Genomic DNA, 144179 nt, shown 5'->3' on the forward strand with positions numbered 1-144179 from the left:
GTTTTTCAAGAAGTCCATTAAAATGTTATTTCATCAGGGGTTTGAAAGCTGAAATGGTATGGTATGTTCCCTCTAGAAACAGAAAATATGTTTTGCTTCAAAAATATATTTGCTGGTTGGGTCCACTACTCTGCATGGATTAACTTTTCACATACTGTTACAGAATTTTTAAAAAGCAGAATATATTCACCCAAAAATCTTTACCCTTTTACCCGGGAACTGAAAGCATCATCATTTTTTTTAAAAAAATCTACAAATAAAACCAAAATGGGATTAAAAAATATGCATTAATCTTGCATAACTCATTTGTATTTTAAAAAGTAGTAAAAGTCTATCAAATCGGATAGAGATCCATTTGATTTCATGGACTTTTACTACTTTATTTTGAATGGAATATTTGATATTTTAACTTTGCTTTTTAGTCTACAGCCATATACCATATTTTTGGTGTATTAGACACACCTTTTTCCTCCCTAAAAGAGGTTGATAATTTGGGTGCATCTTATACTCTGAGTCAGTAATGGCAGCCAAAAATTTTACTACCACACTGTGGGTGTGGCTTATTTTGTGGGTGTGTCTTAATGTCCATGTGACTGGGTAGGAGTGACTTGCCGAACATGTGACCAGGTGGCAGTGGCTTGAATGATCATCATCGTTCAAGTGAACTGTTAAGTCCTCGACTTACAACCTTACCAGTGTTGCTTGTTGGGCTGACAATTTGCTTTGTGTTTCCCATGCTCTCCTTCCTAGGTCATCCCCCTGCCTCAGACTGGGTAGCTAAGTGAATGGGTGCTGCCAGAAGCATAAAAGCTGCCAGCGCCACTTCCACCCACCCCTTCTGTTTGCACTTCAGGTGGGAGGTGACTGCGTGACACTGAAGGGGAGCTGGGCAGGAGAGAGGGAAGCTCGGCCGAGGCCAGGAAGGAGGAAAGAGGAAAAAAGCAAGGAGCACAGACACAGCAGCCGCAGCAGGGAAAAAAGAGAGAGCTGAGCCCAGACCAGTAATCCAGGAAATGACAGCCACCAATCATCTGGAGTTGTGTACGCCTCTTCATTTCTGCGGGTGGAACTGTATTCCACCCTGTCCTACCTGTTGCCCACCCCTGCTCTGAGTGTAGCTTTCCCCCCCCCCAGCCCTAACTAGCTGCTAACGATCTTCCAGCTTTTAACTTGCAGGCTCTTTCATTGTTTCTCTCTGTGAAGAATGTTTTCCAAGTCCTTTTTTATTATTATTCTAACTTGCTCTGAGTAACTTTCTTTCCAGCCCTTACCAGGTGCTAACGATGTTCCCAGCTCTTACCAGCTTGCAAGCTCTTTCATTGTTACTTTCTGCGAATAATATTTTCCAAACCCTGTCTTTGGGGTTTTTTTCATTCTCTATTTGCTCCAAATATTTCTTTCCAGCCCCAACCAGGTGCTTACAATGTTCCCAGCTTTTACCAGCTTGCAAGCTCTTTCATTGTTACTCTCTGTCAAGAATGTACTCCAAATCCTGTAGGGTTTTTTTTCATTGCTTTACTTGCTCCAGATATTTCTTCCCAGCCTTAACCAGGTGCTATGAATGTACCCAAACTCTTTCATTGTTACTCTCTGCAAATAATGTTTTCCAAGCCCTAAGTCTTTGCAGATTTCCCCCCCACTGGTCTAACTTGCTCCAAATGTTTCTTTCCAGCCCTAACCAGGTGCTAATGATGTCCCTAGCTCTTACCGGCTTGCAAGCTCTTTTATTGTTACTCTCTCCAAAGAAAAATGTTTTCCAAGCCCTAAGTCTTTGCAGGGTTTTTCCCATTGCTCTACTTGCTCAGACTGTTTATTTCCAGGTGCTAATGATGTTCCCAGCTCTTAGTGGCTTGCAAGTTCTTTCATTGATACCCTCTCAGAATAATTTTTTTAAGCCCTTAACCAGAGGATAAAATAATGTGTCTAATCTGACCAGACTAAGGACACTAGCCAGATTAATAACTGGTAATCATATTCTTTTCCCTATTTTCCTCCCCAAGAACTATGGTGCGTCTTATATTCAGGTGCATCTTATACTCCAAAAAATACGATAGCTACTAATTTGAAAAAGAATCAGATTATTTTGACAGCTATATTTAATGGTGTTTTCCAGAAAATATTGCTTTTCACCCTCATATTATTTTATTGTGCCAGTCTGGATCAATATAGCTCTGTCTCTAGTTCAAGACAGTAACTATGTAGTCTAATTGTGGCTGTATACTATTGGCTGCTAGCCCAAAAAGTACACTAGCATTGTCCTTGGAGTAATAAGTAAGATGGCACCTACAATTTTCATTTTTATGAGGTTCGTTTGATCTTTGGGTCAGAATACAAACTATATAAACTATACAAACTATAGACATATAATATTCAACACTGAAGAAATAAAATAGGTATGAAATAGGTCATAAAAACATAGCATTTTTAAAATTATGTAAAATAAATAGGATTAAATCTAAATGTTCTTTTGTTGAACACATTGTTTTCTAACCGTAAATTTAGTTTTCATCAGAACAAAACCTACAATATGTGTTGCTTTAATATACAATATTGGGGGAGACTGTGGATAAACAGTAAATGTTTAATTTATTTACATATTTAATTTATATCTCACTGTCAAGTGATTCCAAATGTTCATTCGTTGCTGCACAACTGAAAAACCTATCAATCTGATCTTAATTTTTAATGGATCAAAGATATTATGAAAAATTAATAGCATTATCTTGGTTTTAGTATTTTCTTTTCCTTTCTTTTGCTGAGTACTAAAAGCTTTGGTTTTGAGGGCCCTGAATTAGCATCTTGCAGTGAGTTGAATACAATAAACAGAATATAGTTGAAGATCCAAAAATATAGTGCTGTTGCCAAGGTTACATTTTCTAAATGCAACTCAAAATGTGTTTTACCAAAGTAAATGAAATCAGTTGGTAACATGTTAATACATATTCTTATGATTTAAGTAAATACAACAGTTCTTTTAAATATCATCTGGCAATATTATTATCAATAATCTTTAATTTATTAGCCAGTTTAAAGGAATTTTCTTTTATCTGTAACAAAATATAATTTACGCTATTCATAGTCTGGCCAGATCAGCTGTTGCTATGGCACAACCATCATACTGTATATTTTGCACGCATTTCTCTTATCCAATGAAAGGTTTATGCATCTTTGGTGATTAATTATTGCTTAATTTCCTCAATTTTTACTCCTGTGGGAGGGCAACTATATAAATCTTTGTCTGCATACACAGGCATTTTGCTTTGTATTGTTCCATTCCAACTGTGGAGCTTGATATGAAATTTTTGCAAATAGATTTGCAGTGATTTAATATCTTCTGCGTATGCATGGGGCAGACTAATGGTTTGGTGTGTAGGAGATGAGTTGTTTTTGAAAAAGACACTGTTGCTGACAGCACAGTGCTATTTTTGACTAGCCTGCAACTGAGCAGCTTTCTTTAAATTGGCAACCTCTAGTTTAGAATTGCAACTCTCACAACACTCAGCCATTGCAACTTTCGGACCGACGATAGCTTCCTGGTTCATATACAAAGTAGGCTTTTTATCAGTGAGAACTTATATGAGGATTCTGCAGTTTCAAGGGGAACTAAGACTAGCAAAGCATAGAAGGGGAAGCATTGTGTGTTTGTAAGATGGCAGATTGAGAAACCTGGGGAAACCCAAGCATGGGAAGAAGGAAGAATTAGGCAGACATGTGACCGACTGAGAACATCCTTTTGCTGTGGTTAGGGCTCTTACCAAGAGCAGGAAATTACTTTCCACTGCTTTGCCTTCTCTTAGGCTCCTAGGTGCTTGTGTGCTGAATAGCTGAGATGTATAATCAGCTCCTAGTGGCACGGAGGCTCTGTGGGTAAGATATTGAGCTTGTTGACCAGAAGGTTGATAGTTTAGCAGTTGCGCTGGGTAATGGAGTGAGCTCCTGTTACTTGTTCGAGCTTCTGCCAACCTAAGCTCGTAAAAAGTGCAAGTAGAAAAATAGAGACCACTTTTGGTGGGAAGGTAACAGTGCTTAGTGTGCCTTCAGCATTTAGTCATGCCAGTCACATGACCACAGATATATATTTGAACAGTGCTGGCCAGTAAAGGGCAGCCAAAATTTTTACTGCCATACTGTGTGTTTGGCTTATTTTGTGGGCTGGCTTGATGGTCATGTGACTGGGTAGGAGTGGCTTGCCGGCCATGTGACCAGATGGGAGTGGCTTGAATGATCATCATCATTCCAGTGAACTGTTAAATCCTTGATTTACAACCTAACCAGTGTCACTTTCTGGGTGACAATTTGCTTTGCGTTTCCCACATTCTCCTTCCTGGGTCACTCCCTGCCTCAGACTGGGTAGCTAGGTGAATGGGTGCCGGTCAGCTCTTGAGAAAAGACTGGGGAGGAAATGGGCCCCCTGTAACTCCTGCCGGTGCTGGTCTCCCTACTGCTTTCCAAGGAGGAGGATGGGAGGGTGGGAGGGTCAGCTGGAGCTGGGCACACAGCTTCATTTCTGCTAGTGGGACTGCGTTCCACCCCATTCTGCCTGCTGCCCACCCCTGGTGCTGACTCTTTGGCTTAGAAATGGAGATGAGCACTGCCCCTAGAGCCGGAAACCACTAGCATGCATGTGCAGGGGAACCTTTACCTTTTGTAACCATCACAGTTGTCTCCCTTGCACCAAACCTAATGATTTTTATTGAGATTGATAATCATCTGTCATTCTTGTTTCAGTAGTTGTAGAGTGAGAACTGTAACAAAACCTAAGTCTGCCAACATTGACAACAAGTATATTTTCATAAGATTCCTATGTTCAGAGATTTTCATTGAGATTTTGATTTCTGGGGATTCTTATTCAGGAGTACATAACCAGGAGCATCAGTTGAGTTCAAAGCACAGAAGAGTTTATTGTTGTTATCTATATAAAAGAATCTAGTCAACTAAAAGTCAAAGTTAAACTAACACTAGATAAAAGGCAGTGGAATTCACAGGGAAAGGGGGTGGACTTGGGTCTCTTGTGGCAATGCAATGATTCCAAACTGATGACATGTTTAACTCTGCTTTCCAGATCAGTCTGCCTTTCTCCTAGACCTTTTTATTTATAACAAGACTAGGAATGATGTGACACTCCAGTTTCTCTTTTTCAGACTCCAGAAACATATGACCCCAGAACAAGTGCAATCAAACTTTGGAAATATTGATTCCATCCAGTAGTGGGTTCTAAAATCTTTATTACTGGCTTGGCCGAGATTGTGCATGCGACCCTACTGCACATGTGCTGAAGCATCCCAGGTAGGTGGGTAGAGCCTCCCACCACCAGCACTACCAGTTCTTAGAAGTAGGCAGAACCAGGAGGAAGCCACCACTGATTCCATCTCTCAAAAGCAGGGCTTTTGGGAGCCTAATCCTTCATATGGAACAGAAAAAAATCATTTTCTCAGACCAACAAGAAATGCTCACTGCTGATTTACAATGTTCTTGCAGACAGAAGAGATTATGTTTAATAGGATTTTAATGCCAATTTCTATTAGGCTGATTCTAGAACAAATCTATGCCATAAATATAAAGAATAAAACGTCCGTAACAGGCCTGTGCGTCTGAGAAATCTTATAATTAACAACCAGTATTATCTAAATGCTTGATATAGTGAATTGTAAATTGTGATTTATGAAATTGTAACATAGCTTAAATGATTTGAACAACAACTGATATTTAATGATATTAATTTGATATTTCAACAGTAGAATTTCTATTTTTGTGACAGAACATGAGACCCAATGGCTCAGGCAACAGGAATTTACTTCTTGTTTGGAAAAAAATACTTTCAATTTTTTTTGCCTGTTTATTTATTACTTTAATGATCTATTTTTAAATTTTCAGATTAGATGGCCTAGAACCGTGATGGCGAACCTACGGCACATGGGGCCATATTGGAGGGAATGCGAGGCATTCCCTTATGTCAGCTCTAGCACATATAAGGGTGCTAGTCAAGTGATTTTCAGTCTTAGGGAAGACCATTTCACTTCAGCTTCCCTGAAGCCCCAGATTGAAAAAATTACCCAACAGGCAAACCAGAAATTTTAAAAAATGGATTTCCGGTTTGCCCGTTGTGCTGCTTTTTGCACTCTGGAGGCTTCAGGGAAGCTTCCTGAAGCCACAGAGTGCAAAAACCAGCCCAATGGGCAAACCGGAAGTTTGAAAAATGGACTTCCGGTTTGCCCATTTGGCCAATTTTTCACCCTCCCAGGATCCAATGAGGCCTGTGCGCATGGGTGGGGATGGGGGGGATTGTGTGCATGTGCAGGGGCAGCATGGGGGGTTGCACATGAGTGGAGGGATAAGGAATGGGTGTGGGCATGTACACCCCCCCTTTTGACACGCGAACCAAAAAATCACTGGCCTAGAACTTATGTGGAAAGATAGATTAGAAATATATTAAAATGTATTTTTCTTCCCCTTAGCTTTATAAGAACAGGAGGCCTATAGCATTTAGCCACACTACATGGTGATTATGAGGAATATGCAAAGAGTCATTCTTTATATTAAAACCAGAGACTTAATTCCTGATGGGGATAGATAAATGCATTTTTCTTCACTAATACTTTTGTTTGCAATATAAACTGTCTGTGAATACAGAAATAATATTTAAATAATTATAACAATTCAAAATCAAAATCTCTAACAGAGAGAAAAGAAACAGAAGTTAAACTGAAGTTTAACATTCCGAAATTTTATGACGATAGTTTTTGATTAAATGTCATTTGTCTGAATTACATTGGCAAAGTATGTTAATTTTATAAGCATATAAATATAAAATTCCAATATTTCAGAGGTGGGCTTCAGCAGGTTCTGATCAGTTCTGGAGAACCGGTAGTGGAAAATGCAATAAAATATAGATTGGAAATCCAACTCTTCCCCCCCCTCCTATATAATGATGTTATATAACTTAATACCAAGGTTCCTTTTAGGCAACAGTGATTTAAAATAACTTTGTCATGGCTGCGTTGGTCTGAGAAAATTTAATGTGAACCATATATCAGCTCTGGATAACATTGGAACTGGAGTTGAACAAACTGTTTTCAACCATTTTAGCACTCTTTCATTTCCTTTGTTCATTGTAGGCCTTTTTAAATCCCATCTTCCCATTAGGTTAATGTGATTATTGAAAGGATATGCCTAAGTTGAGCTGCTTTGCATGATACATGCTAAATTGGAAGAATGACTGAATTCAGTTGGACCTATTTCTGAAAAAAGACAGCTAGATTCTTACTTTGTTATGGTAATGGTTAATTATATGTGTAGAGTACATAATCTTTGCTTATTTTTTCAAAATGCAGAAAACAAATTGTGTTCAGAAATCATATTTAATAAATATGTATGTATTATGGCTTAACTGCAAAGGGAATATATTCTCTCGCATAGTGTGATTGTTCTTTTTCTTTTCTTTTTGGAGGTAAGGAAATCTTATCTCTTAAAAGTATTTGATAGTATCTGTGATAATTCATGACTCAGCATTATTTATTTTTTAAAAAAAACATTTAAAGAAACCCCTTTTACAAAATGATTATGCTGACATCCTGCAAAGGAAACCACCAGTCTCCAACATGTATGCATTTCTAAATTGCTCTCTATAATTGGATAGCACAGTATCTCTACTAGGCTCTTTTGTAGGCCAGGAGAGATCCAGGAATGGGGGTTCAACACTATAACTTTGAGTTGTGGGAAGGGGGAGGGGGCAAGTAATTAACCAAGCAAGGGATGTTATTCAGAGAAGCAGAAGAAAAAATGAAGAACAGTTCTGGTTGAAAAAAGTCAATCAACAAGGAATGAAATTTTGGAATACTGTGGTGGGATAAAGGTGGGAAGGCAAAAAGGACAAAAAGAAAGAGAAAACCCCCTTTAAAAAATTAGATACATGGGGGTAAAGATACACAGAGAAAGTTTCCCACACATCTTAGTCAGGATTGTTTATAATGTTTCTGAAGGTGTAAGGCAGATAGTTGAGACAGTGGCCTCCAAGAATGTTAGTGTGAGGAAGAAATGCATCCATCCTTAACAGGAATGGAGACCAGAAATGTAACAGTCTCAGAAAGATTGGGCTGTTTGGTATGTCAGGGAAAGAATAATATACAACATAAAGTATTAGAAAGTAACACCTACCAGATCTAATGTGTGAAATTATGGCGATAGTTCCTCTTAAATCATAGAAACCACACAAGCATCCTTAATTATTATTATTATTATTTTTTTAAAAGGACGGCTGCTATATCAGTGTGTTTCAAACATGATAAAGAGTTGTGGTAGGAAGTAGTGCTATGCAAACCATTCACAAAGCTTGTTGTTGCAATGAAAACCCTTCTCAATCTGTTGAGGCAATCTCTGTGATGTTGCTTTGAGGATTTTCTAGGTTGTTACCACTGTGGGTATGAACAGCTGCTTTGTTTTGCTGGTAATCCAAGTGAAAATGCTGTCTGTGCATCAGAGGCACAGAGAACCTAGGAAAGACCATGAAACGGCTATGCTGAATATAGCCAGAGGAAATGGCTGCCTCAACCCTTTGATAGAAGATAGAATTCTTCATGAGCCAAGTGTGATTGGACACACAAGGAATTTGGCTTTGGTGCATATGCTCTCAGTATACATAAAAGAAAAGATACATTCGTAAGGAATCATGAGATACAACACTTAATGATTGTCATAGGGTATAAATTAAGCAATCAAATCACATTAGGAAACAGTCAATATAAATCGTAAGGATACAAACAACAGTTAGAGTCATGCAGTCATAAGTGGGAGGAGATGGGTGATAGGAATAATGAAAAGATTAATAGTAGTGCAGACCTACCATAGTAAATAGTTTGACAGTGTTGAGGGAATTATTTTTTTAGCCGAGTGATGGCATTCAGGAAAAAACTGTTCCTGTGTCTAGTTGTTTTGGTGTGCAGTGCTCTATAGTGCTATTTTGAGGGTAGGAGTTGAAACAATTTATGTCCAGGGTGCGAATGGCTTTACAGATTCTCAACGGAAGGCAGGTTGGCAGCAATTGTTTTTTCTGCAGTTCTGATTATCCTCTGAAATCTATGCCTGTTTTGTTGGGTTGCAGAACTAAACCAGACAATTATAGAGGTGCAGCCCTCCTTTTGACTCGTGCAGTTTACAGATCCTCAACGGAAGGCAGGTTGGCAGCAATTGTTTTTTCTGCAGTTCTGATTATCCTCTGAAATCTATGCCTGTTTTGTTGGGTTGCAGAACTAAACCAGACAATTATAGAGGTGCAGATGAGACTCAATGATTCCTCTGTAGAACTGCATCAGCAGTTCCTTGGGCAGTTTCAGCTTCCCGAGTTGTCATAGAAAGAACATTCCTTCTACTTTTTTTGATGTTTTTTGATGTTAGGTGTCCATTTTAGATCTTGATTTATGATAGAACCAGCAGCATGTGCATCCTGCTCATTTGAGCGGCCGTGTGGATATGCCTGCACACACCTGCATGCATAAGCCCTCAGGTGATTTTGCTTCTGCACATGTGTAGGAAGCAAAAACGCACCAAAATCTCACGAGGGAATGCTCGCGCATGTGCAATTTTGGTGATTTTTTTTGCTTCCATGCATGTGTGGCAGCAAAAAAAAATCACCAAAATCTCATGTTCATTGCAAGATTTTGCTTCTGTGCATGCACAGGAAGCAAAAGAAGCCCAATTTTTTTTTTTTTTTTTAAATGGTGCTGCCCACTTGTTCCGGTGAAGACGGCACTGGAGCGGTTGCGCACAAATTGAGCAATCTCGCGGCTATTACCAGATCGGAGCTCCAGCACGTACCAGTAACAACCCACCACTGGGTAGAACCTAGCATTTTAAAGGTCTCTATTGTTGATACTGTGTTGTCTGGTATTGTAAGAGATGATAGTATGGGAGGGAGGGAAGGTATTTTACATAGCCTTGCTTTGAATACTTTGCAGGCACAACAGGGAACAATCTGAGGCATGGGTGAAAGAATTCTATGACTTGCATTCTCCTCCCAGGTTGCCTCCATGAATGTCTCCTGTTTCAGGGTTACATGGCCCATGTAAGTTATATTTAAGTTTGCATTTAATAGGAACCTGTGGTATTGTAACCGTATTTTTTTAAAAATCCATCTGGACTATCCTGAGCCAAAAGCTGAAAAATATTTTAGAGGAATGGCCTTAAATTTCCTTGTTTATTTAGAAGCAACATAGGCGATACTCCCTTGGTAGATAATGTCTATCAAGAGAAGAAGGAACCAAAAGATTTGAACTCTGGGAAGGTTTCACAACCCCCATGCTATTCCACCATTAACGCATTAAGTATGTATGCATCCCACGCCGATATGCTTTTCTCTCTCTCTCATGCACACCCCCACAAGCTGGCAGGGAACCTGTTACACCAATATCCATCTAGCTTGGCAACAGCCTGCAGCCTATGTGTGTGTATGGTTCCCCCCCCACATCCATTTTTTTCATCACGTTGAGAACGAGCCTCCTCACAACTTCTCTTGAAGCAGAGGGGCCACAGAATCCGTTCCGCTTTCTTGCGTGACACGTTTCACGTGGCAGCCGGGGGCTGAGTTGCGAGGACCCGGGGGTAGGCCTACACTCCCCAGAAAAGGGGGGGTTACTGCCCCGGTGCCCCCCCCCCTTTGGCAAGCGAGGGAGGCGGCGTCTGTCTGTGGCGGTGGCCGCTCGGGGAGGAAAAGAGGGCCGAGCGCGCCCTGACTGACAGCGCCATTGAGCGCCTCCCTCCCCCCACCCCTCCCCAGACGCCCAACGCCGAGTGAAGGCAAAGAAGAAGCTCCCGGGGAGTGTCTCCCTCGCCCGCCTGCGCCTCCTCCCCTCAGCATCACCTCCCTTTCCCCCCCTTCCCCTCTCCCCGCTCCGCCCGCGCTCGCTGAGCTAAGTCGGGTCATTCTGGCGAGCGCCGCCTGGGCATGGCTCAGCGTTGCCTGGTCTGCTGCGGGGCCGAGGCAAGGCGAGCAGGTAAGGGAGCCCAGCCGGGCGAGCAAGGAGACAGCCGCGGCGTGTGGAAGGCGGCGGGAGCGAGGAGAGAAAGGAGGGAGGGGAGGAAGGGGCCCGGCTCTGCGATGCTCAGCCTCGTAGGATCGGAAGACCGCGCCGCAGAGCTGACGGCCGGAGAAGAGCGCGCGTCCCGGGGCGCCTAGCAAAGGGACGCGATTGTGCGGGATCCGGCCGCTTGTAAATACTGCGCCGCTTATTTAATCCGGGGGAGGGGCGGATGGGATTGCGGATCGCCCTCCCGATCACCATCTTTGATGAGACCCCCCCACCTTTCTCCGGGCAGCTTCGGGTGCAGTTTGGCCAGCCGCTCTCGGCCAGGGCAGTCCCGTCCAGTCGACACGTTTTACTCGGCGGTGGAGAAGGGGGGAATGTAACCTCCTTCTCCTCCCTCCCCCCTCCCATTTGCAAATAAAGGGGCGCGGGCTAAGAGTTGGATGTTCGTGTGTGTGTTTATGTGTGTGTGGAAAGGACACCTGTTGCTTGATTTGCCTGCTTTCCCTCCCTCCCTTTTGGCTGTGTGACCTCTGCTTCAACTGTGATTCGGAGGGAAAGGATTAGACAGAGGTTGCGGTTGCTTTTGTGCTTCCCTCCGCCCCTTTCGCAACGAAGTTATGCCTGTGTGTGTGTGTGTGGGTATGGGTTCTTTGGTTGCTTAAGTGATAGGCCTTGGAGGAAGTGCTGGGCTGCCTCCTCTCTTCTCTCCATCCACCCTGTTGCAGGTGGCATGAGTGACGTAGCTTGCATTTGAAACCCGTTTGGGTTGGATCCTGCTTCCTCCTCCTGTCATGTGCAGCACCGGAAACCTCTTCATGGCAAGCGGCGTTGTTAACAGTTGATGTTTGTGTGAGCTTTCTTTCTTTCTTTCTTTCTTTCCTTCTTTCTTTCTTTCTTTCTTTCTCTCTCTCTCCCTTCCTTCCCTCCTTCCTTCCCTTGCTATCTCTCTCCCCCTTCCTCTTTCTTTCTTTCTCTTTCTTTCTGCACCAAAGACAAATTTCTTGTGTGTCCAATCACACTTGGCCAATAAATAATTCTATCTATCTTCTCTCTTTCTCTCTTTTTCTTTCTTCTCTCTCTCTCTCTCTTCCTTCCTTCTTTCCTTCCTAATCTCCTTCCTTCCTCCTTTCCCTTTCTTCCTTCCCCTTTTTTTCTGCACCAAAGACAAATTCCTTCTGTGTCAAATCACACTTGGCCAATAAAGAATTCTTTTTATCTCCCATCTATCTTCTCTCTTTTTCTTTCTTTCTTATTTCTCTCTCCCTCCCTCCCTCCCTTCCTTCTTTCCTCCCCTCTCTCTCTGTCTCATGAAATCTGGTAGATATCAGGCTGCGTATAGGGATTGGTTTCGACAGTGTGGGTTAAATGGACTGCATCCAGTTTGTCTTGTGGGCTGACCAAGTTTGAGGGAGAGGGAAGCAGGCAAGCAGGGAGGGAGAAAGAGAGAGAGGGAGAGAATGAGAATTCTTTATTGGCTGTGTGATTGGACACACAAGGAATCTGCCATTGTATGAGGTTCTTATGTCTTCATGCTATAGGTACAGCTGACTTGAGATGATTGGAAGGGAGGACTGCGGCTGTCAAAAGCTCTTGTTGCTGTGTGATAGGGGAAAAAAAAGTGCTCCTCACCACATTTTTAACATTTGGATGTGGCAGCTGGATGGGCTTTGTTTTGAATGCCCAACTATAATGAGGCTATTGATGCTTTTTTTTTGGGGGGGGGATCAGCCCATCATAATGGAAAATAGAATTTTGTGTGTGATGGCAAAATTCATGGGGCTTGCAGATGGTTTTAGTTAGCAAAGAGTCATTTCAGATGTCCAGAATGGAATCAGAATGCAAATCCATATGGATTTTGATTTTTTTTGTACATATCTGCAGTGGAGTTCGACCCCAAAGAAGTATATTTTAAATGTATTAAGGATTAAATTGACATAGAAGTCTTTGTTTAGCATGCAATGTAAATCAATTGCATGAATTTATAAATAGGTTTATGGTTGGGTTTCCTGATCTTTCTGCTTTTACTGCAGACTTCAAACTTGATTGAAGTAGCAGTGTAAGAAAGACGACATCAATGTTGCTGTTTTGTTCAGTTTCCTGAGTCCAGATGTTCTGAGTCAAGAGCTGATGTTTGCTGCCTCCTCCTCTTCCACCCCAGAAAGCTTTTGGTTAAGATTAAGGAAAATAACTCTTAAATATTGTTTCACCAACCTCAATTAAATTCCATATATTTTAAACTGCAAAAAATGTCAAGTTACTAGTTACACTTACAATTTAGCCTGTTTCTGTGCCTTGGTTGTTGTTGTTTACACCATGTATATTTTCCCATGTGTGCTGAGCAATAGCAGACCATTGCTGTAGATTTATTCCTCCATTGTATCTTAAGTAATCTTGCTAATTAGGATTATTTTGGACCTGAAATTTCAATTCAGGTAGTTCTTGTCCTATGATCATTTGTGTAGGGACGTTTGAAGTTATAACAGCACTGAAAAAAAAAGATTTATAACCAGGGGTGGACTACTGCCCAGATGGGGGGTAGTGAAAATGGAGCTCCACCCCAGAACACCCAATTTGCACTGAAAGATGTTGAAAGAAAATGCAGGGCGTCCTGCATAAGCCATGCCCACAGTGTGGTAGTAAAATATTTGATAGCCCTTCACTGCTTATAACCATTTTCACACTTATGTCCATTACCACATCCCCATGGTCATGTAATCACTTTTTACAACTTCTGACAAGCAATCTCAATGGGGAAACCAGATACATTATACATTACAACTGTGCTACCGTAGTAACTTTAACAACTGAACAACTGTGGTGAGAAGTGTCATAAAATGTGGCAAAATTCACTAAGTCTTGCTTAATAAAGGAAATGTTAGGTTCAGTTGTGGTTATAAGTTGAGGATTACCTTTATGGTGTTGTGCAGTTTTCACACCAATTAACGTTTGTGTGAGCAAACTACCTGGTATCTTTCTTTCATCTTATGGAATTAAAATCATTGTTGTAGCATCTCAATAATTACACAAATGCCAAATGCATTACTCCCTTTGCTCTTTGCATGAAGCAAATAGCTATTAATTAAGATTTATTTTAAGTTATTGTTCTATTTTGGCTCCTTTGATCTGAAATGTTTTTTGACAAAGGAGTTGGCACAGTTTGTTCTGCCTCCATATAACCTGCATTCCACTCGCAGTCATGAATGTTAAAGCCTTCTTAGTTCTTAAAACTAAAGTTTGGATTCATGAGTTAAGACTTTTAAGATACTTACAAATACAATAAAAGTTTTCTTTTAGGAGACATCATGAGTTGATAATGTTCCTGAGATTCTGTCTAGTGGTTTTGATTTATTTGGGTCATAGTAATGCCTCATAATGGCAACAAGGGTTTCTGTGTTCTCACTTTGTCATTAATACATTAGCCAAGAGATGGAAAAATCCATTTTCCAGACAGTTTGCTATCTTGTGCCAGGCCATTCTGGAGGGACAAGGCCAATAGAAAATGGTAAAGGGAAGATAATTGATGGGGAAAGCAAGTAAATGCTGTTCAATTAATATTATGTTTTATGCTTTAGCATTTGGATTTGCTCTTTTCTATATCTGCAGTGAGCAAGGGGAAAGCAGTTCTGAGTGAATGCACTATTTATGTTTCTTTTTAATTTCATAATAAAATTATTTTACCATTTCATATGCTTATTAGATTTTTTTACTTCACCTTTATATAAAGATAACTATAATAACAAAAACAATAGGTCAAATATATTAATTTTCCAACTCGAAATGCAAAATCTGCCTTTGATTTTTTTATTGATTGATTTTAGTCCTAAAATGAGCCATATTTTGATCAATTTGTTCAGCCAATTTATCTTTTGCTTGTTATTAAAAGGGGCACAACTAGGTTTTTCCTTGTCTAAAATAATGCAATTTTTGCATCATATACATAGGAGGGAAATATAAATCAGAAAAGCTTCTTTATAATAGCAAAGCATGTTTCTGAGTGAAATCCCTTCTGTTTATATTTTTTGGGAATTGTCTTTGTTTTTATTTATTTTATTTTTTTCCTTTGCAAAATTTAATTTCTGTATGTTTAGGATACTGCTTTCCCATCATCACTGTTTTACAATATATGATAATATTTACAGGAATACTTACATATTTAGTGATATGGATAACTTTGTAACAAGTGCTTTTTACTTTTATGTTCTCTTAGTATTATATCTCCACTTCACATCCCCCTTCTCCACCCAGCAATTCTCATTCTCCTATCTTTATAAATAAATAAATGATGGTGATGATGAGAAAATGTAAGAGAGGAACAGAAAACAGAGAGAGTGCGATTATATCTTGAAGCAAGCAACATCATACTAACACAAGGACAACCTTATTTTTCCTCCTCGCTTGTGTTAGTGCATCATCTTTAAGTGGTATGATTCAAGTTTCTGTATTAGTACATGAATTTGGATCATGCTTCCTTTGCAAATGGCAAGAAAGTAAAAATAAAATTTCTGTAACTGTGTATTCACATACAAGCCACATACAAGCCAACACTGCTAAGCCAACCCTCAAACCATGGAAAATGTGTCATCTCTGAATAACTTGACCCTTCAAAATTTTTCATGTTTTATTTTTCAGTTTATCCACATGTGACACATTTTTCATACTATTTTTGTTAAAAATGGGAGGGTCGTCTTATACACAATTATGGGTGTTTTAACACAAATTATATACTGTATGTGTATTTTAAAACTACTGTATATCCCAGGGGTGGGCAATTAATTTTGCCATGGAGCCGCATGAGAAATTGGGATGGTTTTAGAGGTCCGGACTAATATAATTAACTCAGTTCTACCCAATACTGTAAAGACCCAGACCCTGGCCTGAGCTAAACACCCAGACACACTCTACAAGCCCCTAATTGTTTGCTTTACAGCATATGGTACACCACAGTCACTGCGCTGTAGTGTTTGCGTGGTTTGTGTGCTTGGCCGCTCTTGGTAGGAGGTCGGGGTGCACTCCAGTGCGAGGATGAAAGAGTTCACCGCGTCTGCCGGGACTCCTCCAGTTCCTGATTTCCTCATGATTCATCAGGAAAGCAGGAACCGGAGGAGTCCTGGCAGATGCGGTGAGCTCTTTCATCCTCGCACTGGAGCGGACCCTGACCTCCGCGGACCAGTCACAGATAGTGGGCGGGCCGGTCACAGATCACGGGCGGGTCGGATGCGGCCCGTGGGCTGCTCCTTGCCCAGGTCTGGTATATACTCACAGAGAAGTCCCTCTGGACAAGCTGAACCCAATTTTGGGGGTGTATTTTGAAAGTTAAAATCCTTGGTTTATTCATGAGGATATATTGTATTTGTGTGGCAGCACGGCGGTTAGAATGCAGTATTACAGGCTGACTCTGCCTTCCATTGCCAGGAGTTCAATTCTGACTAGCTCAAAGTTGACTCAGCCTTCCATCATTCCAAGGTCAGTAAAATGAGGAGCCAGATTGTTAAGGACAATATTCTGACTCTATAAACTGCTTAGAGTTATAAAGCACTATGAAGCAGAATGAGCCTTTGTGGCGCAATGGTTAGAGTGCAGTACTACAAGCTGCTTCTGCTGACTGCTGGCTGTAGTTTAACAGTTCAAATCTCACTAGGCTCAAGATTGACTCAGCCTTACATACTCGTACTTTCAAGCTGGGTAAAATGGGGACTCAGATATGCTTACTCTGTAAACTGCTTAGAGAGGGCTGTAAAGCACTGCAAAGCAGTGTATAAGTCTAAATGCTAATACTATTCTATAATTTGGTACTTTTTTGCATTTAGGCAATTTAAAATTATTATCATGATTTAAATAGGAGGAGAAAGGAATATTATGTATGTTGTCTTGAATTATGTATAAAACCAGTAAAGCAGAATATTGAATGAATGAATGAATGTTCAATATCTATGTTGCAGGGTATAATCTGTATTACAAATTGCTTGGAATTAATCCAGATATTTAGCATTCAGATTAATACTCTGCATGGAATTATGCTGCCATAAGTGGGCAGATCCTCAGGATGAAGCTTCTCTTGGATTTTCAGCTTGTGCTCAAAAATAAATAAAGGATGTAGGTAGCCGGAAGGAACTTTGTACAATTCAGTTGTGGTTGTTTCTGAAATGGGAGCTTATAAGGACCTTCACTCATGTTCTTAACTCACATCAACATTATTACATTTCACTGTAGTTGTTTATATCCTTGAGGATCATTTGAAAACTGATACAGAAAATAGCAGCCCAGGTAGTAATGGGTTCAGCTAGTTTTGCCCATGTAATGAAAGTAGTCTTCAACTTACAACATTTTGTTTATCAACCGTTCAAAGTTACAACCTCACCTAAAAAGTGACTTACGATTGTTTTTCACATTTACATCCGTTACAGCATCCCCATGGTTATGGGATCAAAACTCAAATGACTGGCAACTGACTCATATTTATGATGGTTGCAGTGTCCTAGGGTCATATGATTCCCTTTTGCAACCTTCTGACAAGCGAAGTCAATGAGGAAGCCAGATTCACTTAACAACTGTGTTACTAATTTAATAGGTGCAGTGATTCACTTAACAGCTGTGGCAAGAAAGTTTGCACAATGGGGCAAAACTCAGTTAACAACTGTCTCATTTAGCAACATAGGTTTTGGGCTAAGTGGTGGTCATGAGTGGAGGACTTCTGTATCTCTACTGGGCTGGGCTGGTTACCAATAGGCTTATGGATGCAATTCATGGTGCTTGTTATTGTTTATAAAGCACTCTATGGCTTAAGATGTGGCTGTATTGGAGTCACATTGTAATGAATGGGCATCTATATACCTATTGAAGAGCCTTGAAGAAGCAATGCTAGTTATTTCTTCCAAGGATATGTGGTGTCTAGTGATGGAATGAGAAAGTAGTTCCAATATGACTGATATTCTGATTTGCTATATTTGTATATTTCAAAGCTGAATTACAGAATTGACAAATTCCCTGAGTTCATGATTTTATCAATCAAATCTCAAGATTATGTTTCAATTCCTGTAGTACTGCTCCACATGGTAACAGTACCAATGTGACACAGCACAGGGATTATATGGTTTATTATTGTTAATTCAGAGAATAACAGGTTGCATCAGAGCATATTTGTTGCATGTAAGAAAATGAAGTGTCCTGAAGTACATAAATGCATATCTTCGGAGAGGGGCGGCATACAAATCCCATTAATTAATTAAATAAATAAATAAATATCTAAGCAACTACCATATTTTTCAGAGTATAAGATGCATCTGAGTATAAGACACACCTTAATTTTGGAGAAGGAAAACAAAGAAAAAAGCCTTTGCCTCCCAGCAATTTGCCAAACAGCAAACAGTACGAATGATGTACACTATTTAACATTCTATATGCATTTAAAATTATTGACTTACCTCCTTGCAGCAAAAAACAGCCAGCTTCAACCTTTGCCTCTGTAGCAATTTGCCTCCATGCAGCTTTAGTTTCACTTTCATTTTATCACATGGGCTTGCTGGCAACTTCAATCAATCATCTGAGTGTTGGGAGGTGGATAATCAATGGCTTGACTATTAGGGAACACTGCTGGTGCTTTACTGGGGTCTAGTATTTATATTTTAGTGTGGCACCTTTTGTATTTAGGATTGCATTTTGGTTTGTATAGTAGTAATTTATACTTGCTAAATAGGTACTTCTCATCCAATCTGCATTAACATGAAATATATTCTGTTCTAAGCTCTACTACATACAGTATACTTTTATTATTTAAGTATATTTGTTATTATACCTAACTGTTTTCCTTTCTTCTGGCTTTATAAAATTAAATTCTCCACAGGTATCTCAGTTAACTTTTGGAATACAGTGATCCCCCGCTCGTTGCGAGGGTTCCGTTCCAGGAGCCCCCGCAACGAGCGGGTTTTCGCGAAGTAGCGATGCGGAAGTAAAAACACCGTCTGCGCATGTGCAGACGGTGTTTTTACTCCCACAGCGCTAGCGAGGAGCCGAAGATTGGGGGCGGGGCGGCTGTTTGCCGCCGGCATGGAGGGCTTCCTAGCAGCCCCCCAAACCCGGGTTGGGGGTCCGGGGGGCGCTTGGTATCGCCGGTTTTGAGCTGAGTCCGGAAGCGAATTCGCTTCCGGACTCAGCTCAAAAGCGGCGAGAATGAACGGCGTGGGCGGGCGAAGGGCGGGCGGCAGCGAGGAGTTTGCGTGGGCGGTGGGGAAACTCCTCGCTGACGCCAGCAAGAGGGGGAAGACCCAGGGAAGCCGCTGCCATCTACGCATGCGTGCCCGGCACGCATGCGTAGATGGTATTTTTGACTTCCGGGTTGAAAAATAGCGAAGTACCCTGTTCGCAATGGTTGGGGACGCAATAAACGGGGGATCACTGTATATCATAACATGCTCTAATTAAAATTGGAAACATATTGGTTTTCCATAGGCAGATGAACAAATGTCAGGCCCCCATATATTATCGACTGAAGTATCTATAAACTTTTATCACTGAGTAGTCGGACTAGTGCCAATTCCAATGGGAATTGATGTTGAACATTACTGGTGGACCATAATTTGGTCATCTCTGGCATAATGGCAATAGTTGTTTCAAAGTCAAGCAGAGTTTGAATATATATTTTTTCCTCCCAAATGTAGAGAATAAATTCTTTGCAAATAGGCAAGCTTCCAGAATCACAATGTTATTAAACAAAGATAGTTACAAAGCATATCAAGTGACTTCACTAATGCCTTTTAATATGAATGAGATAACCTTAAAAATAGTGATGCTATCATTTTCAACTTCAATTCATTGCAAAATATTCAGTTACCAAAATTACTGTACTGCATACAGGAAATTCTGGTTTGTTATAGAGAAAGTAACACAGAATTCTGGTTATATGTTTGCGGTTATATCTTTTCTATTTCAGTGTTTTTCATATTTCTTTCGTTTCTGTCTTCCAGACACTTGTTTTCTTAACTTCCTGCTGACCCAGTTTAAAAAGAGCAGTTTCTTTTGATTTGGCCTAATAGTATCTATGCACTTTCTACCCTATAGTACGTGATATTGCATTACTCATACTGGGTATACTATTAAATAATGTAACACCTTAATTTTAAATTCATGGAAAAAAATCTATGAGTCCTCAGAGAGGGGCAGCATACAAATCCAATTAATAAATTAATAAATAAATGTGATCTCTTGGAACTGAAAATGATGACACATATTAAAATAGGAGTAATCAGTGTATTTGAAATTGTTCTTTATTGCAATTGAAGTTCTGATTTTCAAATCTTAGAGATTTAGATTGTTTTGAGCAATTAAATATTCTCCATTGGATCGATGGGAGAATCCAGAATGGGTCAGTCTAGTCTCATTGCTTGCTTGATTGATTGAGTGGAAATTCTGAAGACACACTCCCTAGTTGCCCTATATCACCAATGGCAATGCTCCTAGTTATTTTCCACAGCGGTGGATGGGCAGGGTGTTCCTGGCTGCTTTGGCAGTCATATTCCGTTATTGAGGGGCTGCAGTAGCCATCCTTTGGTGTCTTGCCATCAGATTGCCATATACTACCAGGCCTCTGGACTTGTAGGCAGCCCCGAATCTTCGGAGAGGGGCAACATACAAGTCTAATATATTATTATTATTATTATTATTATTATTATTATTATTATTATTATTAATTTGTGCAGAGGCGGATCAGGGCTGAACATTTCTAGCTGCTTGGTGGGCATTTTCTCTTAGCAACTGACAGCAGCAGCCTCATGGCACATTCCGCAACTCAGCTTGCCAACAGGGGCTGGTCTGTTTGACCCCTGGACTCCCTATGGCTGCGGAAATGTGCAGACTGAAATTGGGCATTTGTGCAAACAAAATGGAGGACACCAGTGAGAGTTTGGGCCTACCTCAAGAGACAGCCGTTTTGCCTCAGGCAGTCAAGCCTAGAAGGACTGGATTGGCAGCAGCAGCCAAGATCTCAGCTAAAGCTTGGGTCCACAAGCAATCATCCAGGGTGGAGGATAAGGCAGCCAGACAGTGGCATAAGGCCTTAGATCAGGGGTCTCAAACTCACAGCCCACAGGCCAACTGCGTCCCTCGGGACAATAGTTTGCGGCCCCCACCTTAATATCAAAGTTTAATGTTAGTGCGACCTGAGTTTGATACGAATGGCACTTTTCAATGTTGTGTGCAGAGCTGAATGAACCTACCAATCACGGTGGGGTATATTGCTCTCGGAGGTGGGACATCAGCCGGGCATATTGTGAACTTGCGCCATTACCCCGGGCTGAGAAGCGGAGGCGGAAATTGCTACTCAGAAGGACAGAAAAAAAGCAGAAAAGACGCATCGGCTAAAGTTTAGCCGCTAAACATTGAAACAGTGACACCAAGTGGAATTATATATTACACAGGCCCAAACATGTCTTTTTCAAAGCCTGCAGTGAAGAGAAAGGTTGGTGATAAGCACAGACAATTTCAGGAAAAGTGGGAAGTGCAATATTTCTTTGTTGAGCACAGGGGCATCCTGATGTGTCTTATTTGCACAGAGAAAGTTGCGGTGCACAAAGAATACAATTTGAAACGTCATTACACAACTAGACATGCTGAGGAGTATGCAAAATACCAGGGAGATGAGAGAGCAAACTGGGTTGCTAATCTTAAAACATATCTACTGAGGCAACAAGGTTTCTTTAAGAAAGCAACCAAAGAGAATGATGCAGCAGTCGAAGCTAGCTAGGTGGTTAGTGAGATGATTGCTAAAGTAGGAAATCCATTCAAAGAAGGTGAATTTGTAAAAAAAGTGCATATTACAGGCTGCAAGTATTGTCTGTCCAGAAAAGAAAGGTCAGCAACATCAGCCTTTCTGCCAACACCGTAGCAGAGCACATTTCTGACCTGTCAAGTGACATTTATGATTAACTGTGAGAAAGAAAAATGTTTCAGTGTATACTCAGTTGCTCTTGATGAGACCACAGACATCACCGACACTGCCCAGCTCGTAATCTTTGTCCGTTAAATGTTAAAGAACTGTTAACACAGACATTATTATTATTACAGAATCTGAATAATAATAATTATATTTCTCTAGTCAGCAACTATGTGATTTCTTCAGTCTTCTATATCGGCATTATTATTATTATTATTATTATTATTATTATCATCATCATCATCATCATTTTCATTTTCATTTTCATTTTATTTATTATTGATTTATTTATTTTTCTTATGACTTTTTCTTATGAATTATTTTTTAACACAAAATAAGATGAAAAAATAAAGACATTTGATAACATTAGAATGTTTTTGTAAGAGCTTTTATTGTGAAAAACCTGATGCGGCGCAGCCTCACCCAGACTTTACCTCCAGCGGCCCCCTGCCTTAGATAAAGTATTTTATAGAGCTCAAAGGGGATCAAAGTGAGAGACTCAGTCTGATCTGAAGATGGCTGACAGGGTGCTTTCCCATCAGTTTTGAGGATAGGGCCATACAGCTAGAACAGTGATCAGAACAGTAGAGGCCACAGGCAGGAACCTGTTCCCCTGTGTCACAGCCAAAGTAACATCAGCACAAGGAGACAATCCTTCACAGGGACCAGGCTCATTCCTTGTGCTGATGTTACTGTAGGCTGTGACACAGAATGGGCTAAGCTATACTGTAATTTCCACTGGGTCTGCTAGTTCCAGCTGTGTGGGGCCCTCCTTGCTGGTCAGCCAACTTTCTACTGTGGTACTGAACTATTGTTTCTTCCCCAAATGAGCTATACTACCAGCCTTGGAGAGTAGAGGCTTGAATAAACCAGGATTGAACAACCCCCTAATGGTAGGTAAAGGGGTGGATTCTCCTTCATAATCTGAAAATTCCCCTTCCTGTCAAATCTCCCCTTCTGAAAGGGAAGATTGGCTACAGGCAGAAGGTTCTGAAGAATAAGGCCTGTCTAAAGCATGTCTTGTTCTTGCAGGTCTCCTTGTCTAAGACCAGCTGGCTGACCAGCAAGACTTTCTTTTTATGGAGCAAAAAATGTTCCTGGGTGTGATAAAGAGACAATGGATTCACCCAGGATATATTTCCAGTGGATCAGAGCACGCCCTTTATTGTATAGACCAGTGATGGCGAACATTTTTTTTCTCGAATGCCGAAAGAGCATATGTGGGCACTATTGCGTAAGCACGAGTGCCCACGCCCATAATTCAATGCCTGAGAAGATCAAAAACAGCTTCCCCCGCCCCCCTGGAGGCCATCTGGAGGCCGGAAATGGCATGTTTCCCAACTCCTGGTAGGCCCAGTGGCAGCCCCAGGGCAGGCAGCCCTTTAGAGGCAACAATAGGCGGTTTAGATGCCCTAAGTGATGTCAGGCCTCAGCCACCTCCATGGGGGGGGGGTGTCATCTGTCACCTAGATCAGGGAGACAATAAAGATTCTTCTTGTAACTTTTGAACTGCAGATGTTTTTATTATTGCATAATCTTACATTTATAGGAATTATCACGATGAAGTGAGTGTTGGGGAGAAAGAATAAAAGTGGCAGCTAACATCAGACAAACTATATAAATCACAAGAAGCTGAAAAATTCACCTAGAAATGCTTCCGCTGTTGTGAATATTATATTTTATGTAGGAATGGCCTATATTTGCATTACTGTATGATACTCACCTATGTGTTGCTCATTTTCCTGATAGATATACACAGGGGTTGGCTACTGCCTGGACGTGGGGGGTGTAGCGAAAATGGAGCTCTACCCCAGAGCACCCAATTTGCACTGAAATATGTTGAAAGAAAATGCAGGGCATCCTGCATAAGCCACGCCCACAGTGTGGTAGTAAAAAGTTTGATAGCCCTTCACTGGATATACATAATGAATGAAGTTATTCCTAGTAGTTATCTCTTTCATTTTCATGCACTTCTATAATAGTTATGTAGATCTATAGACCATTAAGCTATGACAATCTAATTTAGCAAATACAGCACTTAAGGGAAATGCATACTAGTCTTTCCATTGAAAAGTTATTGATTATGATGTAAATAGAACAGCAACAGTGGCATTGTCATTGTTTATTACAATATTAACATTTCTAGTTTGCTCTGGAAATACAGAATTTAAGTATACTTCAAATATTAATGTTTGGTAGGTGGCGATATGGGAGGTAGGTGGCGATATTGCGGATAATGTTTCTAGTACCATGTTTTCCCAAAAACACAACCTACCCCAAACGTAAATCCTTGCTTGATTTTTACATGTGGGCCCAATATAAGCCCTACCACCAAAATAAGCCCTAATTAAGACCCCACCCACTCCAGGGTGCACAAGTAAAAATTAAGCTAGGGTGGGGATTACCCCAACACCTGCCTTGCCAGCCTGGTGGTAATCCTTGCGAGTGAGGCGAGTCAGTACGTGACAGGCCCCCGCTCCCCCCCCCAAAATAAGACCTGGTGCCTTTTTGGTGGCAAAAAAATATAAGGCAGGGTCTTATTTTGGGGAAAACATGGGTACCCTCTTTTTCTTTGAGTACTGCATTTTTATACAGGTATATAAGGTTGTTGGTAAGACTCACGTTTAGCATCTATACATTGCCTGGAATGGCAACATATTAATAAAGGGGTATGTGGCATTGTTGTAAGCAATTTCAAGAAGAGATATGAGATGCATTCAGTTGAATTACTGGTAGGAAATATAGCATCTTAAATACAGCTCCAGTAACCTTCTCAGCTTCTCAGTTGGAAAAGAGATGATGGGCAGATGACATATGAATGTTAATATTTAATAATTGGTAGAGGGCCTTCAAAAATTGGAAATAAAATGACCTCCTTTACTTATTAGGAAATGATTGATTATATCTAAAGACTTTGAGTTGTTTTTTTGGCTTTTGGAGGACCCTTGCAGGGAATGAAATGGGCCAATTGGGCAAATAAATCCAGTACTACCAGTGTGGTAGTATATCCCTGCCCTGGAGGAAGATCAGTAATGTGTCCCAGAATTTTTTTGGGGGGAGGGAAGGGGTTAGATACAATCTAGTTGGCTTCTTGGACGTGGCAAGAGAATGCATAATCCCTAATTCCTCCTTGGATGCAGGGTCACCAAAATTCTCTGAGGGCTCTTTGTTGGGTTCTGAATATCTCCCTGTGTCTGGCTGTCTTGTTGTCATGGCACAGCTCTAGTACTTCCTCCCACAGGGGAAGAGGCACATATAAACATCCATTGTGCAATAGCTGCCCTTCCGCCATTGTGAAAGGAAAAACAGTATTTTGTTGGTCTTCCTTGAGTTCATCCTTTCAGGCCCAGGTGTGGATCCTGCTGCTGCTTTGCTTTATCCTAATCAGATGAGAACAACTTGCCTTCTTCCAGCCTTTTGTGTTGATTTGCCTTGTGGTGGAACTCATATGTGTTGGTTGCAGCTGGGGATGATTGAGGAACCTGATACTTCAGCTTGTATGTGAGGGTGCTAGAAGGTTCTTCTCAAAGCCTGGGACATGTGAGACTTAAAAGTCAAAGGGAAAGAAAAATTGTATTCAGCTGATCTGTTGGAGCATGCAAGTTTGGGTGTTTTTCAGCACCTCTAAATTTGTAGGTCTAAATAACAGGTGTTAAACTCAGATGCCACGTCATCATATGACATATCTCAACTTCCCCCCCTTCCCTAAACTGGGGTTGGCCAGGGGCGGCATACAAATCTAATAAAATATTATTATTATTATTATTATTATTATTATTATTATTATTATTATTATTATTATTATTAATTATTATTATTATTAATGCATCTAGACTGCGGGCTACAAATTTTAAACCCCTCAACTAAATGGATAGGTGGGCTGCTATATGCCAGTATGTGTCTCCATTGCTAAAAGAATCTTATTTTATTGCCAGCATCTCTTTATTGAAAATGTAATATAGTGGTACCTCTACTTATGGACTTAATTCATTCAGTGACCAGGTTCTTAAGTAGAAAAGTTTGTAAGAAGAAGCAATTTTTTCCATAGGAATCAGTGTAAACCAAATAATGCACAGGGAGGGTGGAGGCCCTGTTTCCTCCCAGGAGATTCCTAGAGAGTCCCCATGGAGGCTTCTCCCTGCCTTTTCTGGCCCTGTTTCCTCCCAGGATATTCCTAGAGAGGCCATACAGAGACTACCTGCCTACCTTTTCCCGTTACAGTTTCAGAGGCTTGGGTTTCTAAGTGGAAAATGGTTCTTGAGAAGAGGCAAAAAAATCTTCAAAACCCGGTTCTTATCTAGAAAAGTTCTTAAGTAGGGGCATTTGTAGGTAGAGGCACCACTGTAATGCCTTTCTGTTCAGTTTACTACTCTCAAGTAAACACACATGGAAATAAATCCCCCCTCCCTCCTTCTCTGCTTGGAATAGAATTGCACTCATCTCCAAGATATAGTTGGTCAGAGATGAGCAGGAACAGGTAAAGGTTTCTATTTGTTGCTTTCTTCAGTTTTTTGTAGCCATGAACTCTAGGTCCCTTCTTTTCCTCAGATTGGCTGCTTCAAAGTGGCTCTTTGTTTTTGGATCCTTCAGATTTAGAATCCAAAACAAAATTCCTTCTTGTTTTGGAGAGGGGCGATGAATGTGAGCTGAGAGGCCGATGAAGGGGGATTGAATCCCATTTTGAGATTGATATCCAAATATTCCTTGAGGATGGATAACTCTAGAGTAGACACAGGGTACTGTTTCATCACTGGGATTTGGACTTCAGGCTTCAAATTGATAGTAGATTCACCTATGGGGGTGGGGACAGATGGGGATGCGATAAGAAAGTTCCAACTCCTGCAAACACATCTGCAAGGTCTGCATACTTTTCTGGGAGAACGGATCCCCCCCTTGTCCTGCAAGTGTGTGTATGTATGTATGGTGTGTGTGTAGGGTCAGCTTTCACTATTAGTAAACAATTATGTTGGCATTTAAGTCAGGGAAATGAGATTGTCCCTTGCTCGCAGCTTATAACTGGGCCATATGGCTGAATCCACTCTATTCCCAAGATTATAAGGAGGGAGTTACATAAAGTGATGGGCATTCTGTGTTATCTTTGAATGTCAAGGCACTGTGTGATGTAGGACTGGTCCTGTCTTATCGGCTGCCCACCAATACTTACAGGACATTCTAGGGCCGTGATAGTGAAACCTTTTTTTGCTCTGGTGCCAACAGGATGCATGTGCAATAGCATGCACACACATGCCCATACCCTTAATGCCTTCCCCCCATGCATGCATGCACAGTCCGCTCCCATGTTCAACCACCGCATATGCATGCAGAGATCAATGAAGCCTCTGGACTTCCTATAGGCCCATTGGGCTGTTTTTTACCCTTCCCAGGCTCCAGGAAAGCCTCTGGAGCCTGTAGATGGAAAATAAAAACAGACCCAATGGGCCAGTGGACTGTTTTCAGCCCTCCACAGGCTCCTGAGGCTTTCCTGAAGTCTAGGGAAGGCAAAAATGACCTCCCCTGCCCTCTGGAAGGCTGAAAATCAGATGGCCAGCATACACATGTGCACTGGAGCTGACATAGGGCAATGCTGACATAGGGCAATGTTGTGAGCCGCCCCGAGTCTTCGGAGAGGGGCGGCATACAAATCTAAGTAATAAAATAAATAAATAAATAAATGCCTTGTGTACCTTAGATTTGGCTCTGTGTGCCACCTGTGGCACACATGCCATAGATTCGCCATCACGGTTCTAGGGTTTTGACTGGCAAGTTTAGTTTCTGTACTCTATATCTTTGAAATTTGTAGTTTGCCCCAGAGTCTGTGAGAGAAGAAAGCTCCACCTTATGCCTGGAAATCGAAAGTAACAATTGGGTCATTCTTTGTCAAGTGGACCAGGTGAAATTGAAGCCTTATTGGAAAAGAAACTGACATAAAAACAACATAAAAACCATGCTCTTTCTGATGAAATAAAAATGAAGATGATTGAAGGTGAGAAAACAGTGAGCAATAGAAAAAAACTTCTTTCTAATGAAGATGATTGAAGGTGATGAAACAGAGCTCTCTGTTTTCTCACCTTCAATCATCTTCATTTTTGTTTCATTAGAAAGAGCATATTTTTTTTCTATCATATATGTTGTTTTTGTGATGGTTTCTTTTCAAATAAAGCTGCAAAAATCAGTCAAGTGGACATCTGGTCCACTTGACAAAGAATGACCCAATTAAAGATGTTGGTCTGTTCTTAGCTGCCTGAAAGGTCCTCAAATGGTGGATGGCCCTGCTTTGGAGCTTGGGGCTGGGGAATTGGAGAAGGGGCAACAAAGTTTCCTCGGGGCACTGTCTGGACTCTTTCATTCTGCTTTTAGCTGGGGAAAAAATATCTTCTTCCACCAAATTTCCCTAGCTTTTTCTCCAAAAGAAAGAAAGAAATTTTAAGGATGGAGCAGTGCTGTACCAGTACCTTATCAAAGAGCTGGGGTGGCGCTGTGGCTAGAGTGCAACACTGCAAGCTATTTCAGCTAACTGCTAGATATAGTTCAGCAGTTCAAATCTCACCACCTGCTCAAGGTTGACTCAGCCCTTCCAGTCATCCGAGGTGAGTAAAATGAGGACCCAGATTGTTCGGAGCAATATGCTGATTCTGTAAACTGCTTAGAGGGGGCTATAAAGCACTGTGAAGCATATACTGTGCAGCAAGATTGATATATGCACAAAACTGGAAAAATGAAAACACTCTAACAGAAGAAAAATAGACATGTGCAGAAATGGACAGACACGTTGGAAATGAAGGATAAGGAATAGAGAGAATATTATGTAATATGGGATAAATTCTATCAATGGATTTTTAAAGTTTTAAATAGAATTTTAAATTTTTTCCCTTTATTTTTCAATTCTTTTACTGTTTTTCTTTTATATCCATTGATAGAATTTATCCCATATTACATAATATTCTCTCTACTGTATTCCTTATCTTTCATTTCCAACGTTAGTCTGTCCATTTCTGCACGTCTATTTTTTAAATTAATTCTTCTTCTGTTAGAGCAGTGTTTCCCAACCTTGGCAACTTGAAGATATCTGGACTTCAACTCCCAGAATTCCCCAGCCAGCAAATGCTGGTTGGGGAATTCTGGGAGTTGAAGTCCAAATATCTTCAAGTTGCCAAGGTTGGGAAACACTGTGTTAGAGTGTTTTCATTTTTCCAGTTTTGTGCATATATCAATCTTGCTGCAGTGATTAAATGTAAAATAGCTAGCTACTATTCCAAAATCTTGACTAGCTAAGATTCTCTGTATGGGATCTCCAAAGCATTCTTTTGAGTTGATGCATTAAATTGTCCAGCACTTGATCATTCCCCTTAGTGAACCCTATTGCCTACTTAACTGTTGCTTCCTTTAGCAGACTAGGCACAAAAGTTGCTCCATCCATTCTGCTGATCATAAATATTTCATTCTGAGAGATGAATATCCGGAATTGATCCTGGTCCCCCTGCCCAAATGTCTCTGGCAAGCTGTCATGGAAAAACAGAAGCATTGGTTGAGCTGCTGTCTGTTGAACTGCTGCTAATTGAAACATATTTTTTCACCAGTCGCCGCATTAGTTGTGTTATGGCATTCTGTAAGTTGTCATCTGGGCATCTATTTGCTGTTGGTATTGTAAGAACATAGCTGCCCACTGTCCAGTGGTTAACAGAATTCCTTGAAGATCAGAAGCCATTCTTGAAATTCTTCTGTTTGGAAGAGAGTAATAAACTGACAAGAGTGAGATCACCCCTCCCGGGTAAATTAGACCAAAAATATGACTAGATAAACTAAATCTACTTTATTGTAAAGCTATTCTAACATAATTTTGTAAGTCTGAAAGTGCAACATTTTCCCTTACCACCTTTAATGGCTCGATCCATTGGGAGGATGTGTCCTTCTTAAGTTTCTTTTTCCGATTTTTAAAACCACTGGGGGCTCCTGCCTTTTTTGTATAACTGTTTCCCCAATATTGTTTCCACATTCCATTACAAAAAAAATCCATCTTTTCTAAAACATCTCATAGGGTTTTTCTTGTAGCAAAAATAGGAGAAGGAGAAGGAGAAAAGACTTCTAGGTACGTTCTCTGCCTTGAGTTATTTATAAACAACAATAAAGATGGGATGAAAAACAAATAAATAATACTTAATCTGATGTAGTGCAATAACTAAGAGACTAATTGCACAATGATGTCTACTCAAAAGTGTATCCTTTTGAGTACAATCTTGTTTATTTCTAGGTATGTATCTTTAAAATACAGTACCTGCCTGAGATTTGGAGAAGTAACTCTTTCATTTCACTTGTGTTTGGATTGCACAATGGAGAACCACTTTTTTTACATGGTTTGCTAAAAGAGCCATAGTGATCTGGTTTGTATATACCAGTGCTGGCGAACCTTTTTTTACTTCAGACGCTGAAAATGTGCATGTCCGCACTGTCGCATGTACATGAGTACCCACACACATAATGCAATGCCCCTCCTGCATCCTGCCCCCTGCACATGTTGCATGACCACGCAGCACCACCCCTCTGTTTTGGCCTCACATCCAAAAACAGCGATAGGAGAGGGGGGAAACCTCCCATCCCAAATGGAGCTGGGAGGGGGGAAGCCCTTGTGTGCTCAAACAGCGCTGGGGTGGAATCTCCAGAGCTCTGGGAAGGCATGAGCTGTAGAAAGTGAAGAGAAAGCATGAGCTTGTATGACCCGAAAATCATTTGACTGGCGGGAGGCACTTGCACATGCGCAGTGGAGCTGAATTGATCAACGGCACGCATGCCTGCAGAGACGGCTCCGCGTGCCATTTGTACTATCAAAACTATACTATTAAAACTATAGTAGCGAGTTCACATTGTGTAAGCCCAGAACAAATCACATGGCTTAGTATATTATATGTACACAAAGCCACCAACTCAGTCAAGATTCACATAGGAGCCTCTATCAACCTCTAGAGCAGGGGTCCACAAACTTAACATTTTTAAGACTTGTGGACTTCAATTCCCAGAATTCTTCAGCAGCTGGCTGGAGAATTCTGGGAGTTGAAGTCCACAAGTCTTAAAGTTGCCAAGTTTGAAGACCTCTGCTCTAGAGTCTATGACAGTGATGGTGAATCTCTTTTTCCTTCGGTGCCGAAAGAATGTGTGAGTGTCCACACCCATAATTCAGTGCCTGGGGAGGGCGCAGAAAGCTTCCCCACCCCTCAGAAGCCCTCTGGAGGTCGGAAACAGCCTGTTTCCCAATTTCTGAAGGGCCCAGTAGGCCTCCTCAATCTCCAAAGGCTTCCCTGGAGCCAGGGAAGAATAAAAACACACTCCCCACCCCTCTGGAAGCCAAAAATGCACTGCCAGGGCCTCTGCGAGGCAAAAATCAGCTGTCCAGCACACACATGCATGTTGGAGCTGAGCTAGGGCAACAGCTCGCATGCCAGCAGATATGGCTCCATGTGCCACCTGTGGCACCTATGCCATAGGTTCACCATCACTGGTTTGTGAGATCTATTAAGTAGCATTCACTGTTTGGGGGTGTAGAGTGAGCTTAGTAAGGAAAAATATTAAATATCTTATAATATTAAAAATTGTAAATTATTCCCAATAGATGTATAGGAATGAATAGGCAACGAACAGAATCTCCGATTCTTACATGATATATTTATACAGTCACATTTGTGACGGAGGGCGGAAATTATATTGACAAGGTCGAAATCAAGCAGCAGATAACTGTAAACGTCATCAAGTACTCGGAATACCCGTAAGAAAAGACAAGTTTGGCTTTGTTTGTTTTTGTTAGGTCTTTTTTTTAAAGCCATTTTATAAATTAATATTGCTGATCTTTTGAAATGGAAGCCTTGCAACATGCAGGAACATGTTTGAAGCTGCCCTCTTTGAACAAATGAAACAGTCATGTCTTTTTCCACGCCAGTGCAGCTATTTTTGTAAGCTGCTCCCAGCTGACTCTCCATGCACCTGCATGCGAAGCAAAGTGGCTGTGCGTGCACATTCATGCAAATACAGCTAGAAAGAGTGTTTGACATCATCAGGGAGCCTGGAAAAACATATAGGTCCTTTATTGATTCAAAGAGAGGTGCTTTGTACACAGTTTCTTTGGAAGGATCTGTACTGCCCTGTTGTAAATTAACATTAACCAAGGATATGCAACTTGGTGCATTCTAGATATTTTAGGCCGCTGTTTACGAAACTCTTTGTGTGGGACTGGCTGGTTGGATTTGATTCGATTTAACATCCAAAATATTTGGAAAACATCAGCTTGTCTACGTCTGAGGCAAGCAGAAAGAATATTTCCACTGTAAAAGAGATTTTGAGGTATTTTTTTATTCATGAATTTATGAGTTTAATTTAGAAAAATTATGCACTGTTGTTTAAAATAGTAAACAATTAAAGCAATAATGTGGATTTAATGTTTTCTGCCTTTAGGTGTGTGACCTTAATTTCCCAGTCAGCATGGTCGTCCTTGAAAATTCTGGGAGCTAAAGTTCACTCCTCTAGCGTGTCTTCAGATAAGGGTACAATTTTATTATACTATTTAATATGTTTAAACATAAAGTTTTGTATTACAGCAATAATTAATGGACTTTGACATAATTGTATTGTATGCTGCACAATGAAGCTGTTGTTCCAGTACTGTGGCTTCAAATAATTTTCAAATACAGATAGTTATTGGATTTGTGATCCTCATTAGGACTTAGATTTCTGCAGTTAAGTGAAGCGGTCTTTAGGCAAAGCATCACATGACCACACTACTTAATGAAGTCAGTTCTGGTCGTTCTGGTTGCAGTTGTTAGGTAAGGTTGTTCCATTGTTAGGCAAAGACCACATGATTCTGTCCTGCGACTCTCATCACTGCTTCAGTTTCACTTATCTTCTCTGCTACAATATTTTATTTATTTATTTATTAGATTTGTATGCCGCCCCTCTCCGTAGACTCAGGGCGGCTATCTCACCTCAATTTGACAACCTATCTTTGCTGCCCCCTACCATCCTGGCTGACTTTCGCATCTTCCATGGCTGAAGAGGCATGTCTCGCTGAGGCAGCTACCGTCTCTTTGTGAGGCCTTTGTCTTGTCCATCTAACCTTCCCTCATTCCACACCCTACCTTTGCTATCCCCAGGCCAGTTGAACCTAACCCTTCCCCCTCCCAAATTGCTGACAAAGTGTATGTGACCAAGAAGCCGCTGGCTCTTTGGGCGAAGTTCATCCAGGGAGGCAGGGGTGGGTGGCAGAGTGCAGGTCATCCAAATGGGTAGAGATGGGAAGCTGACAGTTGGGAAGTTGAAGCCCATGCTGTGGTCATAAAATCAAAGATGTCTGCCAAACAATGATATTTTGATCAATTGACCTAGAGGTTGCTGCTGCTGAAACAGCTGTAAGTACTGTTTGTAACCACTAAAGGCTGTTTGTAAGTACTGTGAGAAGTTTTATGTCCAAATATATTTTATTCTTTATATGGTTCCCACTTTTCCCTTAAAATATTAATATTAAGAATTCACAATGAGAATTAGTGTGTCTCCACTAGATAATTAACAGTCAAGCTCAAGCTGGATTAATCAACTAAAATGATCAAACTTTGTCAAATAATTAACCCAAACCTAATCCACATATCAATGGATAAGGTCTGTAAACAGAAACAGAGTTAATTAAATTAGGTTGTCCTAGAGCAGCGGCCCTCAATGTTTTGGACATCAGGGATTGTTTTTGTAGAGAGAGTTTTTTTGCGGCCCAGAGAGATCATGGTTTTGGGTGCTGCCTGCATCTTATGGATGGGCCTTCGCTTGTTTGCACAGCCCAATTTATAGCATTCCGTGGCCCAGCAGGTGTTATGGATTCCTGGCCTAGAGGAACTACATGTTCACAAGAATAAACATATGTACACACACACACACACACACACACACACACATACCAAGTGTCATTCTAGAATCAGCATATATCATCAGCATATACAAATCTTCTGTAGCCCATTTCTTAACTTTTTGAAATCTTGGTGCATCTTATATACCGGTGCGTCTTATAGTCTGAAAAATATGGTAATAGGAATCTTTATTGGCATAGATCAGCTGAATGACTCCCTGATTGTCTTTACTAACTTATTTTGTTCAAACTCCTAACCATTTTTGGCACCCTCTAAAACGTTCTTCATTGTACATTGTAAATCTTAATAGTGCTTCATTTTCTAGTGTAAATCTTTCATAGATAATTACATTCCTGTTAAAGAGCCAGAGAGCTGCTTCCTCTCTGGACATAATAATGTTTTGTTTCTTATTTTGGAAGTTCTTTTCTGAGCACTTAGATTTAGTTTCATTCTTGAGCCCAGTTAGAATCTCTCTCGGATTCTTTTCTACCCATAATCCCCAATAGCAATACAGGCAGTCCTCAACTTATGAACCCAACATTTCTGTTGCTAAGCAAGACATTTGTTAAGTGAATTTTGCTTCATTTTACGACTTTTCTTACTGCAGTTAAGTGAATTGCTGTAGTTGTTAAGTTAGTATTATGGTTGTTAAGTGAATCTGGCTTCCTCATTGACTTCGATTATCAGAAAATCACAAAAAGTGTTTATATGACCCTATACTGCAAACATCATAAATACGGATCAGTTGCCAAGCATGTGAATTCTAGTCACGTGACCATGAAAATGCTACAATGATTGTAAGTATGAAAAATAGAATAGAATAGAATAGAATAGAATTTTTATTGGCCAAGTGTGATTGGACACACAAGGAATTTGTCTTGGTGCATATGCTCTCAACGTACATAAAATAAAATATATATTTGTCAAGAATCATGTGATACAACACTTAATGATTGTCATAGGGGTCAAATAAGCAATGAAGAAGCAATATTAATAAAAATCTTAGGATATACGCAACAAGTTACAGTCATACAGTCAACATGGGAGGAAATGGGTGATAGGAATGATGAGAAAAACTAGTAGAATAGAAGTGCAGATTTAGTAGAAAGTCTGACAGTTTTGAGGGAATTATTTGAGGGAACATAAGTCACTTTTTTCATTGCCATTGCAACTTCAAATGGTCACTAAATGAACTGTTGTAAATCGAGGACTACCTGTATTGCAATAGTGTTGCCTTAATTTCTGAGGGTATTCATTTTCCTGAAATTCTTTAGAATGTGTTCCTTTTGGCATGAGAGTTGTGGTTTTTGTTGCAAAGGAGAATACTTTCCAGCATTCATGCATGTATGAAAGGAATTGAAGAAGCGTGGGGAAGTCTGACGTGAGAGCTAAACTTTTGCTGTTTTGGCAGCAACTTGGCTAGCCACAAGCAGAGATGGAGGTAACTTAGGGTTAGTAAGGCAATTCATTTTTTCTCCCATTCAATTGTGTATGATTTTTAGAGATTGCCTGAACAAGTCCCTGCACAGTGTTTCAGAAGTGGTTTGCCATTGCCTCCTTCCTTGGGTTGAGTCAGTGGCCCAAGATTATCCAACTGGCTTTGTGTCCAAATTGGGACCAGAACTCACAATTTGCAAGTTTCTACTCTGATGCCTTAACAAGAACACAAAACTGGCTCTCTAATAATAGATCTCTTGTACCGACAGACTTAGAGTACAGGTTTTTGCTCGGGTAAGTGGTCTTACATGAATCAATTGGTAAACCTATGCAAAAGTTAATATATTTTACTTTTCATCTTCAATGACCATAATTCAGGAGGGAAGTAGGCATACTGGACTTCCCTGTATGAAAGGGTAGAGTTAAATGATTTAGATTTCAGACGAGATAAAAAAGAACTCATCAAATTTCTTCCTTCCTTCCTTCCTTCCTTCCTTCCTTCCTTCCTTCCTTCCTTCCTTCCTTCCTTTCTTCCTTTCTTTCCAACCCTTCTCGAGGCCACTCAGGACGACCATACCATACCATACCATACCATACCATACCATTTGCAGACCATACCAACAAGAATAGCCAACATTCCAGAAGATAGGCTCAAGATGCAGAAGGATCTCAAGAGACTTGTACACTGGCCCCTATCTAACAAAATGAAATTCAGTGATGAGAAAAGTAAGGTTCTGCATTTAGGCAAGAAAAACCAAATGGACAGATAGAGAATAGGTGATACCTGGCTCAATAGCAGTAACTGTGAGAGAGATTGTAGTCCTAATGGACAATCACTGCCCAAAAAAGTCATCTTTGTTGCTCTCTTTTTTTTTTTGCATTCTTTCCAGAGTCTACATCATTTTTATATCATGGAGACAAAAACTGGATTTAATATTTTAGTTTTAGACTTAGATCTGCATTAATTTTAATGCAGCCCTAAACTGCATTAACTGAGGGGTAGAATCAAGGTCACCATAAATGTTAATACCACTTTATAATGCCTTGATAAGACTAAAATTAAAATATTGAATCCAATTTTGGTTTTCATGATATAAAAAAGATGTAGATTCTGGAAAGAATGGAAAAAAAAGAGAGACAGAGAGAGCAACAAAGATGATTAGGGAACTTGGAGACTAAAAACATATGAAGAACAGTTACAGAAAATGTTATTCTTTAATGAAAAGAAGGAATAGAGGTGACAATATACCAGTGTTCCAATATCCAAGGCGGTGCCACAAAGAATAGGAGAGTAAACTTACTCTCCAAAGCATCTGAAGGCAGGACAAGAAGCAATGGATGGAAGCTAATCAAGGAGAGAAACAACCTAGAACTAAGGACAAATTTCCTGACAAATTGAACAATTCTGAAGACAAGAACAGGTTGTCTCCAGAAGTTGTGGGTGCTCCAACAATGGAGGTTTTTAAAAAGAGATGGGATGACCATTTGTTTGAAATGTTATAGGGTTTCTTGCTTGAACAGGGGCCTGGACTAGAAGACCTCCAAAGTCCCTTCCAACTTTGTTACTAGCTCGGCGGTTAAAGACATTGAGTTTGTCATCTAAAAAGCTAGAAGCCTGGGTTCAAAACCCAAGCACTATGCAATCGTGGGTGGGTTCATGTTACTTATCCCAGCTCTTGCTCACCCAGCAGTTTGAAAGCATGCAAATGCAAGTAAATAAATAGATACCAGTGAGAAAACAACTGTGTTCCATGCTCCTTGGTGTATAGTCATGCTGGAAATATCTTTGCTCAATTCTGGCTCCCTCTGCTGAGAAGCAAGAGATGAACACCATCCCCTAGAATCAGACCAAAGTAGAAAGGGAAAATCTTTACTTTTACCTTAATTGAGTTTTGGGTATGTTGACTAGGAATCTCTGATAACTAGCTGTTAGTCCTGTCCCTGGAAATACCTTCTAACAGTTTATGGCTTCCACGTTATCTCTTTCCTATTTATTTATCTAGTGCATAGGTTGGATTAACTTTCCCTTTATTGTCCAGTTTCCAGCAAAACTTGTACACTAACAGATGAACCTTCTTTGTGTGATTCTGTTGAAACATTCTGTCTTGAGGGATGTATAATCCTTTGTCTCACTGCTTTATGCTTTTATTTTGGAATGCTTTTAATTAATGCATTAGTTCCGTGACTTTGTTCTATGCTGCAGTGACTCTGATTTTTTTACATTTTATAAGAATGGCTAAAATAATAAAACTGCATTAACCTTTGTATTATTTTTATTACTTTTTTATTTAAAAATGTTTTTATCCTAGCCTATATGATTTTTGCATCCAATCTCTATTTTATTTATCTTATTAAAAAGCATGTGGTGAAAGTTGCAGTTGATTAAAACCATGTTGTGTGGTGGGTAAAAGTCAATCCCTATGGCCTATCTCGTGATGACTACAGCTGTAGATGTTTGCAATTCAGAATGTAAGAATAATTTAATGATCATGAATTATCATATGATATAAAGTGAAAGAAAGAAAAATTGATTTCTTGGTGCCTTGAAACTTAGAAAAAGGAGAAATATGTAATGGAATTGAAGAAAGATGGTCTGATTTTGTGGGTTATAATTGATGAATACATGCCTAGAAGTGGAAATGCAATTTTAATTATAAATGATAGCTTTGAAATATATACCAGCAAATGAACTAGGTTTGAGTCAAAAGAGTACAGAAAAAGTGATTATGTTGAAAATGGTAATAAGTAAAGGCATTGAAAAAGAACATGGTTTAAATGTAAGCCCATTAACACATGGCAAAGAATAGAAACTTGATTGATTTGATTGTTATGATTGATTGAGAGAATTTGAGAAGGGAGACCAGAGGTTCGGAATGTGGGAATGGCCATTTTGTGGATGATTCTCAGATTTGAGAAAAAAACTGGAGGTGGAAGAAAAGAAATCAGAATGAAAAATAATTACTATAGATCTATGCCTGGCAGTTGTAAGAATTTTGTTTTGTTCCTCTTGATTTTTTACATTTTATAAGAATGGCTGAAATAATAAAACTGCATTAACCTTTGTATTATTTTTGTATTATGTATTATTACATAAGGGGAAATGTGGGACAGGTGAATGCAAAAACTACTGGACATGTTTGTTAAGGATATCTTAAGTTTGCTGTATTCTGTCTGAAACTGCAGGTAATAACAAGTCGAAAATCTGAAAAATGTTGTTATGGCATTATGCCAGCCATGAGAAGTACAATTTCATTAAAGTTAGTAGACAATTCCAGATGGGGTGAAAACTTATATTAGACTTAAAAAATTACATAAAATAAGATTTCTAAATTACAGTATGTATAACATAATTTTTTTAAAAAAATACAAAATAGCAGTTAAATGACTAGGGGGGTTTTTTCATAGCAAGTTTAGGTTGTTTAAGATTTGTTTTGGGTAACTATAAGAACCTCATCTGCATCTTTGTTCAGTACTGAAGCCACTTCTACAGACATATTCTGTACCACTTCAAAAGCAACTGCAAACTTATTGTTCCATGGTGTCAGTAGCTTTGGAAAGCTGAGCTGGTTTATTTCTAGAACAGCTTGTTTTTGCTGAGGGATGTTTTGGTTTATTTGTTTGTATTATTTTTGAGATGTTTCTTCACACAAGGAGTCTTGCCTTACTTTTCCTGCTGGTTTCTGAGCTTCTACCGCCGTTGCTCTTTATTCTTGAAATTTCAAGGCAGTAAAAGTGAAGACGATCGTAGATCACCATTAAATTGCTCTGAGTAGTTGGGAAATGACAATGATGGCTATTAGAAAAATATCTTAAACTGAATCAAACAGAACTTACTCTCTATGTTTATACGCCTACCTATTAGTTACGGTATTCATTTTATGCACAGAAATACATAATTATTAAAAGTCCATAAAGATAATTATTAAAAGTCCAAAAAGATAAAAAACAATAGTAGTAATACAATCAGAGAGAAAATTATACCTGATAATGGGTCCCTGCAGTTTTTCGGCAACATTTTGAATGTGGATTGCTATTGCTTTTTTTCCCCAAGGCTAAGAGAGAGTGATTGGTTCAGAGTCACCCAACTGGCCTTGTGCTTAACATAGGACTAAAATTCAGCATCTCTCTTTTGGTGCCTTAACAACTACACCTAACTGGTTCTTATAATATTAACTAGTAGCTGGATACCTGTCCTTCATTGTGAAATGATGTAATTAGGCTTGAGAAATTGACAATTAAAGCTTGAAAATTAATGACTAGTTATGATTGGGCTTGATACATTGACACTTAAAGCTTGAAAGTTTATGTAGAATATGTAACTCCTTAGCATCAGAGTATGTTAATATAAGGCAACTGGTAGTTGGAACAGAGTTCTTTTCAGATGGGGAGGGAGAGTAGAAAGTCTAAACTCTCAACCCGCAGGCGAGATGAGTCACACACTGGCCACGCCCACACCCGGTTTAGTGAAGGGGTAGCATCAGAGTGTGTTAATATAAGGCAACTGGCAATTGGAACAGAGTTCTTCTCAGGTGAGGAAGGGGAGTAGAACATCTAACTCTTTATCTTCAAAGTGTGTTAATATAATACTGTATAAGAAATACTATTGTGATAGTCATTTCGAAAAATCCTTTCTTAGGGAGCACCTAGAAGCCAAGAGAAACACATGTGGCAAGTTTCAAGTTTGTAGGTTTTACAGTTCTGGAGATTTCGTGATGAGTTAGTGGTATTAGGCTTTTATATAGAGAGATATAGAATTAGCTTGATTCTGTTATCATTTTATTAAATCTAGGCCACATAGAAACATCCTGTTTCATCTTCTCATTTTTATAATTTTAAGAAATGTTAAAGTTCAAGAGGGAACACATATTTTGAATCCGTTCTTTAATATGTGAATCGTTGATTCATTTTGAGTTATAATTCTCTTTGCCAACTCTCAGACTCAATACAGCTAGTTCTTCATAAAACTGAATATTTTGGAGTATAATTCAGCATCTCATTTACTAACTGCTGTGGAGTTTCTCAGGGTTATGTTAACAGATGTAATCACTTGAAAACAAAAAAGAGCCATAAAGAAACCTGAACAAATAATACAAGTCAGAGAAATCTTAAATTACAATGCCAATGCAAAAAAAAAAAAAAGATATCTATTTTTAAAAAATGATTGTTGAGGAGTCCATAATACATAAAGCAAGATTGTGTGATGAATTAACTGTAGTCTTCAGTCCTAACTATATTTTATATATTTTTCTTAAAAATTTGGTGTCTTGATATTGGCTATTTTAATTCCTTTTCCTATACATACATATGGATAGATAGATATATTTGTTTAGGTACGTATTCAATATTGAATATGTAATTTATCTTTGGCAATTGGAATGGCCGCAGCCCATTTGCCTTTCATAAAGCCTTCAGCAAACTGGGGTGATGAATAGGTCAAGGGCCCCATTTCCTGGCTAGATTGCTAACTGGCCAATATCTTGCTGGTATATACCGTATTTTTCAGAGTAAAAGCTGCACCTTTTCCCTCCCTAATAGAGGCTGATAATTTGGGTGCGTCCTATGCTCTGAATGTACCTCCCCCCCAGCCCTAACTAGCTGCTAACGATCTTCCCAGCTCTTACCTTACAGGTTCTTTCATTGTTTCTCTCTGTGAAGAATGTTTTCCAAGCTTTAAGTCTTTGCAAGGTTTTTTTTCATTGCTCTAACTTGTTCCGAGTAAGTTTCTTTCCAGCCCTAACCAGGTTCTAACAATGTTCCCAGCTCTTATCAGCTTGTAAGCTCTTTCATTGTTATTCTCTGGGAATAATATTTTTCAAACCCTGTCTTTGCAGAGTTTTTTCCCCATTGCTTTACTTGCTCTAACTGCTTCTTTCCAGCCCTAACCAGGTGCTAACAATGTTCCCAGCTCTTACTAGTTTGCAAGCTCTTTCATTGTTACTCTGCGAAGAATGTTTTCCAAGCCCTAAGTCTTTGCAGGTTTTTTTTCCATTGTTCGGCTTGCTCCGAATTTTTCTTTCCAGGTGCTAATGATGTTTGCAGCTCTTACTGGCTTGCAAGCTCTTTAATTGTTACTCTCTCTAAATACAGTTTTTTTAAAAAAGCCCTAACAGCTGACCAGACTAAGGATGCTAGCCAGATGAATATCTGGTAAGCAGATTCTTTGCCCTATTTTCCTCCCCAAAAACTAAGGTGCATCTTATACTCCAGAAAACACGGTATATTTGGATGTGTTTAGTGTTTTTAGCATTTTAAAATGTTTTTAGTATTTTTAGTATTGCTACAGATGGGCAATTTACCCTGTTTCCCCGATAGTAAGACACCCCCGATTGTAAGACATATCAGGGGTTTCAGGGGGGTCGGCTAATATAAGCCGTACCCCGAAAGTAAGACATATGTCTTACTTTTGGGGAAACACGGGGGTATTGCCGCCTTCCTCTCATCTAGCTGCGCGCCGCCTCCTGCCCATACGTCACCGCGCCGTCCCCTGCACTTTTCACTGCCGCCTCCTGCTTAAAATACGGTAATGCACACAGTATTAATCATACATCAGTAAAACATACACACTGGCATACTGGGGTATCATCTGCTGTTTTGTGGTGAATACAATACTGTTCAGGTTGTTAATAAATGTTAATTTTATGGTTAAAACAAAAAAATTGACAATTTTTTTTCCAATATAAGACATACCCCGAAAGTAAGACATAGTGGGGCTTTTGGGGATAAAAAGAAAGTAAGACACTGTCTTACTTTCGGGGAAACACGGTAGGGATGTAAATATATATATAAATAAACATTTTGAATTGTAAGCTACCCAGAGTCATGGACTGAAATGGGTGGCTATAGAAATTGAATGAATTTCCTGAAGCTAATAGTTTTGCATCTATTTATAATTTCAATCTAAATATACAATATACAAATATACAATAATGCTGTGTCATGTTGGTGACAGTAGCTATAGCATTTGGACTAATGTACACGTTAGTGACCCATTAAACTGACTTCTTCTCAGGAGCCACATTTTTGGGGGTTTTCTATCTCATCAGCATCCAAAGCAAACTGGAGAACTAAAGTGTTGAGTTTGATTTAGAAACCCCCATTTGAATCTGTACTAACTGTGAAACTGAAGATAGGCTGCTCATGAACCATATGTGATCTTCCCAACTACCCTATTTGTGGACCACAAACACTCTGAAATTGTGGAAAAGGTCAGTGGCAAGATGGTTGACTTTTAGTAGTGGGAAATTTGGGGTTTAAGATGAAGAAGGACCACTTCATCCCTGAGAAACCTCCATTGCCACATACACAATTAAAATGTGACCCAAAGGGGATAGTTTTTGGCTACAATATCATTGAATTGCTTTCTGCAGTCATTTAGAAGATTATGATTCCTTAGAAGTAGCCAGCCTTGGACCAAAATACCTTAATTGTGTCACTGTCTCTCTCATAAGCAGCTAGAACACAATTATGTCTTCTTTGATCTGCTAGAAGTAAAGAATGTAGTTCAATAGTATGTAAATTTCATTTTTGTATGAAAACTCTATGGTTTTTTTAACCTAAACTTCATATATAAGTTGTTTCTGATCTCTTTCCCTCCAGATGTGCTGGACTATGTTATTCATTACTGCCAAGCCAGTTGGAAGGTTATAGATGTTTTAATTCTCTTTTATATTGATATATTTAACAGTACTGGATTAAGGAAAACTTTGATACAATTTTGAATTTCTTCCCCATCATCTATCTGTTTTGTGGGGATCTAGTTTGTCCAGCCATAATAGTGCTGGTTTCATTCAGAGACTAAAAATTGACACAAATTGTTTCAACTCCTACCCTCAAAACGTTGCTACAGAGCAATGCACACCAAGACAACTAGACACAAGAACAGTTTTTTCCCCAAACGCCATCTCTCTATTAAACAAATAATTCCCTCAACACTGTCAAACTTTTTATTAAGTCTACACTTCTATTTCTACTAATTTTTTCTCATCATTCCTATCACCCTTTCCTCCCACTTAGGACTGTATGACTGTAACTTGTTGCTTGTATCCTAAGATTTTTATTAATACTGATTGTTTCTTCATTGCTTATTTGACCCCTGTGACAATCATTAAGTGTTGTCCCACATGATTCTTGACAAATCTATGTTTTCTTTTATGTACACTGAGAGCGTATACACCAAGACAAATTTCTTGTGTATCCAATCACGCTTGACCAATAAATAATTCTATTCTATCTATACAGTATAGAGCCTCGGTGGTGCAGTGGTTAGAGTGCAATACTGCAAGCTACTTCTCTGATCACCAACTGCCAGCAGATCAAATCTCAGTCAGGCTCAAGATTGACTCAACCTTCCATTCTTCCAAGGTCGGTAAAATGAGGATCCAGATTGTTGGGGACAATACATATGCTTACCTTCTGTAAACTACTTGCAGAGGGCTGTAAAGCACTGTGAAGCGGTATATAAATCTAAATGCTTTAATGCTATAAATGCTATATGGGTTAGCTGCAGTGCACAATTTTTCCTTCTTTATTTGCTATCAAGCTTTTGGGGTCTTGTTCTTCTTCAAGTACCTAGGTGATGGCCTGTTGTTCCATCATAACCTTTTAACTCTGATAGCAATAGCCTTTAAACTTTAGATACCACGTCACAGTGCTTTACAGCCCTCTCTAAGCAGTTTTACAGTCAGCATATTGCCCCCAACAATCTGCGTCCTCATTTTACCAATCTTGGAAGGGGGGAAGCTGAGTCAACCTTGAGGCATCCAGCAGTCAGCAGAATTAGATTAGTGTAGTTCTTTTTTTTTTAATCAAGTAAAATCATTAGAAAAAAAATTCTTCTCTAGAGGAAAAAGCCCTCTCTGGTGCCATATGAACACTGTCACATTCAATTGCATATGATCTAAATTAGGACATCTAACCAGGACATAACAAAATCCTTCAAGCCACTGAGGAAATTGCTTGTATAATATTCCTGTTACTTGCACAAGCTGATTAATAATGGGTTTTTAATTAGCATTTCAGCCTATTTGTGTTAAGATACTTTTTTTAAATAGAAAGCAGCATTTAGCATGTTGATAGAGGGAGACATTGTAGTGTAGGACATCTGTAAAAACTACTATAGGACATCTGTAAATAGCAACTAATGCATATGTGCATTTTTGCTACTCTTCTGTTCAGTTTAATCTATTTTAAAAAATGAGTCAAATGTTACTGATAAAACCATGAGCACACTTAAACCATCATGGAAACTAATGTATAGAATGCATTTATAGGAACAACATCTAACTCACCAAATATTTTAGAATACAAAAGTTTGTTTATTTGTTTATTCATTTGGGATGTGTACATTTTCATCAAGGGAGAGAGACTTTCATTACAATTTGCACATTTTTAAGTGAATTGCCTGAAATGAGCATTTTATTGAACTGAATTAAATTTCTTCTACTTTTTGTCCATAAAATGAAAAGAAGGAACTGTAGTGTCATTTGTGACACTATCGCCCCCAATATAAGATCAAAATACTGTGTATCTTGAAAAGATGAGGTGCTGAGGTTTTGACCAAAGATGCCACAGTTAAAGTCTGCACAATTTATTTTAGGAGTTCCTAAAATACAGTATCTGCTTCACTGAGGTTTGTCTTGAGTATTTTTTCAGTGGTAATCTATAGTTTTAAACATATTTTTTGCAGTTTTTAATAATAATGAAACCATTAACTTTGACTGTTTTCCGCATAATGCTGCTTATATGAGAACCATACATACTACACTAGATTCAGATTTTATTATGGTTGTAGGCCAGGATAAGTGTAATTATTTCAGCATTTCTTGGGTCTTAGGCTTCTTGATTTTTTAAAAGCTGCTATTTACCACAATAAACATTCAGTTTGCTTGTCCAGGTATTCCCCTGAAGTTCAAAGTAATTTTCTCTGCTGCTTATTTTGGTGATCAATCAACAGTGGATTAATAATTCTGAGTAGCCTTTAGTTCTTGGAAGAACACAGAGTTGTAACTGTGTACAGAGGTCCATCATTACAGATTTTTAAAGGAAAAGACTGGACAACCATTTATCTATGATGGAAAAGAATTCCTCTCTTGGGCAGGAGGTTGGACAATAAGACCCCCCAAGGCTCCTTCTAGCCCTAGGATTATATTTCTATTTATAATCATATGATGAAGTATCATAATTTAGTACTTCTTCAATTTCATTCTTACATGAAATTATGTTAAGACTTACAAAGATTACATTGCCTGCCAGCTTGTACATCTTAGTCATAGGGGCAACCTGTCCTGATTCTCTCAGATAGAGAGCTAATTTCCAGGAAATGTTATTAATTATCCTGACGAGATTAAATGCATGGTTGTCAGTTCCAGTCACACATCAGGTATATCTAAAATGTAATTTTCTACTAGCTGTGCTATTTGAGTTATTCTATAGTGAAAGTACAAGAAGAGAAGAAAAATATGAGACTATATAAAAACTTGAGTCCTTCCTTTAAAAAAACAAACCTGGAAAAGTTTTATCCTGAAATTTTAACTGAATTGAGAAATAAGGTGACTGCCAAGGTTTTTTAACCCAGCAGCACAATAATATTGACCACTAATAGTTTTTTATTGTGTTGTTGTTATGTTCGATTGCATACTGTTGGTGAGTACACAGCTGGAGACCTTGAATGGAATCAATTCCCCACTTCACATTAACACAGAGTCAAAGAAACACTTCATTGTTTTAAACACATTTTAATGCAGCTGCCAAGATGCCTACATCCTGTGATCCCATGTGAATTCCAAAGAATTCTCATTTAAATTTGAGAGGGAGACAAGTTGTTAATTTTTACATTAACATATTTGTAACCCATCCTATAGGAGTTGCTGTTTGGATGGAGAAAAAGCTTTTCATCACAGTAAACAAATTCAAGCCAAACTTAAATTTTCAGTCTCCTTTAGGTCAAACATGGTTATTTTGTGGTATGGTTTGTCATTGCTCTCTTCCAATATAGTGTCTTAAACGTCTCTATGTAGTCTACAAGCCAAATATATTTTTGGAAGACTGTCATTCAAATATTAAGCAAGGCCATCCTTGGCTTCTGAGCCATAAAAAAATCAGCAAGTTTTAAAACACCCCAATTTTACTTAATTTTTTTTAAGGTAGATATTTATTGTACATTCTTAGTTGATCCAGTTTGCATCTGGAGATATTCAGAAAAGGGTGAGGGAGAATGCTTAAATATATTATATCTTAGCCTAGCTTCCATTGTATATATAATAAGTGTTTATTCTTCTGCAGAGTAAAGAGAATGTTAAGACAAGTTTAACATTCTATGTCTCACTCATCATCAGATTTCTGAATGAATTAGAGATGGAAGATCAACATTCTGATTGCTAGAGTATCCAGGCTCCATCTTGAAAACATCCATTTGCTATGGGAGTTAATATTATAATATTCCTACAGCAATTAAGATAAGTAAGAACGAGTAGGGTAGAAAGGCTGTCTGATCCATATTTCCTGACGGACATCTTTTGTTTCTATTTAATGTGTCATTTTGAAAAGAAGAGAGGAAATAACAATTGAGGACAAACAAAATATTAATGGAAATTTGTTTGGGGCCTAGATGTTTTATTTTGGAATATTTTATCTTAGTCATATTGTAAGTTGCTTTCGACTGTGTTGTTACACTCCCCCCCCCCCCCCCTTTTGGTGGTGATGCTGGAGAGTAATGACTTCATTTTATTTCACAGCTGGAAACCTCCACAGCAGTAGTTGTGTATTGCCCTGAGTTAAAATGATTGTAAAGTATGATTGCTCAAACTTGGCATGTATACTGAGCTTTTTTTCTCAGAATTCATAGTTGACTGCTGTGTTACAGGTTCTGAATTGGCCATTTAGAAAGTATAGTTAAGTGGATTTGTTCACTACCTTATTGTCATTAAGTATTACACTTTGGCGATTTATCATTTTTGTAGGCCAAGAACTAAAAACTACCACATTTATCTTGAATTTTGAAGTACCTGAACAAATTTGAAATTTGCATCTTCCTTCTTTTATGATTGACTTTAATACTATACCCTGTCAAATGCCTCTGAAATAAGGACATTGAAATTTGTTATAACACAAGGAATTGCTTGTATAAAATAGAATTTTATTGTCCAAATGTGACACACAAGGAATTTGTCTTTGGTGCATATGCTCTCAGTGTACATAAAAGTAAAGATAGGTTTGTCAAGAATCATAGGGTACAACAAGGTATGATAATAATAATCCAGGTATGAATAAGCAATCAAATCATATTAGGAACCAGTTAATATAAATTACAAGGATACAAGCAACAAAGTTACAGTCATACAGTCATTTGTGGGAGGAGATGGGTGATGGGAATGATAATATTAATAATAGTGCATAGACTGTTAGTAAATAACAGTCATTTGACAGTGTTGAGGGAATTATTTGTTTAGCAGAGTGATGACATTTGGGGAAAAACTGTTTTTGTGTCTATGTTCTGGTGTGCAATGCTGTGCAAGTCTGTGACATTGTTTTGAAAGTAGGAGTTGAAACAGTTTTTGTCCAAGATGTGAAGTGTCTGTAAATATTTTCACAGTCCTCTTTTTGACTTGTGCAGTATAGAGGTCCTTAATGGAAGGCAGGCTGGTAGCAATTGCTTTTTCTGCAGTTCTGATTATCTTCTGAAATTTGTTACTGTCTTGTTGGGTTGCAGGACCAAACTAGACAGTAATAGAGGTCGTTGGTTTATGGAATTCACTTCCAGAAGAGGTTATGACAGCTGTCAGCCTTGATAGCTTCAAGGCAGGATTATACAGATTCATGGATGCCAAGTGTATCAGTGGTTATTGAAACGGATGTCCATGTGCCGCCTCTATGTTGGTTGAAGCAGGCAGGATTCCCTTGAGTACCATTTGTTGGGGGTTAAAGGAAAGGGAGGGTTTTGCCTTCTCTTTCTGCTCAAGATTCCCATATACAATTGATGGGCCACTGTGTGACACAGAATGCTGGACTCAATGGGCTTTGGCCTGATTCAGCATGGCTCTTCTTATGTTCTTATGAGGTACAGATGACAGACTCAATAATTCCTCTGTAGAACTGTATCAGCAGCTCCTTGGGCAGTTTGAGGTTTCTGAGTTGGTGCGGAAAGAACATTCTTTGTTGTTCTTTTTTAATGACATTTTTTGATGTTAGGTATTCATTTTAAATCTTGTGTTATGATAGAATCTAGAACCTACTGTTGATACTGTGTTTTCTAGTATAGTAAGCGGTGGAAGTATGGGCTGGTTTCTCCTAAAGTCTACCACCATACACGGTTCTGAGTGTATTCAGTTCCAGATTGTTCCAGTTGCACCACAAAGCTAGTTGTTCAACCTCCAATCTGTATGCGGATTCATCATTGTTTCAAATGAGTCCGATCACTGTTGTGTCATCTGCGAACTTCAGTAGTTTAACAAATGGATTGTTAGAGATTAAGTTATTGGTATATAGAGAGAAAAGAAGCGGAGAGAGCACACAGCCTGGGGTGGGTGGGTGTGCTAATTGTACAGGCATTTGATTCTTCTTAGCTTCACCTGCTGCTTCCTGTTTGTTAGGAAGCTTATGATAGGTAAATGTAATAATTCTGCCAAATTATATAATATAGAACATTAGGTACATGGAGTTTACAACATCTGAGTTATATCTCCTCATAGGTATCTAATGGAAGGCAGTTGTGAAGTAGATCCATGTTTGCTCTAAGCAGAAAGAAGGGTTGTGGAACTAACCTGTCTAGATCCAGAGAGTTCTAGGAATACTTCTCATCAGGGTGGAGACTCAGCATACCTTTTGCTAATTGATAGTCACTAGTATGAATAACTTTGCATGTTGTCAGAAATTAAATTACATAAAATGCAGATTAGGATCATCTAGAACAGGGGAAGGCAAAGTTGGCTCTTGTATGACTTGTGGACTTCAACTCCCAGAATTCCTGAGTCAATCATGCTAGCTTAGGAATTCTGGGACTTGAAATCCACAAGTCATACAAGAGCCAACTTTGCCTACCTCTGATTTAGAACAATGATGGTGAACCTTTTTTTGGTTTGCGTGCCAAAAGGTTGTATGTAGGTGTGCTAGCATGCATGCATTTGTCCACACCCATTCCCTCTCCCCACGCATGTGTATAATCCCCCCATCCACACGCATGCGCACAGGTCTCACTAAAGTGAGGATGTGAAAAAAAAAGGCCAAACGGGAAAAGCAGAAGTTCAGAAAAATGGACTTCTGGTTTGCCTGTTGTGCTGTTTTTTGTACTCTGGAGGGTTTAGAAAGCTTCCTGAAGCATCTGGAGGGTGAAATGGCCTTTCCCAAGGCCAAAAATCAGCTGGCCAGCACACACATGCACACTGGAGCTGACATATGGCAACCTCTCATGTGTCCTACAATATGGCTCCATGTGCCACCTGTGGCATGCATGCCACAGCTACGCCATCAAGGATCTAGAAGAACAAGTAATTGCTGTGGTATTTAAATGATTAAAATAATCTTGAGGAAGTCTACAAAAGTAATGGATTGACTTAATTGAAGGTTGACTCTGAAGTTGAGACATTCCTTTACCATCTTAGGAAAGTCAGTGTAATGGAATATAGAAAGGAGGTGGATTTCCAGGAGGGAGGGGGTGTATTCCACAAGTGTAAGAAGCAACTCAATCTGTATATTACCGGTGAAAGGAAGGGTGAAGACAGCCCCTCCCTAATATTTACAGAGTACAGTATATGCAGATAGTGGAGAAGAATCCTTAGTCTGACAAAAGTTTGTTCATAGGTATCAAAACAATAAAGAAACTGATCCTGGAAGAATAACATGTTATTCTTGGTTTTGGACCTGACAGTTAGAAAAATAAAACGTAACCTGCTTCAACTCTCTTTTACTCAGTGAAGGTAAAATAACTTTGTATTTTAAAACTACTTATTTGATAAGAGGTAAAAATATTTTTATTCCTGGATAAATAAGTCATGGCTTGACTGCCACAGTACAGGGACTGCCCTGGAAGACTACTCTGGTATATAATGCAGCAGGGCAGGCATTGATGAGCATGCCTCCTAACAATGTAAGACTCCTGCCTATGAGTTGTACTCATTGCCAGTTTGCTTCTGAATGTGATTCTGGATGCTTATCCCCCTCCATATCTGTCCAACTGATACAATCAGGCATGGGTTTGACGCACATTAGATGCCGTCGCTTAAACAACACCATTTGTTGGGGCCCTGGAAGCACTCCTTGTCTCTCACAATGCCAGACTTCTCTGAATGAGGTTTCCCAAGAGACCCTAATGGTCCCCATCCTGCTGGTTTTTTTTTTGAAGACCTTGTTCTTGCTTGGGGCCTTGGGCCTTTGGTAAAGGTAACTGGGAGCCCCTTTAAGTTGTGTGGGTTTGTTTTCTCTCCTCTGGTTTGTCATCTTGTATTTTTGTTTATTCTTGTACAGTTTTATTCCTTTTATTGCTGTCTGAGTCATTTGGAGTTAGGTGGAATGAGGAGGAGGAGGCAGGCAGTATAATGCTAATGTACCTTTGCTGAAATGTTTTAAACATTGGAGATCAGTTTTACCTGGAAAGTGCCCTGGTTTGAGATTACTATAGTTATAGTGGTCTGGAGGATCCTTGTTTTTCTTGATTATGGTTAAGCTTTACTCAACAAGACAGCAAATGAATCTGGCCATTCCACCTTGTCTATGTGATTCTGAGAACAGTCAGCAGTTCTGTAGCTGAATCATGGGTGATGAGCAAGAGATGACCAAGTTATCGGAACATGTTTGAGCTTAGTGGTTGGGGCCTTAACTGGAAATAACCCATCTGTAATCCTTGTTCTGTATTTCAAAAATACTCTCTTAGTGTATATTTCATATGGGAAAAGAGAAGGAAGTTCGCTAGAAAGTCTTAAGAATAACACAAGAAGAATGTTTTAAATGTAATGCAAAACTACAAAACACTAAATGAGATAATTTGTATGTAAGGGAATATTCCCGGTGTCTTAATCAGTTTATACATCAATGAAATACTTCCAAATACTTGCTGGTATTCATTACCATGTATATTGTGTAGTCTACCTTTTTTATAATGCATTTCCTTAAACCAATGAATTACAATAAATTAACATTCTGAATTTAAATTTGCAGGTGTCATTTTCTTCTTAGATCTCCAGAAGAAATTGGAGAATTTTTAAACAGGTGAGTTTACAAAGTTGAGTATATACTTTGGGGGGTACTTTTTTATTTAACTATTTTTCCTGAAAAAATACTAGTGGTGTAGCTATAACTGTTTTGATTTAAATAGAAGCTATTAAGAGTAATATGAGCACTCTCACAAGTAGCTGCTTTGGTAAATTTATCCAGACATTAAATACTCCTTTATCAAAAGGCAAATTGGTAAAAATACTTATCAGATTTACCCACTTCAAGTATTCACTTTACCTTTTTAATTTTTCAAGGCATGTGTTTTTTAAGTATTTCCAAACAAAATTCTGGGTTGTTTCGACCCACATAGGAGACAGTGTTGTAGTTTTGTTTTTTGTTTTTCTTTTTTGAGAGATGACATATTTGATAGATAGATTATATGTAGATAGACAGACAGACAGACAGACAGACAGACAGATGATAAATGATGGATGGATGGATGAGATTTTTTTCTTCTTCCATTTAATCATGTCCATTCTCAGAAATTGCCTGGACAAGTTCCTGCTAGATAATTATCAAGTGCAAGAAATCTAGTAGGTACTAACATACCAGTGAACAGATCTCCACTGGGATAGAGGGTTAAATATTTGGTGATCAGCAACCACCTAGATGTCTGTAGATTTCAGTTTAAACAATCTGTTACTAAACCTTCCTAATTTTATGTTCATTTGAATAATTAAGAAAAGGTTACTAAGGTAATTGATATTTAAATTCCCTTTTTATTGAATCATTCAATCATGTAGTCCTAAATAATTGCTGAAACTTGATCATTCATTCAGTTATTCATTCTGCAGTCAGAATGAGATATACTGCAGATATACTTCTTTTGCATTCCTTTTTTTGTTGTTAGAGTATGTTATAAGTGTTTATGACAGATGGTCTTTTTAAAAATGGATGTAGGAAACCAAATAAGAAAACATAACACTACCCAGCATTAACAGTCTGGATGAAGTTTATTTTTTAATTTACTTGTTTGATTTACACCACATCTTTAGTAAGTATAACTGTGCCATACTTTATTTAATATAACATATCTGTAGAAACTTTGATTCAGAATCAACAGATTTATGTGATGCTAAGACATTGCTGGTTCTTTGTATTTAAATTTAGATGTTAGTAGTTGAAATGATTTTCAAAATGCATATAATGATTTGAAAACATGGGGTTTTTAATCCTACATCAATTTCCTCATTAATGTACTTCTAGAATTCCCCTATTTTTTAACCAGCGTTACTGAATGTGTATACTTCCTCTATAGTAAATGCTGACCTACAGGATATAATTGGGGTAGTATTGAAAAAGAAATTTGTCCTTCCTAATTTGGAACTATTTATATTCTGGGAAGTGATAGTGATGCTGGTATAAAAACATCAGGATATTTATTGACTTAAAGATGAAGAATTCTGAGATTGCAGAAGGATCCATTATAAGTTTTGTTGGTTTAATATCGGAATATCTTGCAAAACGTTTGGATCGCATCTTATTAAAGGTTGAAACAAAGTACAGTATGTACCTTTAATGTTATGGCTTTCAATTAAATGTATTAAGTATTAAGAATAAATGGGGAAAAGTGTCACAACTAGCTAGTTTTATAATATATCTACTGTTCTAGTAGTCTGTTTTGTGCTGAGAATAAAGTTGTGAAATGAAAGTGGGAAGAAACATACGGTAGGTCATAATCTCAAGCTTGACTTTCTCTCTCTCTCTCTCTCTCTCACACACACACACACAAACACACATGTGTGTTTTACAGATTTTAACTGTAAAATCACAAATGAAATTACATTAGTATTTCAAACATTTAAATATTATTAAAAATTAAAAATTAAAACCATTTGTAAGTCAGATTTCAGGAATGCCAGGACTTTTAATTCATTCATTTTACAATCCATCGTATAAAATTCAGGCTTATTTCTTAAGGGTAATGTGCAGTTCTGTCTTTATTATTTCTTTTAATTTTTGTTGTGGCAATGGATTTTTAAAATGGCATATTGTGATCTGGCTCGTGCCTTGCCCTGAGCCCTAATTGGTTTGGTTGACTTGGGCTTTAGTGCACTGGATGAATTCTAGTGAATGGTTTATAAGCAAGTTGTCTGATTTACTTTGGTGTTTTTATCCAATGGATTGTGTGGGTTATTCAATAGCTCAGTTAAAAATGTAACTCATGCTTGTAACCTTTAACTGGGTGAAACAAGGGAATGATTTTTTTTTAATCAAGGTACCTCAAATGGGCTGGGTTCAAAATCCAGGACACACGAACTTTTGTGGGATTGAAATCTGGCAAATTTGTGGTCATTTCACTACTGCTATTCTGACACCTGGGAAACCAGTAGACCAGTCCTACTCTGGTCCTCTAGAACATTGTTTCCCAGCCTTGGCAACTTGAAGATATCTGGACTTCAACTCCCAGAATTCCCCAGCCAACATTTGCTGCCTGGGGAATTCTGGGAGTTGAAGTCCAAATATCTTCAAGTTGCCAAGGTTGGGAAACACTGCTCTAGAAGCTAGGTAAACCAGTCCTACCACTGGCTGCTGCAGGCTGATCAGTCATGGTCAGGCCTGCAAGAAATTGGAAGTTGGTACCATTCTTACTGTTTCTTTCTTCTTGGTCATTCTGTTTCTCTGTTTAAGTAAAGAAATATCTCTAAAATGGTAACCCTTTATTGTCTTAGTTAGTTTTAACCATTCAGTGCTATCCAACTCTTGATGGCTTTATAGGGAAGTGCACTCCATGCTACCCTGTCAAACACAGCTTCTTTCAATTGTTGGTTGTTCATTTTTGTATCAGCTTTGTACTATCAAACCTATAAGTTCCTTGCTTGCCTCTTCTTCTTGACCTTACCGAACCATTCCTAGTATCGTTGCCTTCTCCAATCCATTTGCATGCATGTCATGGTCAAAGTAAATCCTTTATTGTCTAGTTTCTTCTATACGTAGACATCCATGTAATATTTTGGGTCTGTCAGTTAATGTTTCTTTCTCTATTATGCATGTCTTCATGCAATGTACATTTTTTTAAAAAAAGAATGTTGAACTATACTGATAGTAAGCAAGACGTTTGATAGCCCAAGTAAAATCCCATTCAAAATGTGAAGGCAAAGAAGATATTTGAACAGGATTTGTCTATGACTGTGCACACATTACCATTCCATATGAGGTATAATTGATTATACAATTCTGATTTTACAGATTGGAGAACTTGATTCAAAAGAAATACATTATCAGGTAAGAAAATAGTTATTGTATCAAATGTATATTGTATACTGCATATTGTTTTTATGTATTTTTTGAATCTAGTCTGTTTTATCATGTACATATGTACATATTTGTATGTATTATTCAAAAAGTTTAGGTCCTGTCCCTATGTAGTTCTCTCTGAAATTAATGGTATTTTCATATATACATACAAGTGAATATGTCTCTAGCTATGATTGAATTAAGAAATCCCTGATTTCTTCAAATTTCCTTAATTTATTAGCACTTTAGGTATACACCTGCTGAAACATATGCCAAAACTGCTTATATTGGATCATTAACTAATTAAATAATGGAAAGAGTATATTTTAACAAAATATGTAACTTCAGTGTTTTTAAATTAGTAAACTGTTTATGTTATTAATACTGACACAGTATAAAATCTCCATAACTAATGTGAAACATGTTGGTTTCTAGTATTAGTTGTTTATACATGATGCTTTGTACAAGATACATTTTCAAAATAAATCCCTGAATTGTGCTATCTGAAATGTATACATTTCTTGGATGATTTGTTGTTTTTTTGTTTATTTATAGCGGTTCTTAATTCTGTTATTGTTATTTTACTATTTAGTATGGACTTATCTTCTTCTGAAACGACTGGCAAATTTTTGTCTTTCAAATATTCCTTAATTTATGTCTCTCCGATTTCCCCTTGCTTATAAAGTTCTGCATAAAATCTTTTTGTTATTTTATTTTTCTCTGTCATGCTTACTTCTGTTATTAAGCCTCTGTTCATGCAGTCCATATCTATCCTTGACCATGACCTATGTGGATATGAAAAAAAGTATCTTGTTTTTCCTTGGGATTCAGATAGTGCCATCCGTCAATCAGATCAAATTCATTTTCCATATCAACAAATGTTTTAGGAAGTATTCCCCTTGATTTTTTCCTATTATTACTGTTATAATCTTTTTTCCTATCAGATATAGCATTATAGTTGCCAATTATGCATACGTTTCCCCACTATATTTTATCTAATTGTTCATGGAGGTTTGCATAGAAGGTAGGCTGGTTAACACCAGTTTAAACCTTTCCCTTAGATTTTGAAGCCATGATGTTCTTTTTCTGAAATATGTCGTATTTTTCTGGGTGTCGCATCACATGTCTAAAATATTCCAACTTTCACTTTTTTTGTAGTTTTGAAGATTTCCTTTGGCTTTCCCAGGCAGCTTATGACCTCTTCATTTCTGATTTTGTCAATCAAAGTAATACTTAACAGCTGCCATTGGTTTATATATTTTATTTTATTTTATTTTATTTTATTTTATTTTATTTTATTTTATTTTATTTTATTTTATTTTATTTTATTTTATTTTATTTTATTTTATTTTATTTTATTTTATTTTATTTTATTTTATTTTATTTTTGTTTGTTTATTTCCAATGTTTAATACCACCCACCAAAATTGGCAGGACATAGTAAAGCACAATAAAATACCAAGGCAAAACATGTTGTTAAAATAATGGTCAGTATATATTAAACAACAATTGAAACCTAAAATCATATGAAATGTATATATTTTAAGGTACTGTTTTTTCCTTAATCATAGGATAATAGTACTCTTAATTGGTGAAAGATATATTTATGTATGCTGTCTTGTTTCTTTAACAGTCTACACTGCAATAAAAACATTTTAATGCAATATTTAAATTCATGCATGGTGCAGAAAATGTAGAGAAAGGGAATCTCTCTTACATAATAACTAAAGTCTGAGTCACTGATTAAAGATGAAGGAAACTCCATAACAAATAAAAAAGATGGGTCTTTATAAGTTACTCTAAAATATAATAGCTATCAAGTTGGGTATCTTTAAATAAGGGTTGACTTTCATAAATTAATTGTGGCTAATACAAATGATGCTGTGTATTTTCTCTAGTTTCAGAAGAAATATATATTTCTTTTATTATTTACATCCCATGTGTTGCTCATGAAGCACAGTTAATAACGTTACTAGGTAAATCACACAAAAAGGGCACTATTGTATTCATGTCTTGTTTGTGCAGATTTACCCAATTTTTCTGAATCTTGACCATTTCTGGAACAACATGCTGGAATAAAAAATGCAATTGGCTGAACCAACATGGTTCTTCTCAGATATTTATTTTTTAAAAAAATACTGATTATGAGTTAGCACAGGATAAGTGTTGGAAAAAATAAGAACCACATTCCCAAACAGCTGATCCAGTGCCTTCAGAGCACATATTGGCAAAGAGAACTCAAAGTTGGGGGGGGGGGGGCGCGTAGCAAATACATAAACACAATATCTCCACATGCATAGAAACCAGAAAGGAACCAACATTGACTGTTCCAGACAAACATATACAACAGTATGTACAGACACTGATTAGTCCCTAGGGGAAGATGTGAATGCACACGTACATACCTCCCCACACACCCTATTATGTTGTGACAAAAAATAAAATAACAGGCATCTATGGCAACTGCTGATAAAAGGGTTGGGAAGCATTCCTGAAAGCTAGTTTCACCGGGATTTCCTTGTCTTGTTTCTTTCATCCCTTATTCCTATGGACAAGATTTTAAAATCTTGCTGATCTTTCATTTTAGTTATACAGTAGCCTATCATAAATTCCAACCTTTATCACTGTCTATTTTATTGGCGGTCTGAGTTACCACTTACATTTGTGTTCTGAGATCAGGTATCTGCAATGCGCTGGAGTGGGTGGAGATTTGTGTTTATGTTTTTACTTTGGCAAGCTAAGGTTGCCACTTAGTGGTCAAATCTTATAATGACAAGCTTTTCCCAGCAACAATAAGGCTTTGAAATTAGAAACCTAGAAACATAGAAGATTGGCAGCAGAAAAAGGCCTCATGGGCCATCTAGTCTGCCCTTATACTATTTTCTGTATTTTATCTTAGGATGGATATATGTTTATCCCAGGCATGTTTAAATTCAGTTACTGTGGATTTACCAATCACATCTGCTGGAAGTTTGTTCTAAGCATCTACTACTCTTTCAGTAAAATATTTTTTTCTCATGTTACTTCTGATCTTTCCCCCAACTAATTGATTTGGAATTTACTTTTATGTTGAGGGAATTGGCCTTGGTGGTCTAATTCCTTAAATAACTTCCACTTTGTGTCCACTGTGAATGATTTAGAGAATTTCTTCCCAGTGCCTGTATGTGGAATGTTAAATGACACCAAACTCCACAAATACGATAAAGGCACCAGGACAGTGATCTTTGCAGCTACAGATTATGTGTCTACCATTATTTTTATTCAGTTAATGTAATAGAGTAACAGTAACATACTTTTGTTATATAATATTTTAATATATTTTAATAAATAATTAAAATTAAGAAATTTTAATTTAAACACGTTATATTTTTGTTGTGAGCTGAACAGATTCAGTAATGAAATGAATAATTCTTACGTTTATGTTGTTTCTTAATTAACGACATTTGTAGCATCCCTTTCTTTCCAAGTTGAGTATAGCACACTTGTGTTGTACCACATGATTCTTGACAAATGTATCTTTTTCTTTTATGTACGCTGAGAGCATATGCACCAAGACAGATTCCTTGTGTGTCCAATCACACTTGACCAATAAAATTCTATTCTATTCTATTGAGGACATTTTCTTATTTTATTCTTACCACACCAATCTTTTGAGAATTGTTACACAGAAAGATGATAAGTAGCCCGAAATCAACTATGTAGCCAAGTGGGTTCCTGAACCTTTGATCCTTCCTATGGGAAGTCCAAAATCTTAAAACCAAAGTACACGTGGAGATTTCTTGATCAGTCTTTTACCTTTTCCTCTTCCTGACCATATCAAAAAATTGGCTGGGATTAAGGAGAATTTGAAGAATTAATTACCGTGTTTCCCCCAAAATAAGACCCTGTCTCATATTTTTTTGAACCCTGAAATAAGTGCTTGGCCTTATTGACATGCACTGAAAAGCACAATTGGGGCTTATTATCAGGAGATGTGTTATTTTGGAGAAAACAGTGTACTTAGTCTTACAACCTTAACTAAGAAATACAAATGATAATAATATATGTAGCCTCTCACTCAGCTTTCCATCTTAAATTACAACAAGGACATTATATCATTGTGCCATAGTTCTAAACCATAGTTGTTTACATGTTGCACATAACAAAAATGCATTCATAGTTAACTAGTTAGCTCCATATGTGGACATAGAGCAAGATATGGACATGCCTTAGGTCATTTAAATCTGTTCCAGTCCTACATTGAAAATGGGAAGATGGTAATCTTTAACAATGTCTCTCCAAATTCCTTCACTATGTATAGAGCTTAATTTTTTATTATTTTGATGATCTGTCTTTCCATTTTTAATCTCATCCAGTTTGTTGCAAGATTTTGTCATATAGAAATCCTGTAAAATACTTTATATATTGAAACTTACAGAAAGTCAGGGCAGAGGAAACAAATAAGTGGTTAAGCTACCTAATTTTAGTTTATTCTGTTGTAGGGATGTCAAACCCACATCGTCACAGTGGTGTCATGTGACATATCGGGACTTTTTTCCTCTTGGGGGGGATTGCCAGCACGTGACGCATCTGGCCTGCAGGCCGGGAGTTTGACAGCCCTGGTCTGTTGGGTGAACAGGTGTTTTCATAAGGTACAGTTAAAAATCCATGACTTAATATGATGTTCAAGTGAGAAATTCATGAGGACCAAAGGAATTGTTTAGGCAGCCATGGTTCCTACAAATAATTAATAATAAATCCTGGGATTTACTTTAGCGTAAAATTCCCGAGTTCTCGGAGAGGGGCGGCATATAAATGCAATGGATAAATAAATAAATAAATAAAATAAAATTCATATGTTCATATGATAGATATCTATTACTAATCACTATCATGTGAACATAGTCTGGTGTTTAACCCTGTACTCTGATATTTGAAAGTAATGTTACTCACCTATTTTTAAATTTTAACTTGTAGCTGGTGAACATAACAGAGGAATTAAATATTTAAACAGACCAAAATCAGACTAACAGCCAGACTTAGCAGATAGAGAAGACATTTTTCTTATACTGTATTCCTAAAGTCCAACAGCAGAGGGCACTCTGTCACTAACAAAATCCATTCTGAGTTTCTGTTAGTCCCTTTTTAAAACTTCTTCCTTCCTGTGAAGCTATGTTGAATGAGCAAATGTCTATCGCCTGGTCTGTGAGCTTTAAATGTCTCCTTCACAGGAAATCCACTGTGTAGCACTGCAGGGTTGTCCAAACATCGGCACAATGTCCACTTCTGTGCATATGTTCAACTTTGCTCATATCATTGACCAATGTCTGTTTTCTTTGAATAATAGATCACTTTAATCACACGCTACTCTAACATTATGAAAGGAGCAAGTTATATTTACTATGAAGGTTGTCTTTGTGTGATTAATCACCATGCAGATTTGTTATGGCTTAAAACTAACCACTTTAGAACAAACTTTGTACAACATCTTTGTCTTAATATCATCTTAATATACAACTTTTTGGTACTGAACAAACTTTTAGTTTCTAGTTGTTTCCTATTAAATAAGCCATCTTTAAAGATACTGTTCTGCAGTCTGTATAAGTTGGAATATTTCCTTGATTGTATTTTTAATCAGCTGCTGGAATTTGATTTTGTTTTTCTAATTGCTGAGCTAGCAATTACTTGCTTTTTAGGGGATTGATTCCTGTTTCAAATTACAATAAGAAATTTTGTCCTAAATTGATTAACTAGTTGGTCTTAGGTCTTTCTTTAGATGACTTGCCCAGGAATTTCTATTGGTTTAGCCAGAATACATTTTTTGCTTATTAATTCCATCATCTGTTTGCTATTGATTACAAAAAGAATTATGCATTAGAGAAGGCCAGATTTTCCTGCTTAATGTAGATATCTACTGCTTCCCTCTAGCTCTCTGTGAGAAACAAGTCAGTGTTGTTGCTGTTTTTGAAGAAGCTGACACAGACAAATATACACACAAACACGCTAAATCAGCTAAATTTCTATGTACTTGATGTTGGTTTCCAAGTACCATTTTGGAATCAAGATGTATATTCAAAGCTGCAATTCTGTACACCTTTACCTGAGAAAGGGCCCCATTAAACTCTGAGTGATAAGCAAATGCGATAAGGTGTGAACTATAGAGAGTAAGGAAGATTACCTTGGTTGAAATATGCGAGAGCCATTATCTAGGCAAACGAAGCTGAAACGTATTTTAAATCCACAGAAATGAGATAACATTCAGCAATAACTCAGACAGATGGAGTTACCTCACAATCAGATTTGCAAGAGTGTGCTATTATAGCCAATGTAAAAAAAAAAATAGCTTTAGGGTTTCGGTTTATGTTTTTTTTTTTTTATAAATTGACTTTTTGGTCTGGTTCAGCTTGTGGGGCTGACACAAACTGCACGAAGTAGACGTTAAGGCTACTTGTTTTCATTTTTTTCACTTTTATTCTGTCAATTATTTCTTTAAATCTTTTTGCTGAATGTGGGGACTATGCTTCCATTTTCTCTTGTGCTAATTCATTAAAAACTTTATTTGAGGTGGAGAACATGCTGTGTCAGCCTTGTAAATAATTTCTTAATGAGTTTACTAGCATATACTGGTAATTTTCTGTTATGGTTCTCCTGATGGATTACTACCATAAAGGGGAAAAAAGAAGCAGAGACCCAGGAGGTATCACAGATACTTTCTGTTGGAACAAGATGCTGACTAATGCACAACTATAGATAATATAACAGTTCATCTTGATGAAGAGAATAAACTCTTCTCCCTCCCAAGCTCAAAAAAAAAGAAAAAAAGAAGAAGGTTCTTGAAAGTATCACGACCATATGACCATATGTTGTCCTTGAAGGTTCATTTACTACCAACACTGCATCAACCTGCTTCAAGGTCTTGTATATGTAGGGATTGAGAGCCAGTTTTGCATAGTGGTTAAAAATTAAACACAAAAATAGTTTGTTGTGAAAGTGACTGTCTGTGAAGGCGCCTGGATTGGGGCTGAAAGGTGAAAGTGGAAGCAGTATGCTCCACCCCATAATTGAGTAGACCAGGTTGCCCTGATCAAAAACACTTAATCTTTCCCCTGGTACAGGGGTAGGCAAAGTTGCTCTTCTATGACATGTGGACTTCAACTCCCAGAATTCCTGAACTAGCATGATTGGCTCAGGAACTCTGGGAATTGAAGTCCACAAGTCATAGAAGCGCCAACTTTGCCTACCTCTGCCCTGGTATAGCCAAAAAAGGAAGCAGAGCCCATGGCGTAGAGTAGAGATCCGGATCTGGCCCACAGGGCCACCCTGGCAACAGCAACGGACTAGTGTACAGAGCTTTACCTGAGCTCCATTTTCACTGACAGAGGGTTGCAGGAGGCTGTCATGGCCAAAAATGGAGCTCAGGAGCCCCTTTTTGTTGGCATTAGCACTTGGCCCCCCACCAGCTGTCAACACAAGTGATGTTGAGCTGGCCACAGCCTTCCTGCCATATCACACACACACACACCAAAGTCAAACACAACTCTGATGCAGCCCTCAATGAAACTGAGTTTGACACCCCTGGCTTAGAGGTTAATATATCCAGCTAATATACAAATAGCCCAGGTTTGAATCCAGAAAGTATGGTTAGCTGATGACAGCTAAATAGCTTGAAATACATCTATACTAGTCTCCTAAAACATAACCATTCAACACAAATATAGTAGTACTTAAAAGTATAAGGCTAGAAACTGAGAGACCATAGCTTCTAGTCAAGCCTAGAGAAGCCAGCTGAGTTGTGCCAGTCACTGTAGCTCAGCCCTGGAAAGAAATCAGACAGACAATGCATTCATAATACTATACACAACAAACACCTTGGTTCTGTTGTTCAGTCCCCCTGCCTTATTATGAGCCTGGGTTTCTGGATTCTCTGAACTTTCCCACCTCTATTGTAAAGATTTGTTCATGTAATCTGTTTTAGATAGTAAACTATATTTATTTTGCTTTCCTGGGTTCTCTGACTTTGAAAACCGCCTTCTTCCTATTCTTATTACTTCTTAGTTGAACATCTCCTTGAAAGTGTTTTATTGCTGACTTCAGACCATAAAAGAGGACAGATTGAAGCCATAAAACACCTCAACTAGCTAGAAGGAGATTTTCAAATAACAGAATAAACTTTATCAAATGTAGCTGGCTCAATTAGCTGTTGCTATAGATGTTTCACATCTGTGCAGCAAGGTCTATGCCCTTTACCATGGCTTGCCCAAATGATGGCCTCAGAAACTTTAGCTGCTACATTTTATTTTTAGTGGAGTGCACATTGCACATATCTCTGTAAGGTTTTTCCAGATGAACAAATTAAAGTGGAGTTTTTATCATCTTGTTGCCCTCTAAATGGGCCATTTCCTTATCCACTTTGCCAGATAAGGGACCTGAATGACTTTGTGGGCTTCAGTGCTCAATTGCACTTGATTTACAGAAGTCTTTGAAGGTCCTGCCAGCAAAAATAAAACAAGCCCCCTCCCCAATATTTCGTGGGTTCAACTGGTGAATGCTTATACTGAGGAATGAATGTGCAGATCTTTCAAAATTTATTTTATACGAGTCTGGGTAGGTGGAGGGATGAAGAAGCAGGGCACCCTGTCAGATGCTGAAAATGGGATTCATTGCTCTAAGGCAGGGTTTCCCAACCTTGGCAACTTGAAGTTATCTGGACTTCAACTCCCAGAATTCCCCAGCCAGCATTCGCTGGCTGGGGAATTCTGGGACTTGAAGTCCAAATATCTTCAATTCTGGGAGTTGAAGTCCAAATATCTTCAAGTTGCCAAGGTTGGGAATCACTGCTCTAAGGAACTAGCCCACTCTGGATTTACTTGAATGAGAAGAACCAAAGTAATTAAGAGATCAGGAGCATAGGAACAGCCTCCACTTAGAATAATTAATCAGTGGAACAAGCTGCCTCCAGAGGTTGTGGGTGCTCCAACACTGAAATTTTTTAGGAAGAAACTGGACAACCATTTGTGTGAAATGGTATAGTGTTTCCTGCCTCCTGAGCAAGGGGTTAGATTAGAAGACTTCCAAAATCTCTTCCAAGTCTGTTGTTATGTGGTAAGGGTTTCTAATTCAAGGTTAGGAAATTAGTCTCAAACTCTTGTGGAATCCAGATTCTAGGGGCCCCAGATCCAGGGAACAGCCCCCCCCCCCCGACCACCATTTTAAACATGCCAGGTATAGTTACTACCCACATATTCTTCAGTGGTTTTTTTTTATTTTGCAATGTGATTTTGAATATTTGTCTGATCATGCCACAAAATTGAATGAAATATTTAAAATATTGTGTTTTCCCGAAAATAAGACATGGCCTTACATTTTTTTGAGAAATATGGCCTTGGCCTTATTAATGGGGGGGGGGTATTAATTTTGGGTGCAGTAGGTGGCGAGCGTGAGGCTGGATGTCCCATCGCCGTCGCCTCCCCTCCCTGTTCTGTGACACCAGGTGAGTGGCTGGCCTGCTGCCACCACCTCGTGGAGTGGGACTTTGCAAGGCTTGTTGTGCCATTGCATGCATGAATTGCAGGACTGCCACAAACTTCATCCTACCGGCACAGCTAGCATAGTGCTGCCATTCATGCTGCAACGGCACAAAAAGCATTGCAGAGTCCTGCTCCATTGGACAGCGGTGGTGGCGTGACGAGACTCACAGAGACTTATTTCAGCCAGGTGGGGCATGTAGCTTCGTGATGCTCCTCAGTGTTGTGTCCAGAGAAGCCCATTGTAAAAGAAAGCTTCTCGTGAGTTCAATCAAACTTCTCGAACTCTTGAGAAGTTTTTTTTTTCCAATGGTCTTCTCTGAAATAACACTGAGGAATGCGATGGAGCTACAAGTGTCAGGTAGGACGTGCATCTCATGGTGGAGCACAATTTGGGGATGGCAGGTAAAGCGGGGTGGGGTAGGCTGCGAGATGCGCATCCTACCTGGGACTTGTAGCTCCATCATGTTCCTCGGAGAAAGAGAGAGAGAGAGCAAGCAAAAGGCAAGCACATGCACATCCTGTGGGATTGGCGTGGCCCCTCTGGGCTCTGCCTACAGCAATTTGAAATGTGCTTCTACCTGCGAGAAAGAGAAGGTGAGCAGCCCAGAGGGGTCGAGTCAGTCCCGGCCCGCAGGTTGTGTGCACCCCTGCCTTCATTTGCTCTTGCTCTACTGGCCAAGAGCCACTCTTTTTGCAGCGGGCACTCTTTTGGCCAGGGGAGAGAGGGAGGGCAAGATAGAGGCGGGTACCGACACAAGAAGCGTACACCCCACAGGACTGGCTCATCTGCTCTGGCCTATGCCACCACAGGTGTTTCAATGTTTGGTGTTAACTCATGCCCAGCAGTGCGGCATGGCAGTTGGCAGTGGGAAATAACTGAGGCAGCAGGAGGGCCCCACTTTGGAGCCTGCTGGAAGGTGGATCCTGGGGCTGGCAGGTGAAAGGGCACTTTTGCTTCTCTCTATGTCACTGTGGGGGGGGGACTGGGGCTGTCTCTCCCCCCCCAATGACGGCTCTAGAGCCTCAATCCATGCCTCGCCTCCTCCTCGCAGGCAGGAGTGTGTTTCAAAATGCCACCAGAGGTAGAGTGTCTTACTGGAATCTGTTTAGTTCCATTTCCAATTCCAGTCATCACCATAGAGTGGGAAACGTACTCACAGAGTGGCCACTGCCCTGGGTGGAGATTGGAAGCCACAAAGCCGGTGTTTGGGGTAGAGAAACAAAGAAGGACTTCTGCTGGTTCTGATTTTGACCGCGCACATGGAAAGCATCAGAAGTCTTTCTTTGTTTCTCTCCCCCAAACACCGGCTTTGCGGCTTCCAAACTCCAACCACGGCAGTGGTTGCTCTGCGAGTGCGCTTCCCTCTCTATGGTGATGGTCATTGGAGGCCTCTCCTCCTCCCCTGCTCCTCTCTGCTCCGATCTCCCTGTGCCCCCCCCACCTTTTCATTACAAGGTATTTCCCTGCACAGACTATTTGAGAGTGAGAAGCAATGGAGCTGCCAGATGCAAATAAAATGTTTGGGCACAATTTGTGAGTGGCAGGGGATGGGGAGGGGCAGGATGTGAATTGGTAAGTAGTTGGGGAAGGTGGCTTATTCGGGGTGGGGGGGCTTATTTCAGCACATGCGCTAAAAAGCCTGATTGGCCTTATTCTGGGGACATGTATTATTTTCAGGGAAACACCTAGTAGTTACTGGCAGATTATAAAAGGCTGAATGCTTTTGCTCATGAAGGAAAGTAAGTTAAAATGATTATCAGTCAATCTTCAGGCAATAATAACTATTATTTTGTAAGCTATATTTCTTTCTGGACGACTTAAAAATATAATTAAATGTGCATTTGCTCTCATACTAACAAGTCTATGGGTCTATAAATAAATCCTGAATAGCTTAGATCATTGAGTGTGTTTTTGGTTTCATGATCAAATTGCTCTGCAGTATAATGCAATTTCCATTAAGAAGATTCAGAAGAAATGTTCTGTATGCTTTGCAAGCCTTTTTCCTATAACTTCAATGAAAATGGCTATATTAATAGAATTAAAGGATAGAGCAAAATTAATCTAATATTCTCAGTTACCATTTAATATTTGGAAGGGTTATGTATGAACAAGACTATTGATTAACAACTGGCTATTAGTAACTTTAGATTACAGTATATTTGCGCACTAAATTCTCTGGTTCACAAAATCAGTCTTCTGCTGCTAGAATTTTGCAAAATATACTGTTTTGTTACCAGGAAGAGATATGTGACAATGGCACCTCGCTTACCAGTGATTCTAAGAATGATCTGGCTATAAAACTCTATGATCCTTGACATTATTTGGTCCGCCAGTCAGATTCCTTTCAAGTCTTCCTACCTGAACCAACTAATATCATGAACATTTCTGCCCTAAGAGGCAGATGTTGGTTTCCTGGACACAGGAATCAAAATAATGAGGCTTGCTAAAAGAAATTTAAGTAGTTTCAGGATATATTTGGAAAGTTATACCAACAGCACAATTACAGATTGGTAAAAATTGTTGAATACCAACAAGAGAAGCATTATCTCATCCAAACTTGGTGAACTGGCAGAATATACTGAGATATAAAGATATTTTGGCAGACAAAGGAAAGTTGAAATCGACCTAGGATCTGGAGGAACAAGGAATTATAAAGGACTGGTTTATGAGACTACAAATCCAGACGAGATATGAAAAAGACAGTAAAGGAGAAAATATAATGCTGAAAAAGACATAGATTAGGCGAAAGCTGGCTCAAAAGCAGTAAGTGTGAGAGGGACTTTGGAGTCCTAATGGATGATCAAAACATGAGTCAGCAGTGTGCAGCGACAGCCAAAAAAGCTAACACAGTAACATAGACAATAGGACAATAGGACAGGGATGGTAGGCACAGTGGTGCGCTTATGCATGCCCCTTACAGACCTCTTAGAAAGGGGGAGAGGTCAATTGTAGATAATCTAAGATAAAAGGTTTTGGGGTTAGTAGTAGAAACCATAGAGTCAGGTAGAGCATTTCAGGCATTGATTACTCTACTGGTGAAGTCATATTTTTTTGCAGTCTAGTTTAGAGCGGTTGACATTTAGTTTATTACGTGCTTGTGTGTTGTTGTACTTGAAAGTGAAGTAGTCGCTAGCAGGTAGGACATTTTGGTATATGATTTTATGAACTATAGTTAAGTTGGAACGGAGGCGACGGAGTTGTAAGTTGTCTAATCGAAGAATTTCAAGTCTGGCAGAGTAAGGTATTTTGTTGCGGGAAGAGGAGTTAAGGACTCTTCTTGTGAAATATTTCTGGACTTCCAGTGTAAGAGTGTAAAACTTTCAGTGTAAGTGTAAAACCTCCAGTGTAAGAGCCACACATACTTTAATTGGCAGGCAAATTTTCTCTAGTATGCAGGAAGGCAGACAAAAGCTGTAAGATGACGTGAAAATAATTTAATCAATGTAAGGTTAAACATTTTTTTTCCTTTTTGTTACATTGAAAACTATAATTTTGGGTTGTAGTTTCCTCATAGAGTTCTTAATTAGTGGAACCCAGTTCCTTCTTTCCTTTTATATAGGTAAGTTTCCTATCGTGAGGTAGCCTTATGCTATTCCTTACTTCCATTGTAAAATATTTAAAACTTTTTTCATTCATTTCCCCCCTTAGTACTTAATTCTCAATTGTAATTTTTCACTGAACTGGGGCATTTGAAAGCTTTCAATGATCTCCACTAGGAATTATTTATATTTAATGAGATGGGGAATATTTTTATTGGAACTACCATAGCGCAAGAGTTCAATTTACAAAAAATAGCATAGACTTATTCACTGCTTAATATCATACCTGTTATTCAATGTATCCTCTCTGAAAAGTTATGTATGCAAATTTTACTTACAGTAGGAATGAAACTCCAGGTGGAAAGCCTGGAAATTTTAATTTAAAATAATTTACCCTTTTCAGTTGCCTAATTAATAATTTAAATGCTTCAAAGTATCCCTGGGTCAATAGTCATGTTTTAATTTCCATCCCTGTGTTTCTTGTTACTGTGCTTGTATAGAAGGCGGCTTAAATGACAAAGCATGTAGGTTTGAATACCAGTTATTTTAGAACATTGTTTCCCTCTCCTACTTACCAGCTTTCCTGAGGATCATGACTAAGCATTTTAAGAGGTAGGGTAGATTTTTGGAGTTATATTCTTGTGAATTGATTTTTAAAAAAAACTTGGTCTGTTAATACCCTGTTTCCCCGAAAGTAAGACAGTGTCTTACTTTCTTTTTATCCCCAAAAGCCCCACTATGTCTTACTTTCGGGGTATGTCTTATATTGGAAAAAAATTGTCGAATTTTTTGTTTTAACCATAAAATTAACATTTAGACGCGGTGATGTATGGAGGGGGGTGGCGCGGAAGTGGGCAGGAGGCGGCGGTCATTAAGATCAGAGGGAGGTGGCAGACGCGGTGACGTATGGAGGGGGAACGGTGTGGACGTGGGCAGGAGGCGGCGCGCAGCTAGATGAGAGGGAGGCGGCAATACCCCCGTGTTTCCCTGAAAGTAAGACATATGTCTTACTTTCGGGGTACGGCTTATATTAGCCGACCCCCCTGAAACCCCCGATACGTCTTACAATCGGGGGTGTCTTACTATCGGGGAAACAGGGTAATAGTTGAGGATAACTAGGATTTTCTTTAACCCAGACTAGGAAGCCGTGGCTTTCCAAAAAGAATCCAGGACTTATATTGAGAGAAAACTCAGGCTCAATAGTAGTGAAAGAAGGAACAATAGAATATTCAGTTTTGTTAACAGCGAAGTAAAAAAAAAACACTCTCCACATTATTATTAATACAGTGATAATTCAATAAGAAAAAAATGCATACACATAATCCTCGACTTACAACAACAATTGTATACTTAGCATGGCGTTCTCTTTCCAGCATAAGCTAATCAGTATTTGAGAGCCCAGGTTTGCTCATGTTCCTTAGCAACTGGCATTCAAAGACATACATAGTACCTCTGCTATTAGAGATAATATAGTCAACATGACTATCAATCTGGGATAGCGTGTTTGTTTTTAATAAGGATGCTTTGAGATTAAGTGTTTCTGGAGAATAATGCTAATGGTTTAGGACAAAAACACACTAGGATTATACAGTGACTTCATTTTTTTTCAATAAGGTAAGTTGTACTTTTAAATTCAAGTTGGAAATCTGGTTCTTAATTGTACTATATTTGAAATCCATTTTAAGCATGATTCTTACATTTTTTACAATGCATGATATATAAAAGTGTTGCTAGATTCAGAGTTAAATTTAAATAATCATATAGTTGTATTTTAAAACTGTATTGCACCATGTTGTCAACTTTAACATAAAAATAGCCTTCTTTCCTCCCTCCCTTGTTAATATGTATGCAAAATATTAGTGTTTCACATGAAAATAACACCAGATCTTATATTAATTTTTATTCCAAAAGACATATTTGGGCTTATTTTACAGTTAGGTCTTATTTTGGGGAAAATTTACTGCAGTAATGGGAAAGGTTTGACATACCTACTTTTATAGTAAGAGTGGAGTTTCTAAGCCTTAGTGTGTTTGAAATTTATTGAAATGAGTAAATTTGTTTTGAATGATTATATATTAAAATTAATTGTACCAATTAGTTTGTTCAGATACTATATTGTTCAGAATTTTCCCCCAGTATTGTTCTGATATTTCAAATTAGAGAATTAGAGTTATTTATCCAAGCTATCTATACCTAATATGAGAATTAGTACTCTACTACTTCTCAGTCATTGCTTTAAAAAAAAAAAAAGTGAAATCAGGTTCATTCCGTTACTGTAAACAAAATAATAAAGTGTAAAACCAATTCAGGATTAGCTCATTATGTAAAATAAATCAACCCAACTTTCTTAGACAGAACTAATTTTACCACACTGCTAGATGTAACAATGCAAACCACTTATGATATGATAAATGGCCCATTCTCTTTTTATTGTAATTAACTAATAATTATTTATATTCAATAGTAATATTCCATACTAGTTATTAAAGAAAACCTATCAGATCTTATTTGCAGAATAGAAAAATAATTAAGATATCAACAAGTGCTTTAATTATGTTCAGCTATATTTTGTATGTGTATATGAGCTCGTAGAAACATAGAAGATTGACGGCAGAAAAAGACCTCATGGTCCATCTAGTCTGCCCTTATACTATTTCCTGTAATGTTTATCATAAATATATTGAGTTTCTTCCAGTGGTGTCTGTATCCCAATTGATTGGCTTCCAGTTAAAATCCTCAGCATCCTTCCTGAAGTCTGCTGTGGACAATGGATGAATCATAGAAAAGGAAAAAAGAGGAAAGGATGTCCTTTCACAGAACCTTATACTAAACTGTTTAAGCTTATATTTAGGCTGTTTTAAACTGAGGGTGCATTCAAAGATTGGACATTCACTTTAGTTAAAGCAGTCAAAATCTACAAAAGGCTGCTTGTCCAGATACAGGTAGTCCTCAACTTACAACCACAATTGAGCACTAAATTTCTGTTGCTAAGCGAAACATTAGTGAGGTGAATTTTTGCCTCATTGTATGAATTTTCTCACCACATTTGTTAAGCGAATCACTGCAGTTGTTAAAGTAGTAACACTGTTGTTAAATGAATCTGGCATTCCCATTAAATTTGCTTGTCAGAAGGTTGCCAAAGGTGATCACATTATGACCCTGGGACACTACAGCTGTCACGAGTCAGTTGCCAAGCATCTGGATTTTGATCAGGTGACCATGGGGATACTGCAACGGTCGTAAGTGTGAAAAACTGTCATGAGGCAGGTTTTTTTCAATGCTGACGTAACTTCAAATGGTCAGTAAGTGAATATTGTAAGTGAAGGATTACCTGTATACAAAGAAAGAATGTGCACACCACTGGAAATTCTGCCTTCATTATATTTTTCCCTCAGTCACAAAGTATGGTTTCTGAATATATTTTTCATATTTGGTCAATATTCCCAATACTTTATTTATTGTGGCGTTGATGGTTAATTACTTTGGCAAACAGTTTGAACGTTCCTGTTTCAGTTTGAACTATTATTGCATGTCAAGCCCTTATTTTTTTTTTCATCTTCTGTTTTTGCATATGTAACTCTCTATAATTTTATTGCATTCACTAGGTTTCGCTGGTATGGGTAATCTTCTTAAAGTCCTTACCAGAGAAATTGAAAACTATCCACATTTTTTCCTGGATTTTGAAAGTAAGTTCAAAGCTCGGAATGTTGTTTTCCCTGACTTAGGTACTAGCTGAGAAGAAATGTTTAAACTTGATTTGCCTTGACAGATAAAACTTGTTCAAGCAGTACATTAGAGATAACAGTATTTTCAAGATTTATTCCTGAGTACCTATTCTGTTCCTTTTCTATTTTTCAGAAACCAAATGGGAAATCTTTTAAAAGTTCTCACTTGTACAGACTTTGATCAAGGCCCCCTTTTTTTCCTAGACTTTGAAAGTGAGCAAAATTTGGCCTGTATTATATTTGGAGGTGTTTTTTTTAAAAAAAAAAACATTAAAGAAGTCTAATAAATAGCATTTATTAATCTACCATGCAAGTACTCTAGCTCACGCCACTTGGAGTTCTTTTTCATTCTGAAAAGTCATTGTTCGGTTTATCCAAAATCCCAATAATAATTGCGTGTGATCATGAGAATTAGCTAAAAGAACTTGGCTCATGGGCTTGCTTTATTCTGATTAGTTCATCAGCCTCCATTTTGAAAAGGGTTCAAAACATGGGTGGAAGACCACAGCCTGTGACTTAGTGCTTGGTTCACAGATCCAAATTTTGACCCTGTGTTGTATCTTTACCCCACCAAAATTGGGGGGGGACCTCAAAATCTCCACAGACTATTCTAAACTGATCCTTATAAGTGGCTTGTGCTATATTCAGAATAAACTTGCAAGTAAATTACTTTGGTTCTTGCATTATTGGTGTGTCTAAAAGCACATTACTAAACTGTTATGGTATATTATTTCAAAACTTAAATAGTATATGAAACAAAAAAGGCAAATTCAAAGGATCTGATATGACTAAATGTGAGCAACCAAAATTCTGTTTAATGCTTCTCTATTTTGTCAACCTTCCCATACCCATCTGTGTGTAGATTTTTTTTCTCATACACATAAATAAGTCTTGCTTCTCCCAGTATACACACATGTGCATATGCCTGCATGTATATACACCCCTTTTTCCCCTTTTAGCAGAAACAGCAATGAAAAATAGTAGGGTAAGATGGGATTCCAATTACACTGGGAAGAATAGATAAGGGGAGAAAACTAAGCGACTAAAGACAGATAAAGAGGTAGCTGTATATAGAAGCAAGATTCTATTAAACATATGTAGAACTAGAGTTATGGCCACAGTTGAGCCCAGAATTTACCATATTTCTCAAAGTATAAGACACACCTTTTCCCCCTAAAAGAGGGTGGAAATGTTGGTGTGTCTTATACATCGAATACAGCCATTTTTGACCTCCTGAAACCCTGCCTCCATGTCCAATTTTTGCAAAAAAATGGGCAGATTTTTCACAAAAATGGGGTACGCAAAACATTTTGGAGGTCTGCAGAATGTTCCTGGGGGCTGGGGGGAAGCAAAAAGGCTCCCATTTTTGACCCTTTTTTTGTGGCAAAAACAGGTGCGTTTTTTCCTTTCCCCAGTCCCCAGGAATACTCTGCAGGCCTCCCTAACACTCTGCGTGCCCCGTTTTTCTCAAAAAATGGGTGGAGAATGGGCAGAGGGTTTGGGAGGCCTGCAGAGTGCTCCTAAGGGCCACGGAGGACAAAACCCTTTTTTTCTTACTTACCTCTTTAAAACCTTGCTATAGTCTAAAAAATATGTTATGTTGCTTAGTGAAACATATGTTAAGTGAATTTGCTCTCTATTACAACTTTTCTTGCCATAGTTGTTAAATAAATTATTGCATTTGTTAAGTTAGTAACATGGTTGTTAAGTGAATCTTGACTTTGCTTGTCAGAAGGTTGCAAAAGGTGATTGATCACATGACCTTGGGATATGGCAACCATCATAAATATGAACCTGTTGCCAAGCATCTGAATTTTGACCATGTGACCCTAAGGATGCTGCAATGGGCGTAAGTGTGAAAAACGGTCATGAGTCCTTTTTTCCCAGTGCCAATGTAACTTTGAATGGTCGCTAAATGAACTGTTGTAAGTCGAGAATTAACCATATTATAAGTTGCCTGTGCCAGGCAACAGTTTAACTTCTGGCAAGTCTTCATGAGTGTCACTTTTTTTGCTCATTCTTTTGTTTCCAGTAGCTCATTTCTGTTCATATCAGTGAATATAAGACAATCATTTCCCTGTTCATGTGCTATAATAATTTATTAATTATTTAAATTGATTAATTTTTAAATTTGTACAGACAGTCCTCCACTTATGACCATTAGTTTAGTGATTATTAAAAGGCAACGGCACAGAAAAAAGTGACTTATAATTGGTCCATGTACTTATAACCGTCACATGATCAAAATTTAGGCAGTCGGCAACCAGTGATGGTTAGAGCATTCCAGGGTCATGTGATCATTGCAAGCTTATAAATTGCAAGATACCAGATTCGCAATCTTCCAAAGCAAAGGGGATTCGCAGGATTCACTTAAGAACGGCCGTGATTTGTTTAACAACCGTGGCATAAAATGGTCGCACAATGGACCAGATATTGATTAGGAGCAACCTATATCTCTTTTATCAATATAAACAAAATATAGCAACTGAAAAAAATCATTGACTTCATTTCTTGTAGCTTTTTGTATCAAAGAAGGTGAAATAATATACTTTTACACATTAATTTATTTTGCTACATTTTGCAGTGTACTACAGCTTGCAGTGTGCATGTAGCTTGAGTTTTCTCATTAAAGTGATCAACTACTGCATTAAATCCCCTTTATCCATTCAGTTGCGTTCTATCCCTGTGTGCTATTTAATATTAAAACAAAACAAAACAATAAGGTAAGTGTATGTTGCTGCTCAATACAAGCAGTTGTATTTTATCATAAGCATTTGGTTGGAAGTTCTGCTAAGGGGTATTTTATCATTTTCAGGCCTGGTAGGAACTTCCTTTTCAAAGTACAGTATTCAATAATTTATTAAGACCTGAATTTTCTCAGAGTCCTGGAAATTATTTACATGAGTACAGTACTTGTAATGGAATACAGAGATTCTAGGTATTTAGATTCGTATTCAAAATTAATATCTATGCTACATTAAGCTTTTCAAATCTGCAGCTTCATATAATATATTTCTATTACCAGATAATGTTACAAAATTAAAGAAACAAATCATACCAGACTCACAGAATAGTAGATGATATGCAGCAATCTTTTTTTAAAAATGTAAAAGGAAAGCTAAAATGAATTTTTTTTTCCTGAAGAACACTGGTATTATATTTAATATTGAGTCATCATAGAAAATCTTTGTATGTACAACTAACAACAAAAGTTATTAGCATGGTTTTAAAAGAGATTTATTTATTTATTTATTCTTTTTATTTATTTTATTCATTTGTCCAATACACAAATACATAGGAAGAACGATAGACATGTGATAATATAAAAGAGGGTGAAAGTGAACTAAAAGATTACATTCTTTTAAAACCACAATAATAAACCATGCTTCCCTAAAACATGATGTTTTGCCTACAATGCTTGTATAATACCGTGTTTCCCCGAAAGTAAGACAGTGTCTTACTTTCTTTTTAACCCCAAAAGCCCCACTATGTCTTACTTTCGGGGTATGTCTTACATTGGAAAAAAATTGAAAGGGTCGCGTTCCCGAAGGCATCTCCCCAGAGTCCAGAAGGGCAGCCGCGGGACAGGAGCCTCGTGAGTCCTTTTCCAAGTTCAACCTCAGGGCTCCAAGCGGCGTGCACGCGTGGAGCCACAGACGCGTGTCGGGGAAGCGTGTGTCTGGAGGGGAGGAGCCGCTCTGCACAGTTGGGCAACCCCACCTGCCTGCCGGAAAGGAGGCGGGCGAAGGAGGGTGCAGCTCCGGCCGCTCGCCTCGGAGCTGGTCGGCCTCGCTGGCCGCTTGCAGCCGAGCCTCGGCAGGACTCGGTTGCTGGGACGAGCGCCTTCGCTGCAAGCCGCCGCCCGCTCAGCTCGCTTCGGACCAGCGCCGTTCTTCGCTTTGCCAAGCCGAGGAAGAGGCGGTGGTGCCGCGGCGAGGCGAAGGCGAGGGGCACGCGGGGATCTTGGAAGCGACGTCATCGGGCTCCCCCCCGGCAATACCCCCGTGTTTCCCCGAAAGTAAGACATATGTCTTACTTTCGGGGTACGGCTTATATTAGCCGACCCCCCTGAAACCCCCGATACGTCTTACAATCGGGGTTGTCTTACTATCGGGGAAACAGGGTAGTACAACTCAGAAATGAGAAACTGGTGACTGTCAGATGTTGTTGAATTTATAATTCCATCACCCCAGTAATCAGGGAAAGAGTAGGGATGAAATTCAGTAGGTTCTGACATGTTCTGAAGAACCGGTAGTGGAAATTTTGAATAGTTTGGAGAACCAGCAAATACCACTTCCGGCTGGCCCCTGAAAGAGGATTTTGCAATATCCTTCCCATGCCACACCCACAGAACCAGTAGGGAAAATGTTTGAATTTCACCCCTGGAAAAAGAGAAACTATCTACCAACATATGACTGGCTTCACATTGTGTGCTATAAAACCATTTTAGAAGTGATATTACAGCTGAAATGCCCAGACAGGAACGATTGTATGTTACTGTTTCCATTTGAAGTTAGCAAATTACAACACAGTGCATTTTGTGTTTAGCTGGACCCTATGACTCAGCAGTTAAAGATGCTGAGCTTGTCAGCTGGAGAGCTGACATCCCGGGTTTGAGACCTGGCCACAGTGCAATGGAGTAATCTCCCATCCTTTGCTCCAGCACCTGCCTATCTAGCAGTTCAAAAGCATCCAAATGCTTCCCCCTTCGTTGGGAAAGTAACAGTGTTCCATGCGCTTATAGCATCCAGGTCACATAACAATGGAAAATATCTTTGGACAACGCTGGCTTCTCAGCCAAGAAATGGAGATGAGCAGCCCTAGAGTTAGAGATGACTGGACAGGGAAACTTTGACAGAGTCTTCCCTATGAAATTAGAAAGAAAAAGAATTGTACACAGGTACTATAATACTCGACTTACACCCACAATTGAACCCCAAATTTCTGTTGTTAAGTGAAATATTTGTTATGTGAATTTTTGATCCATATTGCGACCTTTCTTGCCACAGTTGTAAAAGTGAATCATTGCAGTTGTTAAATCTAGCCTTCCTGCTAACTTAGCTTGTCAGAATCACATGACCCCAGGACACTGCAACTGTTATATGTTTTGAGCCAGTTGCCAAGCACCCAAATTTTGATCATATGACCATAGGGATGCTGCAATAGTCATGAAAAATGGTCATAAATCATTTTTTCCAGTGCCGTTGTAACTTGAACGGTGACTAAACCAACTGTTGTAAGTCGAGGACTACCAGTTTATGTTTTATGACAGAAGTTGACATCCAAAATAGTATGAGTCAATTATACCATCTTAATATAATATTAAGAGATTCATATCACTTATGAATTTGAATTGATTGGATATAAAAGTGCCTTCTCTACATCATAATTTCCCATTCCATAGAAAACTCTATGAAAAATCCTGAATATACTGTATATCTCTGATATTTCAGATATGAGGCATGTGGATTTTACAATCAAAAGGATTTGAACTTTCCATCAATGTACCGTGTTTCCCCAAAAATTAGACCCTGTCTTATATTTTTTTTGAACTCTAGAATAAGCACTTGGCCTTATTGCAATGCACTCAAAAACCCATTGGGCTTATTATTAGAGGATGTCTTATTTTGGGGAAAAAGGGGTATATTGAGCTAATATTAAAGGCTTGTTGGGTTTCATGGAGAGAAGAGGATTCTTAATAAACATAGAATGGAATAGAATAGAATAGAATAGAATAGAGCTGGATGTGACCTTAGAGGTCTTCTAGTCCAGCTCCCTGCTCAAGCAGGAAAATCTATTAGTTGGATAGAACAGTTAGTTAGGAATAGGAACTTTGCTTTCTGTAATGCTTGAGTCAAACCTTGCCAAAGGCAATGGAAAGGTTCTACATCTATTATTTAACCATAATCCCCAGTGCCTCACTTGATGTGTCATATCGGAATGAGCTTAAGATGTTAATCTGCAAAATGCAAAATTTTAACCCAGTTTAGATCCTCCAGATTTATTTATTTACACATATAATCATTCATCTACCCAAAGGATCTCTGGGTGATGAAGAAGTACAAGATTTGACTTCTTCTTTTTTTCCTCGTAAAGGATTTTTTTCCCATTGCACCTTGCGTGTATTTAACTGCAGCATTGTTCCTACTTAATTAGTAACTTGCACAGTGCATTTTGAACATTTGCAACAAGCATTTCTCTCATAAGATGTGTACTGTTAGATTTCACAACTGCACTTTAATTTAACGCACGCGAAACAGGAGGAAATTGATTCTTTGGAAATGCTTCCTACAGTTCTCAGAGCTGATCTCTAAGACACATTAAATAAATACATGTTATTGCTGTCTGAGACAACACTGAGTGAACAGAAAACTAGCTATTAGACTCAGTCAACAGTCACATGCAGATAGTGTGGTCTCTTCTGTTGGAAGATGATTACATGAAGGGTGGGAGGATAAAATTTTTTCCCCCTGAGATGATCTGTGCAGAATCCAGGATATTCTTTTTATAGTGAATTGGTTTTCCTGGATCTGGATGAATTGATTATGTGTTTATCTCTACACCTTAATCTGGTGATATATTTACTTTCTAAAAATAGTGATCCACATACCCAGTTGTTCTGTCGAGCTCTCTGATAGAATCCTCCCAAAAATGCACAGATACAATTTCAGACACACACACGTTTGAAAATTCAAAACAATGTTCTTTATAATGAAAATTCACTTAAACCAAGCCCTCTTTTGGTATAGCAAAGAGCACTCGTCTCCAAACAAACTGGTAATTTGTACAAGTCCCTTATCAGTTCTGTGATACTTAGCTTGCAGCGGTGAGGCAATTCACACTCCTTCTTTTTTCACAAAGTGAAACACACTTTGCCCTGGTTTAGTTTCAAAACGGGGAAAAATCAGCAAACAAAAGGTCAAAGTCAGTAAAGCAGTCACGAAACACGATCAGATAATCCTCCACAATGGCCAAACCCACAGGCTGCTCTTTATAGCAGCCTCACTAATTACCACAGCCCCACCCAACCACAGGTGGCCTCATTTTCTTTGATAATAATCTCTCAGTTGTTGTTGCCTATGCATCGCTCTCCGCATGCGTGGCTGTATCATTAACTCTTGTTCTGAATCCAAGGAGGAGCTAGATAATTGATCTCCTTCTGAGCTGTCTGCCCCACTCTCCTCCTCCCTGTCACTCATGTCTTCTTGGTCAGAGGAGCCTTCACCAGCAGATTCCACTGGGGGCAAAACAGGCCTGCAGCATGTGGATGTCTCCCTCACATCCACAGTCCTTGGGGCAGGAGCTGGGCCAGAGCTAACCACAACACCCAGTTTTATGTAGCCAATAATGAACCAATCCTTCAGGGGGTAAAGTTGTGAGGAAGGGACTTCTGGAGAACCGTAGTGTGCACTATTGAGCCTTTATCCAGACATACAAATCTAATAAAGTAAATAAAATAAAATAAATAAGCTCTCCTTCCAGCCTATGATTTAGAACATTGTCTGGATAGAGAAGACTTCCCTCTCCTATCGTCACTAACCACAAAAAGGGTAGTCAGAGTCATACTCCCTCTCTTTGCCTCCAGGGATTCTGCTGAGATGACTTTTAATATGGCCCTTTTCTTTTCCTCTTTTATTTGGTTACCATCTCATTATCAATTAATTAATCTGTGCTTTATATCAATTGTATTTTATTAGTACTTTGGTCTAAGACCATAACATAATGTTCATTCATTTAGTCTCAGCATAGAATGGACATAGAACTCAATAAGTTCATTATAAAGATTTGTGCTTAGATAAATGTTTGGATTTATAAACTTGGATTCCTGATAAAGACGTGTTTCCAGCACTACTGTCATTCCTACAATATTTTCAGAAAAGAAAACAATATGCAGCATGCCACTTACCAAACAAATGCCTGGTTTAAATTAAATATTGAGGGAGCCGGGGGTTGAAAATGTCACTATTATGGGTGGACTTTTGGGTCCCAAAAGAAATTTGCCAATTTTTAATTCTTTATTTAAAGTCATAATTCTAACTGATATACTTAATTTAATAATTTTCTTCTAAATCTGGTGTTATAGGGCAATAATTTTGCTACTGAAGTAAAGAGTAAGTAATCGGCAAGACACAACACTGGACTATTATTTAGACTGGAAACAGGGAGAACTCTTTACTCGTTGAATATATCCCATTCCTGGTGATGCATATAAAGCTGCATTAAAAAAAAAAAGTTCACCTAAGCTGACTTTAATGCAGGGATGTCTTTGGTATCAAGTTTGGTTAATCAATTACAATTTTAAAAAATTGCAAATAGTTCTTGAAGCCCTTATTTTTATCCTGGTTATGATTTAATAAAATGGATCTGAAAATGGATAAGTGTCACAAGAACTATATGAAAGTAGTAAAAAGTGGATCAAAAAGCCAATGAATTTTACAGTAATTATACTTTGTGTGATTGTCCCAATTACAGTTGACTGCTTTTTGCAATACTTGCTTTTTATGTTTCATCTAGATGCTCAGCCTACTGATGGAGAAAGGGAAATATGGAACCAAGTCAATGCTGTTTTACAGGACTCAGAAAGTATGCTTTCAGACCTACAGTCCTACAAAGGAGCTGGACAGGAGATTAGAGATGTGCGTTCAGTTATATTATAAGAAAACAATATACTGTATACTCAAGAAGCAAATTAAACACAAGTGTGTGATTTGTTTTTGTTTCTTTGTTTTTGTATTGAAACAATGCAGCCAGGATTTCTTGGAATTATTATATGCAAAACTGAAAATTTTGGGATCTCATTTTGGGATTTTTTTTTAAAAGAACACCCTATTACTGCAAGCAATTGTGGGAAATTATCAAAATGACACTTTGCTCAAATACTATATAGTTTGTTATTCTTAATTAGAAACCAGTAATGCAGTCTATGAGTGTGTACAGATGTATACATTTGCATTAGATAGCACTTTGTTCCTAAGGTTATTATTTGTTATTAACCTTGATAATAATGGGACCTGAGCAGTGAATACTGGCCAAAAGGTTTCTAGCATACTTTTTAAAATATAAAAAAGTACTTGTCAGAACAGCAATTGATCTTTGTTTCTTGGATGAGAATCGAATCAACAACTTCAAGGAAAAACAAAGTCCATCTGCCTTTTGAAGAAGCACATTTGGGACAACCATGACTTGGATGCCTGAGAATCTCCATAGATATGGAGGGGGGTAATAAAACAGACTCTTATTCCCTTGACTCTAAATAGGCATTGTTTAAATTTTTATCTTATTTATACAAAAAAGTAGAGAGAGGGGGGAAAGAGAAAAAAGTATTTTAAAAAGTAAGTAATCTGTAAACTACATCCTAATAAATCAGTGTACACATATATACATGTATATATGTATGCATATATACATGTTCTGCTGAAGGATGCCCCCCAAGCTCTCCCCACTCCAACAAATTTCTCATTCATCCAATTAATTTCTAAAATGGGGCAAACGGCTCTTGCCAAAAGTTAGAAGAAAATTCTTGTCAGAAGCTTCTGGGATGTTTTTTTTTTCTTTTTTAAAGGGAGACACAAAATTCTTTCAGAGAAAGACAAATACCGCAATGTATTAGAATTGGCTTTCATTTTGACTGTTCATTCATTTATGTGCATGGGAAGGAGAGGATGGGCACCTTGACATTAAATAAATGAAGTTTTTTTTTCTTTTTTTTAATAATTTTTATTTTTCTCCACAAACTTCAGCCATACATCAATATACACATATCTTGAGATAATTAGTGATATAGAAATCAATCAATCAATCAAATAAATGAATAAATAAATAAATAAATATGCATGCATTTTAATTCAATCAATCATAAATCAATATCCTGCTTTGCACTAATTTTCCATTCCATTTCTTTAGTCTGTCTTTTGCACTCCTCACCTCTACCTTTCTCTCTCTTCTTTTTCTTTCCCTGCCTCCATCTATTTTCCTTAGATTGTCTACAGTTGACTCTCCCCTTTTCTAAGCACACCATTGTGCCTACCGCCCATGTTCTACTGTCCTGTTGTCTTCTTTTATCATTATTTTCTATATTATGTTTATATAAACTACTATCTTTTACTCGATTGATAAATGAATGAATGAACGAACAAACAAACAAACAAATAAATAAATAAATGAATAAATAAAATGTATTTCCTTCTGCTTTCTTCCGCTTCTCTCTCCTCTCTTTTACTCTCTAAGTGAAGGTTTTTTTCAAGTTATTTTTACTGTTTTCCAGGCAATACAAAACCCGAATGATATTCAGCTGCAGGAAAGAGCGTGGAATTCAGTATGCCCCCTGGTTGTGAGGTTAAAGCGCTTCTACGAATTTTCTCTCAGGCTAGGTGAGGTTCTGTCTTGCTCAAGAACTATCTAGCTCATGAACTTTTGTGAATATTGTTGGACATTTTCTACTGCCCTGTTACATTTTTTCTCCTTGGATATAAGCACCTCTGAATAATGTGTGCATGCATTCTTAGAAGAATGTAGTTAGAGCAGTGATACGTAACGTGGAAAGCTGCCAAAAGCTAAGCTTCTAGTTGTTGTTTAACAGCTAGTATTGCAAGGATAAAATGATGATAATCACAGAAGGTGATCTGAAGTTGGAGAAGTTTGAAATGCGGTTCTTATTGGGTTTTAGAAAAGGGAAAATTCTGCACTTTTCCCAGGATTTTTGATTTATAGTACTTGGTTTTGTTTGCTGTCAAAAATTGGCACAAATTTAGCTTCTAAAGCTTTGTGAAAGCTTTAGAGAGTTTCTTTTTAAAAAAAATAAAAACCACTTGTGAATTGCATGCTGCCAATTACTCATACCTGTTTAAAAACCCAGAAAGATAAAGCATGCAAAAGAAGAGCCACGTTGATTTGCTGCAACAAAACCTAAAATGTAAACTTGTGCTACTTGGATACTGATAAATACAGTAGCCAGAAGTGGGTTACTACCTGTTCTAACCAGTTCTATAGAATTGGTAATAAATCAGTGGTGAAATCACAGAGCTGGTTCTGTCGGTGCCAATCCATGGTCACCACCATCTCTCTTTTTTTGGCTTTTTTATTTTTTTTATTTTTTGCTATTTTCTGCTTTTTTTTTTTTGCTTTTGCTCATCCCCCAAAACTGACTTTTCATACTTTCTGGCCACTATCTTTTTTCAACTTTTTTTTGCTGGCTTTTGCTTCTGCACATGCTCAGAAGTCAGGTTTTTGGCACTGCATGGCCACGCAGCATGTAATGCACATATAGCCACATGGCGCAGGAGGAAGAAATCAGCAGCAAGGTAAGTTAGAACCAGTAATGGGCTCCTACGGGTATGGTCAGGTATGCAGAACCGGTGGAAGAACTTTGATTTTTTTTCTTTTTTCCCCTTCTGGGCTCTGGGTATGTTTTTGCAGCCCTTCACTGGTTAGAAGCCACCCCTGATGGTAGCATTATCTTTCTAAATTCTATTCCACAAGATTAATTCATTGCAGACTGGCCATAGTTATCAATGTCAAATGCCAAAATATATAAGCAGTCATCTACTTAACAACCATTCATTTAACAATGGTTCAAACAATAGGACAGCCTTGGTTCAAACAATAGGAGAGCCTTGGACAGATTTATGATATATCCTTGCATGTATGACTGTGCAGCATCCCAGTGCTCGTGTGAATGTAATTTGGGCATATGGCATCCAGCTCACTTTTGTGGCTAATTTCAACATTTTGCAGTCACCTGATTGCAATTTGCAACAGAAAGTTTTTGACAAAGAATGCTGTCATGGAAGCTGGATTTGCTCTATGACCACATGATTCATGTAAGAGCCATGGTGGTTCGTTTAATAACTGCAGTATAATGCAAAATTGAGTCTGGTTATGTGGTGACTTGCATTATCACTGCACTGACTTACAACAACAACAAAAAATCCGGTCCCAATTACAGTTATTAAATTGAGGATTACCTGTATCAAATTCAGACAAGAAGAATGCTAATATATGTTAGCATTCTTTGAGCACTGTTTGAATTGCAGTCCCATGTAATTATACCAAAGGTCTTTTTTCCTAGCTTTCCCTTCCCCTGCCTCAGTCCCTGATACTGGTAGAGCTCACAACAAGCTTCCAGATTTGATCTAAGAGTTGTGTTGAAATGCACTGTGCTACTCCATATTCCTTACTGAACAATAAATGGTGAATAGTGAAAGGTAAAGATTGAAGCTTATCCTTTCCTCTAGCAGTTTTATTATCACTTGTTTCTATAAATTGCAAATTATGTCACATTTAAAATAACTTTGCTGTTTTCTTCTGAGTAGTCTTCAATTATGTAACTGAACATTTTTAGAATGTTTAAGTGATCATTTCTCTAAAGCAGCAGGAAGATTCCCTTTTTTAAAAAAAAAATGAAGCAAAATTGAATATTGTGGTTTTTTATTTTCCAGAAAAAGCATTGCAGAGTTTATTAGAATGCTTGACTTGTCCACCCTACACGCCAACTCAGCACTTAGAGCGAGAGCAAGCCCTAGCAAAACAGTTTGCAGAGATCTTGCATTTTACTCTCCGCTTTGATGAACTTAAGGTCAGTAAGTGGATAGCAATGTTCAGCCAATGCAGAACGTTTTAATTGTCGGTTCTTCAATAACACGGAAATTGATCTTCCTTTTGTTGTTTCAGATGAGAAACCCAGCAATTCAAAATGACTTTAGCTATTATAGAAGGACATTAAGTCGCAACAGAATAAACAACATGCATGTGAGTAAAATGTTTCTTTCCAGATTTGGGGTTTTTATTCATGAGACATTAGGAACAAAAATGGGAAACTACTTCATACTAAGTTAGAGAATTAACCTGGCCTATTTCTGAGTATTACCTAAACCAGGGGTGTCAAACTCAAGGTATGGGGTGCTTAGATTTGGCCCTTGGGGCTGTCCTGGAAAAACGAAAGACCAGCCTATGGTGCCTCTGCTGGTGAAAATTGAGCTCAGGAGGGCTGAGTGCGGCACTCCCAAGCTCCATTTTTGCTGGTGGGGGGTTGGAGGAGGCTGTCGCAGCCAAAATCAGAGCTCGTGAGTATGTATACTCAAAGCAGCAGGCCAATAACTTCAGCCTGATGATGGCGAATATGATTTCGCCAAAACATCGCAAAGACACTCAAAATGCCCTACGTGGCATAGGACCAGATTGTCTCTGAGACCGCCTTCTGCTGCACGAATCCCAGCGACCAGTGAGGTCCCACAGAGTTGGTCTCCTTAGGGTCCTGTCAACCAAACAATGTCGGCTGATGGGACCCAGGGTAAGAGCCTTCTCTGGAATCCGCTCCCTCTGGAGATTCGCACTGCCCCCACCCTCCTCACCTTCCGGAAGAGTTTAAAAACGTCAGTTCATCTTATACTCGGAATACAGCCATTTTTCCTGTCCTGAAGCCCCGCCCCCACATCCCATTTTTGGACACAGGGTCTGGAAAGCATGCAGAGAGCTCCAGGGTACTGGGGGATGGCAAAAATAGCCCTGTTTTGTGAAAAATGACTAATTTTTGCCTGTTTTTTCACAAAAATTGGGTGGGCAAAGGGTCTGGGGAACCTGCAGAGAGTTTCTGGGAACTGGGGGAAGGAAAAAATTCCCCCAGCACCCAGGAGTTCTCTGCAGGCTTCCCAGATTCTTTGCCCACCCCATTTTTGCAAACGAAAGGGTGAAAAATGCCCTGGTTTTTGCAAAAATAGGGCTGTTTTTGGCTTCTAATTACCCCATCTAGCATGACTAAAGGAGGGAATTCTGGGACCTGATGTCCTCTAATTTTAAAGTTGTCAAGTTTGAAGACCCCTGGGTTAGGGATTATGGGTGCAAGGGTCTTCAGACTTGGCAAGTTTAAGACTTGTAGTCTTCAACTCCCATTCCTGAGCTAGCATGGCTGGAGTTGAATTCTGGGAGTTGAAGTCCAGATGTCTTTTCTTTAAACACAAGTTGCCTAGTGCTATACAATGCTTTTGAAAATCCACTTCAAAAGCTGTTTCCATAAAGGAGGAATAGTGTTTAAAAAAACAAAATCCCAGCTCTTCTTAGGACACAAAAATTGCATATTTTTGCAATCTTGGTTACAAGGCTTGGAACAGTTAATTATTGGAATATGTGCCGGAACTTCTCATAAATTTGGGGGGGGGGGGAGCACTTTTCTAAAATAAAGCAAATAACACTAATCTTCTCATGTTGTAAACAGCTTGACATTGAGAGTGAAGTGAACAATGAGATGGCTAACAGAATGTCACTGTTCTACGCAGAAGCTACACCGGTTCTGAAAACGCTGAGTAACGCTACTACCCATTTTGTCGTAGAAGTGAGTGAAAGTTTTAATTTCTTTCAGAAAGCTCAATATCAAATCAGAAGTCTAGACTGACCCTAACTGACCTCTTTTGTTGGCTTGTTTTAACTTTTGTAGAATAAAACGTTGCCAATTGAGAATACAACTGATTGTCTAAGCACCATGGCCAGCGTATGTAAAGTCATGCTGGAAACACCGTAAGTTATGAGCAATGGACATATGAATCTATGTTGCTATAATAAGGAAATGATTTTTAAAAAAATCAAGTCATTTTTTTGCCGATTCTGGCTTAGCAATGAATGAGCAGCTTGCTGGTGGGAAGTACTCCAGTAGCTTCAGCAGCAGCAGCAGCAATTAAACAAGGCACTTGATGAAAGCTGCACCACAATCCAGATCTGAAAGGGAAAGGCAATTGGAAGCAAATGGAACACCTTTTGACATTACCTTAAATCAGATGCAGGTAGTCCTTGACTTATCACAATAATGGAGCTTGTTTATTATGGTTGTACGTCACGAGGGTACGGAAAGCAGGTCGTCATGTGACAAACCCAAAGGTGATTTTTTTCCCCCCAAGAGGCAACTGAACTTCTTTGTTTTCCTTTGAAAATGTTTCGCTTCTCATCCAAGACGCTTCTTCAGCTCTAACTGGATGCTGGGGAATGGAGTGGTGGTCACCCTGACAACACCCATAAACCACCAGGTAGCTTCAACAGCTGTCTAAAAAGAATGCAAATGACCAGCTTTCTGCAAGGGGCATAAACCCTTCCAAGAAAAACCAGAAAGTCTACTTGCCTCTTTTTTAAAAAAAGCATCTTTAGGACAACCATGACCTGGGTGACTTAGAATCTCCATAAATGTGTGACAAACCCTACTTTATGACGTTTTTCGTGGCAGTCACTAAGAGAATCACCATGGTTGCTAAGTGAATCTACAGTCATTAAGTAAAATTGTTTGCTATGGGGCATTTCATTGTAAACCGGAAGTAAAATAAGCAAAAATGTCCTAAATTGCAGTCCTACATGATCAGGGGATACTGGAAATGGTCTTAAATGTGAGCTGGTTGCAGAGTGCCCAAAATCTGGGCACAAAACCATGGGATCTTTGGAACTGGGTGATAAGTACGTACTTTCAGTTGGCCTCTAAACAACCAGTTGTAAGTCAAGGACTACTTATAAAAACTTTTATTGAGTCTGTACTGTGCTTGGGGAAATGCATATGCTTGTTACTGAGTTGCCAGCAGGTGCTGTATCTTTGCATCTATCATCTTACGTCTGTTCAGTTTATCATCCGTCATCTTTTCTCTGTCAAATATGAATCACTCCACAGCCCTAACATTCATGAGCTATAGGTGATGTATTTTGCAGTCTGAACAACAGTGAAATAGAACCAAGGCAAGTTCAAGTTCAACTTGAATTCAACTTCAAGTTGAACTTGAATTCAAGTTCAAGCAGACTATATCTAGAGGTGAGAAACCTTTGAGATGTTGGGGCTGATTTGGTCATTTTTGCAGTGCTAAAGGTCACGGTAGTTTGGGCAGCTGAGCAAAGTGTGTACGAGTGAATCCAATGATTTTCTGGAGGGCTTGCATGACTATTTTCTACCTGAAAAGGAAAGGACCTGATGATTTTCAGCAGTTGTGATATAGGAAGCTCTGGTGGCTTTAGAAAAGGAGTTGGAGGACGCATTCCGCCCTGATGCCACAGGTTGCCTACTCCATCACAGTAGGAGCTGTCCATGGTTTTTTGTCTGACAAAAAATTAAGAATTAAGGAGGAGCCTTTGAAGTAAAAATGTAGGCTAATATGCTGATCATTCATTGCTGACCCAGCACTTCTGTGAATTCTGGCTTGCTGTGTCACTTTGATGCAGCTTAATTCATAAGACTACCTCTTGCAAACATGGCCAGTGTTTCAAATCCTCAATGGAGAACTAAACAGAAAATATATGATTTCATTGGCCGTATTTAGAGATAATCTATATATGTCAGATATGTTTGGCAATAACTTGAACATTTCTAATGTCTAGTTCTAGTTTGATCTCTTCTGAAGTTAAAGTAAAAGTTATGCCAAGGTCTCTTTTGTTCTTCTCTGGGGAATTCCTAGTCCGTTGAACCTATCACCACTGATCTACATACTTTTTACTTTAAGTTGGTGAAATCAACCCTCCTGCAAACTGAGTTAAATTTTCTGATGATTTCATGAACACAACAGTGTAGTTTTCTTGGCTGTCTTCTAGAAGTGGCTTACTTTTGCCTTCCTCTGAGGTGGCTCTGGCAGTCTCCCTAGTAGTAAGTAGGCCTGCCCCTGTTAGTTTCTGGGCCCCAACAAAGTCCCAGGTACTGTCTCCTGCCGAGGCTACCATAACATTAGGAAAGTCCTGTTGAATACAGATTAAAGGGTTGTGGAAACTTGCATTCTGTTCACACGGGTATATATGGGTAGTCCACTAAGTGGAATGTTTTCTTTCTTCCGTTTGCTTCCAATCAAATGATTTCTAAAGTCATATTGCTACTGGTTGCTGGTTGTAATAGACATGTTTTTATTTTGTGTTTTTATAAGTCACTTTTTTGAATGTACTCTTTCCTTAAAGGAACAGCTAAAAGCATTTTAAAAATACTTTTGAATATTGAATGCTGTGCTATAAATTAATCCTTAAATGAATTATACTGGCTTGTTATCTTTATTTTTTTTCAAGCTTCAATATTTAGTTGGGGAGAGTGGAAAATGTTGTGGCAGGATGAAAAGGTTAAAGATCTTGAAAAACAGGTCACTTTCCACATGACTTATCCTTTTAGCCGATTGTGTATTTTTACAGGCTTTGATGTTTGAAGGTTGGTCATTCTATCAGGAAAACTCAGTGAACCTTGCTCCCATCATCCATGCTGAAATGACTATGTATAGAAAATGCCAACAGTTACTTTTCTTCATCATCTAGCAACCTGCCTATTCATCCTTTCTTTGCACCTTCTTTTAAGGCTGTTCTGTTCGGGTCGTATGTGACCCGAAAGCCATGTTTGAATCCCTGTAAAAAATTTTCCCTGCATATCTGAAACTTGAAATTTCATGACTTTTCATCATTTCAGGGGTTCTCTCTATGAGAATTTTTTTTGGGGGGTGGGGGGCTTAGTTTTTGCTGGGCAAAAAAAGTCACACTGGTCACCCTGACCCGGACCGAAAACTCTTCATTTGCAGTGCTTATGTTTGGTCTTTTTGAAAGCTTTTTTCACTTGGAAAGTAGTCTGAACATTTCTGCACACAATGATATGAAAATTGAAATGAAAAAATAAATCTTATTGGTTTATTTTGCTGATATAAGACATGCCCCCCGTTTTTGTGAATTCTTTTTCAATTTATGGATAGTTTTGCTTGCAAAATGCATTCTATTTTACTGAAGTTGGTGTGGGATTGGTAGCTTGAACATTTCTGAATATAAGAAAAATATAAAAGAACTGAAAAAAAAAAGATTCTTACTGGTTTTTTAACATCAGAAATAACACACACACCCCCTCGGCTGCTTGCAACCATTTTCACTTTATATTTACGCAGGCTTCAAATCCAAAATATTTTTAATATCTTATGCATTCATTTACTCATTTTAACATGGCTGATCATCATAAAAATATTTGTGGGGGTGGGGGGAAAAAGTTTTTCTGGGCAAAAAAAAAATCACGTTGACTGTTTCGGGTCATATAGACCTGGACCAAAATGATTTTTTTTAGGTACTTGAATTTGGTCTTTTTGAAACCTTTTTCCACTGGAAAACTAGTTTGAACATTTATGAACATAATGATATGAAAATTGAACTGAAAAAATTGAGGCTTATATTTTTATTTTGATCAAAAAGCCCCTCCCCCATGCTTTCTGATATTGTTTTTCAATTTAAAATTTTTTAGGCTACAAATCTCTAAGGAATATTCCCCCAAAAGTTTTGATATACTAAATTGAACAATCCTAAACATAAGCATGAGGGCCCATTTATGAGCAAAATAAACCAATAAGGATCATTTTTTTCAGTTCAATTTTCATATCATTATGTTCAGAAAGGTTCAAGCTACCAATCCCACACCAACTTTAGTAAAATAGAATGCATTTTGCAGGCAAAATTATCAATAAACCCAAAAGTTTTGATATACTAAATTGAACAATCCTAAACATAAGAAAAATAGAAATGAACTGAAAAAAAATGATTCTTATTGGTTTATTTTTGAATATAAGACCATATTGTTTTATACTCGAGTATAAACCTACTCGAGTATAAGCCTATTTGAGTATAAGCATGGGGGCCCATTTATGAGCAAAATAAACCAATAAGGATCATTTTTTTCAGTTCAATTTTCATATCATTATGTTCAGAAAGGTTCAAGCTACCAATCCCACACCATCTTTAGTAAAATAGAATGCATTTTGCAGGCAAAATTATCAATAAACCTAAAACAAATTCACAAAAATGGGGGGGGGTAGGCACATTTATGTGCAAAATAAACCAATAAGGATTAATTTTTTCAGTTCAATTTTCATTCCATTGTGTGCAGAAATGTTCAAACTTGTTTCCAGGTGAAAAAAGCTTTCAAAAAGACCAAATATAAGTACCTAAAATGATCAATTTGCAGTCCGGGTCAAATAGACCCGGGAACATAAGATTAGGGAGTTTTTTCGAACAGAACAGCAGGGTTAAAATAGATTTAGTAATAGAATAGCATTTAAAGCCAAAATATTTTTAAATGGAATAGTGTTAAAATATTTTTTCTCACACACTTTATTTCTATCGATCCACTAATTTTAAAATTGTCCATGCATCACTTTCTCAAAGTCATTATAAAATAACAATTTTGCAAGATTAAAATTACACATTGTGACATATCCCATTCATTTTTCCTCAATTATGAATTTCCTATGCCAGGTTTTAATTTAATCTCCTCAGAAAGTTTTGAATACCTAAGATAACTTTAAAATATTTTTTTTTAATGTTAGAAGATACAAGTAAACCATCCTGGAGGCCAGTAGCATACCTTTTAGTCTTGCATCGTATGCCAAGAAAGAATAATTTCCCCCCAAAGATGTTGCAACAAATGGCCCATTTGCTATCTCTTCCCCACCCCTACCTCACTTCAAACAACAATTCCAGTTCATTAGGTTCCTCTGTATCCTCCCACCAGCTGAAGGTATCAGTTTTCTGTGAAGGTGTTACTTTCCCACTGCTAGAATAGCTTCCTGACTTATCAAAGCATATTAATGTTATATTATAATAATTCTGCAACACCAAAGTGACAAGAGACTAATCCTCCTCCACAGCTCTCAATTTTATATGTATCATTTCAGGAAGCAGAACAATGCTTTAAAAGACAATATTGTGTGAAGTAACTTTAGTCAAATCAAGGGCACTGACATTGGTGTTTGTGCCTATGTGTGCATCTGTAGGGTATAGACACACTTGTATTTTTATTTGTGCCTTACATTCATTTTATGACTGAACCAAACACTCCCCCTTCCCTTTAGCAGTAGAATCAGGATCAACAATGTGAAATAAATGTTCATTGGAAAGGAAGCAAACCTTTGTGTTCGCTCTGAGTTCTGTCTTCTTTGCCCTTCTACCTCATGCTTTTTTAAAACACAAGGCCTTCTATTTTGCCAGTAACTACTGTTGCTAATCATTGTCCTCTATGTTATTCTCCCTTGAATAGTTCTTTTATACATGGCATTGAAGACAAAGTGTTTTTAATTTGGAAGATGGAAATGTATTGAAATAATATTTATTTTAAAAATACTAATACCATTTGTTTTTTTTAAAAAATATCTTATGTTTCAGAGAATATAGAAGTCGATTCACCAGCGAAGAAACACTCATGTTCTGCATGAGAGTAATGGTTGGGGTAATTATTCTCTACGACCACGTTCATCCAGTGGGCGCTTTCTCAAAGACATCAAAAATAGATGTAAGAATAACGATCGTCAAGGTTTTCTTATTCCTAGCAAAAATTCACAAGTCTTGTGGAAAAAGACATTTATGTTGAGTTCAGCGGTGGTTTAAAACATGCAATAGAGAAAGAAACTTTACACTAGGTATTTGCTCTTAAAATCTCTACACTGACATACACTGGCATATAGGATTGCAAAAATTTCAAAGCAGTTTACAGTGCTGAATAAAATGCAATGAAACTTTGCATTAACACGCAACACATGGGAAAATTGGGACATCTTCCCCAGGCTTATATAGTTTTATATATGGTATGCTTGTGTTGTATGTTTTTTTAAATAATGGGTTTTAGATATTTTCTTTTAAATATTAGATTTGTTCATTGTACACTGTTTTATTATTGTTGTAAGCCGCCCTGAGTCTGCGGAGAGGGGCGGCATATGAATCTAATAAATAATAATAATAATAATAATTATTATTATTATTATTATTATTATTATTATTATTATTATTATTATTATTATTATTAAAGGAGTAGAAAATTGGAAACTCCCTACTATTCCATATCATGGGAAAATAATTTTCAGTGATTCCCTGAAGACAACCTGCACCTTCTCCAAATGTTAACATTTTAGACAATTAATTACTGAGTATAAAACATTGTGCCATAATAAAATTACAATAAAAACAAATAATAAAATTTAAAGCAGCTGTAAAATCCAACCAAGCAAAGCTATGTACCAGAAACATGTTTAAATGCTTTGGGTTAAAAAGTTTATCAAAGTATCGCAGGGCCCCTCAGTGGCAATCTCTGTTCACAGATTTATAATTTAAAATGATGCATCTCAGAGAGAAATGGGGATAAAGAGAGAAATGAGCTGCCTCAGTTAAATGTTTTATGCTGCTGATAAAGTGGATTGGAGATGGAGTTGATACCTTCAGATAATATAGTTCCACTGCTTTTCCTTGTAGAACATTTGGCCTCTGTATGCTGTTGGGAGTGGAAGGCAAATTCTTTGTTCTTTCAATAACTTCAGCAACTAATAAAGATAATAGTTTGTCACTTGCTACTGCAATGGCGATTGCTGCTTTTTTTCTCCTCATGGCGGAAGAGTCCCCCAGGCCAGCCGATAAGAGGAGCCATTCACTATTGGAGCCCAAGGCTATTCTATGAATTTTAGGTTCAGAATTTACTGTAAGCATTTTTGAAAAGGGGAGACATGGGGACAAGGGAGAAAATGAGGAGCATGTTCCAGTGTGACATTTTCGTTTGTCACACTTTTCTTTCTATATTGCTCTATATTTCAAATGTGTATGCATGCCTCTGTCCCCACCATTCTAACTCCTCAAAGCACAATTGAGAGATAAAGTGCTGGGTAAATTCCCTATTGCAGAAGTTGAAGATGAGAGGTCTGGAAGATAGTGGTGGCAGTGTTTCCTAGATAAAAATATGGTCGGAATCATTTGTGCCGTTTCAGCTCTGCCTAATAGCTCTAAACAGCATTCAAAACTATGTGAAGACGTTGAGATATGGATTCAGCGAGATCATGTCATTGTGTTTATAAAAAATTGTTATCATCTTGTTGGAAAATGACTGAGATGCTTGTCATAATTGAAGCATAATTTGCTGAGAGGAATCCTATTTTACAAAGACTTGATTTTAAGGCAGCAAGGCTCTCTGGGTATGATGGGCAGAGAAAATTATTTCCTGTCTGTTTTCTGTCCCAGGAGTCTGGCAGAGCAGGTAGGAAGTGTGTGTGGGGGGACCTCAAGGGAAATACACCATTCTGACAGAATTCATTGTTTTCATTCCTTACCTTTGGGTATTTTGCATGCACCCACATTCAGGCTTTTTTTCTTGCACATTTCTTTTTTTCACAGATGAAGGGTTGCATAAAGGTTTTAAGAGAACAGCCACCAGACACTGTTGAAGGGCTTTTGAATGCTCTCAGGTACCTCCTGGACCAACAATATTTTATATTTATGGGCATAATGCATGATTTTCCCTTTCCGCGCAATGTACTAATCGCAAAAGTAGCCCACAAAGGAATGAGGTCAGCCATCAGATTATTTTCTTCACTTGAGGAAGCTGCTGGAAAAGGGAGGGGTAAGGGGAGGAGGGGGAGGATATAATAGAGAGGACTCAGTGGGGCCACTTTTGTTCTCCATCTTGAATTTGACTCTTACTTTCATGCATAGAAAGAATTGCTAGGGTCAAAATTGTCAGGAGTTGCCCATGTAGCTGTGGCCTTGCTTCAGCCAGGTTGCACATTCTTCCACAGTGAAAGGTGTAAATTGGCTGATGCTGAAACCTATTATAGATGCATTCAGTTCTCCACTCCTGCAAAGGACAGGCATGAGCTACATACTGTCTCAGAACAGCTACTTATTATGCAGGATCTCCAGGTTTTGAAATATCAGCTATGGAAGTATACGGTTGACTAGTTAAGTAGATTTCAGGTTGCAAGAAAATGGGTCTCCTGAGAGAAACATGGAAGGACAAGGCTGGAGAAAAATAGGAAAAGTCAATGAGCTTGGAGTAGTGCAATATCTGCATTAGAGAAGCAATACCACAAGCTCATTTGTAATACAAGTTTATAATACAAGTAGAAAAAGTTACTATAAATGTGTATTACAAATGAGCTTTCAACGCATGAATTTCTTAAGGTTACTCATTACATGCTCATCTTGCATATGAGATAGTTGTGAGTATAATGATGGAACAGTGACGTGTGCTCACCCCCGTGACTTTGAGTGCTAAGCGGAGTCCAGCGCAATTCTGCTACTGCACCTGGGCAGGTAGCGAAATCGTGCACGGACACTCAAGTGTGCCCAGGTGCAGTAGCAGAATTGCGCTGGACTCTGCTAGCACTCATAGCCACAGGGGCGAGCACCTGTCCCCGTTCCACCTTAGCAGCCCACCTGTGTGGCTGATGCTGTTGTTTTTTATGTAAGTTTATAATTGTTATTTCTGTATTGATCAATTTTAATCCTATGCTTTTCAGTGTGTTTGGTATCAGTTATTAATTCTTTTCAAAATGGCTTTGGAGGAAAATGTTACAGAATTAAGGCCGAAAGCCCTACAGATTAAATCTGGGAGTCAGCTCTATTGCTGTGAAAGGATGTGTAAAATTGATTTTCCCCATGGAAGTAATACCAGCCTTTTGACTTTTGTCTTTGTCACTTTTAGGTTCACCACAAAACACCTGAATGATGAATCCACTTCGAAGCAAGTTCGAGCGATGCTTCAGTAATGCCCCCTCCCCCCTTTGAGAAATGGACTTTTAAATTATTTAGAGAAGGTGTTTGTTTACATAATTTAATAGTTTGTGGTGGTGTTAGTAAAGATGCATAATTTACATGATATAACAATTGATTTCTTCCTGTTGCTGCAGTGTGTGTGTGGATCTGTATCAATAACATGACTGACTTTGTAATGCACGACATCCGTTTATGTGCTTGTATTACCATTCAAAAAGTTTAAGAGGTATCTTTTTATTTGAATATATAAATAATGGAAGTGTCTATGTGCCTTTGTTTTTTGTTATGTTAAGAGGGTTGTGTTTTGGGGAGAGGTGTTTTTGTGTGTGTGTGGCTGCATACAGAATAACTCTTTAGGATAATCTCTATAAACAGTCATAACTCTTGACTGTGTGCCTGTGAAGATCTTGGTGCAAACAACCCTCCACCTTTCGGGTCTCCACGTTCATTTAACTTTTGCAACACCGAGTGCATGTGTTGTGTGGAGCAAGGAGTGCGTTCCCGTTTAGCCAGTTCTTTCTGAGACTGGTAGACTCCTTTTCTACCAAATTGAGCAGGGTTTTCACCAAGGCCTGCACATGTATATACAATAATTTTGTTAAGTTTTTAAATTTATATGCTTAATGCTTGCCTTGTGCCTTTAGGCAGATAAGTGAGCTATGAATTATGGATGTAAACCAGTGCCAGACGAGTTTTGATGTAGAACTCTCAGCTTATTAAGCCAAGATAGAATACGTGTAAGATTTGCACCCTTGCATTCTCTCGTTGTATTATCTTCTCTTTTTTTCATTGTGAACCATAAGCAGTGCTTCATGGATTAATTAGCCATAATTTCTTACCATGTCCACGCCTGGAAATTTTCCTTCCTGGTATCAGAAGAAGCCCCAATCTTAAAGCAGACTTCCAACTGGAGTTGAGAAGGAGCAGTGCAAGGACATATATACAGCACAAAGCCTATGCATCTCTTGACTCAGTAACGCAAGATATATGTACATTCAAATCAAAGCCAGAATGCAGGACTCTGCAGAAGCCTAATGAGAGACAATGCTGTTGTGTACAATATTGCCTGTGTCTGTGTAATGCTTGTGGCCATATCAACAGCAGCACTGAGTCGCTTTGTGCTGTCTTCTTCATACTTCTATCTTAGAAGATTGAAACATGACCTACCACAACGATTCGTTAACCATCTTGGCATTAACATGTGTGCCATTTTTTTTAAATTTAAGCCTTACTTAAGGCCTAGTCCTTCCTTTGTATAACATCCAATGAATTCACTAGGAAAATAGTGGGGGTGGAGGTGGGGAAACTCTAAGAAGCTTTTATTTTTGACATTTTTAAAGATGTATTTAACAGGTGTTTCACAATTCAAGCAACTTGAAATTGTAATTCAGCTATCTCTGTTAACTGTGTTGTGCATTCTAATGCTGAAAGTGAAGTGGCTCTACTCCACTCTGTTTACTATGAGCCACGTAGTAAGATATTTTTTTTTAATATAAAAAAAATAAATAGTTTTATTTGTGGCATTGGAAGAGATCTTGGGTAGAAAGAGATTCTCTTATGATACCTGATTCAGTTGATTGCATGGCATGCTTAACTCTTAATATATCTATTCCTAGGAATACAGCTTGTAACATTATTATTATTTTTTTGCCTTTTCTGAGCAACATTGTATCTGATATTATGCTGATATTGCTGGAGTTGTTATGATTATTTCCTTTCACAGATTCCATCTATGTATAATAGAAAGAAATAGTTCTGAAAAACAAATGTAAGTCTACTTTCCAGGGGGGCCCAAGTCATGCTATGTAAACAACAGTCCATAGTTTTTAATGACATTGCAATTGCTGCCAATTTACTTATATCAGTGATGGCGAACCTTTTTTGGTTCACTTGCCAAAAGGTGTGTGTGTGTGTGTGTGTGCTAGCATGTATGCACATTGCCACACCCCTCCCCCCCCCATGCATGCACACCCCCTCACACTGCCCCTCGCACATGTGCACGGGCCTTTCTGAAGTGTGATAGGTGAAAAAATGTCCAAACAGGCAAACTGGAAGGTTAGGAAACACATTTCCATTTTGCCCATTGTGCTGTTTTTTGCACTCTGGGGCTTCAGGAAGCTTCCCTGAACCTTTCAAACTCTCAGTTTATCTGTTGGGGGAATTTTTTTGCCTCTGGGACTTTCCTGAAGCAGCCAGGGGACAAAATGGCCTTTCCCAAGGCCAAAAATTGACTGGCCAATGTGTGCCTGAAACATGGCAAAGTCTCATGTGCCCTCTGATATGGCTCCGTGTGCGCTACTTGTGGCATGCATGCCATAGGTTCGCCATCACTGCTCTAGATAGTTTTATGTTACCCAATAATACTGATTTGGGAATGCAGCTCTTGGTACACACAGATCTCCTTAGGTTTATTGAAATTAGTCAGAACAGTTGATCAGTGGAACAGCTTGCCTCCAGAGGTTGTGAATGCCCCAACACTGGAAGTTTTTAAGCAGATATTGGATAACCATCTGTCTGAAATAGTGTATGGTTTCCTGCCTAAGCAGAGGGTTGGACTAGAAGACCTCCAAGGTCCCTTCCAACTCTGTTATAAGTTCAGAAATATGGTTCAGATTGTATAACTCAAAGCACTCGGCATAGCATTGTGTTCATTTCTGCATATTAATCAGTTTGAATTAGCTAGTATCTTTAAATGTGGTGCTAAAATCTTCCTGGAGCTGCATTCGTTTTAATTCATATTACAGTCCTTAGACAAGGGAAGTTTTTTCCTGTTTCTCTTTTGAATATTTCTTCTAAATGATGAGCTGCAGCTGTGAAATGCTTAACTTGTAAGATTTCTCAGAAAACATGCTCACTTTGTACAGTATATGGAATATGGTATTCATATATTTAAATCAGTTGATTTAAATGTATGTCTAACTCTTACTAAGTTTGTGCAGATTAGGTAAAATAAATATTTGTATTTTGTAGAAACTTGGATCCCTCAAAAAAATTAGAAGATAAAAGGGCCTAAATTAGAAACATCACTTTCTTGGTACCATATTTAGAAACCAGGGACATAAGAGCAGTCCTGGCAATGTTAATTTGAATTCTTAAGGTTGTGCTATTTGGGTTTCCAGTCTTGTAAGCCTTGTTGAAAGTTGTTTAAGACAAGTGGACACTCTCTATTTTTATATCTCTTTTTGAATTTATAAGTTTGTTGTGTAGATCTGAAATCCTCACCACTGCCATTTTGTGATGCTAATGTCAGGAGCATTTGTTGAGTTCAAAGCACTCAATAGAATATGTTATTATTGCTACCCATACACAAGAATCTAATCAACTAATGATCAATGCTAAATTGGCACTAGATAAAGGGTCAATGGAATTCATGGGGGTGGGCAGGGCTGGAATTAGATCTCTTGGGGCAACACAGTGACTCCAAACTGATGACACATTTAACTCCACCTGCCAGCTCAACTTGCTCTTCTCCAACATCAAGGCGGGCAATTTGTGAATGAAAAATCTCTAAAGTGTTGACTGCAGGTTTTGCTAAACTACATCTTGCAGTAGGTTCAGCTACCTTGACCAAAATAATGTCAAGAGATGTTATCTCATCCACACTCAGATGGCTCTGAATGCACCCTGTTTTCCACCTACTTAATGCTAGGAGGAAAATAGACAATTGTAGCAGTGAGTCTCTCAACATCTATAACTTTTTCTCCCTTCTCACTTTGTGCATGTTTGGATTTGACAGGGTTTTTTTCACAAAGTGATTTTATTAGATTTCAAAATTCTAGTAAACATTTCAAATTTTATCACACAACATACTGTATTTTTCAGAGTATAAGATACACCTTTTGCCCCCCTAAAAGAGAGTGGAAATGCGTCTTATATATCGAGTACAACAATTTTTGTTTCTCCCAAAGTCCCCACCTCCTGCATTCCATTTTTTGTGAAAAATGGGCTGGGCTTTTTTTTATTATTATTTTTTGCAAAAACGGGTGTTTTGACTTCCCCCAGCTCCCAGGAGAACTCTGCAGACTTCCCAGACCCTCTGCACATCTCATTTTTGGAAAATCAAACCAGATCAGTATGATTAAAATAAATTCAGTCATATGTGTATAGCCTGATGCATTAAACAGAGTTGTCCAACCTTGGCCAACTTTAAGACTTGTTTACCCATCTCTGGTTTAGAAGAACATATCCTCTGGATGGTTATTTTTTATATAAAAATAGTTCAGATAATACTGAGAAAGGGGCAATGTTGTAATACAGGATTCTCCATGAAGTGACCCTTGCTTCTTAAGGCAAATCTACTTCATAATGTATCAGAGACCGAATTCTTCATTCCTTGCCTCTGACCCCATTTTTAAGTGGGCAATCCACTTTCTATTTCAATTTCCCTTTTATTGTGCATATGGATAAAGGAGGGTCATGATTGCACCATCCAAATGATTGTGTTGTATTCACATGGAACTAGTTACCCCAGAGCTTGATCAAGAAGAGAAGATGGTATCATCTATTTTTTTTAAAAAACCCACTTGTAGCAGATTCACTGCTCAAGTGAGGAACACCTATCCTAGCTTCAGAGTCAAATACTTCCTGCCATTGGAAAAGCAGCAGTCCATACAGATCTCTACAATAGAGTGATGCACTTCATTACTTTTATTCATAATGGAATATTCAGATTTTACTGTACTTAGAATTAATGTGTTCTGGGTTTTTTTTAAAAAAACCAACCAACAAAAAGAATGGTTAATTATTTGCCTTCTATATAATTAAAAAAATCAAAAACCAATGGTGTTACTCTTGCAATTTGAGCACACATGGACCTGTTCTGTTTGAATTGACAGTGCATCATTTCTACTTGGTGGGGGCTGGTGCAGAAATGCAATTAAAAAAAAACATGAACAGCAATTTTGTAGTGGTTCACCATTGCGGTAAAACCAAAAGCAATAAAAGACCCGATTGAAGAAGACAGATGAAATACAGCATAACATAATGACCATTGTTTTTAAGAGAGTGAATTCCTCTAAAGGAACGGTTGTATTTTTTTTTCATAGTGTCAAGCTGGGCCATTCTACTTCTGCTAACAAAGATTATTGCAAGCGCTGTAAACCATGGCCCTGAGACGGCTGAGCATCGCCAGTGGAGAGGAGAAATTTTCTAGGAGAGGTCAAGCTTGCCATTTATAATGCCAACCTTCCTGGCACCCAGACATCCTAGACTTGCCAATTTGCCATATGTTGTGCCCAACATGGTGTTTCATTAAAGTTAGTGTTAAGGGCATCCTTATGTAAGACAAAAAGTTTGCTAACAAGCCATTTTCAGTTTCATTTATACTTTGCTATTTGGGTGGGTAGTGGTCTATTGTTTTTTTATGCTTGTTACAGGGTGCATCTTTACTGGGTTTTTAAGCTCAAACTAAGCCACTGAGAGTTTCTGGATTGCAGCAAGGTAGAAATGTGAAAAGTACTTGACCCCTGCCAACTCCTCTTGTACTCCAAAAATCCCAGTTATCAAAAGCAGCAGAACTGTACCATCCCACAAGGGCAAGTCAGTGATCCTTTGCTGGAGTTTTCCATAGAAATTTGCCTTGTGAATGCAAAGAGTTGTTAGACTTTGGCACCAAAACTAACAGTGAAGAAGGTCCTTCACTGAACTGAATAGATACATCAGTTCTCCAGATATTGCAGAGGATCCTCTTACTAAATACAGCAAAGCATAACACAAAGAGAAGTCAGTGAACATGTTTTTTTTAAAATTGTTGCTCCAAGCAAGTGGAAAACCACATTTCTTTTTAAAAAATGTGTTTTTGAAAGATCGCATTTTGAATTTGGAATAAGATTCTTCATTTGTTCAGCTAACTTCTATTTAGGTGTTCCGCTGGAGATTTTGGAGACTCGTGTACTGTCCTGGTCCCAGTGACATTTGTCTCGAAAGAGGCAATTATCTCTGCTATTTTTATCCCATTCTGCCCCCCCCCCCAATTAAGCAGTGGCAATTTTGAAGTTTCCCCATTATAGATCAGCTATCAAATTTCCTTTGAAACAAATCTTAAAGGATCTGAGATTGAATCTGGATGCCCTTGACTAGAATCTTGGAACATAAAGTCATACTGAATCATATCTTCTCTCAAATTCTTAATCGAAATGAAGGCTAATTTGGACAGAAATAGTGTTGACAGTTGACCAATTGATGTTTTACTATGTTGTATATTCACACACAATCAAACAGCCTACAGAGTTGCCCCTGATTGATTACTAGAGTTGGAATGGACCTTGTAGGTCATCTTGTCCACACACACACCCCACTCAAGCAGGCGTCCCTGTACCATTTCAGACAAATGGCTGTCTAATCTCCTTGAAAGTCTCGAGATCTTTCACAACCTCCAAAGACAAGCTGTTCTACTCGTTGATCGCTCCCATTGTCAAGACAGTTTCTTGTTATTTCCAGGTTGAATATCTCCTTGGTCAGTTTCCATCCATTATTCCTTGTGTGGCCTTCTGTTGCCTTGGAAAACAGTCTGAACCCCTCCTCTCTGTGGCAGCCCCTCAAGTATTGGAACACTGCTATCATATCTCCCCTGGTCCTTCTCTTTGCCAGACTGGCCATGCCCAGTTCCTGCAACCACTCTTCGTATGTTATAGTCTCCAGTCACCTAATCATCCTGGTTGCTCTCCTCTGCACTTTCTCTAGAGTTTCAATGTCTTTTCTGTAGTATGGTGACACAAATTGGATGCAGTACTCTAGCTGTGGTTTAACTAAGGCTTTATAGATTGGTATTAGTACCTCCCTAGTCCTACATTGTATCCCTCAATTAACGCAATTTAGGATTGCATTGGCTTCAACATGAATCAAATACATGTTGAACTTTTGCCATGACGTAGCTCCTTGTGGTTTGCTGCTTTAAGTAGAACATGAAAAAAAATGTTTTGATGAAAGAAAATCCAAACATTATCATTAGGCGTAAATTACTGAATACACTGGACAAAGATTGTTTACAGATGCACTGAATTATTTAATTATTTGAGCTGTCTAAAAGGGGAGCATGGCTTTTTGATATTCTAACAAACCTGAATTTAAAGTTACTTAGGTGCTCTAAAGGGAATCTTAGGCCAATAGTTGAACATATTTTTCTTAGTTATTAAAAAACGTGTAAAATATATAAAACATCAAATAAAAAAATCTCCGTTCCTGAATACACAAAGTAGACGTTTTATAGTTCTTTCTTATCACATTTCCTGCTGATCTGAAGTTTTCTACAAGCAGTGAATGAGATTGCATTTGTTGTTCTTTTGGTGTGCATACTAATTAGCTGTTACCATGGAATAAGAGTCTACCCATATAGACTTCTGCAATGTAATGACAGGCACCTCCTTCATAGAACAATGTTCTATTTGATTGGATGTATGCATGCTGGCCTTCATAGTCTAGAACAGGTGTATCCACCTTGGCAACTTTAAGACTTGTGGACTTCAACTCCCAGAAATCCCCAACCAGCAGTTGAAGTCCACAAGTCCTACAGTTGCCAAGGTTGGACATCCCTGTTTTAGTGGTCCTGAAGCCAAGAATATCTCCTATATCTGTTTTCTTGCTCTTCGCTCCAGTTGAGAGGAGACAAATGGAAATTACACGTTTAACTATTTTTGGCAGTGTCTATATCTTTGAGGAGAAGAAGCTGGGGTTTTTGAAGCACTTAATTTAACACAAGAGAAAAGAAAATACACAAAATTGTTCCATAACAAGTTAGTACGATATCCCCGCTACAGTAGCATAAGCACCTAATCCGTCTCAATCACTCACTTGTGCTACAAAGGATAATGGGCAGATTAGATAGCCAAACCTGAAAGGATGCAATGAGATCATGACCAGATTACATTTGCTTCATGACATTATAATCCCATCCCATATGTGCACTTACACACCAAATACACATTTTTTCTTCCATTTGCAGATGTTGGAACCTGCAGATTGAAGGCATATGAAAATGCTTAGCAGGCAGTGCTGGAATGGAGAGGCATAATGTCCACTGCTTAAATATTCTTGTGCTTCGGTAGCCTTCTAGACATTTTCCAGATTAGACTATTCTTTTGAAGAAAACTAACCCAGAAAAAAAAAGGCCTTCAGGCCAGTTGTTAATACCACTTCCTTGGATTAGATGTTCCAGTAAGTGGTTGCAAACTGACTCCATCCCTTAGATCAGAGGTATCAAACTCAAGGCCTGGTCTGCAGAGTGCTTAGATCTGGCCCGCAGGGCTACCTTTGAAACAGTGAAGAACTGGTCCACAGTGCCTCTGCCAGTGAAAATGGAGCTGGCAGACAGGTCTCCCAAGCCCTGTTTTCATGGGCAGAGCGTTGCAGCAGGCCATCCCAGCCGAAAACAAAGCTCAGGAGCCTGCTTTTTCTGACAGAGCGCTCGGGCCACTACAGGCACCCCGACACAAGTGATGTTGTGCTAGACATGCCCATTCCAGGCCCCCAAATTCAAACACAACCTTGATGTGACCTCAATAAAATTGAGTTTGACACTCTTGCTTTAGATAATATTGTTCTAGATCAATGATGGTGAACCTTTTTTTCCTCAGGTGTTGAAAGAGTGTGTGTGAGTGCCACACTCATAATTTAATGCCTGGGGAGGGCAAAAACAGCTTCCCCCACCCCCCTGGAGGCCCTCTGGAGGCTGGAAAGGGACTGTTTACCAACTTCTGGTGGACCCAGTAGGCTTGTGTTTCACCCTGCCCAGGCTCCAAAGACTTCCCTGGAGCCGGGGAGGGTAAAAATGCCCTCTCCCATCCCCTCCAGAAGCTCTCTGGAAGCCAAAGGCACCCTCCTAGAGCCTCTGCATGAGCCAAAAATCAGCTGGCCGGCACACACATGCACATTGGAGCTGAGCTAGGGCAATGGCTTGTGTGCCAGCAGATTTGGCTCTACATGCCACCTGTAGCTCCTGTGCCATATGTTCGCCATCACTGTTCTAGATCGATTTCAAGTCAGTTCTGTATCCAGTTCTGGGGCAGAAATCGCCTTCATTGTTAAATGAAACCCTGATGTTTCTCAGAGCTGATGTTTCTACTATTAAGCCTGTGAGTAGTTTTAATACTACCAAGAATTAAATCCTTCTGAAATAACTTATTTGGGGTAAGATTCGTTCCCTGCTGATACACACATATACATAAATAATACTATTAACTATTTATATGAAAATCAGTTGTGGAAGAGATAACTGGCTGTCATTAGTATGGAGATAATGGCAAGGGTTACCTCACCTTTTCAACTAACCAGGTGAGGCAATGGACGTTCTGAATTGACCCTGAGCAGGATAAATTCACTAGTGACTTAAATTAAAGCTCCATTCAGAAGGAAGTAATTTATGGTCCAGTGGCTCAGATGAGTTGTATTTCACCTCTTGGGAGAGAGTTGAGCTTTTAATGGAAGGGAGATTACATTTAATTAATAAATTAAAAATTAAATTAATAAATTAACTAATTAATAAATTTGCAATTTAGGGGGTTTCTGATTCCACTAATAGCACTGATAGATAAGGACAGCCTTATCAATTCAGACAAATAAGCCATCAGCCACCTGAGTTATTAGACATGCTGTGGTAAACTCTTGCGGGACAAATGAGACAATTTTGAAGAAGATTTAAGAAAACAGCAAGTCCAAAACAGCTACTAGATTTCCAGACTAGTTGGTATGTAGTTCTGAAACCTCAGCCTTGAAAGCTAATTGCAGACAGATGAAAAGAGCTTAATAGCATCTGTACTACAGATCTGATAAACAGAAGGTTAGAGAAAAAGAAGGATAAGAGAGTGTAGTGTAGAAAGAACCAAAAGCAAAATCATAATGTACTACTTAAGGCACCAGTTTAGAAATCAGGTGATTGTGAGTTCTTATCCCACCATCATGAATGCCAGCTAGGTGATCTCAGGCCAGTGACTCACTCTCAACTCAATCTTCCTCACAGGTTTGTTATGGGAAAAACAGGAAAAGGAAGGAGGATTAGGTATGTTTTCTGCCTTGAATTACTTCCAAAGTAATAAAAGTGATATAAAAATCCAAATAAGTAAAATCCAGGTGTCTCTCTCCAAGTCAACCTGCCTAAACAAAACCTAACAACATTGAGGCACACAAGCAGCAAAGCAGCACTGTCTCAGCTGCTCTTACGGATAACTTAATGGAGATGAGAAAATTAATTAGCTAGCTGCTCATACCGATATCAAACTGACTATTATGCCAGTCAACCTTCCAAATATGGAAAGAAAATTATAACGATAGACATTTTGTAAAATCAGTAAGCATCAGAATGTTCGCTGACTTTCTAGATTGCTTTTGAAGTGCTTCATTAGGGACCTGATCTGATTTGAAAATCAGTTTGAATGTTCAGAATTGTAGCAACCCTTTGAAAGTTTATAAAGGAACAGTCATCTAGGAACATAGGTTTTGATTGTTTTATTTTAAATGCCTGCATTACAATGGAATATATGCTTTTGTGGAATTGTACTTCCTGTGCTATTGATATAATTAGTGTATGTGTTTTTGTTTTTTTACTTTTTCACCATTTTATTCTTTTAAAAGACTTTGTAAACAGCACAAAGAACTCTGGTTATTAGATATAATATAATGGTAAATAAATTGTCATCCAAACTTCACTGACAAATCTATATGCAAAGCATCTTGTAAAACTTTGTTTTATCCAATTTTCTTCTCATCTGACATATTGTTCCATTTTGTTTGATTTCATTTATTTTACTTTTATTCAATAGTTTAGCCCACCACAAAATTTATCATGCTTTTCTCAGCAGTCAAGAACTTCTGTTTAAAAAAAAATGGTATGTTTTCCCATTGCATATGCTTCAAAGTGATTTTGGGGGTGGCACGGGGGGGGGGGGAATCTCACTGTTGTTTTGCATTTCAACTCAGGGTAATGTTTATTTGCTGGGGGCAAAGGAAGAACTGGTTAAAGAAAAAAGGAAAATGTCAAAAATGAATAATAAAATGGTATATAAACAGAAGCAGATTTACTGTGATACGTTTCCTCCCAATAAACCTGATAATGTTTCCCAAATGTGTTGGTTAGACTCAGAGCCAAAATGACTGGTCAGGTTTTATGTGCTATTTTTAATTTGACTGCTTAAGAGACTTGACATCATCTTGGAGGAATTCCCTCCTACTGCATAGCTGTATCTAGTTATTTGTAGGGTAAAATTCATCTTAATATAGCTTCATATGAAACACATGTTAGCACCAAAGCAGATCTGGGTGGGTAAAACATCCAAGGCTTGCAAAGAGACCATATATTTCTGTATGGAAGGGTGGGGGCACTGAAGGATTTGTTTTCTCCTATTCCCCCCACCCACCCACCCCTCTGAGGAATATGTTTCTCTTTCAGGTCACCTCACCATTTGATATAGTAGACTCTAAGGTCTCTGCTCCGTAAACTTCCCCTGCCCTTTATGAAGTGAAATCAGGCTGTGCAGTGGGAATACAAGCAACCTCGGAAAGGAAAGTAAGGAGACATTTTATTTTTACATTTGTGGAATTCACAGAAACCGTCTGGCCTACTGCTGGGATTCCATCTTGACAAAATCATTTAGTGTGTTGCCCTTATACAAATAAGGGTAGCTTTCTCCTTTGTTTTGTATCAACATCAGGGCAGATGGTGGATTAGAACTCAGAAAATTGTAAGCAGAGGAAACCTAACGCCTATCATGCCCAACCAACATAGCCGATGGGAATATTTATACATGAGCATTGGAGCAGTGGTCAAAAACAACAGATATAGAATCAAGATCACATGAAGTGTTAATGCCACTTTATAAAGCCACATTTGGAATACTGCATTCAGTTTTGGTCGCCACGATGCAAAAAGGATGTTGAGACTCTAGAAAAAGTGCAGAGAAGAGCGACAAAGATGATTAGGGGACTGGAGGCTAAAACATATGAAGAACGGTTGCAGGAACTGGATATGGCTAGTTTAATGAAAAGAAGGACCAGGGGAGACATGTTAGCAGTGTTCCAAAATCTCAGGGGTTGCCACAAAGAAGAAGGAGTCAACCTATTCTCCAAAGCACCTGAGGGTAGAACAAGAAGCAAGGGGTGGAAACTAAACAAGGAGAGAAGTAACTTCGGAGTCTATGGAGAAGGGCGGCATACAAACCTAATGGATGGATGAATGAATGGATGGATGGATGGATGGATGAATGGATGAATGAATGAATGAACTTAGAACTAAGGAGAAATTTCCTGATAGTTAGAACAATTAATCAGTGGAACAGCTTGCCTCCAGGCATTGTGAATGCTCCAACACTGGAAATTTTAAAGAAGATGTTGGATAACCATCTGTTCGAAGTAGTGTTTCCTGCCTAAGCAGAGGTTGGACTAGAAGACCTCCAAGGTCCCTTCCAACTCTGTTGTTATTGTTGTTGTTGTTGTTGTTGTTGTTGTTATTATTATTATTATTATTATTATTATTATTATTATTATTATTATTACATATATTTTTTTTGGAAGGAAGATTCCTTTGTTCAGAACAGTGTTTCTCAAACTTGGTAGCTTGAAGATGTGTGGACTTCAATGCCCAGAATTCCCCAACCAACCTTGCCAGTTGTGGGAATTCTGGAAGTCGGAAGTCCACACATCTTCCAGTTGGTTGCCATGATAGAGACACACAGGCTTAGAGTAGCTTGCAGAATGACTATGATGGCTTCATGCCCGAAGGAAAGCACTTCCTCTGGAGAGAAGCTCTGCTGCAGCATTTTTTATCAGGGTGAATAGGTATCGTTGGAGAAGGGGGTGGGTTCCACTTTTCTTCACCACGGGTTTGCGTCACAACATTTTGCACATTCTCTGCTCGGGCATGCGCAATTTCACTTACGGACATGCTCAGAAGGTGGATTCAGCTCGAAACACAGCTGATGAGCTGATCAGCTGTGCTTGGGGGGAGGAAATAAAGGTCAGTATTAATCCCGGGGTGGGTGGGAGGGTTTTTTCAAAGCTCAGAATGAGAAGAAGACATCAAAATACTGGAAAATCAGCCAAAAATTCAGAAAAAAAAGATGGCAGTGAGCACAGACCGGCACAGACAGAACCAGATCCATGATGCCAAAATTACATCACCTAACAGTTTGGGCATCTGGTTCGAATCAGGAGGAACCCACCCCTGCACTCGAGCTCTTCTCACTGAATTTATCTGATCCATCTTCAAGGAGAATTTAAATTCTTTCAGGAGCACACAACTTGGGAGCCCTTCTCACATTAAGGTACCTTTCAGTGTTTACCTAGGCCAGGAGTGTCAAACTCGCAGCCCATGGGCCAGATACCTCAGGCGCCGGCCACACCCACACCCATTTTAGCAAAGGAGGGGGAAATCATGCTACATCACATGATGGCAATGTGACATCAACAAGTTTGACACCTCTGGCCTAAACTCTTGTTCCTTTTTGGCTCTCCAGAAATTGTCATCCACAAGTGAGTTTGCATACCAAATAATTACATCTGCTTACTTTGGCAGTCTCATTCACCCTCCCCCATGCCACAAAAATAGCTTTCACTTTTTTATGACAGCTAACACTACACATTTGTAATTAAAACAAGGGTGTTGCTCCAATCAATTGCATCTGTAATGAGCAAGACCTTTTTTCAGATATGAGATTTGAACACTAGGAATGGGCAAAAAAGGGCTTTGCCTGAGTTGTTTTCTTATCTTTCAGTGCCAAAGCATAACAGGGCATCTTAATTATATCTCTGTGTAGCAATATGCTTTCTTTCAAGATGGACAGATCTTAGCATAAAGCAAAACCATCTAGTTCAGGGGTAGGCAAAGTTGGCTCTTCTATGACATGTGGACTTCAACTCCCAGAATTCCTGAGCTAGCATGATTGGCTCAGGAATTCTGGGAGTTGAAGTCCACAAGTCATAGAAGAGCCAATTTTCCCTACACCTGGTCTAGTTAGTATTTACAGGGCCAAAAAAAAAAAAAGCCACACCTTTTATAGCAAGCTTAATAGTCCAGGAAACAGTGATTGGCTGTGCTGACATAGCAGTTTAATTCATAAGCATGGACACCATCTGCCTCCACATTGATGAATAGGGCAGGACCTCAAGAACCGATCTGATTTGGAGGCCAAGAAATCAATAGCACAGGGGGTATTCCACAGTATTTGTTCTATCCCCCAATAACACCTAGACGTGGTGGATTTCACAGTGTTTCCTGTCAGATGCCCCAAGGAAGGATTTAGCAATAATGGATTTGTCTCTGACAGGTGTCAGCCCTTCGATAAATGCTCAGCCAAGAAAAAAAAGGGGGAAACTTCCAATTCTTGAAGATTAGCTCTTCCAGCTGCTGGGACTCATCCGACTGCTGGAAATCTGTGTGGGTACTCATAGGGACAAGAACTAAAGCTCTCTGTCAGCTCTCTTGCTCTGAATAGAAATGGCACACCCAACCCAGGAAGAGAGTGAACGGCACACATTCAGAGTAATCTCTTGGCTCCTGTCCAAGGCCATCAGCTGCTAGCTGGCAAAGCAGATACGCTCTTCACCTGTTTTTGCAGCTGTCAGCATGTGACTGGAAGCGAGAGCAAACTGACTTCAGCTTCTGGCATCTCCTGATTAACGTTTGACACGATTCAGTCTTTGTCTAAAGCCATTCATAACTTTTCCATGGTGACCCAGATACTTGACATTGGGCAATGCCAAGAAGACGGCTAATAGGCAGCCCTTCCTTTCTTCACAAGGCAGGCTTGTTTCCCTTGGCCTGGACAGAGACATATTGTCTACCAGAGGGAAGGGAACTCACCCTATAGGAGTGCTTGTTTTCCAACAAAAATCAAGGTTTTAAAAGAATGATAACATCTCATCAAACTTGCTCATTGCAGGGTCTGCCTGGCCCTACATAAAGGTTTGTGTAGAAAAAATATCATCCTAGATGTTCAAAATAATAGTTTTGGTCTCCTTTCTTTGCTAATCAGATAGGACCTATCCTATAAAAGGTACATGGTTAGGACCAATGGGCTGTAGTTACTGGCAGTCAAGACCTGCAAAAATGTTTACTACCACATGTGGTCGTGGCTTATTTTGTGGGTGTGGCTTGCTGGCCATGTGACCAGATGGGAATGGCTTGACGATCATGTGACTGATGGTGGCTTAAAGGCTATGTGATTGGCTTAAAGGTGGCCAACTAGTCATCACCCACATCCCTATCTATTTATTATTACTGAACATCCAAAATATACTGTTTAAGTCTGTGTGTGTGTGTATGTGTGTGTGTGTGTGTGTGTGTGTGTGTGTATATATACAGTAATACCTCATCTTACGAACTTAATTGGTTCCTGGATGAGGTTCGTAAGGTGAAAAGTTCGTAAGATGAAATAATGTTTCCAATAGGAATCAATGGAAAAGCCAATAATGCGTGCAAGCCCATTAGGAGAATCCAAAATATTAAGGCTTAAAAAAAAAAGCGGCGGCCAGATAAAGCTGTGGCGAACACCTTTCTTCTCCCTTGAGCTCCATGAGCCTTTCCCTCCTATTTTTGCCCACCTCTCTCTCCTCATCTCCCCCACACCTTTCTTCTCCCTTGAGCTCCATGAGCCTTTTCTTCCCGTTTTTGCCCACCTCTCTCTCCTCATCTCCCCCACACCTTTCTCCTCCCTTGAGCTCCATGAGCCTTTTCTTCCCGTTTTTGCCCACCTCTCTCTCCTCATCTCCCCCACACCTTTCTTCTCCCTTGAGCTCCATGAGCCTTTTCTTCCCGTTTTTGTCCACCTGTCTCTCATCTCCCCCACACCTTTCTCCTCCCTTGAGCTCCACGAGTCTTTTCTTCCTGTTTTTGTCCCCCCTATTCTGCCCAGCAGAGCACCCATTTTTGTGACCCTAGGATTCCCCTCCTGGGATATCCCTACAGCATTGCAAAAACGCGGAAGTCAGGAGGTGGGGTTTCTCATGGAGGGGAGCCTCATGGGATCCCAGGATCGCAAAAACCTGGCTTGCAACGAAAGTCCAGAGGTGGGGAATCTCAGTGGCGGCTTGGCAGGTTCGTAAGGTGAAAAAAGTTTGTAAGAAGAGGCAAAAAAATTCTGAACCCTGGGTTCCTATCTCGAAAAGTTCATATGATGAGGGGTTCGTATCATGAGGTACCACTCTGTGTGTGTGTGTGTGTGTGTGTGTCACATGTTTTTTTTTGCTGAATTTGAAAATTAAGGGAGACTAGGATAGATCTTTTTCGGCCTTATTTTGGCCTCATCAGCTAGCCATACCCACTGGGACCTGAACCTGCAACCTTTGCCTTGTAAGGCAGAGAATTATCCTCTAGGCTACAGTATCCAATCCCTTCAGCTCTGCACCAGGGAAAGGTTACATATTTTTGTGTTGAATCACCCTGGTGTATTGAAGGAACATCACAGCTCCTTATTTACATATATATATACACATACACATACACACGTACACACAGCTCTTCTAAAATTATACACATTGAACCTCATTTACTGTGATAGGAAAAACACCCAGATCCCAGAATGGAAAGAAAAGGACCTGATCAAAAATTTTCTACCGATTCTGCATACCTGACCATACCCATAGGAGCCCATCACTGGTTACTGGACATGTAATAGTGACATCCTTAATACTGACATTTCATTTCCACTACAAACTTGCTAGTAGGGCTTGGCCAAGCCAGGATTCACTCACTTCTGTGCCCTGTTTGTAATATTATTACAGTATGTATGTAAAACTGTTAGGGCCCACTGCCTTTAATTCCTGCCTCAAATGACCTGTGTCAGATGGATGGATCTGGGAACTAACCCCCAAGATCCTGTTGGATGCTTCAAGACAGTCAAAATTGCTGTCTCCTAGGGAGGCAGTGCCTGGGATGGGCAAAGCTTGAGGATCATCTCTATGGATGAAAGAAACATGTTCAAGTTTAGAACTTTCCCTACTCTTTAAGTGGGCTAGACAGTTCCACTTGCCTTCCATTTTCAAAGTTTTCAACTGATTAACCTCTCTGGAGAATCACAAGAAGGAACTGATAAAAATAAAAGGCATTACGTTGCATACAAATGTATTTAAAGATGAACTTTCTTTTCTGAATGCATACTAAACATAGCTTGCTTCTTCTTAACGATCTTAGTGAGGACATAATCCAGTGAAAATAAAGTAACTTTCAGTCCCATTGGTTTCAGCAATAGCAACAGAACTTAGTCTTAATATACTGCCCTATAAAATTTTTACAGTGCTCAGGGTGGTTTACAATGTCAGCATATTGCACCTCCAAAATCTGGGTCCTCATTTTGCTGACCTTGGAAGGATGGAAGGCTGAGTCAACTTTGAGCCTATCAGGATTGAATGCCAGGATGTGGGCAGCATTTGCCTGCAATGCTGCATTCTAACCACTTCACCACCAGGGTTTTAAAGGAGAAGTTTGACATTCAACTTCCCTACTGAAACCAACCCATGCATTTTAAATTGCTGCACAAAACTTTGTGACTGGTGTGAATATTATCATTATATGGCACAAGGACCACCACCAACAGAACAAAAACCTGTCAGCATCTCCTCTATCAGTGATACATTCCTGAGTCTAAAGTTGATGGATCATGGGCATAAAATATGGAAGATAAGTAAGATGCCCTTGATTTAAATCCCCAAATGCACAGCTATATTAATTAATTTCCATCTCTTTTTAGCCAAGCCAAACAGGCAGGTAGACCAGCTCTGCATGGGTTTTCCAGACATGGTGACTAATTGCATTTACTTGCTGAAATTTATTTCCCACCTTTCTGCAGAAAATAGTTTGCTATGTTCTTAAAAAGTGAACATTAGACTATTAAAAATACCCACATGGGGAAAGGCAAATAAAAAAGGAGCACTGTTTGAGGAGAAGCACATTGAAAACTTTTTTTGTAACCCTATTAAGGGAAGAAGTCATTTTGGCTACTATGAGAAGGTATTTTTCTGATGCCCACTTACCACATAGCACATAAGTGCCCACCATAACTATGATCAAAGTGAACTTTGGAGTCAGAGAAATAGGGAGTGTGTGATGGTTAACAAAGCAGGTCAGCAGGACCCATCCTAGTGAAGAGAAGCGTTAAGTTGTTAGAAGAGCATTTCTCAGCTGTTCAAATACCCAGAACCTCCCTGTTCTGAAAGAGTAAAGCAACCTAAAGTTATCTTACCCCAAAAATGCCGACCTTAATTTTCATTACATTCATAGATTGGAAGCTATTAATTACAGTCATAGTTCTTGAGCAAAGTTCTTGATGATTTGATTAGATGCTGGTGAGTTAAAAGCAGAGGGAATACATATTCAATCTCCAGGAACCATGGCATTCAGCTACTCAACTTGGACTCCAGCCATAATTTAAGTGTTAACACTCCTCACCTAAAAACACTTTAGGGAATTATTTATGAGCTCCAGTTGTCAATGACTTCCTTTAAGAATGAGCTGAATGAAAATACCGTCTGTGGTATTCTAGCCCATATACCATGTTGGTCAGCACACCCAATAGCTTTCTCCCAACAGCAGGAGTCATGTTTTCATTTCTGTCAAATGGAAGGAAAGACTATAGTAACAGAATAGACCTTGGAGGTCTTCTAGTTCAACCTTCTCCTCAAGCAGGAAAACCCTATAACATTTCAGACAAATGGTTGTCCAATCTCTTCTTAAAACTTCTAGCGTTGGAGCACCCACAGCTCGCCCCAACTTAGTGCTTCCATAAAGTTGGTCACTGCATTATTCCAACAAAGTCAAGCTTAGGGACTTCCATTAGACAAGAACTCTTCAGTGTCTAGGGCTGGGGGGTCTAGGCCAAAGGCCCTTCCTCATTTCCCTGTTGCATCATAACACATCAGATACAAAAGATGAGGCTCATCTACCGTACTTATCTCAAAGGTACAGATTGGAACTAGGATAAGTTTTGGGACAAAATTGGAATCGTAGATTGTTAGACCAAAGGGTTTTATGCATTGTGATCTAGTAACAGTTTAGCTCTGAATAAGTTCCAGTGAACTCAGATGAGGTTGCTTTTGAATAACTAGGGAGGGCTAGAATATTTGGGAACATTGCAAATGGATACAAAAAAATCTTATATTTTTCCATGGCAGAGCCTCAGAGAGGCTGATGACACACAGTGAATGAACTGTCTCAGCAGCTGAAAAACTAACATGATTGCTTAACATGAGTTATTCCCAGAAACAACTGCTGTCAGAAATTCTGACCTCAAGATTTGGAAGAGAAAATAGGGACAAGTAATTGTGAGCTCATCCACATCTCCTGGTTGCTATGGTGTGAGAATGCTTCTCTAAACACAAAAATTTTCTCAACAATGAAGCTTCCATCTCACTGCCAGCATACTGCTGAAGAAGATTGAAATCTGACTAGAGTATTGTAGCATAAAGCTATTGTTTTCCATCCCAAGTTGGGAGAAGATTTCCCATGTGGATGTTTTAAGTCTCATTGGTGAAGACCCCCTCAGAGGTCAGCATGCTGCTACTCTCCAATTGGCTCACTGCTAGATTGACCCATCACTGTGGCCTGCACTTCCATGGCTATTTTCACTGTGACTATCAGAGGGGCAGCTAGATCCTAGAACACAGGTGTCAAACTCGCAACATCACGTTGATTTCACATGATATATCGCAGCATTTTTCCCCCTTTGCAGAGCTGGGATGGGCATGGCCTGTGCATGACACATTCAGCCCATGGACCACTAGTTTGACCTCCCCCTTCTCTAGAACTGTTTGTTTATATCAGCCCTTCAAAGTAGAACAGTAGGAAAACAAAAGCATGCAGGCCATTACTACTTTCCTTGTAAGTTTATAATAACAAAAGCAGGCTCAGAACAACACTTTAATTAAAACACCAGCCAGAGAAGAACACGCTGAGGAGAATGACAGCACTATTTATATTTGACGCCAAACAAAAGAACAGCCAATGGGATTGCCCACAATCTCTCGCTGCAACTCAGTTAACCCGGTAACAATGAAACAACCAATGAGGCCACTAGAACTATTCCACCAGTTGACAGACAGCTGGAACATAACACTTTGCTCCTGTGTCATGTGCTCCTGTCCACCATTAAACCTTCTTTCCAAGCAACCTCCATGAATCCAGTGTCTTTTCCCCCACTTGGAACGGAACGCAGAAGAATATTACTTCGGAAGGAAAGAAGGAAGGAAGGAAGGAAGGAAGGAAGGAAGGAAGGAAGGAAGGAAGGAAGGAAGGAGGGATCTATTCTTATTCTCAAAGTCCCTCCTTCTCAGGAAGGCATTGTCTAAGATCATCATCTCGCCCACAGTCTTCTGTTCTCTTGTGCTCTTGCTCTCTTTTTAAAGCCCAACTTTGTCAGGAAAATGTCAAATACGAATCAAGCTGGTGCAGGAGATGGATGTTTCTCATGCTGTGGCCAAACTATGCACACATTCCAGGTTTAGCATGCCAGGGGGCGAGTGGGGAAAAAAAACACCTCAGAGAATTTGCTTTGAAGTAGAGAAGCCACAGCCCGGAAGGGGGAAAGGCGATGTCTTGCTGCCCCCGTCCCCAACCTCTATGGCCTCTGTCAGCTGCCTTCCCAGGGTTAATATTGATCTTGAAATGATTTGTGAATAATGTTGTGACTTAATTCAAGGCATATCCATCAAGGTCAACAAAGGGCCTGGCTGAGTTATTTATTGGTGCTTTTCCCCGTCACAGTGTTATGCCTCTGATTGTTTGGATACAGGTGCAAATGGCTTCCTTTCTGAATATACTGAAGACGGGGAGGGGGAGGATGACTTTTTTGAAAATTATTTACTGCGATGGCAAGCAATAGAAAAAGCAGCTGCATGTTTTAATTGGATTTTCAGAGAAAGTAATATTTAGAAAAAATATCAACCTTTAAAACAAAGACATACACCAACAATGATAAAGCTGTTTTCCGTCATTCTGCAGTGCACGTTTGATGTGGGTAGCCCTCACTTAACAGCTGCCCTGTTTAGTGACTGTTGAAAGTTACAACAATGATGAAAAAGTAGTTTTATGCCTAGTCCTTGTACTTAATGCAGCATTCCTGTTGCCACACATAGTGATTGGTCTCATTCAAGATAACAATGAAACCACATACAGACAGGAGGTTGAACAATTAGCCTCATGGTGCGATCAAAACAATCTGGAACTGAACACATCCAAAACCATAGAAATGGTGGTAGACTTTAGGAGAAAGCCTCCCATGCTACCACCTCTTATAAAACTAGACAACACAGCATCAACAGTAGAGATCTTCAAATTTCTAGGTTCTATCATATCTCAAGACCTAAAATGGTCACCTAACATCAAAAACATCTTCAAAAAAGCACAACAGGGAATATTCTTTCTGCACCAACTTAGGAAACTCAAACTGCCCAAGGAGCTGCTGATACAGTTCTACGGAGGAATTATTGAGTCTGTCATCTGCACCTCTATAACTGTCTGGCTTGGTGCTGCAACCCAACAGGACCAACACAGACCTCAGAGGATAATCAGAACTGCAGAAAAAACAATTGCTGCCAACCTGCCTTCCATTGAGGACCTGTATACTGCATGAGTCAAAAAGAGGGCAGTGAAAATATTTACTGACTCCTCGCATCCTGGACATAAATTGTTTCAAGACCTACCTTCCAAACAACACTATAGAAGAATGCACACCAAGACAAGTAGACACAAGAACATTTCCCCAAATGCCATCACTCTGCTAAACAAATAACTACCTCACTATTGTCAAAATATTCACCAAGGTTGCATTACTATTATTATTAATCCTCTCATCATTCCTATCACCCATCTTCTCCCATTTATGACTGTATGACTATGACTTGTTGCTTGTATCCTTACGATTTATATTACAATTAATTGTTTCCCTATTTATTTATTTACTTACTTACTTACTTACTTACTTACTTACTTACTTACTTACTTACTTACTTACTTACTTACTTACTTATTTATTTGATTTTTATGCCGCCCTTCTCCTTAGACTCAGGGCAGCTTACAACATGTTAGCAATAGCACTTTTTTAACAGAGCTAGGCTATTGCCCCCACAATCCGGGTCTTCATTTTACCCACCTCGGAAGGATGGAAGGCTTATTTGTACACTATGACGATCATCAAATGTTGTACCTCACAATTCTTGACAAATGTATATTTTATTTTATGTACAGTGAGAGTATATGCACGAAAGACAAATTCCTTATGTGACCACTTGGCCAATAAAGAATTCTATTCTAAAAAAACCCACCAGGATTAAGATTTGGGCGCTATAGTGATGCTGTTTGTTTGTTTGTTTGTTTATTTATTTATTAGTTTGTTTGTTTTATTTATTTGTTTGTTTGATTTATTTATTTACTTACTTACTTTACTTACTTACTTACTTACTTACTTACTTACTTACTTACTTACTTACTTACTTACTTACTTACTTATTTATTAGATTTGTATGCCACCCCTCTCCGAACTACCATTAGATCAGATTGGATATTGGTTGTAATGTTTGTAAATAACCACCACTTGTAAATAACCACAATCACAACATTCCTACAGTTACATGATTGATGTTTGGGTTGCTTGGCAATGGGGGGTGTTTATGACCATTGCAATGTCCCATGGTCATATCATCACCATTTGCCCACACCACAACTGGCTTTTGAGAAATAGAGTCCACAATGAAGCCGGCAGTAAAATTGCAAATCGTGGCCATGTGATATGTCACTTAATGACCATGGCAATTTGCTTAATGATGGTGCTGGAAGTCCATCTGGGTCATGAAATAGCTTTTTTAACCATATCACTTAGCAAAAGTGGTTGTTTCCAATTATAGTCATGAAATGAGAACTACAGTGATCCCTCACCAATTCGCAGTTCACCTTTTGAGGACTCGGTGCATCATGGGTTTTTATATCATGGATTGTTGCTAGTTCGTGGGTTTTCTGCAGCACTCCATCTGAGACGCAACTTGCCTACATATCAAACAACATATGATTGGTTGATTGACGGAGAAGTGACCAATCAGAGAGTGCTGCTTTGTATCCCAGAGCCTGATTGGCTCAGTACAGTAGCACGTTGTTTACTTTTTGTCTGTGCGCAGCTTCCCCATCTCTGAGTCTTCTCCTGCACTTGGCCATTTCACTTGGAATATCGTTTCATCGCGTAGGTTTAGGAATTCAAAACATTTTACAAAATTTAGGTAACAGTGGAAGGGATCCAACCCCATGCTCACGCAGAATACCTGTGTCCGTTCTTAAGTCCAGGACCTTAACTATTGAACCAAACTGAGAGGTATGCATCTGATTTCTGATATGGTGCTTAAGAACTCTGCCTTATAAAGTGCTTTATTTTTTAAATGATTGTCGGATTTTCAGTCTAGTCCTGCTTAACTAGCTGCCTGCAATGGCTCCAGATGGCAACACATATCAAAAGATAAAACACATCCATAGTTCAATCAGACACAGACGGTCAACTTGAAGAAGATATCTCCACAGAAGTTCTCCTTTGATAGTTCTAAGGACCCTCTGTTTTATCTAAGTTTAGTTTTACCTCGGCCAAACAGATTAATCTCTCCTACTCAGAGGAACGTAATATCTGAATCTAATCTTCTAAGACAGAGATAGGCAGTGATTTTACTCTTTCCAATAGACTGTATAAAGGGACTCAGATAGTTTGCCTGCTCATCTGCAGGTAACTTTCTGGAAATCAAACAAAAGTGGACCAAATATGCTCTAGTGGGAAAAGTTGATCCAAGGAAGATTGAGTTTGAAAGTGGGCCAGATCCAGCTAGGGGCTGAAAAGAAAAATAATCCAGAAAAATTTGCATAAGTATGAAAGAAACTTTGGCATGGTGGTTCAGAATGTTTGTTTGTTTAGTTGAACAAGTATAGGATTGTAGTTTGTATAAGCATAACATAAATAGTAAATAATGATAAAAGAAGACAATAGGACAGTAGGACAGGGACTGTAGGCACAATGGTGTGCTTATGCATGCCCCATACAAACTTCTTAGAAAAGGGGAGAGGTCAACTGTAGACAATCTGAGGTTAAAGATTTTGGGGTTTGGGGAAGAAACCACAGTCAGGTAATGTGTTCCAGGCATTGATCACTCTATTGCTGAAGTCGCATTTTCTGCAATCTAGTTTGGAGCGGTTTACGTTAAGTTTGAATCTATTACGTGCTTGTGTGTTGTTGTGGTTGAAGGTGAAGTAGTCACTAACAGGAAGGACATTTTGGTATATGATTTTACGAACTACCATTAGATCAGATTGGATATTGCCACTTGCTTCCAGAATTCTAAGCCAACTTCCTCCTGATCACATGACCCAAAGTGGAATTGCTTTTAAAAATGACAAAGAAGTTCAGAGGCCACTCTCTGTAGGCTTTCATCAAGAACCACATTCTCCCCGGAATTACGTGTTGGAAGCTATATACGCCAATGATGAAGAGAGTTGAACGAAAGATGAGTGCAGCTACTGCTCTTTCTGAGATCATCTGACATACCACTACTATCAAAAACATGAATTGATCATCTGCAGAAGAGCAATTAGGTTGAATTGCAGGTTTCCCCTGCTGTCTTTGATTTAAATGATAGGTTAGGTTAGTCAATTCTAACGAGTTAATGAGTTTCTCATGTGCTGGGATTAAAATGTCCAGAATCCCCAACCCGTGTAGCCAAAGTAGTTGTTGAGCATGAGGTTAGAACAACTGATCAGTCTCAACTTCTGTACTTTTTTATATTTGAAGTTTTATTAAAATATCAGTGTTAACTCACACTGTAGAAATAATACAAGAGAAGAATGCTGAATGTTAACTTGAACTGTATTATTTCAAAACATTTCAAATGCAGTCTATTTTTCAATGTGAATGTGTTTATGGCATGTTTCATTGTGCTCAGTCTGTTTTGCTATTTTATCTCTATTCTAAATTAAGTGACAGGGATGTTTGCTGTAATGCATATCACAATTGTAATAAACAAATTCACCATAAATTTCAAATCACTGCTGTTAATCAGAGCAAAACAATACTGTTTTGGGATTTTTCAGCTGACTTTGCAGTAATTTAATTAAACTGCTAACAGTGGTCTTCAAGAGTAGCATTAACACCCAGGAATCCTTATATATGTACTATGGTATGTTATGAAGGGATGGTGATCAGTAGCAAATAAAGATAAAAATATTTTCACTGCTGGTGAAGTGAAAACCACCATATAAAAACACAGCCACGGGTAGAGGTAGGAATTATCATCATTACTATTCCTTCATAACATCATCCTAAAATTCTTGAGTATTTCACATTCATGTACACACAGTACAGTACTTTTGCATATTCAATGGGGGACCTAGAAGGGTTTATGAGATTGTACAGTGATACCTTGTCTTACAAACTTAATTGGTTCTGGGACAAGGTTCTTAAGGTGAAAAGTTTGTAAGACGAAACAATGTTTTCCATAGGAATCAATGGAAAAGTGATTAATGCGTGCAAGCCCAAAATTCACCCCTTTTGCCAGCCGAAGCACCCATTTTTGCGCTGCTGGGATTCCCCTGAGGCTCCGCTCCATGGGAAACCCCACCTCCGGACTTCCATTGCCAGTGAAGCACCTCTTTTTGCGCTGCTGGGATTCCCCTGCAGCATCACAAAAACACAGAAGTCTGGAGGTGGGGTTTCCCATAGAGGGGAGCCTCAGGGGAATCCCAGCAGCACAAAAACAGGTGCTTCGCTGGCAACGGAAGTCTGGAGGCGGGGCATCCCAGAGGCGGCGGTGGGTTTGTAAGGTGAAAATAGTTTGTAAGAAGAAGCAAAGAAATCTTAAACCCCGGGTTTGTATCTCGAAAAGTTTGTATGATGAAGCGTTTGTAAGATGAGGTATCACTGTACTTAGTTGTTCTAAAAATCATGAATGAGTGAATTCTACACAGAGAACGGTAGCAGAAAAATGCACCATACAATGCTATTCCTCGATTTGGGCACTATTATGTACCTAAATACATTACTGGGTCCCTGTAGTGATCATAACTACAGTTGTCAAACTAATTTAAATCCAATTCAATTTACTTCCCATTTTGCCAAAACCAATTTCCTCTCCAGGAGGTTTCCCTCTTTCTTTTTAATTTAAGCATCTTATGTGAAACCCGAAAGACTTCCCCATTATGTTGGAAATGTAAGAAGGAAATAGGGTCTTACTACCATCAATGGTGGATGTGTAGTAAAGTTAAGCTTTACTGGAAAATGATAGAAAGAATAATAAAAGAAATAGTAAAACAGGAGATAGAAATAACTCCGGAATTTTATATACTGGGAATAACAAATCAGAAATATAAGAAAGAAATTTTGTACTTAGTTATCCACATTTTGACCGCGGCCAGGACAATATATGTGCAAAATTGGAAAGGGGAAAATATTCCCAAAGAAGAGGAAGTTGTTAACAAAATATTAGACTGCGCTGAAATGGATATGATGACAAGACGGTTAAAAGATCAAGAAGAAACAGAATTTTATGAGATATGGAACAAAGTGTATATATGGATAAACAAGAAGAAATGAATAAAAAGCTAAGACAAACAAATAAATAAATAAATAAATAAGAGAATTGCATTAGTAGAGATATGATTTAAGTGTTATATTAGAATTAGTAGGGATAAGATTTTAGAATTATGTTAGAATTAGTTTATATATTAAGACCTATTATAAAAAGTCAAACAAATTTCTTCTTTTCATTTATATTAATAAGTTGATTTTAAGTATTTTTTTAAGTATTCTTTTTTCTGTATTGAAATTTTTACTTTTTGAATAAGCGGGGAAGATACAACCCCATTTTTATGTTTAATGTTATGTTTGTCAGTATTGTCTATTTTATGAAAACTAATAAAATCTATTGGAAAAAAAAATAAACATCTTATGTGAAACCAAGATGTAAAAGAATGAATAAGCAAACTATTCTTAATTTATTTTTAATTTTTTTTTTACATAATCTAAAAGTATTATTTCATTATTTTGAGGCGATGGCTGTTTACCAATTTAGGAAGTGCAAGCTGGCTGAGGAATTCTGGGAGTTGACATCCACCCATCTAGATTTACATAGTGCATTCAGTTTTGCATTCAGAGGTTGAGACTCTAGAAAGAGTGCAGAGAAGAGCAACAAAGATGATTAGGGGACTGGAGGCTAAAACATATGAAAAATGGTTGCAGGAACTGGATATGTCTAGTCAGTGATGGGCTACCAAAAATTTTATTAGCACACTGTGGGCATGGCTTATGTGTTTTGTTTTAACATCTTTCAGTGCAAATTGGGTGCTTTGGGGTGGAGCTCCAAATTTTGCTACAGGAACTGTGTAGGAGCCCATCACTGTGTCTAATTTAATGAAAAGAAGGACTAGCAGGGTCATGATAGCAGTGTTCCAATGTCTCAGGGGCTGCCACAAAGTAGCAATGGGTGGAAACTAATCAAGTAGAGAAGTAACTTAGAACTAAGGAGAAAATTCCTGACAGTTAGAACAATTGATCAGTGGAATGGCTTGTCTCCAGAAATTGTGAATGCTTCAACATTGGAAGTTTTAAAGAAGATGTTGGATAACCATTTGTCTGAAGTAGTGTAGGGTCGCCTGGTCAAGCAGGGGGTTGGACTAGAAGACCTTCAAGATCCCTTCCAACTCTGTTGTTGTTGTTGTTGTTGTTGTTGTTGTTATTATTATTATTATTATTATTAAGTCAATACAACACAGCAAACGAGATCACTATGCTGGATTTCGTATTTCATCACCAGTTGGGCGCTTCCCAAGCACCTAGGACTGTGTGATGTAGCGGCAAATTATGTGTGCCGATGATGATGATGATTATTATTAGTAGTAGTAGTATTAGTATTAGTATTATTTCTACTCAGAGAGGGACGGCAGATAGATAGATAGATAGATAGTATTATTAGTATTAGTATTAGTATTATTTCTACTCAGAGGGACGGCAGATAGATAGATAGATGATAGATAGATAGATAGATAGATAGATAGATAGATAGATAGATAGATAGATAGATAGATAGATAGATGCTAAAAGGGCAGTGATAGATGGTACCGTACCATTATTATGTTTCCAGGGTCCTCAGGGTAATCAATTCCCACCCTGGATTACAAAACTCGCCCCTCCCCTCTGTCTCTCCCTATCCCTTGGTATAGCCTATTTGGTAAGCTCGTTGTACCGACGGCATGGAGTGAGTCCTTACACACACGCGCGCGCACGCACACAGACACGCAAACACACATCGGGATGTTGGGCAAAGAGGACGCACCTATGGGCACAAAAGAGCAGGTAGTGGAGTTTGTCACGCTTTAGATAATAGCGCCGAGAGAAGCTCTTCTTTACGCGGTCCCTGCGCTTTGTGGAGCAACTTCTTCCTTTCCGCATCCTTTTGTCCGTCCTGCCTGCCGATCCCCAGGCCCACAATGCACCCCCCTCCTTTTTAATGTCCCCCCCCCCGCCCTGCTAGCCAGAATGGTTGTTCAGTGGCTGCTGCAAGGAGGGGCGGTGGCGGGCGCGCCATCTGTTAGCCGAAACGTAAGTGGGCTGGCACCGAATGGCTGAACGCCGCCAACTGCACCCCCCAACCCAGACAAAGGAAAAGCGCCCAGAAGCAATGGGCGTTTGTGCAAAGAAGGACGCCGGCTTCGGCCCCAGCACTGCAGCCCAGTCGCTAATTTTGCTCTCTTTCCCCGGCAAATTCATCTGCAATGCAGATCCTATCCATTTTTTCCCCTGCTGTGACAGCAGCCGGCGAGATGCTGATTAAGGGGGAATTTCTGGCGGCCTGGGAGGGAGAGGGAAGGAGAAAGCAAGGAGAAGGCTTTGGGGCAAGCCGGAGGGGAAAAGAGCGGGATTAAGGGAAGCCTCGCGCTGGCGAAAGAATGGGCGCAGTGTGCCTGAAGATAAACTGTACCTCCGCCCCCCCCCCCCCCCCCCATGAAGACATTAGGAAGTCGTGTTAGTTTCTGCTAATCCATCACCTGTCAAGGGGGCTGTTTCAACAGGCCCCAGATTCAAGAAAGCAGCATTGTCTATTGTCTTGATTTGCTGGTCATATTCTGGAGCTGTTCCCACTTCGGAGCCTAGAAGTTAATCCCAGTTTAGTAGGGGGGCTTTCAAGGAAAACATTCCTTTTAACTGCTGCAGTTTTGCAAGGAGGAAGAGAGGGAGGGGTTTTTTGGGGGGGAAGCCATGGGCAGGGGAGGAGAGAAAAATCATTTAGAGGTTTGGGGGTGGCGGATAGGCTCTCTGCTGAGGTATCTTCCTGATCATGCTGCTTGGTGTGTGGAGGCCAGCAGGCCTAATCTTTTCTCCATCAGCGGCAGGGCATTGCGGCCACTTTTAACTAGGTCTCCCCCCCTTCTTCACACCAAGGAATCCCCAGTGGGATCGTTGTAATTATGGACTGTGAAAAATCTTCGCGCCACTTCCTGAGCAGTCAATCTGGGGTGGGGACTCTGAAATGCCAAAGATCTCCCACCCCAGAACTGAGACAGTTTGGAAATGTAAGCCTATTTAGCTCTTTGACCCACAGTCGTCCCCCCTTTTAAAAACCTTTGTTATTTTAACCCAGTTTTTATTTCCCCCCAAACCAAGAATTGACAAGCATCATCCTCGCTCCAAGGGATCAATGTGCTCCACGGTAGGACCTGTACCCTATGCAGTCGCCATTTATTTTATTTTGTTTTTATTTTAAAAGTGACCCTTGGCTTACTACTGTACCTGCTGTTTTATGAAAACATTGCAGAGCGAAACTGGTTTCCTTGGGTGTAAGGCACATATAGGTCAACGCAACATATTTCTCTGAGTAGCTAAATTCGTTGCCTGCTGTTTCATTCATGATGATTGGCCCATGTAGAAATAGAAAAGAAAACAACTGACACATTCATATCTTCAACTGGAAACATCTTGATTTTAAACCTAACCATGAAACCTCCATACTTCTATATTCATCTTCAAAGTTCTCCTGGTTTAGTAACAAATTTAAAGTTCTAAGATATTCAAACACAGGCCTTCATGCCCTGATACTTTCCATATTTGTTGCAAGTACGGTTTCTAGGCGGCCTCTCCAGCATGTCAAATCATTTTATTTCCTATTTCTGATAGGAGTTGCAATCTGAATACATTTCCGGGGGTATCTGTTAGATTCACATAATTAGGGTTTGTGGTTAGGAACAGACAGCTAAATTTGAGTTGTGGGAGAGATGAGGAGGTGGACTCTGAGAAAAATTGGGAGCGAAAATAAAAAGCCATTTAAGACACAAAAGCCATGTGTGTTAATTTAATTTAATTTAGTTTAATTTAAGTTAATTTATTAGATTTGTATGCCGCCCCTCTCTGAAGACTCGGGACGGCTCATAGCAACAATAAATACAGTAAACAATAATACAAATCCAATTAATAAAAGTAGAATTAAAACCCCTTAATATTAAAAACAATCAATGCAACACAGTCATACCATTCTCAAGTGCTATAGTCAGAAGAGAGGGGGGAGTTAATCCCCCCATGCCTGGCAGCATAGGTGAGTCTTTAACATCTTGCGGAAGACGAAGAGGGTAGGGGCAATTCGAATCTCTGGGGGGAGTTGATTCCAGAGGGCTGGGGCCGCCACAGAGAAGGCTCTTCCCCTAGGTCCCACCAGATGACATTGTTTAGTCAACGGGACCCAGAGAATGCCAACTCTGTGGGACCTAATTGGCCGCTTGGATTCGTGCAGGAGAAGGCAGTCCCGTAAATATTTTGGTCCGATGCCATGTGTGTTGTTGGTTTATCTCATAATTGGCAACTCAGTGATTATAAAGCATTCAGGGAGATTCCTTGCTTGGAAATTGCTCTGATATTACTCTGCTCTACCATGCATTGCCCTCCTCCACCGCATCCTCTGGGTGTATTTCCTGCTTGATTTTCAAAGTAATGTTTACATGCTTCAGTTGGCCAAGCACAGCTATTCATTGTGTGAACCTTAGATTCATTCTTTAGAATCTAAGCAACCTTCAATTTGGCTATTTTATGAATGCCCCTTCATCTCAATAAATTCTGCTACATTGCCTGTTGCAGTGTATTGTTATGTGCATTTATTATTTGATAAATTTGATAAATATTTCCCATGAATGTAATGGTTATAACAGTGCCTGACATACAGAACTTCTTATGTTCAAAACTCAGCAGTTGTTTTTTTTAAAAAAAATACTATTTTTCTTTTCCTGAACTACCAATTTTTCTGCTGGGCTGTTTTATTTTTCCCTTAAAATATAAGTTCACCATCTACTGTGAAAGTGACAAAATGGTACTATAGTAAACTTATATTTCAGAAAAAACAGAATAACCTACCAAAAAATAGATAGCCTGGAAGAAAAAACAACAATATTTCTGCTGGTAATGGTTCTACAGATTAGACAAGTGCTATAACCACAATGCTAGAGGGAAAGACCGGATTTAATGGGGTCTGCAGCAGACTTCATTCAACGGAGGAGAAAGCAGCAACACACACACACACACAAAAACCCACAAACACACAGAGACTTTCAATTTGTTCCTGTGCCTGAGTACATATATATACTGCTCAAAAAAATAAAGGGAACACTCAAATAACACATCCTAGATCTGAATGAATGAAATATTCTCATTGAATATCTTGTTCTGTGCAAAGTTGAATGTGCACAACAGCATGTGAAATTGATTGTCAATCAGTGTTATGTCCTAAGTGGAGAGTTTGATTTCACAAACGTTTTATCAATTGGTACACGTGTGAGTGTGTTTATATGTGTTTATTGAAATCTATGTCCAGTAAAACCCAACTATAGGAAGGAAATCAATTGGCTATTACTTTCCCGTGACCCAAAGTTGGGGGGCGGGGTGGTGGTTCTACAGCAAGGAAATTATCAAGCGGGTAATCCTGCAGTCTGGATGGAATATTGTCATAAGTGCTATTAAAGTGTCTCAGTCTGGACAGGATTTTCTTAAATCAGCTTAGAATCAAGCCTAGCAGAGGAGCATTTTAAGAATACGTGCAGCTGTGTCTTTATGGACAAACTACAACACTACTCAAACATTATTTTTTTAAAAAAATAACAAAACAAAAATAAAGTACTGACCTATCCTTATTATCCTAGCTTTTCTGGTCACTAACATTTCTGCCTAGCAACCTGTTATATTTTTAGAGCAAAATGCTTGTGACAGTAATATCCTGTTGTCTCCTAGGAAAAATGGATCTCCCCCCCCCCCCTTCTTTCCTCTCCGGTTATCCATTTCCTCCATGTATTGATTACGGATTGAGACAGGATGCAAGTGCATCTGTCTCAGGTAGCTTGATAGAAGCGTCATTTGCAAAGCAGCACTGTCCTTGGGGATCCTTTGGTTGAATGGCAAAACCTCTGTGCACAGGGTAAGGAAATTCATGGTTTCTCCTTGAAATGGGAGGAAGCAGATTTCTCTGGCCAAAACCAATGTTCAGAAACATTTTTCACATAATAACGGATTGCTACCCGTTATCCTCAAAAGAATAAATCTCTGCTTGTTGCAGAGACAGCAGATAGAAGTTTAGCCGGCTACTTACTCCCATGACATAAAACATGGGTGTCAAATTTGTGGCATGTTGCCATCGTATTTATTTATTTGTTTGTTTGTTTGTTTGTTTGTTATTTAGATTTGTATGCCGCCCCTCTCCGCAGACTCGGGGTGGCTCACAACAGAATAAAACAATTTATAACATCGTGTGATGTATCACAATGTTTTTCCATTCACGGAGCTGGGGTGGGTATGGCCTGCCTGTGACGCATCCGGCCAGCGGGCCACCAGTTTGACACCCCTGACATAAAAGGAAACACTTCCTGTCTGTCACTAAAATGACCCTGTGATGCATCTAAAATGGTTCAATTTTTTTTTTAATATAGACCCTCCTTATTGCCCTGCAGCTCATCCACAGAAATATAGGTTGTGAATACGATGCCAATCCACTGCTGCTTTGGTTAAGACTTTATATTGGTCAGAGTTTTGTGTTTGCAACAATTTAACAATCTTATCAGGAAGATTGGTGTTTGCATAGGTTATGGGCCTTTGTTTTGATTATTCGCCAAGGGAACATAACATTCATAACTGTATTTTATGAGTAATAGACATGCTGCTGGATCAGCAGTTAGGTGTTTGCCAAACAATGCTCAGGAGTAGCGGTTAAGGCACCAAGCCAGAAAGCGGCGTTCTGTCTTACACACAAAGCAAGCTGGGTGATTTTGGGACAGTCCCTCTCTCTCAATCTTGGGAAGAAGGCAAGGCCCTTCTGAAAAATCTTGCAAGGAAACTGGCGGGATTAGTCCAGGCAATCGCCAGAAGTCAACACTGACTTGAAGGCATAAATCCATCCATCCATCCATCCATCCATCATGGAGGACAGAAAGAAACAGAGGTCAGGATAGCAGTGAGGGAGGAAGGGGATCGAACTGACAAAAGCAACACTGCAGGCCTCTCCCTCTCCCCCCTCCCATTATCTACAAGTGACAGTGATGCATTTAACCATTTGCCAGCTAGAGGAAAGCACCAACATCCTGCAGGCATGCTATATTTCTTCTATTCTTTCATTGATATATGTTATTCCTATTTCTTTTCTTCTATTCTTTCTTAGATATAATTTTCTATGAGTATATCTTCTATAACCTTCATTATGTATTTACTATATGTATACCCAATATAACCCTCATTGTGTAATGGACAAAATCAATCAATCAATAATAAATATCTCAGACATCCAAAGAGAATATCTCACTTGAATAGCAATAGGCTCCATCAATGGGTGAAGCACAGACACAACAGACAGTTGTAGATCTGTGAGAAGGAAAAAGGCACTTTATCCACATTTTCCATACCATGTGTAATTTTATGTATCTGTGTCATGTCTTCCATTTCTGACTTTTGCTCTTCATAAAAAACTAAATGGTTGTAGCCTTTCTTCACAGAAGGGTAGCTTGAGTCCTCTAGATTAGACACAAGAACAGTTTTCCCCCCAAATGCCATCACTCTGCTAAACAAATAATTCCCTCAACACTGTCAAACTATTTACTAAATCTGCACTACTACTAATCTTCTCGTGGTTCCCATTACCCATCTCCTCCTACAAATGGCTGTATGACTGTAACTTTCTGGCTTGTAACCTTACAATTTATATTGACTGGTTCCTAATATGATTTGATTGCTTATTTGTACCCAGACTATCATTAAGTGTTGCACCTTATGATTCCTGACAAATGTATCTTTTCTTTTATGTACAGTATATTGAGAGCATATGCACCTTGACAAATTCCTTGTGCGTCCAATCACACTTGGCCAATAAAGAATTCTGTTCTGTTCTGTTCTAATAATTTTGGTTATCTTGTTTACACTTTCAGTAATTATGATAATAATAATTATGATAATAATTTTGCAATTATTAAATTATTAAATTACCTGCTGAGAGCAGTATTTCATTCATTTTATTTTCCTGACTATGGCATTTTCCCTGTATAGGGGTTTTTTAATTAGGGATATATTATTTATATGTATACATTCTCTAAAGAAAAACTCAGAGGAAGAGGCAATTTGAAATCTCTAGGGAACACCCTTCTCAATCTTTTCCCCCTTAGGGTCACTGTGATGATGTATGCAATTTTCATGCAAATTTCACTTAAAATGCAGAAATAAAAGAGTAAATGAACCATTTTGAAATTATTAGGAACTCTGGATTCTCTCATGGAGTGTGTAATGAAAATATTGTTTTATTTCGATATAAAGGACCTGCTCTAACAGAGCAGGTTTGAAGACAGATGTCCCTTCACAGCCTTCTTTGGTTTACTGGCAACAAAATGGTAGCTATAAAGATTTTAGATTTCCTGAAATGAGTTTTTGATTTGGACTAAAATCAAAGAATGTGGTCTTTGAAATGCTTACAGATGAATCAGATTGCCTTCCATCAGAGGCAAACCAAATCAAATCTACTCTCTTTCCACACTAGGTTATTTTTATTTTATTTATTTATAACCCTTCTATCCCACTTCTCCACCCTGTTCAAAGAACTGCCACATGTTTCTTCACAATCATACTCTCTCTCTAGCTTTGTAAGTAAGGATGTTGTGGTTATTTATGGATGGGGTGAGTGCAGTGGTAGGTTGCTCCTGGTTCGGCCCAGTTCTTAGAACCGGTAGCACCAGTGGTGAGAGGCTCCAGTGCTCCACCCACCCACCCAGAATGCTTCTGCACATTCAGTAACCACTTCTCTTAATAATTGAGTTGCTGGTAATTAAATGAGGGGAACTTGTATTAGAGAACCCTAGACTTAATTGGATGATTGTGTATTCATGTATTGTTTTGGTTTTTAAAAAATATTCTCTCCTACCTGCTTTTCTGATTCTACCCTCCAAACATATCCATGAGTGGGTCTTTTTCTTTAATTAATCTGGTTGGGATCCTGGGAGGGAAGCAGTGGCGAGTTGCTACCGGTTTGTCCTGGTTGGGGTGAACTGGTGGCGGGGGGAGGCTCCGCCCACTCACTCAAATGTCATCACAGACAATCTGTCTGTGCAGAAGTGCCACACATGAGCAAAGTGCACATATATGCATATATGTTCACAGTTCCGAACCAGTAACGAAGGTAAGTAAAGCTTAGATTTTTAATTAATTAATTGGATTTAAGATATTGTATACTGTATATTTTATATGTTGTGAGCCGCCCCGAGTCCCCAGAGAGGGGCGGCATAGAAATCCAATTAATAAATAAAATAATAAAATAAATAATAATAAATAAACCCACTACTGGAGGAAAGATTTAAAAAGAAACAGCTGAGAAGGAGAGTTAAGGCTCCTCATTCAGAACATGTTAATTCCAATCCCAATTGGAAACATCATAACAAAAGCTTGGTCAGAAGACACATTTGGGACTATCAGCCTGAGTGAACAGGTGATTATTTGGGTAGAGTAAGTCTATCCAGACCCTGACTTCTATTTATTGTGCACAAATACAGAGATGTTTAGAGGTGTTCAGGTAAACACTATGCAGGTAAAAAGACTGTCAAAAATATTTGCAGTAGGCCAAATCATCCCTTTCATCTTTCAAACTGAGTTATTGGGTCAGAAGAGAGGGGAAAATCACTGCCGGTGGCATTTTAAGAACAATAAGCTCAGATAATGTTTTATGACCTCAGTATGCAAAATCTAGCTGAATCTTAACCTGGGGTGTCATGGGCAACTCTCTTCATGTCAGCTAAATGGGCTGTTTGGGGATTTCCGCTGAAAGCCTTGACTAAAGCAATTTCAGGAATGCTGGAAAGGTCAATTGCGTAGATCCTGGTCTGACTTTTCTCCTGAAGAGGAGAGGGCTGTGTTAATAGTAAAACATTTGTTAGTGAGAGAGAGAGAAGGATCAAGAAAGGCCATCTTTTTTTCAGCTGCCATTTCCTGATTTTACAAGGCTCATTATCTCTAGAAAAAAGAAAGAGAGAGAGAAATTGGGATGGAACCCTCACATTTTCTTTTTTCTATTTTAGAATGTACTCTTTTTTGGATTTGGAAACATATCAGATGTACAATGTGACCGTCGGCCAGGGGTGGGCTCTACTTACCTTCTTCCACTGATTCACATTGCGACATTTTGAGAATTAGCTTTAAAAAGTTGGGTTATATAGAATACAGAATAACAGCGTTGGAAGGATCTTGAAAGTCTTCTATTCCAACTCCCAGCTCAGGCAGGAAACCCTATACTAGTGATGGTGAACCCTTTTTCCCTCAGGTGCCAAAAGAGCATTTGTGCGCACTGTCATGCACGAGTGCCCCACCCATTATTCAATGCCTGGAGAGGGCAAAAACAGCTTCCTTTGCCCCCCGAGGCCCTCTGGAGGTTGGAAACGGCCTGTTTCCCAACTTCTGGAGGGCCCAGTAGGCTCATGTTTTGCCCTCCCCAGGCTCCAAAGGCTTCCCTGGAGCCGGGGGAGGATAAAAATCCCCTCTCCACCCCCCCTGGAGGCTCTCTGGAAGCAAAAAACACCCTCCCAGAGCCTCTGTGCGAGCCAAAATTCAGCTGGCTGACACACAGGTGCACATTGGAACTGAGCTAGGGCAACAACTTGTGTGCCAACAGATAAGGCTCCACCTGTAGCACCTGTGCCATAGGTTCACCATCACTGCCCTAAACCATTTCATGGAAATGCTTGTCCAATCTCTTCTTGAAAACTTCCAGTGTTGGAGCATTCACAAGTTCTGGAGGCAAGTTGACCAACTGATTAATTGTTCTGTCAGGAAATTTCTCCTTAGTTCTAAGTTGCTTCTCTCCTTGATCCATTGCGTCTTGTCCAACCTAAGGTAATTTGGAGAATAGGTTGACTCCCTCTTCTTTATGGCAGCCCCTGAGATATTGGAACACTGCTATCATGTCTCCCCCAGTCCTTCTTTTCATTAAATTACTAGACCTACCCAGTTCCAGCAATGGTTCTTTATAGGTTTTAGCCTCCAGTCCCCTAACCATCTTTGTTGTTCTTCTCTGTACTGGGTTCTTTCCTTGCAGTCTAGATAAATGATCTCCCCAATATCGGCATGAAATTTGTTATCCCTGCTCCTAATCCTTAACCTGCTAAAGGCATAATGCCAGTAAATGATGCTTCATATACTTAATGTGTATAGACATGGTCCCCTAGCTGTGTTATCATCCTCTTCCATCAAGTATAACCATCTGGAAGGAAAACACATAATCAGACTCCTTAATGTGGGGGATAGGAAGGAGAAGAAGTTTGACAGATGGCCACAATGTCAGTTTTAGCCATTTGTTAACCTTTGATTTAATTATGCTCAGCTGCTTTACATGAGAGTATTCAAAGGGTATAGTGCTACTCTGGAATAGCAGTACATCTGTACCAAAGGTATCTCAAATAATGGCAGACGGGCAGAGGCAGTGGCACACCATAAAAGAGAGAGGCTAGAGATAGAGAGGGAGGGAGGGGGAGAGAAAGAGAGAGAGAGAGATTGTCCTGCTTCAAAAGGCATTCTCACTGTTAATTTGGTAAACTAATTTTCATACTGATTACTACATGACTTAGGGCCAGATTACAGGTCCGTCTTCCCCCTCACATTTCCCAGAGACTGGTTAGATCCCACAGGGTTGGCCTTCTCTGGGTCCCGTTGGCCAAACAGTACCGCTTGGCAGGACTGTGGGGCAAGGCCTATTCTGTGGTGGCTCTGGCTCTCTGGAATCAACTACATTCGGAGATCCGCACTGCCCCCAACCTCCTGGACTTCCGGAAATCCTTAAAAACCTGTCTCTGCCAGCAAGCCTGGGGTCCATGAGCAATAACATCTAGCTGTGGCCCAGAAGTGTTATGCCGGGCTTCACGTTACGAGACCCAATTAAGTCAGAAATGTAAATTCAAACACACACGCTGTTATAAAGTAAACAGAAATGCAGTTTAGATAGATAGATAGATAGATAGATGATGATGATGATAATAATAATAATAATAATAATAATAATAATAATAATAATAATTATTATTATTATTATTATTATTATTATTATTATTATTATTATTTATTGGATTTGTATGCCGCCCCTCTCCGCAGACACGGGGTGGCTAACAACAATAATAAACACAACATGTACAATCCAATAATAAAAAACAACTAAAAACCCCTATTATAAAACCAAACATACACACAAACATACCATGCATAACTTGTAATGGCCTAGGGGGAAGAGCTATCTCAACTCCCCCATGCCTGGCGGTATAAATGAGTCTTGAGTAGTTTACGAAAGAAAGATAGAAAGATAGATAGATAGATAGATAGATAGATAGATATTGAGAAAGGAAATTGTGGTTTATTGTATGCATGGATGATTCAGCTATAGATTCTGTATAGAACTACTGTTTCAACTCAGATGTTTCAGGTACAATCGCATCATATTGAAGTGATGCTTTCTAATGAATGAATGCTTTAGCACAAAAAAAGGACGGCCTTTCTATCATCTTGATCTCCATTAATGACTTATAATGTCTTTTGGAACCAGCCAACCATAGTTGTACCTTTTATAATAGCTAAGAGAATAGGTTTTATATCTTATCATTGATGATGGGGTAATACTCTTAAGATGCTCTTAAGTCACTGGGGTAGTAGGAATCTGACAAATGAAATCGAGGACTAGAAGGAAATCACCAGGAAGTGGCAAACCATCTTCATACAATTCAGTGAGGCCATAGCCATGAAGATACTAGGAATTTACTGAAGGGATTTTTTTTTTCTGGAACAAAGAGTTGTCCCGTATTATTTTTTAAAAATGGATAATTTTAAAAATAAAGCTGATACACGGTGAAGGCAAGCACAAATCATAACCTATTAGATGTATGTTCTGTTGTTTAAAGATGCAAGACATACCTTTATTTAGTGTGTAATTTAGAAACAAGCAGAGAAGCATAATTTCAGCTAGCAGATGGGGATCTCATAAACAACCACCAGTTGGTGTGTGAGGAAAGAGAAGAAATATTCGATACCTGCCCATTTCTTGTGACTCTGAAGGAAAGCAAAGCTGAATAAGAGACATGGCTAAAGACGGCAAGTCTCTCTTTACTCGCCCTCTGTGAAGAGTGCAATTAATCTGCCTCAATGAGGCATTTTGCTTCATGGAAATGCATCGCTGGGCTTCATCCCCACAAAGCTCCTTCCTGAGGTGAGACCTTCTGCCTCAGCAAATTAGCCACTTTGCTTTGACGGAAGTGGCAGATTCATGTTTGCTGCGGAATCTGTCTCAACCACAAGCCTGCAGGTAGAGAAGCCCCACCAGGAGAGTCACAAAGGGCAAATGCCATAATGAAGGCAGGGATGGAGAACCGGGAGCCATCCAGCTGGCACTAAACTACAACTCCCAGAATCCCTCCTCATTCTTCCCAGTTGGAAATCATAGCATAGCAACATCTGGAAGATCCCTAGCACTACATTGGATAAAGGGTTCTGAAAAGTAAAAATATTATTTTACATTGTTATAGAAAATGCTGACCCTTTTGTGGATTGTTTAAAATCAGTCCCTTTTTTGTTGTTGTCAAGTGCTTGAATGATTTAAAGATAGGGGAAACTTTTTAAAAAATCCTGACCAGTGAAAAAAATTGGGGAGAGAGTCTCCAGAGAGAGGCGGCATACAAATTTAATAATAAACAATAATAATCAATTTTAACAGTTCATTGATGGAATGTCTTGCTTCCAGAGGTTATGGGTGCGCCATCACTGGAAGCCTTTAAGAAAAGACTGAATAGCCATTTGAAATGGTATAGGGCAGGACTGTCAAACTTGATTTCATTGAGGACTGTGTCAGGATTGTGTATGATTTTGGGGGAGCAAGGGGGCGTGGCTAGGGTGGGCATGGCCAACTCATGTCGGGGGTGCCTTGTGGTGTCTGAGTGCTCTGCCAGTGAAAATGGGCTGAGTTCTGTCTACCTTTCAGCTGTGGCGAGGGGGGCATTTGCCCAGGTTCGCCTGGTGTGCCAGTTGAGGCCCTATCTGGACCGGGAGTCATTGCTCACAGTCACTCATGCCCTCATCACCTCGAGGCTCGACTAATGTAACGCTCTCTACATGGGGCTACCTTTGAAAAGTGTTCAGAAACTTCATATTCTGCAGAATGCAGCTGCGAGAGCAATCATGGGCTTCTCTAAGTATGCCCATATTACTCCAACACTCCGCAGTCTGCATTGGTTGCCGATCAGTTTCCGGTCACAGTTCAAAGTGTTGGTTATGACCTATAAAGCCCTTCATGGCACCGGACCAGAATATCTCCGGGACCGCCTTCTGCCGCACAAATCCCAGTGACTGATTAAGTCCCACAGAGTTGGCTTTCTCCGGGTCCCGTTGACTAAACAATGTCGTCTGGCAGGACACAGGGGAAGAGCCTTCTCTGTGGTGGCTCCAACCCTCTGGAACCAGCTCCCCCCTGAGATTAGGATTGCCCCCACCCTCCTTGCCTTTCGTAACCTCCTCAAAACCCACCTCTGGATTTTGAGGAGTTTGAGGAGGCATGGGGGAATTGAAACATCTCCCCCTTGCCGATGTTGTTTTGGTGTATGATTGATTGTGTGCTTGTTTTTTTTATATATATTGGGGTTGCTTTTATGATTTTTTTAACCTAAAGCTATAATTAGATTGGTAAATGTTAGATTTGTCACTATGTACTGTTTTTGCCATTGTTGTGAGCCGCCCTGAGTCTGTGGAGAGGGGCGGCATATAAATCCAATAAATCTAATCTAATCTAATCTAAAATTTCTGAACCTAAAAGTAATTTCACTTTCAGCATCTACATTTGTCATGCTAACCATTCAATGATCTGCTTCACACTAAGCCATAAAATGACTTGTTTGATTTTGGATATGAACCCTGATACTGTAGCTTCTGAGTCAGGACTTACTTTGGGCCTGAACACACAAAACTAACTTCTCTTGTGACTTAGAAAATATGGCTTGGCGGGATGTGCAAATCCAGGTGTAGCTCTTTAAGCCCCACTGAGTTCTGACCAGGAGCAGATTCTTATTACACCTGTTACTGGTGCGCTTCATGCACAGGTTAATTTAGCATGCATGCACGCACATCCCAGCATGTTTTTGCTTCTGAGCATGCGCAGGAAGCAAAATCCCGCGAGGGGACACTTGCACGCGCGAGATTTTGGTATGTGCAGAAGCAAAAAAATGCCAAAATCTCTCACATGTGTGAGTCCCTTCATGAGATTTTGCTGTCTGCACATGTGCAGAAGCAAAAAACACACTGGGATTTGCACATTCACAGGGTAACCGAAGCTGTGCGTGCAGCACAACTTTTGCTACTCGTGCGGCGTCCTCATTCATAATGGTTGCAACCCAATACTTGTTCTGACGCAGTAAACATTTCTTCCAATGAAAACTCTTTCCCTGCCATCAATATTCCCAATTAGGAGGTATGTGTATGTGTACATTTCTTCATCTTCTCAAAAATCTAAAAGAGCTGCATTGTGTATGACTATTTTTTCCCCAAGATACCATTCCTCCAACTGACCAGATGGGGGTGGTGTCTGCTTTGCTTTAATCAACAAAAGACTGTGCTGTTATTGTGATAAAATGGGAGGGTTTATATACTGCTGATAAGATGGGAGTGGGGTGGGGGATACATACCAAGACTCACATTCATTTCTGTCTGACTGAACATTGTCGGCATATTGTATTTCCTGCTTAGTTGCAGCCTGGCACATCTCCTGGTGTGTGTGTGTATGTGTGTGTGTGTGTATGTGTGTGCGTGGGGGTGGGTGTTTACATTTGTATAGCTCCCTGAACTGCAGTAATGGATAGTTTCTGGGTGGAGGCCTTACTTTGACTTAGGGACGAAAAAAGGATGACAGAAAAATGCTATGGTGTAGCTTTATATTTCTTTATAGCAATAGCACTTATTTTATTTATTTATTTATCAGATTTGTATGCCGCCCCTCTCTGTAGACTCGGGGCGGCTCACAACAGCAATAAAACAATGTACAACAAATCTAATAATTTAAAAGTCACTAAAAAAACCCTTATTAAAAAGTAAAAACATACACACAAACATAACCATGCATAAACTGTATAGGCCCAGGGGAGATGTCTCAATTCCCCCATGCCTGACGGCAGAGGTGGGTTTTAAGGAGTTTAGGAAAGGCAAGGAGGGTGGGGGCAATTCTAATCTCTGGGGGGAGCTGGTTCCAGAGGGTCGGGGCCGTCACAGAGAAGGCTCTTCCCCTGGGTCCTGCCAAACGATATTGTTTAGTCGACAGGACCCGGAGAAGGCCAACTCTGTGGGACCTAACAGGTCTCTGGGATTCGTGCGGCAGAAGGCAGTCCCGGAGATATGCTTATATGCTTCACAGTGTTTTACAGCCCTCTTGAAGCGGTTTAAAGAGTCAGCCTATTGCCCTCAACAATCTAGGTCCTCATTTTACCAACCTCGGAAGGATGGAAGGCTGACTCAACCTTGAGCCAGTCACAATTGAACTCCAGGCTCTGGGCAGAGCCAGCCTGCAATGCTAAATGTTAACACTTCACTCTTTCTATGAAAAAAAAGAAAGATGGATATTTGGGGAAAGAACAGAAAAGTATTGATGATTCAGGTGACCTTCACAAAGCTAATGATAGCATTGCACCCCTTGTTTATATACTCATAGGTGAACATGAGGGTGTGTCCAAGCAACACATGAGGATGATTGGAAGAATGAAAGGCCCAATAATGATTTTCCCTCCCATCTCTCCAATTTCTCCATCTGTTTCTAGTGTGCAGAATATTTTGACAGGGTTTCCTGGATGAAAACAATTTTTGAAGCTAGGGTGCTGGTAATGCTAGTGTGTTGGTTCTTCGTTCATCTGCAATCTGAAATATTTCTGATCTCTTTTAGACAAACGTAGAAAGTGTTCGTATTATGAGTAAAAAGCAGAGGTCTTTTAAATATATGTTGATTTTGCTACCTTAGGATAGAAGGTGCTACACAAATTTCAAAATTAAAATGCTTTCTTTTTCATTTTTTTTAAAAAAAACCCTCCATTAGTATAACTGTTTTCCTTTTTGTTTCTCAAATTATTGTATTTGTGGGTTTGCTTGATCATCACCCACCTGGATGAGGATATCTTGGTGTGGAACACAGGCCCTGTGTTTATAAGCTTTATTGGTGAGCACCTGGATGCATCAAAGGGCCTAAATATTTTCTTGCGACCCACAATCAGAGTTGGGCTGCTGGGGGTTCACAGGAGTTCAGGAAAATCTCTAGGTAAGATTCTGTGCCGGAAAACCTCCGGAGCACTGAGAGGGCAAAGCTCCCCCCCCCCCCCCATGGTGCAGGGGAGCAACCAGACCAAGCCTATCATAGAAACATAGAAGACTGGCGGCAGAAAAAGACCTCATGGTCCATCTAGTCTGCCCTTATCTCATGAAGGGACCCGCACATGCACGTGGGATTTTGGCTGTTTTTTTGCTCCTGTGCATGCGCAGAAGCAACAAAATCACCAAAATCTCATGTGCATGCATCCCCTCACAAGATTTTGCTTCCTGCGCATGTGCAAAATCTCACTGGGATGTGCACTCATGCAGGAGAAGAGAAGTTGCATGCGCAGCACACTGGTAGTGGCAGGGATGGGAATCCGCCCCTAGGCCACACCCACCCAGCAACCAGGCAGACAACCCATTGCTAAAATTTTTGAGACCCATCCCTGCCTGCAATGCACTTTACAAGTGCATTCTCAAAGTTGTACTCCTTTTGTATAAGGATTGTCATATTGCCCAGCATCGGTTATGGTAGGGAGTTATTTCCAATGAAGCTGTCCTATCAAGCAACAAGTATTAAACCCAGGATATTTTCAAAAAAAATAAATAAATGCAAGTTTAGTTTTGGATGCCAGAATAGCATGCATCACTTTTACCGGAAATGATAGAGTTGGCCAAACAGAGACCAAGCAAATATTAGTGAGTCAGGTTGTTTAGGTTCACAATCATAACTTTCCAAGAATTTCAGAAAGAATAAGATTGTTTTTTTAAAAGGGAAAATCCAAAAGTCAAGGGAAAAAATCTGTAACAGTGACAGGGAATTGAATCTGGTACGTTGGCTGGATTCAAGCCCATCCCCTTGACAGAGTGGGCATGTATCTTTGAATAGTTTTTAGACCCACCCATCTCCCCAGTGTGACATTGAGTGGGATACAATTTTTACTGACACACTGTGCGTGTGGCTTATTTTGCGGGTGTGGCTTAATGGTCATGTGACTGGGTAGGAGTGGCTTGCCAGCCATGTGACCAGGTGGGAGTGGCTTGAACGATCATCATCATTCAAGTGAACTGTTAAGTCCTTGACTTACAACCTCACCAGTGTCGCTCTCTGGAGTGACAATTTGCTTCGCGTTTCCTGCGCTCTCCTTCCTGGTCGCCCCCTGCCTCAGGCTGGGTAGCTGGGGGCCAATCAGCTGTTGAGAAAAGAGGTGGGAGGAAATGGCCCTCCTGCAACTCCTGCCAGTGCTGGTCTCCCTGCTGCTTTCCGAGGAGGAGGAGGAGGATGGGAGGGTGGAATAGTCAGCTGGAGTTGGGCACACAGCTTCATTTATGTCGTGAGCTGCCCCGTGTCCTCGGAGAGGGCAGCATACAAATCCAATAAATAAATAAATAAATTTCTGCTGGTGGAACTGCGTTCCACCCCATCCTGATTGCTGCCCACCCCTGGATACAAGGGTTAAAGCCATCAGCACAAGATTTAAACAACAACAATGCCATGGCACAATCCAGCTCCTAAAGAATAATCAAATTAACCAGTAGAGCTCATTTAACTGCATGGCCCCAAATGCCTGGGGGAATGCCAGTCCTGTAATGCTTTAAAGAAAAAAGTCGTAGTGTCGGGGCTACCCAATTCCCTGGAGGGCTGCTGTTCCACAGTCTGATTGCTGCCCTAGAGAAAGCACAACTTGGAACGAATAAGAGGACGTTGTGTAATAGAAGCACGCCCCCTAGATTTGGTGGGTGAGCAGACACAAAGAGAGGCAGGCAGTCCTGCAAATAGCCTGGACCCATGCCATGTAGGAACCGCACCATGAAGCCCACGAGGGAGCCAGTGCAGCTCACAGAGCCTATATAAGCGTAAAATTACTGGTGCCAATCCATTTCTGGACCAGCTGCAGCTTCCAGATTCTCTTCAAAAGCATCCCTTAGAGCATGGTAGAGTAAGATGAACAGGGGGTTGCTAATGTGAGTTGGCATGAGCAAAGTCTCCCAGTCCAGGAAAGGGTGCGGTTGGCACACAAGGTGACATCTTATATTGGAGCTTTCAGGAAAGAAATGTTATTTGCATTCTTGTGCAAGAGAAAATGAGGATTGATGCCCTCTCACTGTCTTCTGCAGAAAAGAAGGTGCACAGGGTTATACTCAGGCGGGAGTTGCTACTTACCCTCGCTACTGGTATGATGCGTGCTCAGCTGTGTGTTGCTGGTGCACACACGCAGGTGCCCCAGTGAGATTTTGTTTCTGCACATGAGCAGGAAGCAAAATTCTGTGCATGTGAGATTTTGATTATTTTTTTGCTTCCGCAGATGCACAGAACCAAAAAAATGCCAAAACCCCATGGGTGCGTGTGTCCTCCATCAAGATTTTGTCTTCCTGCACATTTGTAGAAGCAAAATCTTAATGGGGCACGCATGCACGTTGGTGACATGGAGCTGCGCGCATAGCTACGCAGTGTGGTCCATACCAGCTAGCAACCCAATACTGGTTATACTCAGGGGTGGGCAGCAGGCAGGATGGGGTGGAACGCAGTTCCACCCACGGAAATGAAGATGCCTGCGCAGCTCCAGTTGATCAGTGGCTGTCACTTCCTGGATTACTGGTCTCGGCTCAGCTCCCCTTTTTCTCCCTGCTGCTGCTATGTTCGCGCTCCTTGCTTTTTTCCTCTTTCCTCCTTCCTGGCCTTGGACGAGCTTCCCTCTCTCCTCCCTGGCTGTCTTCCAGCGTCACGCGGCCACCTCCCACCTGAGGTGCAAGCAGAAGGCATGGGTGGAAGAGGCACTGGTAGCATTCATGCTTCTGGAAGCACTTGTTCGCCTAGCTACCCAGCCTGAGGTGGGGGGGCAACCCTGGAAGGAGACCGCGGGAAACGCGATGCAAATTGTCACCCCAGTGAGTGACACTGGTAAGGTTGTAAGTTGAGGACTTAACAGTTCACTTGAACGATGATGATCGTTCAAGCCACTCCCACCTGATCACATGGCTGGCAAGCCACTCCTACTCAGCCACATGACCATTAAGCCACACCCACAAAATAAGCCACACCCCCACAGTGTGGCAGTAAAATTTTTGGCTGCCCATTACTGGTTATACTTGTACTCCAGCGATGGTAAAACATACAATAGCTTGCCGCAAATAAAACCACCCATTCAGTCTCTCTGGGGAATTGCCTAAAAACTTCCCAAAAGGGAAATGCAGAGTTATATTTGCAGGTGTTCCAGTTGAGTTAACTGCAAGGGTTGCTCTTGAAGCCCTTTCACCTGTGCTGCTTCTGGGAAAGCCATGCCCCTTCCCAAAAGAGCCATTCTTGCAAACACGAGAGATCTGCATTTGGCTGCCAAATGAAGGAAGAGATGGATTTTGTTAAGTACCTCTACTGAAGAGGCAGGAGGCAGTTTAGTGACTTCAGTTCTTTATTGGCCATAGCAAGCAAATATCAGCCAGGTCCTGCTATAGGCAGGGGTTTAAATAGAGAATCCCTTTAACTCAGGAGCCAATCAGATTTTACCTGCTTGAGTTCCTGGTGAAAACTTCCCAGCTTCTCAGGACATAACAGATTTTGTGAGAGGGATTTGTACTGAGGCCCAGGAGATCAAACGGCTTGACTTGGAGAAACTACCATTAGGCCCTGGGCTGGAGGTTTCTCAGTGCTGTTTTACGAACAGCTAAATTGGAAGCTCATAATTTCACGATTACAGAATTTCTAACATAATTTAATCAAGAATAAGGGGCTAGCACTGTTCCCGCCAGAATGCTCTCTGAATAACAAATCTCATTTATATTCTGAGTTAATAATAGCTTCTAGATGAAATTACACTTGGCTGTAATGGATTCAGATATTACATGCTGGACAAAGTTGTAATCTGAACGCGGCAATTGTGTGCTTCTCTATGCCTTACCTTAATCCTGTCTTTATAGTCTGAAGTGTACACTTGTATGGGATTAAAGAGCTAAGCCAATTTAGCAATTTCATCTTTTAGCAAATAATTGCTGTGGTGGTGTTCTAGTGTATTGCAAAGGCAGTACAGGAAATAAATTATTTGAGTCTGATCCTTCTCCATCTATTTTAACCAGGAATTCTGGATTCATCTTGCTAATTCTGGTCATAAGGACATTTCCAAAGAAAAACATGAAACAAGGTAGTTGACTTAATACTTTTAAAGTATTCTTTCTTTCTTTCTTTCTTTCTTTCTTTCTTTCTTTCTTTCTTTCTTTCTTTCTTTCTTTCTTTCTTTCTTTCTTTCTTTCTTTCTTTCTTTCTTTATTGGATTTGTATGCCGCCCCTCTCTGCAGACTCTTTATTTAATTATTTAATACTTTTAATTTTTTTTTTCTTGAATGAAATATTTTATAACACAAGAAGTCACCTTCCAGCTTGAAGAATATATTTTAACTTTTTATTTCTTTTTGGTTTTATATTCCACTTTCTTCAGGATCTTGAGTGATAGATTGTTTAGGGAAACATATATCCACAAAACAATTCAAGGAGCAGCATTAAGAGTGAGAGGTAATAGTAATGGACTGTTCAGACACAAAAACCAGTACAATATATATATTATATACAGCAACAAGGTAATCTAGTTACATTTCTAACCACAATCTCAATATCTAATACATGCGAGTCTACGGAAAGGGGCGGCATACAAATCTAATAAATAATAATAATAAACCAGTTAACTTCTGCACATAGTTCTAGACATAAAGTAACTACAGTAGTACCTCTAGATAGGAAACTGCTCCACATGCGAGTATTCCAAGTTACGAGCAGAGAGGCAAGCAAAATTTCTGTTCTACATACGAGCTTAAATTCGGGATACGAGCCAAGCATCCACTAGGTGGCGAAATAATTCCATTTTTCCAGTTATCTCCGGGCGAAAAGCCAAATCTAAATGCATTGGTTTGAGATACGGATTGAGCGACATACGAGGTCGGCTCTGGCACGAATTAAACTCGTATGTCGAGGTACTACTATATCAGTAAAAAATTCCCCCCAAACAGAAACTTCTTTGGCTCCCTCTTATGGCCAACTATGATCCATCTCTTAAAGGTATGTTATATAAACATACATTCATAGCTTATGTGTATTGTAACCGAATGTAATTACATACAGGGTACTGACATTGAGGTTCCATTATATGAATTTACCTTGAAACCACTCTGGCAAATAAACTGGAAGAAATCACTCTGGCATAAAACTGCCCTAAATCAGGATTGGGGAATTGTAGCCCCCTTTATGCCTTGTGAACGTCAACTCCCAGAATTCCTGAACCAGCCATGCTGGTCACAAGTCATAAAGGAGCTGTAGTTCCCCATCTCTGGCCTAAATCATCCAATGATCCACTTGGCTGAATGCAGATTTGCCCAGTGGTCTCCCTGGTCCTAATCTAAGAATTGAAATGCCTCATATGTTGGGTGGACGTTTCACTTTTTCACTGTCTTGCTTGATCTCATCTAATAAGGTTTTTAACAACATCTTCATGCTCCTCTAGCTCTTCATTCAAAA

The 144179-nt window shown here is 39.3% G+C and overlaps 1 protein-coding gene across 4 annotated transcripts; it reads left to right on the forward strand.

The window, feature by feature from the left end:
* The first annotated feature begins 10899 nt into the window (after positions 1-10899).
* CYRIA (CYFIP related Rac1 interactor A) lies at positions 10900-95210 on the forward strand. Of its 4 annotated transcripts, XM_070738591.1 has the most exons (14): positions 10900-10985; positions 32380-32468; positions 51399-51449; positions 54645-54680; positions 71343-71423; positions 79977-80098; positions 81727-81832; positions 83900-84036; positions 84132-84209; positions 85672-85788; positions 85891-85970; positions 91578-91704; positions 93567-93637; positions 94876-95210. In XM_070738591.1, the coding sequence occupies exons 5-14, from the start codon at positions 71354-71356 to the stop codon at positions 94937-94939; spliced, it is 972 nt and encodes a 323-aa protein (XP_070594692.1). In that variant the 5' UTR covers positions 10900-10985; positions 32380-32468; positions 51399-51449; positions 54645-54680; positions 71343-71353; the 3' UTR covers positions 94940-95210. The 4 variants fall into 4 exon arrangements, with proteins under 4 accessions (XP_070594692.1, XP_070594703.1, XP_070594710.1 ...); XM_070738602.1 differs by lacking the exon at positions 32380-32468; XM_070738609.1 differs by lacking the exons at positions 10900-10985; positions 93567-93637 and having other exon boundaries at positions 32404-32468; positions 94876-94994.
* The last annotated feature ends 48969 nt before the right edge of the window (positions 95211-144179 follow it).

Source organism: Erythrolamprus reginae, chromosome 1 (assembly GCF_031021105.1).
Source record: "Erythrolamprus reginae isolate rEryReg1 chromosome 1, rEryReg1.hap1, whole genome shotgun sequence".
In the NCBI taxonomy this organism is placed as follows: Eukaryota; Metazoa; Chordata; class Lepidosauria; order Squamata; family Dipsadidae; genus Erythrolamprus; species Erythrolamprus reginae.

Bases quoted from the DNA above. Each gene is read 5' to 3' on its own strand.
- CYRIA (XM_070738617.1), top strand. From the start codon at position 71,603: ATGGGAAATCTTTTAAAAGTTCTCACTTGTACAGACTTTGATCAAGGC. The intron at 71,676-79,976 runs GTGAGCAAAATT...TGTTTCATCTAG, and splicing joins TTTTTTCCTAGACTTTGAAA to ATGCTCAGCCTACTGATGGA. The intron at 93,638-94,875 runs GTACCTCCTGGA...TGTCACTTTTAG, and splicing joins GGGCTTTTGAATGCTCTCAG to GTTCACCACAAAACACCTGA.